Raw genomic sequence first — 138089 nt, 5'->3', positions numbered from 1 at the left:
ACAAAATCAGGATAGGAATGTACATAAACTCGGTCATGCAAGAGTTGCCGAAGATTTTAACAGTGTTAGGTATAATGCATTACAAAGTTAAATTTACATTTTCAATTCACATTTATTTGTACAGCGCTTTTCACAATACATATCGTTTCAAAGCATCTTTACAGAAAATGTCAGAAAATGCATATCAGCTTTACAATTTAGAGTAATCTGTTATCAGAGGTGATTCTGTGCAGGTTATGTAATTTCAGAAATGTACATATACAAATCATGCAACAAATCAAATCAATGTATTAAGACAGAACAATGAGCTCATTGAAGTAATTAATACATGTTAACAAATGATTAGTATATATAGAAAAATTTGCATTGGCGCATGTTGATCCAGAGTTGCATCATCTGAAGTCCTCGCAGAGTTGGTGCTGTCTCTTCACAGGTGTTTAGGCATCTAAAGTCTTCATAAAAGGCTGGACCCAAACTGGAGCTGACGTATTTTCTAGTTACACTGTAAACCCGAATAAGTTGGCAAAACACAAAAATGTTGGGGCAATCAGTAGCCTCAAAATTTTTAAGTTAAGAAATTCTAAGTTTAAGTAAGGAGAACTGGCATTTTAATTCTTAACTTGTTCTTAACAAATGTTTGAGTACACTAATTCAAACATTTAACTTAAAATGATCATGTATAGCCTACCTCAATGTACCTATGTACCTCAATGTAAACATTTGTATTAGTGTAAACTTATAAAAAGCTAATTAAAAAAATGCTTACTTGCTAATTTGCTAACATTTTAACAATAGCATGTTATAGCACTTGCTGAATGAGTACATCAACATAAAACATTCAACATACTTGCTCTCAAACCAAGCCATACACTTGTCACCATGATGGTAACTGTCCAAAAACCCACAGAAACTCTTCTAAATTAGCATAACAAAACATTAATCACTACTAAATCTCCCACTTAACATTAATCTTGCACACTCACACACACACACACACACACAAAACATTATATAACACTTAATTTTAGCATTTACTCTCCTTCTCGAGTGCCATGGGCAAAACATGCTGGGAAACAGAAATCCCAGCCCAGTTTCAGGTAAACTTAAGTTTGTCTAAATTAAAAGAAATAAGTTCATAAAACTCAAATCAATGAAAAAGTTCAGTTTACTTAAAATATATCAGTTCTGTGAACCTGAAAGAAAAAGAAAGTGGTAAATTCTCATAAAGGTTAATTTTACTGAACGAATTTGTTTAATTTAAGTTTGTCCTACTCAAACCAATTAATTATTTTGAGCGATAGGGTTTACAGTGTACCTCGGCATCCCGAGATAAAACAGAAAAGCAAATGGAAAATAATTAACGTAGCTTCTGTAATTAATTACTGTAATTTAATTACTTTTCCCTTGAAAAAGTAATATTACTCTTAATTTTTCTGTAATTTAATTACAATTACTGATGTAATTGCATTAAATACTGTATAGACTAGAATAATTATATAAAACAATAGTGGATTTAATATCAAAATGTAATGTCTAATGTTAATGTGACTTGTTTTTAATGTAACCTTCTCACTTTAAACACTTTAGTCAGTTAAAGAATAATTTATGCAATTTTATATTATTTATTTGAAAGAATTAAAAGAGCAGTTTCATGTCTATCCTATTTGTTCAACTGGTTGAGTTTGATATGGAATTTAAAAAGTAATTAGTAAGAAGTAATGCGAATCATTTTTAGAAAGAATCATTAGAACAGTATTCTAATTACACTATTGAAGATGTAATTAGTAGCTAGTAATCAATTACTCTTTTAGAGTATCTTACCCAACACTGGACGTGATGAGACTATAGGTAAACATTGGAAAGACTGCGCTATGGAGGTTGATCATCATAGAAAGGTAAAAGATCTAGCTACAGAGGATATTTATGGACATTGATTTATCCACTAGCACGGTTTAGCTAACCATGTCGAGAAATCCAGGCCAATAACGGTTTGTAACTGTACCACGCATGTGCAAGTGGAAATACAAGTGTTTATTACCGTGTTAAAATAATTAATTGGTGGAAAAGCACTTTATAGTTCAGATGTGTTGATGCTTTGTGATAGTGGAGCATATTGCCACACAATTGGGTAAGTTGTCACAATAACTGGCTATGCATGAAATATCAGATTTTTGGGTATAATGACTTTTCAGAAAATATAAAATGATTATCAAAGACCAAAACAGCACAAACATTTAAACACACTTGCTCCAATATAAATGTGCAGTATAAACATTGTCCTGAGAAAACAATTCAACCTTATTGCACTACAATTATTATAGAGTTGAATTGTGCTTTATGTATCCTAGCGTGACTTTATTGTGTTTATTTAACAAGAATATGATTTTTTAGCATAGAATTACCAAAATATGATTTATAATATAACATATGAAGTCAACATTTTTGGTTTCATGTATTCATAATTGAACTTTTGACTCCAGAACTTATAGTTACTTGTGACAACTAGCCCAAATTTCCCCTGTTGCCTACACAATTGTTCCTAAAAACGGTTTCATACTGTTGTATTGGAGGCATACTGATTTAATTTTACAGCCTGCAGTTACACTGAATTATTGCAGGGTTAAGAATAACATCCTGATTGTGTCATTGATCAACACTTCCTAGAGTATAAGGCTTGTAATCTCTCTGCCTGATCAATACCGTGTCAGAATGAATTGCTAAAAGCAGTATTTGCAGATACTTTCTCTAGTTTGTTTTAATCAACATCATCACTTTCTCTCGGTTTTTAACATTTATAATACACCCAGGTGCTGCCATCTCCAACGCATTCACCTCAACATAGATCTCTTCAAAACAGATTTGTGAGTCTATCCGAGACAAATAACCGGAGTTGGAGAAGGTGAGCCATGCTGTTTTGACACACTGTTAGAACATGATGTTACAAAGCCAGACACCTGACTTGGGAAAAAGGTCATCTGTTCATCATAGATCAAAGTGGAGGACAGCACCTCTCAAAACAGTGGCGGAAAGCGGGCAGGAGGAGATAAAATGAAATCTTCACAACAGGACTGATGGACATGTGGCTCAAATACACCCTCCTGTGAGCTGTAGGGAGGGTGGGTGTCCTGCTGGCAGATGTCCCTTCTCGTTTCAGATGCTGCTTGACAAGATTGCTCTGAGGTGGGGAAGACCAAAGAGGTCTGGGTAATGAGACAGTTGCCTCCTTAATGTTTGCCTTGACATCGTTGCACAAGCACAAAAACAAGAAGACGTATAGCTACAGCCTTTAAAGTACTGAACAGAATGAAGTGAGCAAAGTAACAAGACTTCTTTGAAGCAATGAAATAAGGTTTGCTAAAATTTCAATTTCCTACAACCATTCCATTCCATTTCAAAAACAGTTTCACTTGATTAATGTTAGTTTAAATGAACACTTCTGTGTGTTTGGACAGTCATGTGCATAAGCAGTCTTTTCTTTTGTTCGTTTGCAACTGTGGTTTGTTTAGTGCTCCTGACCTCAGTCAACAAACCCTCTCCATCCCATTCATTGAGGACCAATACAAGGATGTCACTGGCAGACCTTGCCTTGCATTTGATTTATGTTGCTCTAAAAGTAAAAATCAAAGATCCTCTCTAATGCAGCTCTGTGGCAGTGGGATGATATATGATGCAGCAGAGCAGTTAAATGAGAGCACTATGTCTCTGCCTGTGTTTTAATGGCAGGGTCAGAACTCTGACCCCACATCTGAATGACTTTACAGTACTTAAAAAGACATCCTCAGACAGTGCTGATTTGTAAAAGAAAGTCCTCAGGGCAAGCTTGTTTTGGCCATGCAGTTTTGATTACTCAAGGGGCTGTTTGCAGGAAATACAACAGAGATGCACAACAAATGTCTTTTATTGGTTTTCAGTAGAATTTAACCTTAATAAGAGGCTTATAGAATAGCAAAACATTGAGGCAGAAATGTTGTAACTTTAGCAAATGTTATTTTATTGCTCACTGTTTGATGCAGTAACAAATCAGATTTGTCATCTTGCTTTTTTTATTAAAAGTGTGATAAAAACACTATTATGTATTAGGATAATCATGTATTACTGAAGTATGAGTAGCTGTGGTATTTATAACGTTATACACAAAAAAATCAATTTTGGGTAACACTTTATAACGTTCAAGTCCTTTACAGGTCAGTTCATGTACATTAAATATGAATATCTGATCATATAACCTAAAAAAAGTGTTTTTGAACCAATTGTAGTATAGGCTACTGTAGGCCTATATATTTACAATACTTTGTTAATTAATGCTATGCATAGCCTACTAGTATTAACTAGTGAACTGATAAACTGTAATAAATACTGTAGTATACTTTAGTTTTTACTACAGTAAACATATAGTGTAATACCCTATAGTTGTAGAAAACTTAGAACAGTACTGGGTCATTTGTTTATATTACTATAGACCTTATTTAGCCCCGCCCCTTTTCAGCGTTGCGCTCGTTGTCTTTTGACTTCCGGTTTGTATTTCCACAGCGATATTACGTTTATGAATGAACTGCTCGTTTTAAAATCTTCCCGATCTACTGACATTTGTTAAGACATCTGCTTTAAACATAACAATGCTTATGATAACTTTCATTAACTCTACAACAAGTAAATCCACTTAACCATCTAATTATTCTTTGACAGCGATGCCATAGAAATGTACAGAGCTACCGCAAAACGGAAGTTAAAAGACAATTTCATAAAGATGGCGGCGCGCTTGTTTCTCTGGTAAATAAGGTCTATAGGCTAGTTGTTATGTTACCACAGCAACTATTGAATTACCACAACAAATTAATTCAAATACTTTACTATAGTATGGTTCAAAAACACTAGTATTTACTTTAAATTACTATTTTTTACTAAATAAATATATGTAGGGCATATTTACATCAAATAAACATATTTTTGACAGTGGTTTAAAACAATTAACAATTTTATTTAATGTGTAGGCCTAATGATGATTAGAAATGGAATGTCTTATTTCAATGTAAATTGATATCAATATAGTATGATGAAAATGCACTTTATGAATGAAAACGGACATCTCACAACGTTTGGTATATGCTTAAAAACGTTTAAATCTGTATAAGCACTAAACATTGTTTGTTGTCATTGTCCCAAAAACTCCTTTTTATCTGGGTGTGCCCGTTAAAGGGTTAATTTACATCCTTCTTGTCGGTGTCAGCGGTCTTGTTAATGCACTCTTAAGTGACATACTGGCAGTGTCTCAAAACCTTACGAGCTGCCTACCTAGACTGCATTTTTTGGCATTATATGTGGGTGGGAGTGACCAACAGGAGCACAGGAAGCGTTGTCAGTCTGTTATTGTATAATTGTTGGTCAACGCACTACCCACGCATGATGTCTTTGGTCTGCGTCGCGTCTCTCTGATGTTGCGACATCAACGTTGTCGAGTTAAACGTTGTGTAACTTTTATTAACTTCTATTCGCGACTGAAACCCCTGCGTTTTGTGCCATTCCGTTGCATTATATCTAGCTGTTTTGGACACAGCCAGACGTGTGAACGCCCCCATACTTTCTGCGAGTGAATCGGTTGCCGCGGACTTTTGAGTGACGTGACAAACTCGTAGCGATCGGCTAGGCGTTACTGTCCTGCCGTGCAGTTTTCCCTCATCACTCCAGCAGACTGGCTTTAAACAAAGACCACAGCGGAACACGGAGCACCTGGGCTTTCTCCTATGCCCAGTGCGAAGTAGCGTAGCTTTTGTGACCGCGCTGTACTTTTGTTAAATGGTGACACGTCTGACTGGGAGCATACATAGTTGAATATCATTTCAGGTTGCGTATATAGACACACAGTCTACGCGCAAGTATGCCGAGAAGAAAACAGCAGGCGCCGAAACGAGCGGCAGGTAAGTTCATCTGAATTTGATTAGGATGCTCTTGTGCATCTGTCCTCCATTGTGTACATTTCGATTTAGTACATTTCATGAAGAACAAAAGCTGTGTAAAATTGCCTGGAATATTTTCACGTATACATATTTTTCTTGTCCTAATTTGAGTCATACTTTTTTGTCATGTTATTTGCTTGACTGGATTTTTTTTTTTTTTTTTTTTTTTTTTTGTTAGAAGTTAATTAAAGGTACAGTAAAATGCAATTCGTAGAAAAATTACTTGAATACAGCTTTTGAATAATGAGTTTGTAATTTTGTAAAGTTTGTAATTTTAATTCTTTTTTTTTTTGTGGGGCTTAAAGTTAAAATTGTCAGTAGGTAAAACGGAGCAATGTAATTTTGTTTAAAAATATTTTAAAAGCTTTGGTATAACCAACATTCAGGAAGCCATTTTGTTGTCATGTGACAAGAAAAAAAAAACATAAACTAGAAAAGACCAATTTAGACCCTCAATCTGTATATCAAGGTCAGTAAGTTGTTGAAATAAAATATAATAGGCCAAATGCATATATAGGCCTATAACATAAATATGAATTTGATTTCAAGAACTTGGCACTGGCATTTTAAACCAGCTTTTCAAGAAAATATTCCCTTTTTATCAGCTCATTATTTACATAACCATTTCAGAGGCTCCTTTAAAAAAAGTGAGAACCACTGAAACTGCCTTCATGTTAACCAAAACATTATCTGTCTGCTTAATAGAATAGATCGTATCCTATTATTTGAAAGAGGAGGAGTTCTGGGGCATTTTTATATTTATAGCAGAGCTCTTTGAAACAGATACAAAGCCATTATTATATAGCCTTCACTGTTTGTGTGTGTGTGTGTTTGAGGCAGAGATGATGTGGAGTTTAATGGAGGGGTATGGCTTGCTCTGTTAGACTGGCCTGTCAGAACAGCTTTGTCTCATGTTGGATTTAATTGTTATCCTTGTGACAGCCTCATCCATCAAAGGCTTTAATGGTCAATCAGAGCAAGGCCATGTGAGTGCTCTCCTTCTTTTTCCCATAAGCTTGCCTGGGCTTTTATTTCATCAGTATGCTCCACCAAACTTCACTCATGGACTCTGTGCAGAGTGGTGACCATGGTGGTTTACAAGTGTGAGTTTATGGTTTACAGGTATGAACACATTTAGTGATGTACTTTTAACTTGATGATGACCAAATTATTGATTCTGATTAACAGTTTTTCTCTGTAGAGGATATAAAGCTCAATAACCAATCTTGTAGGTGAGGTCTTAATGAGAGATTTCATAGCAGTGTACTCTTTCCCTCTTTTTCTTGCCCTAAAGGTTTGCAGTGCTCTGTAAAAAGAAACATTTTGCTTTGCTTTATTTGAGCACGCCTAATTAGCTGCAAACTTGATGGATTCCTGACATGTGTAATGATTGGAGATGACAAGGTGTGCGTCTGTCACCAAGTCATATTAGGTTTGTGCTCTCTTGATGTAATCAAGTTGATATTAGCCACGCCTGCTGGCCTTTCCTATCGCCATAACCCAATTTAGCACCTTTACGTGACAAATGAGCTTTTTGGTGCCTGTCTGGAATCTAGATGATTCCGAACTGTTATGAGGAGACAAACATGTGGAACCACCTACAGTCCCTCTGAAATGGATGTTTTCATCTGTCTGTTAGGCTTTGAGCCATATTTGGAACGACAGATTAGACATCAAATCTATTTTGAGAGTTGTACTTTGCTTCAACTTTGTTAGTTAGATCTCTCTCCGTCTGTGTGTGGGTTGATAATGTGAGTTAATCGGACACGCCTCCGCAAATCCCACGGGCCACCCTGGCCAAAAATCTTCTCGGTTCTCAGGCTCTGTTGGGCGCGACTCCAGGCCCTGCCTTCTCCCACTTTCTAAGGGTAAAATCAGTCGCTGTCAGATCTAAGGTGCAAGGCAGGTCATCCGGACAAGCGGCCATCAGTCATGCATGGATGTGACGCAGGAGCTGAGCTTGATGGTGGTGGTGATGAAAGGGCAGGAAACCATAGAGGCCCACCATTCCCTAATCCCAACCAGTGTCAACATACCTCTCCAGCCAGGCATGCCTGTAATCACTGCCAACAGCTTCAAAACTGCTAGAACCCCATTGATTTACACATGGCTGAGACAAAAGATTAAAGTAATCATACACATTCTTGCATACACATTTCACACATAAACACAGATGGTGTGTTCATACAGGTTTAATGTGTTTATAACTCTTATTGATGTTTTGGTTGTGATGGACAAATTTAGTTTTTTACTTGTGAATGTTCTGTTTAATCCTTAAAATTGCTTACATTTTTAAATTTAAGCCAAACTTTGCAAGTCATAGCTGAGTAAATAAGTAGATGCCTGAAGTATAAGTGTGTCCATGATAAATAAAAGGAAAAATCTAGTTTAAAGCACGTACCAGGTTTATAGAAATAACTATACTAAACTAAAAAATACTTTTGAAAAATGAGTATAGTAGTTATAATATTAAGTGTTTTACTGTTTTTTGTTTACAAATATTATGAATTATTAATTTATAAATAGTTTTTGGGGAGTCACACTGCATAAACTAACCTTACTTTGGCATTAAAAAAAATCTAATTGTGTGATCGCCTGGTAGTTTGAAAAGCTCAATCTATCTTAACAGTTACCTCCCATCCGTTCTATTCTGAGTTTCAGCTTTTACCCTCAGGATCTCGGTTAAGATTTCCTTCTGTTAGGAGTAACAGGTACAAACATTCATTTATTCTTACTGCTATTTCTTTGATAAATTCTGGCATGTGGGGAGTAGGTGGACGTAGGTAGTTGTTTGAGCCTGTTGTCTTGTGTTTTAAATGTAATTATTAATGTATTGTGAATTGTCTTTTGTATGCCGGTCTTGCTGTGAAACCAATTGCCCCCCTAAGGGGCATGAAAGAAAGAAAGAAAGAAAGAAAAAGATTTTCAGACTTATTGACACAGTCATAAGGTTCTGCAGCGATTCCTTAAAATCATGCTTATTGCAGAAGAGGTGTATTTAAGTCATAGTATGTATTGATTGCATTTTTCAAATAAATTAATAGAAAGGACAAAAGATGAACGTCACATCATTGACCTGCTATCTGTCCAAACTCTCATTTGACCTAGCACTCTATTGTAGTTGTAAACTTATATGAATGTTACTTTGCTGTGTTGACAATGAAGACATCAATCTTCTGTTAAGAAGACAAGAATCCATCTCTTTTTTTCTCATGGGAGGTGGCTTTTAGCTTGCGGTCCATTTTAGAAAAATGAGTCAGTCTGGTCCTCAGGGGTCCAGAAACCAAACCCTGGTGGAGAAGATCAGCACAATGCCAAACCGTCAATTACCCTTTCAACAGAGCCGTTAATCACGCTGCCACCCTTTACTTCTGGCATCCTGACACATGTCATCTATCACGCAGGCTTTCCGAGACACTGAGGGAGGAAAGAAAGGAGAAATATTGTTGAGAATTAGACAGAAAAGGCTGGGGAGAAAGTTGGGAAGTCATAGATACAGGCCAAATGTTTAAAAGCGAAACGGAGATGGCGCTGTATAGGGTTCGCAGTTAGACTAAAAGAAAGTGACACAGGCAAGAAAATTCAATAAATTGTCACACTGCTGAGTTAAGCTGTTAAGTCATTAAGTCATTGAAAGCCCTCTTTGGGTAGAGACCTCAGCCGATGACAGACTAAGATATATTACATGTTGAGCAGGTGAAGCGACAAATGAGTTCTAATTTAGCTTAATGCATGATAATTTCTACCTTAGAGAAAGGTGGCAATGTCTTTCATTGCACATTTCAAAATTTTCACCTACCAAGCCACGTTTTAAATCAATCAATCAATCAGTCGTTCTATTGTCGACTCCGCTTCTCGAGAATGCGCATTCGCGCGTGCATCCATCTTCGTCTGTGGGTATTCACGTACGTGGACATTTGTATGTGTTCACGTCTGCGCATTACCGCCCAAGCTAAAAATGACACGCATCACTCAAGCACAGCTGGCCTGTAAATGAACTCTAGCGTTCTCTTCTGCAGCTCTAGCACTGCTCCATGATGGATGCTCCTTTAAAGAAAGAGATTAATGAGAGGTAGGCGGCTTAGAGGACCATTTATCACAGTGAATATTATTTGGACGGCTGTGTAAGCCTGTAACCTGAGAGTTAGAGAGGCATAGACAGAGCACAGGGTCTTAGATGTCCTCTCTATGATGGATAGCTTTGCTTTCTTTCCATGTTTGTTACGAGACACCAGCTGTCCACCGGGTGGTCATTGCCGGATAAGATAGGGAGTTTGGTATTGCATTCCCAACGAACCCTTCCAGTATTCTCAGTGAACTCAATTCCTAGTTATCGGAAGCTTATTAAAGAGGGTAACTCCGGGACAAAGCCTCGCTTGAAAGGTTGGGGGGTGGGTGGGTGACAGTCTGGGGTTTTTTGATGTTGGTTTTTGCCCCCAACCTCCCCCACCTTGTCCCTGCAGAGTAGAATTATGAGTGCCATCCATCTCACTGAGTTCTTTGATGCTGGGCCATCATCTCAGCAGCTGCTGGCTTAGATACACATAGAATTGTTGCCAATCACTCTTGGCAGCTGAGACACATCAGACACACTGTTGTCAAGGGGGAAAAGGAATCAAAGGCACACAGAGTGATAATTAGAGAGATATCTCCCCTGAAAGGACGTTTGTGGTCTGTGGAATTCCAGTCAACAGAGACTGTTTGCCTTCCCGCATTTACTGTAAATGGTCAGTTTTAAGTTTCTCCTGCAGAGAAATTGAAACACTACAGAAAAGGTTAGACCCAGGGCACTGATATACGCCAACAGTGTTTTTTGAATTTTTTATTTGCCCACTTTGATTGAGCTTAAAAATTCACACTGTTCTTTGCTTCATTTGCAGCAAAGAACACACTATTTTTGGCATGGGGGCATCTCAACATGTTGCCTGAACGCTGCTTTATTTTGATCAAAGTGTCATGTGTTGCACATTAGCATGGCCTCAAGCAAGAACAATTCTCACAGTTAGCCTCAATCTGTATCGCACTGTGAGGTTGCAAGTGAGTCATATGAGCTTTGAGGATGAAAATCTACAGTATTTACTAACAGAAAGCTTTGTTTATGTCGAGCAACCATTTAAATGCATATTATAATCATCTAATTGGGTATTATTGCAAAGTTACCTAACAAGACTAATGTATGGCATTAAATGATTTTTCTCTGATTTTCACTTCATCTAAGAATTTGATCATCTAGACTGTTTAGAAATCACATAAAGTGCAAAGCAGTTGTGAGAGTAGATGCGCATTCACAAAATATGCCTACTTTTGACTGTAATCATGTGTCTGACCTCTGTGCAGTCTTATAGTAATCAATAATGCATGCACATTAAACGAATAATGGTATGTATAGTACTTGATGTTCCAATTTAAATGTCTTATGTGCTGTTTCTGTCTATAGGATGGAGGGGGTTAATGAGTGGTCATATGGAGACAAATGTAATAGTTACATAAATCAAACCGGGCAAGTGCCACTAAAGTCTCCTGGATTTTTGTTCTGCTAGAGCTCATTGCACACATCACATTTTATTAGCTTAATAAATCACCCAGGCTGTCAATCAAGCCTTTTGAGAATAATTGGTTATGGTAGGTGCCTCCTGAGATGGATTATAAATCATTCGAGGTTAAAGATTGTGTTCAAATTTGGATACACACACACACACATTTGTGAAAGTTTTTGTTTTTTTTCTTAGGATGAACATCTTCTGAACTTGTCCACCCTCTAAGATTTTTTTATGAGGACAGACTTGAGTACAGTAACAAACTCAGTGAGTTAAAGCTGATTTATTCTGATTCTCTTTTACATTTTGCCCCCCCCCCCCCACAAAAAAAAAGTTACAGTCTTGAAGTTTTCAGCATTTGTATAAGAAAAAAGCAATTTGCCATTGTGGACCCTCAGTGTGTCACCGTAATTGTCTCAGGGATATGAGAGGGCAGGAAAATGATCATGTCATTGTAGTTACACCTGGTTCACCCTCTTTTCGAACTGCTTTGGAGTTCATGCCAAATCAGGCCGTTCAAATGACATCTTTTGATCAAGGCTGTCGGGCACGATCAGAGGAGATTGGCAAGTAATGGATACCTAGTGACAATCCAAATCTACAGAGGGGATAAGACTGGCCTGCACCTGCCAGTTATCCTTTAGAGCCCCCATCCTGCAGGCCGCCTGGCTGACAGCCAGTGAGAGGCTAAATGAGAGAAGCGCAGGCTTGTGAGATTGTGTATTATCATTTGAAATGAGAGCTATTTGTGCTTTAACACTCTTGTCAAGACTGTGGTGGATCTTGTAAGAGAGAGAAAGGAAGAGAGACTGTTAGCATGCGACAATGCACTTGAATCACACATGCAGCAGCACTCCATGTTAGCTTGTAATTTAGGGCCTGCTGTATTTCCAAACATCTGACATGTCAAGCGTTTTTCTTTTGACATGAGCAACATAATCACAAATGCGCACACAAACAAGAGTGAATAGAGTGGAACAGAGAAGGGGGGGTTGGTATGGCTTTCAAGAGGGCATTTGTTCCACTTACGAAGTCAGAGTGACAGTGTCAAACTAGCAGGGGACAGGCTGTCAGGAGACGGGATCATCAGTCCCGAAGGACGGTGGTGGATGGGCTCTTTGAGGGTGTGAGGGCAGCTGGCAGGGAGAAGGGCGACCGTGTCCCCTTGGATCTGTCATCTTGAGGTGCTCGAGCAGACACCTTTCTCGCAACACGTCACCTGTCCAAGGTGAACAGTCGTCAGGTGGGATTCAAAGTGACAGGTGGCTTATGTGCCGCCATCTTATGTCATTCCCCTTAACCTCTCAATCTATCTGTCCACCTTTTCCCTCTATCTATTTGTCTCTTTATATGTGCACAGGTGTGTGGACATGTGGAGAGGTGGGCCAAATGGTAGCAGGTGCAACCTCTTGTAAATGATTATATGCTTAACAGCAAACTATTAGGTTAAAAAAAGCTTTGATGTTGACTAGACTAGACTAAATCTCAGTTCTAAAAGAAATAAAAGTTATTTCTCAGTCCTCAGTTATTTGCTTAGGGATGCACCAGTGCTTATGTGCCATTCAGAATTGAATTCAATTCCTGAATTTGATTTGCATTTGAATTGAGGCAGACAACAGCATACAGAATTGCAATTTGAATGAAGACTTTGACTTTTGTGGGCCAGGGTGGAAGAACACCTGTAAATTTCAGAAGGAATTTGCCCATTCACTTCATTTATAGAAGAATATTATTAGGCTAATGTTTGTTTTGCTTGTTTACCTTTCAGTGTTACTTAAATGGCATTTATTTAATTTTTTTTTTCTTTTCCCCCCTCTAGCTTATGATTCAGAGAATGTTAAGGAGACACCCATAGAGACTGAAGGTACTGGAAGTGATTGCTCAGTGACCAATGAGAAACCACAGGATGAAAATGATTTGGGAGAAGACTTAAAAAACCCAGCGGATGAACAAGATTCCCCTGCTGCTGAGCTTTCAGGTCATGATGTTGACAGTGAATCTCACATAAGTGAATCTAGTGACCCTACGTCAGATACAGAGAGCACCCTGAACAAAAAAGAGGGGGCCAGAAGAGACTTTCTAAAAGACAGTTCTGAACACTCTGTATGTATTACAGACAGCCTAGAACAGATGAAGGCTATTTACAAAAGCTTCCTCAATAATCCCTACTGGTCCTTTTTGAACTTGAATTCCTCTCAACCGTATGCAGATGAACAGCCAGCCAGTAGCAGCGGTAGCAGTAGCAGCAACAGCAGTAGCAGCAACAGCAGTCCTGGACGCAACTGTTATGATTGGCATCAGTCTGCTATCGCAAAGACATTCCAACAGGTCTCTCAAAAACAACCTATTGCACTTGAACCAAGTATTTTCTCCACTGTCCAGCTCTACCGCCAAAGCACTAAACTCTACGGATCCATCTTTACTGGTGCTAGCAAGTTCCACTGCAAAAGCTGCAGTGCAGCATATGACACACTGCTTGATCTCACAGTTCACATGAATGAAACCGACCACTACCGTGATGACAACCTTGAAAGTGCTAGCAAGGATGCCAAGTCATGGTCCAAGCCACGTAAGCGCTCTCTTTTGGAGATGGAGGGAAAGGAAGATGCCCAGAAAGTCCTACGCTGTATGTACTGTGGACACTCTTTTGAATCTTTGCAAGACCTCAGCGTGCACATGATAAAGACTAAGCATTACCAAAAGGTTCCGCTGAGAGAGCCAAGAACAGCAATTGCTGCTAAAGTCGCGTCTTCTTTCAGGAAGAGGGTTCCAGTGGAGTTGAATGTTGCAAAATCTTTGCAAACCACAGAGCAAACAAGAAGTCCTAATGATGGGCATGCCAGTGATATGTTTCAGATGTATTCTGAACAAACCGACAATAAAGACTTAAAAGATCAGAAGACGACAAGCCGAGGTATACAGTTCAAGTCTCAGAATCTCAAATGTATGGAGTGTGGGATTTTGCATGACTCTATTCAGCACTTGAGTGCTCATATGGTGTTGACCGGCCACTTTGTTAAAGTTACCCACTCATTGCAAAAGACAGACAAGCCTCCTCATCCCAAAAGTAAGTCTGAGAAGTCTCGGTCAGGTACAACATGTTCTTCCCCTCTCTCAGCCACAGGAATCTTGGAGTCATCATCCATTACATCTGCAGCAACTGTGGACAACAAGAACAAGACACAAGAAATTACTTCTCAGAAAGACAGTGAATGTAAGGAGTCTGCAAATGTAAATGAGCAGAAATTCAGCACATTAGCAAAGTCTGATTACCTTACTGAAGAGGATCTGAAAGAGAGCCCTAAAATGGATTTTGATATTCTAAAATCACTGGAGAATACAGTTACATCGGCCATTAACAAAGCACAGAGGGGTGCTCCAAGCTGGGGTGGTTACCAGAGCATTCATGCAGCTTATCAGTTACAAAACCATCTGAAACCTGCTCTGCACAACTCAGGCTATATTTCTTCTTTAAAACAATCAGCCAGTAGTCAGGAAGTCCAGTCCTTAAACAAAAGTAATTTGATTCCTCCAGGCACTCCACCAAGAGCTTCCTCAACTGCAGTTAATCTCCATGAGGTGGACAAACTGGAAAACAAAGTAACAGAAAAAGTTGCTGAAGTAGACAGGCAATTTAATGACTTGAATGGGCAGAGATCACCACATCGGCAGCTAATGAATCTTAAAGGGAAATCGCCAAAATCTCCAAGCCTGGATAGCATGATTACATCTATGAGCAATGCCACTGAGGGTAACACAAACGAAAGGGAAATTCAGAAGCACACCACCTCCACTTCAGATCCATACAATGACGCTGGTCTGTTATCTGCACACCCTGAGCCAAAACAACCCTCTGTCAGTCCTCTAAGTGCCCTTCAATCTGTTATGAACCTTCATCTGGGTAAAGCTGCCAAACCGCTAAGGCCTGTCCAGGACCCTATGAGTATGCTTCTCAGGATGAGCAACAGCATGGCGGAAAGGGCCGCTCTCGCCGGTCCATCTGGACACTCGACGAAACTTAGCCAGTTACATTCGGACTGCCATGAAATTTGCAGAGACCAACCGATAGACTTGTCCAAAGGCAAAAGTGAACAATGTCTCAGAGTTGCCGCTCTCCCAGGCAAAACTGTGAGTTCCTCTGTATCTAGTGCATCTGTGAGTGAATCCACTAGTTCAAAAATCTTCACACCAGTGAGTCCTTTGTGTGAAAATGCCCTCTCTGACATCTCAGACATGCTGCGTAATCTCTCAGACTCTCAAGTTCTGAAGTCCCCAACACTTTTATGTAGGCCAGAGCAGTCAGAAATCGAGGGTTCTCACACTTCAGATGAGGCAGAGGATACGTCAATGGTGCACAAACGTAAAGGTAGGCAGTCACACTGGAAACCCCAGCACTTGCTGATTTTGCAGGCTCAGTTCACGTCCTGCCTCAGGCAGACAGTTGATGGAAAATATGTGATATCAGACTTGAGCTCCCAGGAAAGGATGGTCATATCACATATAACAGGTCTGTCTATGACAACCATCAGCCACTGGCTGGCCAATGTGAAATACCAGCTCAGACGAACAGGCAGAACAAAGTTCATAAAGAACGTTGACTCAGGACACCCAGTTTTCTACTGTAGTGAATGTGCAACACAGTTCCAAGCTCGTTCTACATACATCTGTCACCTTGAGTCACACCTTGGGTTTAAAATGAAAGATTTGGCTAAACTTTCTTCTAAGGATCTCAACCGGAAGGTTCCAAAGCATTCTAAAAGCACTCTCATAAAACCTGTGCTTCCTGCTGTATCACCAGCTAGAGGATGTCAGGAGCAACTGCTACCAGTGCCAGCGCTGTAACATACAAACAAGACATAAAATCATACAGTTAACATTGTATGTGAGGATATTTATTGTACTCTAAGCTGAGAACAGACAGTAGGATCATAGTGTAAGGATTTGTTCACAGATACTTATATATTGTTGCATTAACATACACAATTGGCCTTGTAGGCTAAGCTTTGTGATCATTGGTGTTGCCATGGGAATTTAGCATTAAACATTCTAAGGTGGCTACTGCCAGCTTTACCAAATAGATACTCTGTATAAGAAATCTATAAACATGTGTCTTAAAATTATTAATAATCTTAAATAATCATGAACATTTTTTTGGGAAAAGTTTCTGTTCTGATGAAAAAAGAATGTACATTTGTATATAGATAAACTATGTTATGCATATTTTCCAAAATATGGCTTGCCTTTTCTTTGCTTTCATTTATTGCCTGTGCTACTACTTTGTTTGTGCATAAGGAATCTGATTTATTTAGATGTATAACTAAAGAACTGTGTGTATAAAGTGTATAAAAGACTTGAAAGTCTTAAACCTTTTTGTTGTTGATATAAATTGCCATGACTTGCTTTTTTACAGATGCTATTTTCACTTCTGTATCATTTCTTAATTTTTATTGTAGCCAGATTTGTTAATCAGACTATTTAACCAGACATTTTTGACTTTTTATTTACACCATTTTTGTTGAATGTTAATACATTGAATGAGGCATGCCATCCATATATGTAAAATGTAAAAAAAAAAAATCAGCAATCTTTTTATAAAAAACAAACAAAGCCTGTTTGTCTTTTTCTCATATACTTGACTCATGCAGTTCACATTTTTATTCTATTTAAATGATGTTTAATTACATTTAAAGCCCATTGTTTAATTTGTCATATAGTTGAACCAAGGCTTTTTAAAAATCTCATGATTCTGCTGCAATTACTTCCTTTTTAGTGCAGATCTTTTAACTCTTACCGTACCAAGTTTAAACATCTACTCCGACGTCTACTTTTTGTAATGTTAGCTTGTTTCCTATCCAGTATTGGCAGATTGAATTGAATTGACATTGTTGTGTCTTTTTGTTTTGTTCTCTTGGTACAGTGAATTCAGTGGGGGTAGTCACGCCTCAGTGGTAATAAAATAAGAGAGAAAAAGAGAGAGAAGTGCTCCCTGTCAGAGTCACATCAGCCTATGTCACCGCTCTAATGAATATCATCTAAATTGCTTTGTATATCTGAACAGTTTGGATGTCAATCTAATTTGAGCGCATGCACTGATGGGAAGGGGCCCAGACTAATGAGAAGAGAGCTACGTTTGACAGTGCAATAAGCTTCAACCTGATCAGACAAGTTTGAACAGGAATTCTGACACATGTGCCAATCGAAAAAAAGTTGATGTGAAAACAGTAGCTTGAATTTGATGTGAAATGCTGTACAGATTGTACTAGACTCATCCTTATTTCTTGTCTGACATCTCTGAAGTTAGCTGTTATAAAACTATAGCATTGTGGGCCAGTACCTGAAAAAAAAAAGTGACATGATTTCAAACATAAATTTTCATAAATATCTCAACATGTAACTTCAAGAGTGGATCTCTGTTCTGGTGTAATTAGCAGAACATTTTCATGGTTAACCTGAAATGAATTGATCAATGAGCTAGAACAATGTTCATCTTATCATGGCCTCTTGGAAATCATGTTCTCCCGCTACTTGAGTGTCAGTTCATATTGTGACCAGACCTGAGTTGACGTGACAGTTTATGACAGCTCCAAAGCACTCATGGGACAGAATCGAGGCAGCTGCCCACAGAGTCCACACTGACTGAATTATTCTCAGCACAAGGGTACGGGTTAAGGTCATTTTCCTTTTCTTAAAGAATGGGAAAATTGTCTTACTACTGCAGTGAGTGCAGTCAGTTTAAATCAAGTTGGACATAATTTATGCTGAAGTGCTTTAAATATGATCTAAATGTGATATTGGTTCAGTCATGGAAGATCATAAGTGAAAAACGAAGCAGTATGAAGAACTATGGTGCATTACATTCGATCTGCCCAATAAACAAACTCAAGAAAGTTGTTGTACGTCCAAAATATTTAACAGCTGGACAGGGAATATTTTGAGCAGCTGAATTGCTATTCACTAGCATTTCCCCAGACAGCTGTCAAGAGCATTTTCACATGATATCTGACAGATTTGCAAAAGACACTCGTTTCAGGGCATTACACCATACATTGTTAATTTAATGCATGATGACACGACCAATTATAGTGAGCAACATGCTCAAATAGCATGTCAAAAGCTGTGTATCAACCCGTTTGATCCTGTTTTCCAACACCTTAAGTGATACCTTAAGCAACATTTCTGACTGCGAGTGAAGTGCTGACCAAGTAAAACGCTTGAGAGGAACACACTGGCTGATCTAGCTATATTTGCAAGAAAAGGAAGGTCTAAAACAAGATGTGTTGGTGTATAAATAAGAGCATATATTTCATTTTTATACACTAGAGTGAAACAACCCCCAAGAGAACTGAGTTGGATATCTCACTGAGAACCAGTGTTAGTTTTGCTCAATTAATTATTTTATTCCCTGCCTCTCTTGACAGAATTTAGAAACAAGAATCTTTGTTGAACACTTTGGCTGTACCACCTTACAGAACCTTACTGAGTTATGACAGAAAAAAAAAATTCTGTTTCAAATATTTACAAATGAAGGACTCTTGGAACACCAGCACAAACAACATACTGTAGATTACCTATGACTGCATATCTATAAGATGTGTTCTGCAGTTCTGGTTAGATTTACTTTGTCCATTGGCTATACAGGTGCTGGTCATATAATTAGAATATCATCAAAAAGTTGATTTATTTCACTAATTCCATTCAAAAAGTGAAACTTGTATATTATATTCATTCATTACACACAGACAGATATATTTCAAATGTTTATTTTTTTTAATTTTGATGATTATAACTGACATTAAATGGTCTCTCAGTCTAGTTCTGTAGGCTACACAATCATGGGGAAGACTGCTGACTTGACAGTTGTCCAAAAGACGACCATTGACACCTTGCACAAAGAGGGCAAGACACAAAAGGTCATTGCAAAAGAGGCTGGCTGTTCACAGAGCTCTATGTCCAAGCACATTAATAGAGAGGCGGAGGGAAGGAAAAGATGTGATAGAAAAAAGTGTACAAGCAATAGGGATAACCGCACCCTGGAGAGGATTGTGAAACAAAACCCATTCAAAAATGTGGGGGAGATTCACAAAGAGTGGACTGCAGCTGGAGTCAGTGCTTCAAGAACCACTACGCACAGACGTATGCAAGACATGGGTTTCAGCTGTCGCATTCCTTGTGTCAAGACAGTGTCTGTTACACAATAGGGACAAAAAGTCTAAGGGCACATTGATCATTTGGGATTTAAAAAATATCTATTGAACATTTAAAAAAAAAAAAAAAAAACATAAAAAGAAATGTTTTAGGATTACAATTTCACTATAGACTTTTGGACCTTTATTTGTATTTGTATCTTTTAGCATATCAGGGGCCTCATTTTTAAAATGTTGCATAAAAACATCCTACACTTTATCTCACGATCATTTCTCAAATGTGATTCAGAAAACATACGCACAAAAAACGTGAGTACACCTCTCTTGCAAATTTTTAAATCGCAATTGATCTTGAAATTGTGCGCAGCTGAATGGTTTCAGATCTCCACCTTGTTGACACCACCTACTTAATGTCATTAACATATAACAGAGCACCAATGTCCAAATCCTTTACTTAAAGGGTTAGTTCACCCCAAAATGAAATTTCTGTCATTAAGTACTCACACTTATATCGTTTCAAACCCGTAAGACTTTTGTTCATCTTCAGAACACAAATTAAGAAATTTTTGATGAAATCCAAGTTTTTTTTTAATCCCCCATCGAAAGCAATGTAATTACCATCATTCATGGTCCAGAAAAGTAGTAAAGACATTGTTAAAATAGTCAAAGTGACTGCAGTGGTTGAACCTTAATGTTATGAAGTGACGAGAATACTTTTTGTGCACAAAAACAAAACAAAAATTCAACAATTTCTTCTCTACCCTCTACGCAGTTGAAACACTGCAGTGCTTCCGTGTTTATGTCCGAACGCTGGCTCATTATTTGCCGGCTCTTGCGTCAGCATCACACGCATATGTTGTGGTGCTCATGTGAACAGTGTCGGCCAATACTGAGTGGGCATTCGTATGTAAACACGGAAGCACTGCACTGCGTCAACTGCGTACAAGACTGATAAGGTATTATTGAAAATGATTGAATAAAGTTGTTAATTTTTGTTTTGTTTTTGCGCACAAAAAGTATTCTTGTCGCTTTATAACATTAAGGTTGAACAGCTATAGTCACATGGACTATTTTAACTATGTCTTTATTATCTTTCTGGACCTTGAATGGCGGTAATTACGTTGCTTTCTATGGGGGATAAAAGAAACCTTGGATTTCATCAAAAATATCTTTTTGATTTGTGTTCTGGAGATGAACGAAGGTCTTACGGGTTTGGAACGACATGAACGGCATTTCATTTTTGGGTGAACTAACCCTTTAAGAATGGCGAGCAGCAAGAATTGCTTAGATTTCTAAATACCTGCAGTACTCTGACTCTCTGCCACAAGGAAAAGTGCGTACGTCTGTTTGGACCCTGACGTGGTGCTAAGCACTTTTCCACATCAAAATCCATTTTTATGTTTTAAATATGAAAGCTGGCAAGGATGTTGAATGTTAAGCGTACGCACACTCTAAAATCAATGTGTATGTGTGTATGCACGTTTTATAAATGAGGCCCCATGTTTGTCTATGTGGTTAGATTTACATTTGTTTGAGTGTTCATTTATGAATGGATGTATACAGCTGCATCCAAATGTCCAAAAAAAAATCTTTTAAACCTAAATTTTTTTTTAAAATACATTGTTTTGAATTATAAAATAAGCATATTCACTAGCCTTAAACAAATGTTTCCTCTATCTTGTTTCACTTAAAATGACCTCATTTTGAGCAGAAATCTCAGACATGTCAAGATTTCAAAAAAGAAGCTGAACATTGTAGCATGCTAGCTCTACCATCGCTAGAGTTGTCTGACATGGTGGCAAGACATCTGACATTGTGTATTCAGAATGATCTGACAAGGCATCCACTCATGTTCTGTCAGGGCTCATTCGAAATGTGGTAATGGTCTCATCCCTGTCCATCGTCCCTCTCCGCACGCCTCAGCCGTATGCATAGGTGGCGTTTAGATGCAACGTCCCAGAAATGCATGAGCTGAGCGCTTCACGCGACCTCCTGGGCCGCGCTAGCCGTACAGAGATGGCAGGGGACACGATTCAGTGTGACACTCCTGGTTGGAGCTGCCAAACTGCCACTTCCTGTCCCCTTTATTCACACATTGAAGGAGTTGAAATACAGTGTTTTGAAAATCACCGATAAGACATCTGTCTGCTTGTCTGGCCTTTCTGTTTGACTGTCATGATCATGTTTGGCCACCTCTCATTCAACGTCAATGCCACCTCTGATCTGCATTACAGAGGAGCAGATAGCAGTGCAATGTAGCAGTGCTACGGCATTTAATGGTCAGTTCAGTCATTTCTAACCTAATTAAGAAAGTTTTACAGATAAAAAGTTTAACAGCACAAATAAATAAAATCTTTATACTTAAAGCTGCAGTCTGTAGCTTTTTGGTTAAAAATGATCCAAAATAAATTTGAGCAGTGTTCAAAACTATCTCCTTACCTCAGCCCGATTCACAACGGTAAGCTTGCAATAATGTTTTCTAATTCGAGTGGTACTGGTGGGTTTTGAGCATGCCGCCATTCGTCTTTGCGTCATTATGTTACGTCTGTTTACATAAAGGAGTCCCAGCTAGTAGGCTATATTGCATGTAAGGATGCTGAAGGTGGCAGATCATTTATAGCCTTTTCTCACAGCAGCTGCAATAATTAAGCATATCATTTTGATGCCGGATTGTATGGAATGACAAAAGGACAATTAGTTAATTGGATAATTAGAGATTAGACTGTACAGAAATTGAAATCTACAGATAACGCTAATACACACTAAATACACGTAGTCACGCAATGCTGATGTTGTTAACATTAACAATTTGAGAACAAAGTATAGCAGCAATAATAATAATTTGCACAGATTGAAGTGATCCGAGCTAAGCGATTGTTAGATTTAATCTCCATTGGTAGAGCAATTTATTGTAATAATTTTTTTTTTCTCAGTTGGTCAAAATAAAAGTGGCAGATTTGTTACTTACAGTACTTGTTCAGATGATATTTTCCAGTAAAAATTCCTATTTTGGTCATACTTCCAAGACTACAATCTATGATTCCAAAGTTCCTGTACAGTAAAACATTTTCAGCTGGTTTAACTTAGAAATGAAAGTTCATCTGCTGCCTTAAAAATTAAGTTAACTCAACTAAACATAAGTAAACTCAACTTGAAGACAACCTTTGTTTCAACTCACAAATAGTCAAGACAATGCATTACTTTAAGTTTAATTTTTAACTTAAAGTAATGAGTTGTCTTGACTATTTTTGAGTTGAAACAAAGGTTATCTTCAAGTTGAGTTAACTCACATTTTTAAGACAGCAGGTGAACTTTCATTTCTAAGTTTAACCAGCTGAAAATGTCTTGATTCGTGCCTATGCACGGTGCCAATGCAATTCACTTAAAGATAACTGCAATTGCAGGTTTCAAACAGAGATGGCGACAAAGAGGCAAAACTTACGAACTGCAGCATTAATGTTAATTTTATTTTCTAGAGTCAAGGACTGCTGATTTATCTTTGATTCAGTAAATGCTTATGCTTGTGTTTATGTATTTGTGTTTATGCATCTAAATGTTGTGCATTGTGTAATGATTTACTAGTGGCTGCTTTTTCTTGAGCCCAAGATAAATTTCCCTTTGGGACAATAAAGTACACCTTAAAGGTGCCCTAGATTCAAAATTTGAATTTACCTTGGCATAGTTGAATAACAAGAGTTCAGTACATGGAAAATACATACATTGAGTTTCAAACTCCATTGTTTTCTCTTTCTTATGGAAATCTCATTTGTTTAAAAGACTTCCGGAAAACACGCGGATCTCAACATAACACTGACTGTTACGTAACAGTCAGGGTGTACGCCCCAATATTTGCATATGCCAGCCCATGTTCCCAACATTATGAAAGGCATTAGACAAGGGCAGCCAGTAACGTCTGGATCTGCACAGGTGAATCAACAGACTAGGTAAGCAAGAACAATAGTGAAAAATGGCAGATGGAGCAATAATAACTGACATGATACATGATAAGATATTTTTAGTGATATTTGTAAATTGTCTATCTAAATGTTTCGTTAGCATGTTGCTAATGTACTGTTAAATGAGGTTAAAGTTACCATCGTTTCTTACTGAATTCACGGAGACAAGAGCCGTCGCTATTTTCATTTTTAAACACTTGCAGTCTGTATAATTCATAAACACAACTTCATTCTTTATAAATCTCTCCAAAAGTGTAGCATTAGCCGTTAGCCACGGAGCACAGCCTCAAACTCATAGAGAATCAAATATAAACATCAAAATAAATACTTTACTCACATAATTCATGCATACAGCATGCATGACGAACATCTTGTAAAGATCCATTTGAGGGTTATATTAGCTGTGTGAACTTTGTAAATGTGCTGTAATATAATCGAGAGCTCGTGTGGCAGGGAGCACGCGAATTAAAGGGGCGTCGCGCTGAAAAAATCAGTGCATAGTTAATGATGCCCCAAAATAGGCAGTTAAAAAAATTTATTTAAAAAAATCTATGGGGTATTTTGAGCTGAAACTTCACAGACACATTCAGGGGACACTTTAGACTTATATTACATCTTGTGAAAAAGCATTCTTGGGCACCTTTAAACCTAAATATCTCTGAAAATTAGATGTGACATCAAGGTCTAATATAGTAAAATAATTATTAAACATGATATAGTCGAGCTTCACTCTACTTGCACTTTTTAAATCTGTCCAAACCAGAGCAAACATTGAATAACAACAGCAATGATGGCTACATCATCATTTCTTCATCCAATCAGTCATACAAGCTGTTTTAGTTGTAATTTAGGTGTAGCCTTATAATATTGTTCAGCGACAGCACAAACATGAACACAAACACACCCACAGTCTCTCATGCTGCTGTCCCATACCTTCAACATGTCAGTTCAGCACAGAAGAATGACAGAGACGTGATAACGTGTTGGAGAACACACGCACGTACATCTTCGCATACAGACATCAAAGAGGTGCAGAATCTTGTCAAAGCTGTGAACATCAGCCTGTGTGCTTGGCAGGGTGAGTCCTTCTCTCATGAAAAAATGCCCCAATAATAACATGAGCTGTGAGACAGAGGTGTCAACTCTGTCCATCAGCTTGGTGTAAGGATATTACATTTTACCTAAGAAAGAATTCACAAAGGAAACATCTGTAGTTTTTTTAGAGAACAACTCATTGTGCATTTATAAATGGAAAAAAGCATTTACTTTCAGATTAATAAAACAATATACTGCTATTGCTGTATACATTATTGCTAAACTGAATAAAATACATGTGTGCACATATAACGTAAATGTGGAAAAGGCATGAAATTCTTACCTTTCATAAAAAAAGCTCAGGAAGAATCCTGCTTGGCCTTTGTCTTATGGTACCATTATCTGTCAAAACAGCTTATTTCAACTATTTCAACTCGAACTTGCCTTGAAAGAGAATAAATTAATATTTAAAACTATTCAAAAAGATGTAATTTATATAATGATATGACTCAAAAGAAAACATCAAAATTAATAATCCTACCATTTGGTCATCATTGTCCATTTTCCACATAATTCCTAACAGCCATCATGTCATAATTTCATGTATGCGCTACATATTTTAAAAATACAAACACAAAGCAAGAGGTTATAAATCTAAAAGTTATATAATAAATAATCATCATGTCATGCAAGTATCTATACTGTATATTTGTGGCACAAAAAATATAGACAGTGAAATAAAGCATTGTATAAAAAGAATAACATAATGCAGAAAATACTGCTTACTGTAGTCGCATAGTGTAAAATACCATGTTGCAATGCATATGGTATGATTTCTCTCATCTCTTTACATTTTCTGTTTATTACAAAGTATATGGTATAGTTCATCTGTCTGAAAATACATTTTACTTCATTCGCTATTGCTTTACAAGCCAGCTAGTTACTACAACAAATGTATCCTGAAATAAACACAAACGCAGGCACCAAGCGCAACATGCTTGACTCTGCCAATGTGATCTGACTTGACCCTGTGACAGGTGTACTTGTCAAGGACGAGGCTGTCCCTTCCGATTCATGTAAATGCACAGGAGACATGAGTTTCCATTCACTGGGTTTTTGCATGGCAGGAATCAAATTTAAGTGAAACATATCTAAAAAAAAAAAACATTGTAAATAACTACAAACTCTTTGAATGATTAGACAACAATTCAACAGCAAATATCATAGATCATGATTAATAATCCACTGCAGAGGACACATGAAATGCAGACATCATTAGCATTGACTCTTAACTGTTGCAAAACCCATTGTGACACTTTTCTGATTAATGCGAGTTGGCAGACATCAGCGTCAGCTTTAATCTGAAGGTGATGATAGGCTTTGAAATATGGCCAGGATAATGTAAACTCTTTAAAACTGTGAATGCCTCACCCAGACAGATTTAATAGAACCTTCCTCCCCTGCACTGACCCAATCATAGGATTTCAAATGTGATATATAACAAAATGCTAGACAGTCTTTTTTTTTTTTTTTTTTTTTTTTTTTTATTGAACACATTTACAACAAACAATTCACAAAATCTCTCGTTGGGAGACTTATGTGCAGAAACATAGTTAAACACAACGAAATGAAACATATTTAAAATGCTAGACAGTCGTTAAATTTCATATGTTAATTTTTCGGAGCATACTTTAATAGGCTATTTGATTTGATCCTCATGTTCTGTTGAGTTTAACTTCATTGTTTGGAGTCCAAGTGTAAAAACAATAATAGCAAAATCAAAATTAACATCTTATTTTCCTGTCAATATTCTTAAAGGGATAGTTCACCCAAAAAATGAAAATTCTGTCATCATTTACTCACCCTCAAGTTGTTTCAAAACTATGAATTTCTTTCTTCTGCTGAACACAAAAGAAGATATTTTGAAGAATTTTGGTAACCAAACAGTTGATAGGCCCCACTGACTTCCATAGAATTTGGAAGTCAACAGGGCTCATAAATGGGTTTGATTACCCATCTTTAAAATATCTTCTTTTGTGTTCAGCAGAGGAAATTCATGGCAAAAGAATGTGACTGGCATCCATTAAAATAAAATTGTTTCTGTTTGGGGTAAATTTGACTGACAAAAAATAAATCTCTAAAATCAGTCAATCAGCAGCTCTAAACCAAGGGTCCAGGGCCCACTATAGGGTGCCTCAGCAAACTTCCAAGGGGGCTTTAAGATGACTAAAATGATTTAAAATAAGACAAAACAAGCATTAAAATAAGTAGAAATGACTAAAAATCAAGATAATTTTAAAAGTATTTTAATTCATCCCCTAAACAACTTGTTTTTCTCTTTGATGAACCAGGGTTTCCATTGTCTTGAAAAACCTGGAAATATTTAAAGGGTTAGTTCACCCCAAAATGAAAATTTTGTCATTAATTACTCACCCTCATGTTGTTTCACACCTGTAAGACTTTTGTTCATCTTCAGAAGACAAATGAAGATCTCTTTGATGACAGAATGCTGTCAGATTTCCTTCTACCTTTGTAACTACCACTTTGACGCTTCTAAAACTTCATAAAGATCCGAAGATGTCTTCCGAAGATGAAAGAAGGTCTTATGGGTGTGGAACGACATGAGGGTGAGTAATTAATGACAGAATTTTCATTTTGGGGTGAACTAATCCTTTAAACGGTGTGATTTCTAAACCAAGTCATGTAAATTGATCAACGTGGGAATTTCTATAATGAATATATTTTTTTCTAATTATGCCAAGCTGTAAAATATTCAGTCAGATAGAAACTTATGTTTTAAAAATCTTTCAGTAACATGAAAAACTGGTCTCTGAGTTCCCAAACATAATTGAACTGTTTTCATTTTTGTCAAAGGATTAGGAACAGTCATGAAGTATCAACATGAAACTTTGAGTTTAGTATATTTTTGAACTATTAAAAACCCCAAACAAAACATGAGGGTTAACTAGTATGCTACGGATACAAATAAGCAAATTTTTTTCAAAGTGAATTATACAAAAATAATTCTGTATTATCAGAACATTAAAAAACTGTGCATTTCCCTGTCTAGTTCTAAATGAAGAAAAGTCCTATAAAATGTACATTGTTATGAGACAGCCATGAAGCGGAGAACATAAACCATATTTCCTCTGGAGGTGGGGGTGACTGTTTATGCAAAGTTAGCCCCCAACCCACCACCACCGTCTCTCACATCATCATTCACAAGAAGTGTTGCTATGACAGCGGGATATTGACAGGTGTGACAGAACTTTGATTGCAGCGTCAGCCTCCGAGCTGGGGCTTGTCATCTGTCAGGTGTGAGCAAAGCTCTGCTGGTCTGATGACACTTACAAACATGGACAGCAGAAAGAGGAAATGTTTTAAAACGCTTAGATAATGCTTTAACTGATGGTCCTGTATGGACACTATATATTTACATCTCGGCAAACTGCACCAAGGACACTACTGACATTTCACAAAACACTCATGAACTTGAATTCATAAGCCAGTCTATATAACTTCAATCACCCCCTTGTAAGAAATCAACAAATTGAAGATACAAAAGCACAGGAAACACTTATGATTATCTGAAGTAAAAATAATCAATGACTCATTTTAAATTCTATTGCTCTTTTCATTGTAATTACGTACATTATTGAATGCTAAAAGGCCTCAGCAGGACCAGACTCAATGGCTCTGGGCAGGACAACGCCCACCAGGTATAAATAAAACATTTGATTGGCTGAAGAATCATTTGGAAAGTAGATTCCTAAAAAGTGCATCAGCACCCGCCCCATTCTGGAAGTCTTTTTTCCCATTCTTTTTTTCCAAAAGGGATTTTAAAAAGGTCTTCATTAAAGCGTTATGAACCAAGCCAACCAGCTACGAGGTGAATCACAACACAACAAACTTTGATTTGAAGCAAAAAAGTATTTGTAAATTGGACAAAAATGCAAAAGTTCAAGACTGTGTACATAATGGCTTTAGTGAGGGAAAGAACTACAATCCCATGAAGCATTGCAAACAGTATTAAAGCTGCATTCACGTCACCTCGTATTTACCAGAATCTTGAAATGACAACACGTGACGTTATATTGGAGCTGTTCACGTCCTTTTGGTCCTTAGACTGGGAATTATGCATTTCCATGGCACCACTATCAACGCCTAATAAATCAATCTACAGCGGTCAGGTGGTACAGCGGCCACGTGGTACATCTGGGAGCTTTCAGAAAACTCCCAGCTTACAAGCTGTAATTACGAGCTCTACGAGGACGTGAACGCTTTTTACAAGCTAGAATCTTGTAACTACAGGAATTACGAGGCCGCGTGAACGCACCTTAAGTATAGAGTGCCTCAGGGATGACGCATTTTTGTAGGCAAAACCCGGAAGCGAGTTAGCATTTTTGGACTTCCGGTTCCAGCGCCGTAAAGTCTATGGGTTTTTTGAATGGGTTTTTGCTAAATTGCCTGAAATAAGGTCTGTGGTTAACAAAGCCTCTAAATACTTTCACGTTTTGATCTATGGCATAAAACACACCAGTTATAACCCACTTGTGATTTTTTAAACTTTTACTGTGTCTTAAAATCGGCGGTTGCTAACAAATTGCTAAAAGGGACTACTTCCTTTGGCGGGGACTTTAGACGTCATCATTAAAAACGGGACATTTGGACAGCATTTCTCATGAAAAAGTGGATAAGTATTCATACACAGCGCATATCATAATCAGCGAGCATGTTTGTAAATAAAGTTGTTTTTTAAGTACAGTTTGAGGAAGCTTGATGATGACGACATTGATCTGCGACCATGGTGTGCTGTAGTCCGTTTATAGCCTACTGTTAGCCTTTTTATATCTGATGACTTTATTTAGGCTTCAAAATCTATAAATGTTGTGTTAACTTGTAAAGATTATCTTGATAGACAAAACGTGTAAGTGTCATAACCCCTTGTTAAACACAGAGCTTATTTTCTGCGATTTTCCAAAAGTCTATGGGAAAAATGCATAGGCTTTCAACCGAGGGAACCCGTGCACTGCTAACTTCCGGGTTGGCCTACAAAAACGCGTCATCCCTGGGGCACTCTATTTAAGTATTTTGAGAGTGTAGAGAGATCGACTCAATAACGTCATTCGCAGTGCTTCATGGGAGTGGGTGGAGCTAATGAGATCTTTTGGCATGTGATTGCCATTTCGACTCTCTGATTGGTGTAATTTTCTGTACAGCATCATGGGTAATGTAGTTTTTCACAAGGAATTCCAGCGTTAAACATGATTATTTTAAAAAATAAGCTGAAATAACATGGGCTGACAGCTTCAACAGAATCAAATACCATCGATTAACAACCTTGTAGCTCACAGTAGGTCTGTCTTTAAAGGTTTAGAAGTTATTTTTTAAAATTAACTTCCCTATGGAGAAAATTGATTACGTTTTTTATTCCGGAATCCAACTGTTGTACTCTACTGAGTGCAACAGTGCCCGTCCACTTTTTCAACGCTGCTGGTTCTTGAAGTTTTTTTCTCCATTTATTTCACCCATAAAGATTTCAAAAAAGTTTTCATTGCACCTAGCCAACCAGCTATGAGGTGAATCATAACATTACAATCTTTGATTTGAAGCAAAAATGTATTTTGAAAATCGGGCAAAAATACAAATGTTCAAGACTGCATTATACTTAACGTCGTTAGTGAGGGAAAGAACTACGATCCCATGAAGCAATACAAACAGACCCGACAGCGCTTCATGGGTGGGGCTAACAAGATCTTTTAGTGCGTTTTGCTCATTTCAACTCTCTGATTGGTGTAATTTTCTGTACAGCATAATGAGTAATGCAGTTTTTCACCACGAATTTTGCTGTTAAACACAATTATTTAAAAACTAAGTTGAAATAATACAGGCTTCAAAAAGAAGCAAATACTATCGATTAACAATCTTGTAGCTCACGGTTAGACTGTCTTTAAAGGTTTATTAGTTAGCATTAAAAATCAGTTTCCCTATCGAAAAATTGAATGGACTTTTTTTCTTCCGGAACCCGACGGTTGCACACTACTTGGATTCATTACAGATTCTGCACGCTCTAAAAGGGGTGGACTTTGCTTAACAACGACAATTCTGATTGGATAAATTGCGCTATCAGTGATGCAAAGTCTGACTCATTTCCCTGATTGGTTATTTAACCACATGTCTGCAAGAGAATGAGGATGCTGTTTTTATTTTGGAGCTGTTCAAGAGCCATTGCATGTCCGTCCTGACCAACGCAGACAATTATATGCATTATACACATTTTCTGGAAGAGCAATTCTTGCATTTAAAACCGTTTACAAAAAGTACACCTTTGGATTTGTTAAAAAATGCAGATAGTCAGTTTGAGAAATGAAAAATAAATTTCTCGGTCGTATGTCTAACGGTGCGAAAAAAGGCTCCAAAGTTAAAATATATAGCTTTATTTTTTATTTCTATTGCATGGATTTTCATGGAGTGCTAAATCTGACATAAGTCCACAGTGTAAATATGAAGGAAATAGTACTTCATTGAGATTCTTCAGGAAGACAAAATACTGTATGTTCAAGGCCCTTTAACTCTTTAGACATTCACTTTTCCTACAATCCTAAATTGCTCCCTAAATTATTTGTTACTTCTTATTTAACAGTTTTTCAAGTCAAAGAAATGACATGATGTCCAATTTATTTTATTATGCACTATATAGTAAGAGTTATATACATATTTTAAATTAATACTGTTTGTGTACTTGGTATAACTTGGTGTAACTATTAATTTCAAGGGAAAATCTGATTTGTCATGAATTGTTCAAGTAAAAACGCTCAGATAGATTCAATGTAATTCGTGAACGAATCTTTCAGACTGAATTTGAACTGGTTCAACTCATTCACTGCCAGCAGAGAATAGTTTGCCGGCTTTGAGATTGTCATTGCTTTAGAGAGAACTGTACATTTCCACAATCCTAGCTTATGACCATAAAATATGTTATATTTATGTAAAATAATTGGTGTTATAGGAATATTTTGGAAACTATGACTTTGAGTCTCATGTAGCTCCATTTTAACACTGCTGAAAAAGAGCATTCAAACAACACTGACAAAAAAAAAGAGCAATAGCAAAAAAAGAACTTGGAATGTTCTCCATTAAATAACATTTCTCACTTTGCTAACAAAAAAAGAACTGTGTGCTTGGCATATAAATGTGAATGTAAATGTAAATCTAAGAGGAAAGCTCAAATTTGACTTTAAGAAGGCAAGAGAAGACAATGTGAATGGAGGAAAAAGATGTTTCCCTGCCACCACAAGTGTTTGGAAGCTTTGACGGGCACATCTCACACAGGCTGACAGCTCTGTCAATAGCCCCAGGATGGCAGGTCTGATTGACAGCTAGCAGGTGGTGGCTGAATGGAGTTGTCAGGGCAACTGTCAATCAGCAGCATTGCCATGGAAACAAGGGAGGTAACACAGCTGCCCGTGGTGATCTATTGTTTTACCAGTCAAGCACATGCATAGTAGAACACTTTCACTGCAAATCTCCAAAACGAATGTAATTGCTTCACATGTTTTGTCTCTGAAAATTGAAATAGGCTATAAAATCAGACCAACAGATGCATACCATGCACAGTAAAATCAGGAACAAGAATCCATCCCAAGCATGCAATAAAAAAAAACAGCTCTGTCTTTTCAGCTTCATTCATACTGCTAATTGCACTCCAGCAAAATCCAGGGCAGGTTTGTCATTCGAGCATAAATTGATACTCCCCATCTGGCTCCATTAGATGTGTTAACTACACAACTAATTGCTGTGTAATTGCCTTTAATAACTGTTGCTTTGAGATGAGTATCAGATGTTTCAATTATGGGGTGAAATGGCCACTCTGAGGCACTATGACTTGGTATAGCTGATATGTTGAGTCTAATGATGACATATCCAGACTGAGCTCAGTCACCTCGGAGAGACTCTGACCCCTAAAATGGTGGATCAGCATGAGAGACCAGCTGGACGTTATAGAGCTCATTGGCCCAGAAGCGATTATTAGTGCGATCCTTATCAGTGACAGTTTCAGTAACACAGATGCCCCAAGCCCTTGAGACAGTGGCATAAAATAGAAGGCACCACAGCGTTTCTACATTCATTATTTACTGACACAACAAATAATGTGAAAGCACTGACTTATGAGTGAGAATTAAAGTGATAGTTCTTCCAAAAATAAACATTTTGTCAGTATTTACTCACATGTTGATTCATATTTCTTCTGTGGAACACAAGTTTAGCAGAAAGTTCATGTTGCTGTTTTCAGTAAAATGGAAGTGAATGGTGGCTAGAGGTTGTCAGATATGACCAGTGATAATCAGTATGTGATTAACAGAAGGAAAAAATACATACAGGATTGGAACATCATGAGGGTGAGTAAATGGTGACAGAACTTTTTTTAACACCTGCTTAATCAGTTTCTGTTCAAAACCATTTTTTTTTTTTTTTTTTGCATAGAAGTCCAGCTAAATGCCATAAAAAATAAACTCAAGCATGACTTGAGATCATTCTTGAAAAAATTTGATTTGAGTTGATCATTCCATCTTTCTAGACAGAAATTAATTGAATGGACTATGCTGCATTCAGCCCAGCTGCTGACTCAGAACCTGTCCACGTCCAAATGTCAATGTGCTGATGGATAAGTCTGCAGTCAAACACAAGTGACTGATACCGGTGCAAACAAAGGCATTGATGGAGGCAGTCCTTCTCAGAAGTACTCAGTCCTTGCCTTTAAATGCCAAAAGCAATAATGGAGCACTCTCTGGACTATTCTGACATACTTATTTCCAAGAAGGCTGAGCTACCTTTATTGAATGCCACAGTGGATGATGCTATTGCTAACCTTGTAAATGACTCTAGAGAGAAATCTGATATGATTTATTATGACATATCACATCATTCAACTCAAATATAATCTAACATGACTAACAGGCCTACAAGCTTGAGTTGCCCTCAGTAAAGTTAATGACACAAAGACATCCTACTACACACACATATACAGTGGTGTGAAAAACTGTTTGCCCCCTTCCTTATTTTTTTGCATGTTTGTCACACTTTAATGTTTCAGATCATCAAACAAATTTAAATATTAATCAAAGATAACACAAGTAAACACAACATGCAGTTTTTAAATGAAGGTTATTATTATGAAGGGAAAACAAAATCCAAACCCACATGGCCCTGTGTGAAAAAGTGCTTGCCCCTAAACCTAATAACTGGTTAGGCCACCCTTAGCAGCAACAACTGCAATCAAGCGTTTGCGATAAGTTGCAATGAGTCTGTTACAGCGCTGTGGAGGAATTTTGGCCCACTCGTCTTTGCAGAATTGTTGTAATTCAGCCACATTGGAGGGTTCGAGCATGAACCGCCTTTTTAAGGTCATGCCACAGCATCTTAATAGGATTGAGGTCAGGACTTTGACTAGGCCACTCCAAAGTCTTCATTTTGTTTTTCTTCAGGCATTCAGAGGTGGACTTGCTGGTGTGTTTTGGATCATTGTCCTGCGGCAGAACCCAAGTTCACTTCAGCTTGAGGTCACAAACAGATGGCCGGACATTGTCCTTCAGGATTTTTTTGGTAGACAGCAGAATTCATGGTTCCATTTATCACAGCAAGTCTTCCAGGTCCTGAAGCAGCATAACAGCCCTAGACCATCACACTACCACCACCATATTTTACTGTTGATATGTTCTTTTTCTGAAATGCTGTGTTACTTTTATGCCACACATAATGGGACACACACCTTCCAAAAAGTTCAGCTTTTGTCTCGTCAGTCCACAGAGTATATTTCCAAAAGTCTTGGGGATCATCAAGATGTTTTCTGGCAAAACTGAGACGAGCCTTTATGTTCTTTTTGCTCAGCAGCAGTTTTCGTTTTGGAACTCTGCCATGCAGGCCATTTTTGCCCAGTCTCTTTCTTATGGTGGAGTCATGAACACTGACCTTAACTGAGGCAAGTGAGGCCTGCAGATCTTTTGATGTTGTTGTAGGGTCTTTTGTGATCTCTTGGATGAGTCGTCGCTGCACTCTTGGGGTAATTTTGGTCGGCCGGCCGGCCACTCCTGGGAAGGTTCACCACTGTTCCATGTTTTCGCCATTTGTGGATAATGGCTCTCACTGTGGTTCGCTGGAGTCCCAAAGCTTTAGAAATGGCTTTATAACCTTTATTAGACTGATGGATCTCAATTACTTTCTTTCTCATTTGTTCCTGAATTTCTTTGGATCTCAACATGATGTGTAGCTTTTGAGGATCTTTTGGTCTACTTCACTTTGTCAGGCAGGTCCTATTTAAGTGATTTCTTGATTGCGAACAGGTGTGGCAGTAATCAGGCCTGGGTGTGGCTAGAGAAACTGAACTCAGGTGTGATAAACCACAATTAAGTTATGTTTTAACAGGGGGGGCAAGCACTTTTTCACACAGGGCCGTGTGGGTTTGGATTTTGTTTTCCCTTCACAATAAAAACCTTCATTTAAAAACTGCATGTTGTGTTTACTTGTGTTATCTTTGATTAATATTTAAATTTGTTTGATGATCTGAAACATTAAAAAAATTAAAAATCAGGAAGGGGGCAAACACTTTTTCACACCACAGTATATATTTTCTGTTTCAAACTTTCACATAGCATCTTTTGGTTATAAAAACATTAAAAGTTCAAATCTAGGTTTTGATTTTCAAAGGTTTATTATAAAAACTGATAAATTTTTTCCCAAAATGCAATAAATCCATCAATATAAAAGTTATTTTTCATAAAAAACACAACAAAGTAAGTTGATTCACATATATGACAGCCTCTGAACTTTGTAAACTAATCTTATATACAGGCATTTGATTAAAAATACATTCAGTCGTCGCTCCCAAAATGAATTCAACGAGTCATCTTGTTAATGTTATAAATTAAAGGTGCTCTAAGCGATCCTGGGTGGAGTAACTTCCTGTTGACGTTCAAAGTGTTGTCAAACAAAATAGAGGCTAGCTAGACCCAGAGCCATAGAGTTCTGAGTTCTCTCTATGGCTCTGGCTAGACCCTCCCTCCTCCTCCTCCTCCTCCTCCTCCCCCTCCCCTCCGTGCTTCCTGAAACAGTCATGAACGCGCATTTAAAATCATTCTTGTGGGTTATTGGCTGGAGCATGTTTATTATGTTTCGTGGTCCAGGCTGCACCAGTTTGTTTTTATTGCCATTTTCGGAGCTTGTGGCGACTACAGAGACCGCGTTTTTTTACAGTGTGTTCAGGAGACAGGCAGCTAGCGGGAATTGAGGAGATGTTTGCTGTATGTGACAAATAATGTTTTGGCCTAAAAACGCGTGACATCGCTTAGAGCACCTTTAATTATGTCTCCGTTTGTCATTACTGAGTATCTGAGTACATAAAGAGTATCTGGCGCCACCGTACGGTTAAAATAAACATATTTGCAAAATACATTGGTATTAAAAATGGCTTTTAAAGACTGTTCATGATTCAGTTTTGGGGACCGTGACAGAAGTTTGATGCTGTCGTGGAACAAGCAACTTTTCCTTCTCTCGACTTGAGTGCCTCATCTTCTTAATCTCCTCACGTAAATTATTACATTTAGATGACTTACGTTTCTTCCCCACCGCAGAAACCACCACAGGTTCATCAATGCCGTCAAAATTATTCATTTTTCTGTTTTTGTTGATTACAAAGTACAAAGCAGATAAGGAAAACTAGGATGCGGGTGAATAGAGTGCCCCAGGGATGACGCGTTTTTGTAGGCCAACCCGGAAGTTAGCGGCGCACGGGTTCCCTCGACTGAAAGCCTATTCATTTTTCCCATAGACTTTTGGAACATCGCAGAAAATAAGCTCTGTGTTTAACAAAGGGATATGACACTTACACGTTTTGTCTATCAAGATAATCTTTACAAGTTAACACAACATTTATAGATTTTGAAGCCTAAATAAAGTCGTCAGATATAAAAGGCTAACAGTGGCTATAAACGGACTACAGCACACCATGGTCGCGGATCAACGTCGTCACCACCAAGCGTCCTCAAACTTTATTTAGAAAACAACTCTATTTAAAAACATGCTCACTGATTATGATCTGCGCTGTGTATGAATACTTATCCACTTTTTCATGAGAAATGCTGTCCAAATGTCCTGTTTGTCATGATGACGTCTAAAGTCCCCGCCAAAGGAAGTAGTCCCTTTTAGCAATTTGTTAGCAACCGCCGAATTTAAGACACAGTAAAAGTTTAAAAAAATCACAAGTGGGTTATAACTGGTGTGTTTTATGTCATAGATCAAAACGTGAAAGTATTTAGAGGCTTTGTTTACCACAGACCTTATTTCAGGCGATTTAGCAAAAACCCATTCAAAAAACCCATAGACTTTACGGCGTTGGAACCGGAAGTCCTAAAATGCTAACTCGCTTCCGTGTTTTGCCTACAAAAACGCGTCATCCCTGGGGCACTCAATTACTGTTTACAGTGCGTGGAATAGAGCGCTGTGATTGGTTGAGCGGATATATCGCGTTCTGCAGAGAAAGGAGACTGGCGTTTGTCGCGTTTTGGAAAGAAAGGGAGAAAACGTGACAGAATAACACGACGGATATCGCATTTTGCGTAAAATTAATAAAAGACTGGAATCTCATTTTTTTCAAAACGGCGTTTATCGCGTTTTGGACCAAACTCTTCAAAGACGTGCATTTACATCATCACTGGATAAAGCTCACACTACTGTAAGTCTACCTGAATTGCTGTGGTCACACTACACAACAAGGTTTCTTGTCATCTGTCGTCTTGTCATAGCATCGCGCATGCATACACAACACAACGCTGACGAGGTTCATAAACTTCAAGACATTTGGTCAAGAGCATAAAGACTGTACAAAACGAGCAGTCCCGACCAACAGCGAAAAAAAGGTTCTCACATAAATTCACTCAAGTGTTTTGAGATTTTTTCGTTTATACCATCTGCACTGTGATTGGCTGGATTAGTTCCACCACAAGATCCCGTGGGGTTTTGTCGCAGACCTTGAAAATCTGAAAGCCTGCGATGTCAAAATCCAGCCAAAAATCGTGTAGAGTGAGCTTGAAGTTGCATGTTTGCTCAACATTTATATTAAAATAAATTAATTTTAAAATTTAGGTTATCTAGATTTAGTCTGTCTTGCTTAAACCTTGAAATAACATTTTTTTTAAAAATCAGAGCATCCTAAACAGTTTTTGATTGTAACACTTCGCCTTTGGAGTCAATTTCAGTTGCTAAATGTCTAGTTTTTTCACTAAATGCAGCAGCTTGTTTTGGCTTTTTGAAGGATGAAAAGTATAACGCTTTGGCGCCCTCCAATGGCTCTGATTGAGCAACACCACGATGACAAATGAGTTGCTTCATCAGTACATTTCATGCCCAGACACGAATGCAAAAATTTATGTTCCGTGTAGGAACAAGAATAACTAATGTTCTGACCAGTTAAAACGAGTGTATAGTCAAAATCATTTATTTTGTTTTTTTCAGTTACATCATTTTTTCTGGCAGTCACAAAAAAAGCTGATGTACATTAGCTCTGTAAACAATACAAAAGAAGATAAAGGAGAGTCAAGGACAAAGTTCAGAAGGGATAAAAATGTTTTTTAAGCTGACAGAAGTTGACAGCTATTTCACTGCCAACATAGGTCAAAACAGACAATAAACTTTAATAAAGCATTTTCCAAATAAGCCACATCACAACAATGACAGCAGTCATGATGTCACTAAACCTACTATTTTGTTTGTCTTGAAAACATTTTAGCATTTTTAATTTTTTTTCAATATTTTGACTATCATTTAACTAATGCACACAAAAAGATACCAAAATGTGCATCTTGTCCATACTTAAACCATCTGGCTTTAAAAAAGTTGGGAAAAATCTCTTGGGATAAATCATGTAACATCTCTATTGCTCTTATACCAAATAAAATGTCCAGCATGCATGTCACAAAATGAAACACGAGACAGATGACAGTATGGAAGCAATGTGGAGGACAGAGGACAGCTAGTGAGAAATCAGTCTTTAATTGTTACTGTTGTATATAACTGAATTCAAAAGCTGGGCCCTGATGAGATGAATTCTTATTTCTGATGCAACCGTGTAGCTTTGAATTTGGACATCCTTTTGGGTGGCTCCTGAGGCGCTTCTGGGCCCAGCTCTTCCAGCTTTCTCTCCGGGATTGTGGGTAAGGCAGGAGGGGCGATGGTCAGGTGTGGGATTGAGCAAGGCAGGGGATCCTTTTCGATCACTGTACCTGTAAAAGCCTGAAACAAAAAGCGTAAAAAAGTTTTAAATACAAACAACAAAATCTTTAAAGGTGCCCTAGATTCAAAAATTGAATTTACCTCAGCATAGTTAAATAACAAGAGTTCAGTACATGGAAATGACATACAGTGAGTCTCAAACTCCATTGTTTCCTCCTCCTTATGTAAATCTCATTTGTTTAAAAGACCTCCGAAGAACAGGCGAATCTCAACATAACACCGACTGTTACGTAACAGTCGGGGTGTACGCCCCCAATATTTGCATATGCCAGCCCATGTTCCCAACATTATGAAAGCCATTAGACAAGGGCAGCCAGTATTAACGTCTGGATCTGTGCAGAGCTGAATCAACAGACTAGGTAAGCAAGCAAGAACAATAGCGAAAAATGGCAGATGGAGCAATAATAACTGACATGATTCATGATAATATGATATTTTTAGTGATATCTGTGAATTGTCTTTCTAAATGTTTCGTTAGCATGTTGCTAATGTACTGTTAAATGTGGTTAAAGTTACCATCGGTTATTACTGTATTCACGGAGACAAGAGCCGTCACTATTTTAATTTTTAAACACTTGCAGTCTGTATAATGCATAAACACAACTTCATTCTTTATAAATCTCTCCAACAGTGTAGCATTAGCCGTTAGCCACGGAGCATAGCCTCAAACTCAATCAAAATAAACACTGTACTTACGCGATTAGACATGCTGCATGACGAACACTTTGTAAAGATCCATTTTGAGGGTTATATTAGCTGTTTGAACTTTTTTTATGTTGTTTAAGGCAAGCGCGAGCTCTTGGGGCGTGGAGCACCAGATTTAAAGGGCCACACACCCTGAATCGGCTCATTTCTAATTATGCCCCAAAATAGGCAGTTTAAAAAATTAATTTAAAAAAATCTATGGGGTATTTTGAGCTGAAACTTCACAGACACATTCAGGGGACACCTTAGACTTATATTACATCTTTTAAAAAAAGTTCTAGGGCACCTTTAACTCAATTCTAATTTTAATAGGCAACCAATGTAGGGATACTAAAACTGGGGTAATAATCTCTTTTCTCAGTTTTTAGATGGCTGTGCTGCTAAATAAGCCGGGGTGTCCAATCCTACCCCTGGAGTGCCACTGTCCTGCAGAGTTTAGCTCCAAGCTCAATTAAACACACCTGAACCAGCTAATCTAGGTCTTAGAAGGCATACTAGAAACTTCATGTGTGTTGAGGCAAGTTGGAGCTAAACTCTTCAGGACAGAGTTTGCACACCCCTGCAATAAGCTTTTCAGATCAGGTTAAGAATTTTTACAGGATTAGAAGATACATGGGGTGAATTTACATTTCATGCAACAAGCCTGCTGTACCTCAAAGCGTCCGTTAGTGCGGGGGCTCGTTCCAGTAGGGCTGTCCTCCTCTGTAATGCCATCGCTGGTATCACTGTGCATGGCATCATCATGGCTCCATGAACGTCCAAAAGTCGCACGGCGCTCGTCAAAGTCAGCTGTGCTGCTCTCGCTGGTGTCACTGCATACGCTGTTCTCACGGCTGCGAGACTTCAAAATGGACTTCCGTGGTATTGGCTCTCCATTCACCAAGTCCACAAACACCCTGAAAACATATACCGTGTTTAAACCGAACAGCTAAAAACACACAAGCAGTGGAAGATGTATTTGAAAATAGATAAATAGATACCTATAAATGTCTGCTGGGCTTGTGATCTTGTGACTTTCGTTCAGAGAATTACTTCTGCCACATTTCTTTTTCCGTTTGGCTTGCTCCTTTTGTTCTTTTCTTTCGCTGAACTTTAGAGTGGTGTTCTTTCCTGTATTTATCCTGACCTTTACAGAAGAAAAAGGGAAGATGGAAAGAAAGAATTATGCAAAATGTTTTATTTCCAAGACAGACAGGAGAAAGTAATTCAATACAAAGCATAAAATGTTTATATTCACCACTGCTCCAAAGTTTGGGATTGGTAAGATTTTTTTAATATTTTTGAAAGAAGTCTCTTATGCTGCATTTATTTGATCAAAAATACAGTATAAACAGTAATATTGTGTAATATTATTACAGCGCCATGACAGGTATGAAAGCGTGGCTCTGAGGGATAGACCTACCTTGTTTTCAATGGCATCTGCTGTAAAAAGCTGTATAAAGCTTCTACATGACTTATAATTTTCCACAACTCATGTTGTCTGGAGTTTTTTTGTCTACTGAAATTTCTTGGAAAGATTTATTTTGATTTTGTTTTATCAGTAGAACTATCCAAAAAGGCATTAAATAACAGTCCAACCCACTGAAGAAATGTATGTCTATCCATCACAGCCTCACTTTCATTCCCATTAAAAATGAAGAATGGCGCTGCTGTGAATAAAGTCTTTATGCCGGTTTGTGCTTGAAAAAGCATTTCTTACTATTATAAATGTTGAAAACAGTTTTGCTGCTTATTATTGTGGAAACTGTGATAATTTCAGGATTTTTTTGATGAATTAGAAAGTTCAAAAGAACAACTTTTATTTGAAATAAGTTTATATAAAGGGTTTTGTATAGCTGTTGGCTAACCTTTTTTAATTCAGCAGTGTGAGAAAAGTAGATAGTTGGAAGACCATTGCCTATTTCCTCCTCACAATCTTCCTCCTCCTCCTCCTCCTCCTCCTCAGGGTGCAAGCCATTAGTGCCGTTCATCTGACTTGTGAGAGATGATGGTGCCCAGCCATTTTCCTTCTGATGGCCATTAACCTGGACACTGCTGCCACCATCTGCTTCCTTCTCTTCCTCTGAGGAGGAAGTGGTGTCTTCTCCATTAGTGTCTGTGCTGTCCAATCTGGTATAACAAGGCAGAAAAAAATAGACTAAATATATGAGTATACTATTAAATGATTGGTGTAACAGCTACTTTTTTTGTACTGTATATTGCATTTTCATATTACTTAAATATGTTTGCAATATATGGTATGAAAAGCAAGCTTTCTACACTTTTTGATCACCAAATTTCCATGTAAGTTCTGTGAAGTTTGTGATTACTGAATAAGGATTTACTTTCAAAAACAATTCGATTTGTATGCTAGGAACCAATACTTGATTAATTTAAACGCTGGAGAAAGACCATTTTGGGTCCCACAGGAAAAACAAATATTAGCTAGTATCATTTGCCCCCATATAAACTACCATTCAAAAGTTGGGTCAGTAAGGTTTTTGCATGTTTTTAAAAGAAGTCTCTTATGCTCACCAAAGCTGAATTTATTTGATCTAAGATACAGTAATATTGTAAAATATTATTACAATTTAAAATAACCGTTTTATATTTTAAAATGTAATTTATTCCTGTGATGGCAAAGCTGAATTTTCAGCATCATTACTCCAGTCTTCAGTGTCACATGATCCTTGAGAAATCACTCTAAAATGCTGTTTTGGTGCTTAAAGGTGCCCTAGAATTAAATATTGAATTTATATTGGCATAGTTGAATAACAAGAGTTCAGTACATGGAAAAGACATACACTGAGTCTCAAACTCCATTGTTTCCTCCTTCTTATATAAATCTCATTTGTTTAAAAGACCTCCGAAGAACAGGCGAATCTCAACATAACACCGACTGTTACGTAACAGTCGGGGTGTACGCCCCCAATATTTGCATATGCCAACCCATGTTCAAGCCATTAGACAAGGGCAGAACGTCTGGATGTGTACAGCTGTATCATCAGACTAGGTAAGCAAGCAAGAACAATAGCGAAAAATGGCAGATGGAGCAATAATAACTGACATGATCCATGATTACATGATATTTTTAGTGATATTTGTGAATTGTCTTTCTAAATGTTTCGTTAGCATGTTGCTAATGTACTGTTAAATGTGGTTAAAGTTACCATCGTTTATTACTGTATTCACGGAGACAAGAGAGCCATCGCTATTTTCATTTTTAAACACTTGCAGTCTGTATAATGCATAAACACAACTTCATTCTTTATAAATCTCTCCAACAGTGTGTAATGTTAGCTTTAGCCACGCAGCATAGCCTCAAACTCATTCAGAATCAAATGTAATACATCCAAATAAATACTATACTTAAATGATCCGATGTATGCAAGCAGCATGCATGACGAACATCTTGTAAAGATCCATTTTGAGGGTTATATTAGCTGTGTAAATTAGAGAATTAAAGGGGCCGCAACCTATATATCGGTGCATAGTTAATGATGCCCCAAAATAGGCAGTTAAAAAATGAATTAAAAAAAAATCTATGGGGTATTTTGAGCTGAAACTTCACAGACACATTCAGGGGACACCTTAGACTTATATTACATCTTTTAAAAAGAAGTTCTAGGGCACTTTTAAGAAACATTTTCTGTTATTATTAATGTTGAAAACAGTTGTGCTGCAGAATATTGAACACAGTGTTAGGTTGTGTTTTTTTTTTTTTTTACCGGTATCTCTGATCCTGCAGTTCCTCCTGACGCTCTAGCTCATCAAGTCGAGCCCACAGCTCCTCCTCTGACAGCACCACTGTCTTTCTCTCTTCATCACCTTCTTCCTTCTCCTTGTCCTCTGTCAGCTCCAAAAAATACTCCTGCTTAGGTTTAGAGTTGGGTTTGTGGGCCAAACGATGTTTTCCTGGGGAAGCACAATAGAGTGTAAATGTAGTGAACAATAGAAGTTAAAATAGCCTGATAGCATGACTAGATTTACCTTTGGTAACTTCATCCTCATTTTTTACCTCTTCTCGAATGTCTACAAAATCTCCAGTACCCTGTTGGGAAAGTAGACATGATTTTAGGCGTATGCTGAAGTTTCTTCCAGGGATGAAAACATCAGTATAAGGTTTCCAAATAAAGTCACACAGTATTGAGGTCATGGTTAGGACACTTACACCAGTCAGTTTTTCAAGATCATTTGTAAAGTCAGCTCTGTTCTGAAAGTTCTTCATCACTTTTTGTAAATCATCTAGTGAATTTTTGACATCTGGAAAAATAGCACATATATCAGGTCAAGCTGTATGCATTGTTCAAAACCGGTCAATGGGAAATATTAGAGGGAATAACTCACGTTTCTTTCTGTGTTCCACAAGAGTGTCGGCTTGTTTGGCAGAACACTTTGCAAACCAGTTATCCCCAAGGAGCACCGTTAACTCATTAGTGTGAACTAGCTTTCCCGGCATGAAAGCCAAGGGACCAAATGGTACCTATCATGTTAAAAAAAAAAAAATTGAGCAAAATCAGGGCTTCCAATAAAAGTGTCACTTTCAAATCTGACAAAAGGTCCATTCGCACCAAGAACAATAACTATAAAGATAACTATATTGGTGTCCACACCAAGGCACATTAACATACTGTTACCATAAGGGCACACACTGCAGGTATGTCTCAGACTCTGATTGGCTGTCAATGTTTTTATTCTTCATCAGCTGAAACAAATTGTTCTGAAAGTGATTCAAAAGAATCGTTCCTCTATGGTGCTATATACCTTATTCAGAGCAGCACCATGATCGGTATGAAAGCGAGGCTGTGAGGGATAGACTTACTGTGTTTTCAATGGCATCCGGTGTATAGAGCTCCTAGATCACTTATAATTTTCCACAGCTCATGTTGTCTGGGTTTTTTTTGTCTACTGAAATTTCTTGGAAAGATAATTTTGCAGTGGTTCGGGAGCAAAACAATCTAAAAACACATTAAATAGCAGTACAACCCACTGAAGTGATGTATATGTCTATCCCTCACAGCTTCACTTTCATTCCCATTAAAAATCAAAGATGCCGCTGATGTGAATAAGGTCTATAGTTACAATTGTGGTGTGAACTGTCCCATTCTCATAGAATTAGAACGAATATTAAAACTTTATAGTTATTGTCCTTGGTATAAACGCGTCTTAAAACCAGCTAAAATGGAGCGAATAATCCTCTGATGATAATTAAATATTTTGTTGCTCAGACATACAAAATATTTGTTTATCTAAAGGTGAAGATTAAGTTGGATGCATTAGTAATTGAAAAGTGATGGCATACCATAATATCATAAGACAACTTGTCAGGCAAGGTCCTGAGGCGGTCCTGAAGAAAGTCATAGTCTTTTTCCACCTTTTCCCTGTCAATCGCAGAGAAAAATGAATCACTAAGAAGGTAATTGCTGGTTTCTTGCCATACAAATTCTATTTTTGTCCTACCTGCTTTAAAATACTGAAAGGGAATATAACAAAAGCCTGTCAAATCTTTTGTCATACCTATCAAACATCTATATTGATTCACAGTATAAAACAGCATTTCCATTCCAAATATAAACATGCAAAAAACAAACTAAGATGACAAGCTAATGTGCAGCTAGTATGAAGTTATTTCCTGAGAAACATTGAGATGCATTGATAATAATGTTATGATGTCTGAGCTGTTAAACTGCATGAGGACACTCACCAATGCGCAATTTGACTTCTGCAATCTTTCACCACCTGTTGTGGAAGACAATGTGTCATTTGACAACCACTGAAATTCCCAAAATGCCACTGTGACAATCAATCTGCCCAACCTGCTAAACTATCTGTAATATTCTGGTAATGTGAATTGACAATTATAGAGAGAGTGAATGATAATGATACTCCTGAAAGTTTCTTGTGAGAAGCTGATAGGTACCATGAAAGGATGTTTTGCAATATCATGGTCAAAGACAATATACATGTTAAACAACTAAAAATAGTCTGTAGACTGAGACTCACAAATTGCTACAAAGTACTATTGCACAAAGAAAATGAACCCCATTGGGATTGTTTGCACGGTCACAATAATTTCATAGTACACACCCTTTATTTCACATTACTGTAATGCTATAATTCCATTTAATCTCATACTTGTATTACTGTTATTGAGTAATGAAAATGCCTCCTGTCTGGACATAACCTTTTATTTTTTTTTATTAATATCAGAATAAATGTAAGTGTACTACCAAGATTAAAAAAAGTATAATATGACTTTCTATTAAAATAATGAGAATGAGATCATTTTAGCGTAATAACACTGAAAATTTCAAGTTTAATGTGCTTATTTTTCATGGAAATAACGTAATTGTGCAAATCATCTTAATTTCCCTTATGTAAAATATAATTTTCACTGTAAAGTTGATTTTTTTTATGATGGGGTGAAATATGGCCCACGTATGTACTTACCAGGCTTTAGGATTTTCACCAACCAAGAGAACAACAAAAAGCATGTCTAATAACATGCACATAAAAGCATTAGGCCTATATGTGTTATGTTTTTTTTCTAATTTTCTCACTTCTAGAAGAAGTGTTGCTGAGGCCAATGCAACACAGAAGCTTCCAGATCTTTTAAAGTAAAGTAAAGTAAAATGCCCCAGTCTTGCTGACTTTAAACGAAGCAGCACAAATATAGCTTTCATATCCGGCCAGCTAAGGTTTATCTTCCAATGTCAGCACATGGGTAAAAGACAGTTTATTTGCCTTTCACCTACTCAAGTTGCTCAAAATACCATGCAAATATAAATAGGTCAGTTAAACCTTAACTTCACACGGAGTCATTTCACAGTATGACTGTAAAAGTACTGTAAGCTTTTGCTTTCTGTATGAATTTTGGCAACGTGGACAACTTTGTATTCGGTTAAACTGGGTTTACTTTGTTTAATAGTTACCATACGTGTAGGATAATTTATTGCTAACATTACTGAGATGCACTGCATGGCAATATGTACATGCATTTTTAACAAAGTATCAAAAAACCACACATGTAACAAAGCAATCAGCCAACCAACAGCAACACGTGATACACAAAGAACTTTCTAGAAAATGAAACGCGTCTATGCGACTAGATTGCAAAAACAACATAAACATATAACAGATAAATTGGTGCTGATGATAAATCACGTGCATGAATTTTTAATATCTGCAGGAATGCATTGGTGGTTTGGTTTTTGAAATAAACATTACTCCTGACCTTTTTGTGCTCCTCTTTCAACCTCTCGACGCCTTGAGGCAAATCATTACTCCGTTTGACTTTTCCAGGTGCAGCCATTTGGTCGTCCAAGGATGTCATCCACAATAAATCAAGGTTTTTTTCAGTATCCAAAACAATGAATGATCAGGGGTTTGAAGTCCTATAGAAATGTTTATGAATGCAATTCGATGCGTTGCACTCAATCTGTCGCCTCGTAGTCATCAATGAAGCAGAACAAGTGGTCCAGTATATCGAGATTGAGACCATTTCACACGTGCATGGTACGATGTCGATCTTATCCCAAAATTTCCTCTTGTTTACAGTCCACCGACGGCCTGTTTCCCCTGCGCCATGTTCATCGAATCACGGATGTAGTACATACTCTGGATATCTCTCTCTCTCTACTACAACGGCGCAAACACGTGATCACATACTTCACCTAATTAATTTCATTTTCATTTTTAAATAACAAATAAAAATATTACAATAAAATATATTACTTATGATAAAATATACAGTAAACTATTGAAAATAATTATCTGCATGGAACTACATAAATTCTACAAACTGGCAGCATGTCGCGAATAATTACTTATAATGAAAAACGTATATTATTTTTTTAATGATTATTAAATGTGGTACTATTAATGGTAAGATTTGTTAAATTGAAAATGTGGATAGTTCATTCATGCCTTGATATGACCGGAGGAGTGTCCTTCAAAGTACGTGTAAACAATCCTCACGCCGACTATATCACGTGACGTTTTGAAACAGGATTTTACCAAAATAAAAGCCTTCGACTCAATTTATTTTTTTTCTCTGTATTGTTTAAGTTTAGACTGTTTTTTATTTTATTTTATTTTATTTTACTTTACTTTACTTTATATTACTTTACTTTATTTTATTTTATTATTTTATTTATTTTGTACCCAGACACTTTTATTTTAAAGAAACAACACGGTGTTATTGGTCTCTGTAATTCCGTTTTCCGGAATGGTCTCTGGCTGTCATTGAAATGCTTCTAACCGCTTAAAAATTGCGCATGTGGCATTCTAATTATTACAGGAATTGTTACTAATTAAATACAGTGCTGGTGAGTACTGACACTTGCTCATAAAAGTGACTGAGTCCTTTGTTAAAATCTTTTTTTTGTTTGTTTGCCATATGTCATTGGAAAAATGCTCATATCAAACATAGATCTCACATTTAATAATTTATTTCCCACTTCTATATAATGTAGTACTCTTTAAGTCATTGCTGTTTACTTATGTAACTGTGCATTCAGCTTAATGAGCTCAAATAAAACATACTGAACCACGTTCACATTTATTTCATTCATAATTATTTTGCCTTCGTTGACATGGCAACTTTTTTTCCTTTCTCCAGCTGTCAAGAGAGAAGCTTTCCACTGCAGCCAGTCATGATCAGGCACTGGAGGACATTTTCACATTGTGTCTTAAGAAGTCAGACAAATTATGTACTTCCAAAACCAGTTAGAATACTTTTGCCCTTGTCACCATTCACATGTACTGCATCCCCACGTACTCATTCTACTAACATCAAGATGCGCTCCTACTTGCAGTATATGAAAAGGAAAGTCAAAGGTGCACCATCTCCTCCATACAGTCACGTGTGCCAGGTTGGAGATCCTGTGTTACGTTCACAGGCTGCAGCAGTAGAACCTGGAGCCATTCAGGGACCAGAAGTGCAGAAGGTCATAAAGACCCTGGTCAAGGTGATGAGAAAGCTCGAATGTGTCGGCTTGAGCGCACCCCAGATTGGTGTTCCTCTACGAATATTAGCCTTGGAGTATCCCAAAAAAATGTTGGATTACAGCTCAGTCACTTCTATTGAAGCTCGGGGTCTGGTGGCAGTGCCCCTTATGATTTTTGTAAACCCAGAGTTGCGTGTACTAGATGGACGCACTGTCATCTTCCAAGAGGCATGTGAGAGTATCTGTGGGTATTCAGCATCCGTTCCACGCTATGTGTCTGTAGAAGTCTCAGGTAAAATATAATGCTGTAAAATGTTAAAAAAAAAAAAAAAAACTCAACCTGTATCAAGTGACCCATACCTATAAGGCTAGACTTAAATATTTACTTTCTGGTGTTCTTTAAAGTATCAAATAAAAACTGTTTGACTTCTTTCCAAAGGTCTTAATGAGAAAGCAGAGCCTGTCAGCTGGCAAGCGAGTGGGTGGCCGGCCAGAATACTGCAGCATGAAATGGATCACCTCAATGGAGTTTTATATATCGATCGCATGGACAGTAAAACCTTCATTAATGTAAAATGGGAAGAGTACAATGAATAAAGCTTTGGGAACTTTATTGCAACCTTATCTTTGGATTTCAGAGAAAATGGACATTCATATCAATCCTTTATTATCTGATACATGCATTTTAATCACAGTTTATCACATTTCACACCTAGATATGACCTCAGGTTGAGCATTCACAATCAAATTTCCACTTTTCCTTTGCGGATAGTATATCGTTAGCCTCATAGCATAATTGCCTAAGTCATTCATTTTCAAATGATACTTAGGCAATTATGCTATGAGGCTAACGATATGAATATGCAGATTTCAACACCATCTTCATTACTAGGATTTTTATATATTATAATAATGTTTAGGATTTATTTTGATCTTTTAAATAAAAGTACAAGCAGAATTCTCTTTCATTCCCTTTATTTTTAGATTTCATTAAACCATCACAAAAACAAACATGTGCGTTATATTTAATAATTATATGGCAGCATAGTATATCACTGTTAACAACATAATAATTGGTTAGAAATGTTGCTAAAAAGACCCAAAACCATATTTTCCCAAAATATATCAAACAAATAACGGAATACATTAAGAGTTTAATCTACAAAGAATCAAATATTGGACTAGCCATCACACAATCTCAACCAATAATATACATTTATGAGCTGTGTTATTGTATGACATATAAATTTGTAAGTGATGGCTAACTCTACAGTGAACTTTGTAACGTCTTTAATATATGGCTCTTATCAAGATATTGCTGATATCAAAAATCAAAAGCGTAACAGATTGCCTTTATCCCTCAGTATTTCAGATTGATTGTGCAATTAGCAAAATAATAACAGGCTTAATGTGTACATTAAAAAGTCTTCAACCACACATACTCAATACTGGTGTACAGATGTTATACAGAGGAAGAGGAGATTAAAGGATTTCCACACTGACACAACAGGGCATTTTTAAAGTAACACCGATTGCAATACGGGGCACCACAATACCTGCAAAATGTGACAAGTTCAGAAGCGAAGCAAGCGATGCACTTAGTTCCGATATCTTGTATTTTGTGTTTCTGAGAGCAATGCTGTCCATCAGGACACCCTGAGAAATGAAAGACTTTACAAGTGAGGCATACAATTTCAGGCAAAGGCTGTGGAGCTGTCAAGCAATCATTGTGAAATGGTATTGGTGCACAAGGTGTTTCTGAATCACCTGTTCTCTGGGAGAACTGCATATGATGGGCATTCCCAATACATTTTCCCCAATCTTTACAAAGGACATCATGGGAGTTGTTACAGGTGTGGCAGATTACATCTACTGGAGCCCCAGAAGAAAGACATTTGTGCCTCTTAGCATTCACTCTTTCCCCTTGAGGGGGCTGTAATTTTCCTGTAGGCTGCACGTTGTGTTTTAAACCACATATTTTAATAACATTACAGTCGTGATCATGGATTATCTGGCAGTTGTAGCAAACTAAAAATGAATCAGAAGTAGAATTGATCATACAATTATGTGTCTTCAGGGAATCTTTTTCCTTGACCAATCTAAGCTGGTCTACAGCTTCGTATGTGCACAGTGCTAAAGTATGCTTTTTGCTAGAGCACTCTTTATAATGGCTACACAACGTACTGTGAACATCTTTGCACTCCTCACACTGGTATATATATAAACTATCTGGAGTGATACAGCTGCACATCACGTTTACTGCTGCTTGTCTCTGGGCATCACCTTTTGATTGATCTTTGCCCAAGTTTTCCATTGGACCTGGATTGCTGATTGATCTTCCCTGCCTTGCATCCTCATTTTTCCTCATGTCTGACTGGAAGGGCTCTTTCTGTAAAGACTTGCTTTGAATGATCTCTTTTGGTTTCATATAAGAAGGGTGTGGTGGTGAAAAAGTAGTGGATGTCACGTGAGAAGTCACGTCTGCCTGCTCTGTGTACAGATCCAGCTCAGTGTCCAAGCCACTTGTTGGGATGGCATCCAAAGCACTAGCAACCTCTGACTTTCTCTTGGTGTTCTCTAATGCTACCTGAAGACTGTGGCCTGCCTGCCTCTCTTTAACTAGCTGAAGAACCCACTCCACACCTCTGTGCGCAGAGCCCAAGGCAGAAAGTAGCAGCTGGCATTCCATCCGGGCAGTGAAGAAACCACATGCTAGACTGAGTAAGAAATCAGCAGGAACTACTTTGGAGTTCAGCACCAACTCTTCATCTTCATTAGGGCTTGAAGGCTGGTACCCAAGCAATCCAAACAGCTCTTTAGCCTGCGGAAGGGTCAGTGCAGGTTTGATCAAGTGGGTGAACATACCTGAAAACATCTGTGAGAGGGAAGAGACTATATTAAGATAGTGAAAAACAAAATGTCATTCAGACAATATGAAAATCTAGCCCTGTGGGCGCAACACCAGTATTGCCGCATACCTTCACCAGTCTGTACTCTCTTCTCCAGGGGAAGACGTAGAGGTTTAACGCAGCGAGCTCCAACACTTCAAAGGCCTTGGAAAGTTTCTCAAGCCCCATTTGGCCAGTTTTAGAAGGAAATGCATGGAGAGATTTTTCCATCACTGTCAGTGAATCTAGTCCATGTAGATTATGCATCTTCTGGGCATCGTTATTGCAAAGGAGCACCTCCACTTCCTTACACAGTTCCTCATCCCTGCATACCAAACTTTGATCCCCCTTCTCAATTCGTCTCTCCAAGTTAGTCTGGTACCTATTGATAAGACCATTCTCTGTCTTTTTAAGAGCAAAAGAATTCATCCTGTAAAGAAGACACAATAAAAGTTTTTTTTTTTATTGACAATCAATAAACATGACAATAATGACTCACATATCAAAATTTAGTATAATACTAACAACAATATAAGAAGTTTCTATTCAGAGTTACACTTAATGACGTCATAAATACCGCGGATGACGTTTTTATATTTAACTATATAAAACACGGTATTATCTAAAGATTAATTGTCCATAACCAATTCAATCTAACCGGCGATTGCTGAATATATGTGGACATTTAACACTATTAAAAACATGTATGATATTCCTCCTAAATCAACAGACTAAAGTGAAAGTGAAGATGGAACACAATTCGGCCAGAGATCTACATAATACTTATTAAATTCAGATTTTTAAAATTATATTCAATGTATAGCACATTTCTTAAACAATAAATAGCATAAACTACGCTAAAAACGTTTAAATATTGTGTATCTTGCTGCCTTTCCAAACCAAAACCGCCACTGACATTTTTTTCAACTAACTTAGGCTATTAAATTGAAATCAACAAAGCTCGTGACACACTAACGCCGTTCACATTGGACTGTTACGAATGATATAAACTAGATTTGTTACCTGATCAACGTTGAGCGTCCAAAACAAACTGCCTTGAAAAGCGTCAGTGCTTCTCGGCGGAGAAACTTTTTTACATCACTTCCGTATTCGGCTCACGTGAAAGTTGCAGTGTTTTAAGATTAAAACAAATAAAAATAAAATAAATAAATAAATAAATGCGTATAAAATAAATATAATTAAAACTGTATTTAAATAACAATTAGACTAATTAAAAGTAATGAAAGTATTCCATATAAATTTTGGGATCCCTATTCCAAATCTAATAGGCTCTTCTAAATTTTTTTTTTTTGTATTAAAATACCAAAATAATTTACACATCTTCACACTTGTGTGCAGTTTGCAATGATTATTTAGTTTAGTGATTTATTTAAATACACCAGTGATTGTTCACAAGAGGGCGCCATAATCTAAACTGGAAACTGTTGGCAATATTAGTTCTGATTTTATCACACTTTTAAAAGTTAATTATTGGAACCTTGTTGTCTACTGATATTACTGTTATTCACTGTAGGCTAGTATAATTTGTTTTTTATTCGTAAAATTTATAATTTTTCTAAAAAAAAAAATCGTTTATTTGAAACCAAGTTAATTGTGATAAAGGATACAAGAATGAATAATTTGGTGGGAGTGTCATTCTGAAAGGGGCGTGGCATTGCTGCTGCGGTTAGATTTAAAGATCTTGAGCAGCAGGAGACATGAACCCCATAAACCATAATCAATCTCAGACGTCTGCACTGCTGCAGCAGTTGTGTGCGCGATGTCAAACGAGGACAGGGTGGTTTTAGCTCTCGGTGGAGCAGGAACTGTCGGCTCCGGGATAGTGAAAGCTCTCCTGGACAGAGGTAAGAGCACATTAAGTATTTAATCTTAATATATATAGTAGTAAGCATTATCTTTATTTAAAAAAAAAAAAAAAAAAAAAAAAAAAAGGAAATATATATGAAATATTAATAATTATTTATAGCAACAACAAGTATTATATTATATTATATTATATTATATTATAATGGACCGTGCTTAAATTTATACATGTCTGCCTGTAACACCTATCTATTAGAAGTGAATACAAATGATTTGTAGATCAGTTATTCATTTTAAAAGGTTTCTATATAAATGAACAGATTTACTACAAAATAATCAAATGAGACAAACTCATTTGCCCACACTGTTTTGATATTTTTTAATTTATTGCTTTGTTTACAATTTTATTCAGTGCAGTTATGATTAGGAAAATATATCAAATACTCATAACCCTATTAGATTAAAATTAGGAATGATGTTCAATTCTGATTTTATAAATCTAAGCCAATTAAACATTTTTCTTTCTTTTATTTTAAATGGTAAAAACACATTTCGTCGCATAAATTGAATTTTTAAGTTTCGCATTGAATGTGTGGTAACTATGCAAACACATATTTAGGTTTCAAAGTTGCTGTGATCTCCAGAGACAACAGCAAGTTGGAGAAACTCAAAGGGTTTGTTTCACCTAGCACAAAAAGTAACCTGACCACTTTAGTGGGGAATGTTGGTAAGTATAGCCTATCTTCCCCCTTTGTATTTTTTTGTGTTATCTTTGCAACTCTAGTCATTTTGAGGTCTCATTGATTTTGGATTGTTTGTGACTGATTAAAAATACTCACCTAATCTATAAGGCTCAGAAGAAGGGGTGGAGGAGGTGAAACAGGCCTTGCTTAAATCTGTGGGAAAGATTACAGATGTGGTGTCCTCTCTGGGCTTCAGCTGGTGGCAGGGTGGTCCACCACACACCCAACCCCTCAAAGAACTGCACTGGGTGAGATTCAAATAAAGAGAGCAGCATTTACTTTCACCGTTTATACTTGCTCATATGACGTACATTTAACGATTCACATTTTTGGGTCTGCTTCTTTTCCAAATGATCCACCATAATTTCAATGGTCAAAACTCTGCTTCTCTGATCACCAGGTTATTGAGACTCTGCTTTTCAGCTCCTTTGTGTCTTGGAAAGCATTCTTTCCCCTGGTGAGAGATGATCCTAACTGCACCTACACGTTTATCACAGGTAGGTTATCGTTCCCTCCAAAACATATATTTAGTGAAAGTGGAAAATAATCTTGAGCTTACTATTAAATCTGTTTGAAAACATTCATACATAAATGAGTATAAATAAAATCTGCTTAAGTCTGAATTTATATTTCAGCAAATTCATCACTGTTCATAGGAGCTGCAACAATGCAAGCATATATATATTCCATATATTAAGTTCCAAAATGTTTTTGAACATCTTTTTTGAGAACAGCTCTTAAAGGGATAGTTCACCCAAAAATGAAAATTCTGTCATCATTTACTCACCATCAAGTAGTTCCAAATATGTATGAATTTCTTTGTTCCGCTGAACACAAAGGAAGCTATTTGGAAGAAAGTTAGTAACCAAACAGATCTCACCCCCCATTGACTAACCATAGTACGGGGGGGCGAGATATGCTTAGGTTTGGAACTACTTGAGGGTGAGTAAATGATGACAGAATTTTCATTTTTGGTTGAACTATCCCATTTTTTCTTAGTTTTCTTTCTTTATTTTTTTTCTAGAACTTAGTGCACAACAGGTTCTTTACAGTGGTTATTAAAAAAATACTAAGAAAACTAAGAAAAAAATGGTTCCTTTAAGAGCCGTTCACTAAAAAGAATGTTTTGGAACCTATTTTTAGGAACCAGATTTTGAGGAAAAAATCATCAGGCAGATTAAAAGATTAGTCAATTATGCACCCTGCTTATATAGATGCAATCTCTGTTGTACAGGAGGGGCTGGAGAGAAAGTGCTGATGCCTGGCACAGGGTTCCTGACCGTAGGGGCAGCAAGTGCTCTGGCGTTCTGTCAGGTTCTGCGTGAGGAATACCCAGAGGTGCCATGCAAACTCAACCAGGTGTGTCTGCTATGTGCTGCCTAAAAATCTCATCAAACTCACCACCAAGTTCACGGGGTTATATTCCGGTCATGACATGTAGACTCACAGTAGATGTGCTTAATTAAATGTCATGAAAGTATTTTCTCTATGATGCCTGTCTTTATAATCTTCCAACAGGTGAAAATCAATACGGGCGTGGCGGCCCCAGACCGAATGGCCCCCGGGTACCTGAACCACTTGGATTTGGGGGAGGCTGTGGCAGCACTGGTGGAGCGCCGCAATGCGTCCCACACAGTGTTCGCTGTGAGCTGTCCTGCTGATCTAAAAACTGTTATCTTGGAGGGCAATCTGTAAGCAAGCCTCAGACTGGTCAACAGATTTTCCTCTGTATTCACTTTATCCTGTTAGTATGCGTGTATTGTTTTTATTGCATGTCAACAAAACATTTCTGTATTGAAAATAGCCAGCTTTGTCATAGTTCAGTCATAGCCTTGGAATACTCATTGTGCTCAAAACAAATCAATATAATCGTCAGCAGAATGGTACAGATGCTTTGGAGTGCAGCAGAGCATAAACTCAGCCCCAGACATGCTTGACATTGAAGAAGCGAGACACGTGGGAGAACGGATGTGAAAACAAACTCGGTCTTTTCCTTGGTTAGGGTAAGAGAAAAAAACATGGCAGATTGTTGGCACACTTGCGTCCCCGTAGCGTGACTCCCTGCCCTCGTTCACTCAAAACTTATCTGGCTGCTGCTTCCACGGCTCCAATTATTCCCAGCCGTGTGGCCCATAATAAGCATGTGAGGGGGCGAGGGGTTCAGAAATGGCCGGCCTCCAAAGTGGAGGCCATTGTTTTTGTTTATCGTTATCATATTTGCATAAACGCTTTAGCGACATGAATGTAAATTTGCCATTAAACAGATATGGATTCAGTAAAGTGTCTAATTAAAGATGGGGAAGAAGGTGAGAAGACTTTGTCAGTTTATCAGCTGTGGTTTTGCTTTGCATCAGCTTATTAAAGGGATAGATCACCCAAAAGTTCAAATTCTCTCATCATTTTCTCATCCTCTCGTCATTCCAAACATGCATTACTTCCTTTCTAACAAAAATGTTTTTAGCTTCTATCGTGTTCCACATAAAGGAAAATCTTATACAGGTTTGAAATGACATGAAGGTGAGTAAATGGGTGAACTATGCCTTTAAATCTGAATTACAGACCAAAAAGTGTGCCATTCTCTTCACATCACCTAAACATAGTCTATGTTACTCAGTTTAGTATGTGTCTGAGTGGAAACGATTCATGACCGGGCGCATTTATCTTGTGTGTCTGAGGAAATTAAAATAATAAAAAACAGAAAATCTTCCAGACTCCTAGTTTCTTTGAAGTAGTAACCCTTCGTGACATGAACCACAAAGCTGAGGGTGTGATATGACTTTAGTTGCCTGGATTTCATTAAAATCTGGCTTGGAGTCTTTATTTCAAAAATTGTTTGGGGATTGAAAAATTTAAAACAATGTAAAACAAAAGAATGCACTTTGGCAACCAAAGATGTCCCTTTTCGTGAGACGGTACAGTACAAGTGCCAAAAAGACCATGTTTCTCATCAATATTTTCCAACTGAAAACTCATACTCATACCCCAAAAAGAACATCCTGTCATTTACTCACTCTCATGTTGTTCCAAACCTGTATGACCTTTTTTTTTCTATGGAACATAAAAGAAGATAGTAGGCTTCGTCGAGATGCATTGGCGCTGTGCAAACTGATCAGCGTATGACATTAAAGTACCGCGAGAGCGATTAGAGAGCATGCGACTCCTTATGCTTTTGAACAAGCCTATTTTAAATGACATGAGGTTGAGTAAATGACAATTTTCATTTTTGAGGCGAACTCTCTTTAAATGCTAAGAACAGTTGAAAGGAGGAAATATCAGGAATATGAAATTTCAGACCAATAGTGACAATTAGAAACCACTAAACGTGAAAAGGTTATGATGAGCAACCTACTGGCTTTTTTTATATAACTTTACACAACTCAATCATAAACACAGCCATTATTGGTAAACGACAGGAAGCATCCATCTAATCACATCATCCATTCTATAGATCAAATTAAAGAGGATCACTGTCTGCAAACTTTCCCAAACCACTCTTGCTGTGTTTTGGTGTTTAACCCCAAGGCTTGTCACAGACTATTTTGGGTGCCATCTCTAAAACTCAGACAGGAATTGGGGCATTTATGTAGAGGGACAAGACAAGTGAACTGGAATGGATTTAAAAAGCCACCCATAGACAAAGAGTCACACAGTGAAGCCATTAGAGTAATCGTCATCCACATAGAGGGTATTCTAGGACAGAGGTTAAGCCTCCTGATGCAGAGTGGCATGTTTTCTCCTTCGGCCCGGAAACTTTCGGAACAATCCAGCCATCTGCCCATCAGGCGGCTTGGCCTCCCTCTGCGCAATCGCCTCTCCCAGCGATTTCCTTCCCCTTCAGATTTTAACTAATCGATTAAAAGGTGGTCAAACGCATAGAAGAGTTGGAAAAATAAAGGAAAAACACCCACAGGAACACTAAAAAGGTTTACATGTGTCTTTATTGTTAGAAAATTCTTATGCCATGCACTTTCAAACCATGCCCATGTGCATTATTCATTTCCCAAAAATAGGACATGAACTCTGGGAAGGCTTTGTAAAAAAAAAAAAAAAATACATGGTTGCTGTCTCTCAGGCAAAGAGATTCAGGCTATATTCACATTCATCATAATTCACAATGCAGATCTTCAGCAACAAACAAAACATATAAATATATTCATTTATGCCTTTGCGCACACACACATATATTTTATTATGTCTATTTCATATTAAATCTCCTCAACATCAGTAACATCAGACTGAAGACAGTTGGTCCAGCAGCATTAGTATTTCTTGCTTTTTTTCACAATGATTTCACTTCTTTTGACTATTAGAGTGAAAAGCATTTAAATAACAAATTAAGATTTCTTAAAAAAAAAAAAAAAAAAAAAAAAAATACATAAAACCTGTACAGCTTAACAATATGTGTGTCTGCTTAGTGGTATATTTATTTGCAAGAGAAATGTAAAACTTGACAATTTTGCTCCATTTTCCCCTACTCAGGCTAAAATTCTGAGCTCAAATACTACAAAAACTCTGTATTAGTGTCACACTTCACATTGTTTAATAAATAGGGTGTTATAGGATGATAAATGCTAGTAGTGCTTTAGTCTTTCCTTTATATTTCATAAAATGTTTTATGGGGAATACCATTTTAACAAAACAACAAAAAAAAAAGATAAAAAAAAAAAAAAAAAAGTCAATGGGATTAGAATATATAAACATAAAAACCCCTAACCTTTTCACAAGTCCAGCATCTGACTCATTTAATCCCATTTAGTCTTAAGCTTTTGTTTTTTGTTTTGGCTACAATATTGATCTCACTTCTAACCACATTCAGATGAACCTGCCCTGTAGCGCCCAAACACAGCATATGACCTTCTCCGGTCCCTTCAAAGGGGTAGGGGGAGAAGATTCGAACAGAACTGAAGTCTGGCATGATTTAGGACTAAACAAGCTGAGCTAAGGAGATACAGCAACTCCTGAAGACCGTCAAAACACGATGAGATCTTTCCACTGGCTACGGCACCTAGAATCAAAACACAAAAGGTTCTAATTAAACTGGATGTACAAGAACAATGTGAGCCAGCCAGCTGCTTTAAGAGCAGAGTCTGTTACAGAAGTAAAAGTGAATGAAAGTGTTCTCCATCACTCTGGCAGTTGTTGAAAGTTTGTTTGACATTTTGGCATGTTTAACAGTCCCATTGGGTAATCTAATTAGAACTTAAGCAACTGTTATTATTTCAGTAACGCAACCTTAAATAGAAACTTCACCCTTTGGCCAAAAACAAAAAGCAACATTTCACTTGAAGTCAAGTTGAAAGTTCAGCGAGGTCAATGTAATCCATCCATCAAGGTAATAGAGTAGCACATCTGACTGTGATCCAGGGGTACCGTCCATCACTCCCCTTCCAATCGTTTCATTTAAGCTGTTCAGTGGTGGATGATTACGATAGAGGAGCGGGTTTAAATGTGGGACGCCACAGTGCAAGTGACAGCTGTACAGACATTGCGCTCTGCAAAGTTAAACGCTTAGATAACATGGGATAATTGTGTCACAGGGAGTTCTGATGAGGTGGAACAACACTGTCGGGTAGAGATTATCTTTCCCCCACCCACCATATGACTTAAAGTTCTTACTCAACTGAAAGACAATACAGGTGCTGGTCATATAATTAGAATATCATCAAAAAGTTCATTTTTTTTTTTTATTGTAAATTATTTTTAAAAATGAAACTTTTATATATTCTAGATTCCCTACATGTAAAGTAAAACATTTCAAAAGTTTTTATTTTTTATTTTATTTTGATGAGCGTACAGCTCATGAAAGTCCAAAATCCAGTATCTCAAAATATTAGAATATTTCCTAAGATCAATCAAAAAAATTGATTTTCAAAACAGAAAAGTTCAAGTTCTTTAAAGTATGTTCATTTGTACACTCAATACTTGGTCGGCAGCACATATTACAGCAAATGACTTGCTCCTAGCACAAATTACAGCATCAGTGAAGTGTGGCATGGAAGTGATCAGCCTGTGGCACTGCTGAGGCACTATTGAGCCTTCAGATCATCTGCATATTGTTGGATCGACTGTTTCTCATCTTTCTCTTGAAAATATCCCATAGATTCAGGTCAGGCATGTTGGCTGGCCAATAAAGCACAGTAATATCATGGTCAGCAAACCACTTGGAAGTGGTTTTTGCACTGTGGGCAGGAATAGGAAATCAGCATCTCCATAAAGCTTGTCAGCAGATGGAAGCATAAAGTGCTCCAAAATCTCCTGGAAGATGGCTGCATTGACTTTGCACTTGATAAAACACAATGGACCAACACCAGCAGACGTCACGCCCCCCCCCCCCCCCCCCCCCCCCAAATCATTACTGACTTCAAAAACTTCACACTAGACTTCAAGCAGCTTGGATTCTGTGCCTCTCCAGTCTTCCTTCAGACTCTGGGACCATGATTTCAACATGAAATGCAAAATTTACTTTTATCTGAAAAGAGGACTTTCGACCACTGTTCACTGTCCAGTTCTTTTTCTCCTTAGCCCAGGTAAGATGCTTCTGACGTTGTTTCTGTTTCAGAAGTGGCTTGGTAGTCCTTTTCCTGAAGATGTCTGAGTGTGGTGACTCTTGATGCGCTGACTCCGGCTTCATTTGACTCATTGTGAAGCTCTCCCAAGCGTTTGAATCGGCTTTACTTGACAGTATTCTCAAGCTTGTGGTCATCCCTGTTGCTTGTGCACCTTTGCCTACCCAATTTCTTCCTTCTAGTCAACTTTGCATTCAATATGCTTTGATATTTCACTCTGTAAACAGCCACCCCATTCAGTAATGACCATCTGTGACTTACTCTCTTTGTGGAGGGTGTCAATGATTGTCTCCTGGACCATTGCCCAGTCAGCAGTCTTCCCCATTAGTGTGGTTTCAAAGAACAAGAGATACACGGAATTTATACTGAAGGGATGGTCATTTAATGAAACTCAAATATAAATATTCTAATAATTTGAGATACTGGATTTTGGACTTTCATTAGCTGTATGCTGCAATCAATAAATTAAAAAAAAAAAAAAAAAAAAAAAAAAACTTTTAAATGTTTTACTTTACATGTAGGGAATCTAGAATAAATGAAAGTTTTATTTTTTTAAATAATTTACAATAATAAAAAAAAATGAACTTTTTCACGATATTCTAATTATATGACCAGCACCTGTATTTGAAAGGCATAAAACTAACCCTAACCCTATATGGTAATTTTAAAAAAATGTTTTTTGAAGTCTCTTATGCTCACCAAGGCTGCACTTATTTGATCAAAAATATAGTAAAAACAATACTGTGAAAAACCACAATCTAATTAGAACTTTTGCAACTTGTTTTATTCAAAATTAACAAAATGCAAGTCAATACATCAATCCTTCCAAAACGTTTTTGTCTAACCCTGTTTCACTAATGTTAGCCTATTATAAACCGTAGATCACTGAAAAGCCACGCAATATCGCGTTCATATCGCAGATGAACTGCCTTCGATAATGAACGCGATATTGCGTGGCTTTTCAGTGATCTACGGCTCTGTCTATTAAATGGCGCTCCATTTGAAAGCAGGTGATGGCGATTTAGCGGTAATCAGGGAACCGGCTTTACTGACGAAATGCGCGTGACAATCTCATGCAATATATCGTGCAGCCCTATTCTAAGCCACTATCTAATGTGATGGATCATATTCATCCGCAGTCACCAGAAACTAAGAACAACCAAAAAACAATCATCAGCAGTTTGTTTAACTGCTAGAGTGTCAAAAGTTATAGTGTATTTTTAAAATAACTTTTTTTTCTGTTTTAATACATTTTCAAATGCAATTTAATTTGGTGACGGCAAAGCTGAATTTTTAGCAGTCATTATTTCAGTCTGTTACAAGATCCTTTAAAAATGAGTTTTTTTTTTGGTAACAATGTAATGCCTTTGCTGTTACTTTTGATCAACTTAATGTGTTCTTGCTGCAAATAAAAGTATTCCTGAAATTATATAATTGGCTTACCTACGTCAGGTGGGTTTGGCCACAGGGGGTGGAGCCCCACCCAAGAGCAATGACTCAACATAGGTCAGCGCGCTCTGCATTGACGTCAGGCAGTACCCCTCCTCCCCAATCAGATACCTGTAGACATAAATAAACACTTCATTAGCGCTTCTCCTCACAAGGGAAAACAAGATCTCTTCCACTGAGGGTCAACTTCAAGTGAACCCGTCTGCTAATGGGACTAAGACACGAGATCAAGCTGAAGCCAAAACTCAGCATTTAACATGTTGGAGAGTGTAAAAAGATGATAGAAAGTGATGAATACAATGAGAAAGCCAGAGTATGAGAGACAGATCATTCTGTTCTTTCAGTAACCATAAAATGAACAATTAAACTCTTGAGATCATAATGAATATTCTCACTGTTTTTGACCAATTCAATATAAAAAGTTATTTTTGATTATGAAATACAAAACAAATATATATAATACTTTAACTGTTGTAGATAAGAAATCAAGTATTTCATTCTACAGTTTTTCTTCAAAACGTTCCTTTTGTTTTCTAGGACACGTGTATAGTTTTAATTAAATAAAACCCGTCAACTGTGCCTGAGAACAGAGAACACTTCCTATCAAATCTTTCCTCACACACTGCAGAGTTCCACCCTCGATTCCAAGCCACTAAGCAGCATAAACATCTAAAGATATTTTATTTGTATTTTTATAGGGAGAGAAAAACCCAAACCAGAATATACCCAACATTCCTTTTTAAGTGCCAATCTAACCAGCCTGTAAAAATGTCCAGTTTTATACTGATAAACAGAGCTCAGGGCTGTGGTCTGAGTAGACACGCGAGAGTGCAGCACAGGAGGGGTGCTATGAATCCCCACAACGCCCCTCAGGAAACAGGTCAAATGGTCACCTACACAAACTGAGATCTCACTGTTGTGATATCCATTGCTCAAATACATAAATGTTATACAATCATTAGTAAGTTATATAAAGCGTTTTCAAAGTTGGACTCACATTACCAAAAAGAACTGTAAAGTTTTCTGGGTTTATTCCAACATTTTTAGACTGGAGGGTATTTTTCTAGCTGATATATTTATGCACAGAATCTGAGACTGTGCAATAGATGACATTTCGATTATTGGTAGCAAGTGAGGTCGTGTTCAGACAATACTTGATACATGCCTAAATGACAGTGAGACTGGCACTTAAAAGGATGTGATAAGCCAAATTTCCAAACAGCATCATCTAACCCACCATTAACAAATGATGCCAAAAATGTGACCGACTGTCAATCTGTTTTGGAGACTCTCTGAGATGCGCCATTTTCTACTGCATATTTAGTCAGGCTGTAAATGTAGATTTAAAGTGCCCCTATTATGCCATTTTAAAGCTTACTAATTCTACAATAAAGTGTTTTTTTTACCTTTGATGCATGTAAACCTAATCTTCTCATCACCTCATTTCTCAAAGAGTCTGAAAATGACTCGTTCAAAAGCTACTCTGCACTGATTGGTCAGATGGCCCAATCTGTTGTGATTGGTCGACCGCTTACAGCACGTGTCACAACCTGAACCTCCAGCACAAGGACGACTTGAGCAGGACATTTCTCAGTGGCTAGTTTTTACTCAGTTTGTCGTACATTACAACAACAACTTTTGAACAGTAGTGTATAGTATAATTTCCTTTTGATTTCTGTGGTTACTTGCCACTGATCTCATATGCCACTGGTCACGTCATTCTAAGGATTATATAAAATAAAAAAAAATAAAAAAAACTTGACTTTATATTTTATATATGTCAGTTGACCATTGTTTGATCATATCAGCCTGAAGAGGGTCATTAGACATGGCCTGGTGGGAAATACATGCGCAGATTATGGCAGAGTGTGTGACCTTTTCCTCTCCATTCTACACAATTTCCCATGGTACAGCAATCCATGTTCATTTTCAGTTCATGAATACTGTTACTTTGTCAAGAACAGTTAAATTACACAGCATTTAATATTGAAGACGCACCCCTCATGGATGAACTCTTCCAACGCAGCACATTCAGACACCAGCTCGGGCATTTCACTGCGTAATGTCACGAACGCCAGGATGGGCAACAGGTCATCGGCACCTCTGAGAAAGACAAAATTAAGAAATAAGATATAGAGAAGTAAACAAACAAATCCAATGATGTTTATTTGTAAGATAAAATATTCTTAGAAAGAACACATTAACAGAACACATAAACCCCATAATTCATGTGATGAAGGGACGCTTGCGTGAGAAGGTAGCTGGGTGTCCCCTTTCCTGCCGGACTGCAGGACACCTGATACGTTTCATACAGGTGAGAATAGCTCTACATACCATCCTCATCTCTGTTTTAACACTGCTTCTGCAATCAAAATAACGCTCACGCACCATGAAGGTGTGCTGGGATGACGCGGCCGTTAGCTTGTTCAAGCCTGTTTGTTAAATTATGACACAATCTAAGCATGTCGAACAGTTGAAGAGTTTAGTGATGTGAACTTCAGAATTAATCAAAAAACAATATAGGGGTTATTGAAATTAAACAGTTAGCCAAAGCATAAACTGCATGAAAGATGTAATGAATACTAATATGCCCCCTCCTGTCCTTAAAAGACAAAGGATACACAGAGGAAATGACTGATGTGCAGAAAGAGACTGCATTATATATTCAATTGTGAGTGGATGTAATCCAGAAAGGAGGAGAAGAAAAAAAAAAAAAAAAAAGTGAGCGAGAAAGAGGAGAGACAATGGAACAAAACAACCGAAAAAAGGGTGAGAATGCCTAAATTGTTCATGTTCACGCATGCATGAAGATATTCATTCTCCCTCACAACCAAACACAAACTTAAAAGCAAAACAAAGGCAGAATGCGCCTTGGCTGTGCTGCCAGGGCAAAATCAGGGCAAGTCTCACAATGAAACACTTCCATTCGGATCGCTGATGCCTTTATAGCATAATCATTTTTAAACCGATGTTCAAGCACGGAATGGAAAACACAAGAATAATGCGAAATAACCAAAGCTGTTGGGTTCAGAAAGCAACGGTCCATTGTTCTGACAACAACAAACATACGTATATTAGGGGTGGGCAGTATGACAAATCTTATCAAAATTACAATTATATAACAATAGTTAATTAAAAAAAAAAAAATAAATAAAAAAAAAAATAATAATAATAAAAATCATTAAATTAAACAGTCAATTAAACGTGTAATATTTAAAAAAAATAAAAAGAAAAAAGCCAACATAACACAATTATACAAAACAATATAAAATAATAAAATATTTAAATACATCTATTAAAACAACAGGAAATAATAATAATAGTTTCATAAAACACACACATTATATATATATATATATATATATATATATATATATATATATATATATATATATATATATAATTGTATAATATGTATAATTGTATATATATATATATATATATATATATACAAATTATACAAAACAATATAAATAATAAAATATTTAATACATCTATTAAAACAACAGGAAATAATAATAATAGTTTCATAAAACACACACATTATATATATATATATATATATATATATATATATATATATATATAAAATTCAACTATAAATATTTAATATAAATTACTATTATTAATTTTTTTTAATCATCATTATTATTATCATTATTATTATTATTATTATATACATTTATGAGATTCAAAGCCTACATCTTGTCTAAACCAGGCGCTAATGACCAGACACTGTCTGCACAGGAAATATCTGCCTGCAACAAGTTCTGCTTTGTGCATGATTTTTAAGTTACGCAGCCACAGATTTACTGCACAGTATATATAGTATAACAATCTGCACCAGTTGCTACATTTTCAACAAATTACATACAGTATGGAGGAAAATGTTCATCCTTAAGAGGAAAAAAAAAAAAAAAAAACCACGATGTCATTGTATAAGAGTTGCAGACAGTGCTCTAAAAGCAAACATCTACATCAGCCATTGTCATGGGGTGCCAAACCGCTGAGCGTGTGCGTCACCAGCGGGCCTCTGCTCTGAAAGCTGTGATGCAAAGAGACACATGTAGATATGACGCAAGTGTTCATTTTACCCACATTTCCTTGTAGAAATCAAGAAAGATGAACAGACACCTTGTTTTGATGGGTGTGGCATGGCCAAGAGGTTACAGACATCATAACGGCCCACATAATATCCCAGCACAGTTTTCTCCTGTGCAGGATGCGGGCGTGAGCTTGCAATTTAACTGCCGAGATTGCAGCTGAGACAGGAAGAAATTTAAGATGTTTTCCAAGAGAGTGAAGCAGATGCTGAGGTCTGTGGGAGATTTTCCACAGAGAAACTGAGCCATGTAGATTCACTGATAAACCTGAATAAATCCACACCTTCAAGAAAATGTGTCATCAGGATGTTATTGAACACACCCATTCATGCTGTGAAACCAGATTTCAAGATTTTTCTAATAAGAAAAAGCAGCTAAACTGCAATCTCGGCGGTTCCAATTCATTTGCCAGGAGCTGTGTGAACATCTAACATACTAGCATCACGTTAGCAGGCACATACACAGAGCCACAAGTATCTATCTGTAATAAATAAGATAAAGCTTCCTTTTGGTTAGAATAACTGGATCAATTTTACTTGAGCTAAGCAGTTCTACATTCAGACTGTCTCTCAAAGTGCATCAAGGCCAAAGTCTGCTCCAGACAGGGCGACCCAGTTAGAGAGGAAGTCAGCTTCGAGCGCCCCGCAGGGGCCAGAGGGTCAAGATGGGACCCCTGCTGAGCTTTGGCCTCTGTGGGGTCTGATGAAGTATGACACAAGGCCAGATGACAAGCAGGAGATTGTTCTTAAAGAACTCTGCACTCCAACAAAGTTCCTTCTTGTTTATTGAACTTTTTTTTTTTTTTGAAAAGGACAGCAAAAGGGACAAAGTGCCACAGCAAGAAAATACTTTATAACCTTGTGTATACTCACATTGCTGCTGATTTGGGTGGATGGTCGTTTTCTTGCAGGAGGCGGTAGTCTTCAGCACAGCCACAGATAATTCGTAGAGTTCTCACTGCAATGAAAAACAACTGCTGTCAGAAAAAAAACTGGTACACTACCTAATCAGTGCATATTAATACCTTAAGGGTACATATTAGCATTAATTTGCACCCTTAAGATACTAATACGCACCATTTAGGTGTATAAATATACATTTATTAATACATTTCCAAAAGATGTGCAAAACATGATGTACAGTTTATGAACAAAAGTATGGAAGCCCATTTCTGGCACATTAATATATATATATATATATATATATATATACACACACACACACACATACACACAGTACAGTCCAAAAGTTTGGAACCACTAAGATTTTTAATGTTTTTAAAAGAAGTTAGTTTCGTCTGTTCACCAAGGCTACATTTTTTTTCAGGATTATTTGATGAATAGAAAGTTCAAAAGAACAGTGTTTATCTGAAATCTAATCTTTTGTAACATTATAAATGTCTTTACTGCCACTTTTGATTGATTTAATGCATCCTTGCTGAATAAAAGTATTCATTTCTTTAATTTCTTTTCAAAAAAATAAAAAAAAATTCTTACTGACCCCAAACTTTTGAACGGTAGTGTATAATGCTACAGAAGCTTTGTATTTCAGATTAATGCTGTTCTTTTGAACTTTCTATTCATCAAGGAATCCTGAAAAAAAAAAGTACGCAACTGTTTTCAACATTGAAAATAATCATAAATGTTTCTTGAGCAGCAAATCAGCATATTAGAATGATTTCTGAAGGATCATGTGACACTGAAGACTGGAGTAACGATGCTGAAAATTCAGCTTTGCATCACAGGAATAAATTACTTTGTCAAATATATTTAAATAGTACACAGTTATTTTAAATTGTAATAATATTTCACAATATTACTGTTTTTTACTGTATTTTTAATTAAATAAATGTAGCCTTGGTGAGCAGACGAAACTTCTTTTAAAAACATTAAAAATCTTAGTGGTTCCAAACTTTTGGACTGTACTATCTATCTATCTATCTAAAATTTATCTTTTGGTAAATCATAATTAGACAGTCAAAAGTCAAAATTACGAAATCATAATTATGAGTGTATGACAAATTTGTTATGATTTATGACTTTAAAAAACAATGAGTCAAACTGACATCTCAATTTTGACCTTTTGTGTCAACTATCACTCAATTTTGACAATTTTTATTTTCATTTCAATTATGACATTAAAAGTCATTATTATGACATAGTAAGTCATTTATGAATAAGTCAAGATTGAGATGTAAAAATTTCGACACTGACTATTCATTTAATGAATGTCTATGTAAATCTTTACTTCATTTTAGTCAAAATGATGACAAATCAATTATAAGATGGTCAAAATTATGACATACCAAGTCATATGAGATGAATAGTCAAATGAGAAAAATATAAGATGTAGAAATTGCATTATTTTCACTATTCATCTTATGAACGTTACAATACTTTCTCCTATCCCAGCTTAACAGAGAGAAAACTAGAAGCCAGCAATTTGTAGCCAAATTTCCCCTAAAAAGGGTGCGACTATCTGTCAGGCGAGATGGGGAGAGTGTAAAAAAATATATATTTTTTTTTATATAAAAATAATTTTATATATATATTTTGCAATTCTGTTTAGGCACTGAAATGACAATACAATAGAAAGGGTTTGTGGTTTCATTTTAAGCATCTCAGAGATCTTACCAATACAATCAAGTTTCTTTTGAGGACAATAGTCTCTACACAGAAGCTTTAACTCCTGTACCGCTGACTCGTATGGGTAGGAACCGTGCAGCACAGCTGGGTCTTTAGGGAACAACTTGGATGCTACACCAACATCACCAGGTGAAATATTACGATGAAGACGCATGCTGCTCTCAACAGCCAGCTCCCGTTCTCGATTCACCCTCCTAAAGAGTCAAAAGAAACATAAGATATTTATATGCAATTAACTAAAACATAAAGCAGCTATGAAAATTATTTTGATGACTAAATGTTTTGTTTGGAGCAGTTGTAATGGAAAATGGTTATTTTCAGCCATGCTGTAACTAAAGAACAATGTATATGATAAAAATTGTCAAGTAAAGATGATTGATTTTTAGCTTAATGGTGCCATCTACTGCACGATGTCTAGATAAATCATGGAATGACTCAATATGACTCTGCCACCCAAAGGAGAGGCTGCTCACTGTAGAGCCAGTGGACGGAGCTTGACATCCAATTCCCTCTCTCTGGCCTTAATCGGTGGAGCTAGGCTGTGTTTAACTCCACTTTTAGACACACTCAAAAACTTCCCCTCGAGGGATTCCCCGCTGCCATTTTGAAGTGCATTTAACTTTGTCAAGAGGGTGAGGGAAGTTTATTGGGACAGACCCCCGACTTTGACAGAGGGAGCAAGTCTACTCAATATGTACACTTCAGGCAAATCCATAGACCACAATGCAACATGCTTGTGACGTCACAGCAGATCATGCTTAATTTACCCCCACCCCACACAACTCTACTGTATGATATTGTATAAGTTAATTTGACATTTAACCACATTATACTTGTAGCTACCTTAAGCTGCCTGTTTGTTTTTTTTCAGTTATAATTTATTGTATTGTTATTTTTGCTTGTGAATTTTTTTATATTTTCTCCAACACCACAAGCATATATACAGGCCTATAGAAGGTGTAAAACAAATCCATAAAGGAAAAAATAAATAATAAATCACTTCAACATTTCAAAGGTTCCACCAGTAGTGGGCACTCATGCAATGTAAATAATGGTGTGCATCCAAGTGAATGAGATGGAAGGAAGTTAGCTAGAGAAGGGCATAACTTAAAAAAAAAAAAAAACTTAATTTGTGACCCACCTAAAGAGTGCCAACAGAGGGCGCCAAATAGGGGTGAAGAAGACTTCCTCTATGCTTGCCACACATTGGTCCTTAGAGCTGGCAGTGTTGAGACATTCAAAAGACAGAAGACACAGAGACAGCAGGCGATCTGTTTCACACAAAGACAAATCCATTTACCATAGAGAATCAGCCAACTAGTACATTTCATAAAAAGACCTTTGACAAACACGTCTATGGTGGATTATGACACTCTGGCATAGTTTACACCCTGACGAAGTATAAACACATGATATCTCTACAGATTTCTCTGGCTCTAACAGGGGATTTCTACAAATGCTGAACTCGCATATCTAGAGTCACAACTAAGGCATCAATCATTCAAGAACAAACATGTATTTACCAATAGCATTGTGGATATCTTTGATAATGGCCTTCAAATGTTCCTTCAGAGCACGCTCCTCAAGATCAAGAATATGAGACTGTAGGCCTATGTGTGTTGTGTCAAAAGCCACATCAGAGTCTGTATCGTCACCACTGTGAGAAGGAACCCAGTCCAGCTGAGTAAGAAACTTCTCCAGGTCCTCAAAAGAGTTCTCTCTATCTGTGGAGGCCAGAGTTGAAGACTCGTCTAGGTCGGTCTCGGACTTGGTGTCGCTGGTGTTGATGTCGTAGGATGGGGAAAGAGCGATGGAGGCATCAGATAAGCTGTGAGTCAGAGCAGATGAGAGTGGGTTCTGCTGCTGCTGTGGAGAGATATGACTGTCGAACAGGAGCAGGCTCTGGGCGCTGCGGGAGGGCTTTAAGGGTAGCGAGCGTCCAGGCGCTGTGCTCAGAGGAACACACTGGCTCACTATAGGATACAGTCTGTTATAAACACGATACTGAAGCCTCTTCAGCAACTTCATGACTGGGTGATCTGGATAGCTAAGATCAAGACAAAACAGGTGACATAAGCTACAGAAGAAACACTCATTTATTTTTACAGATGATCTGACACCACAAACCTACCTGAGAAGACAGGAGATAAGACCTGAAACCAGTATCGGATCATTTGGACTCTTTTTCAGATTAGCTTTCCACATTTTTGGCCATTCCTATGATTAAACCAATGAAACCATTATTTATACACACTCAATTAAAAAGAAATTTCAAAAGTTTGGGGTCAGCAAGGATGCCGTTCTTTGATTAACTTTCTATTCAAAGAATCCTGGGGGAAAAAGTTCCAGTTCCCTCTCTCTGGACCTAATCGGTGGAGCTAGGCTGTGTTTAACTCCACTTATAGACACATTCACAAACTTCCCAAAGCACTTCCCCTCAGGGGAATCCCCGCTGCCATTTTGAAGTGCTTTTAACTTTGTCAAGTGGGCAAGGGAAGTTTATTTGGACAGACCCTTGATTTTGACAGGGGGAGCAAGTCTACTCAATATGTACATTTCAGGCAGATCCATAGACCACAATGCAACACGCTTGTGACGTTACAGCAGATCGTGCCTAATTTACCCCCACCCCACACAACTCTACTGTATGATATTAGAGTTATTTTGACATTTAACTGCATAATACTTGTAGCTACCTTAAGCTGGCTGTTTTTTTTTTTAAAGGTGCTCTAAGCGATGTCACGCGTTTTTAGGCCAAAACATTTTTTGTCACATACAGCAAACATCTCCTCACTATCCGCTAGCTGCCTGTCCCCTGAACACACTGTAAAAAAAGCGGTCTCTGTAGTTGCCACAAGCTCCGAAAATGGCAATAAAAACAAACTGGTGCAGCCTGGACCACGACTCATAATAAATATGCTCCAGCCAATAACCGACAAGAATGATTTTAAATGCGCGTTCATGACTGTTTCAGGAAGCACGCAGGGGAGGGGAGGAGGAGGAGGAGGGAGGGTCTAGCTAGCCTCTGTTTTGTTTGACAACACTTCGAACGTCAACAGGAAGTTACTCCGCCCAGGATCGCTTAGAGCACCTTTTATTTTATGTATTGTTATTTTCGCTTGTGTAATTTATATTTTCTCCAACAGCCCAAGGATACATGCCTATAGAATGGTCTCAAACAAAGTCTTAAGGAAAAATAACTAAAAGCAGCTTTATTGCGGATTCCAGTTATTAAGGGTTTTGTTGCGTTCCATTTAAAAAGGTTCCACCAGTAGTGGGCACTCATGCAACGTAAGCAATGAAATGCTTCTGAGTGAACGAGATGGAGGGAAGTTAGCAAGAGAAGGGCTTTTTTCTTTTCTTTTTTTTTTTTTTTTTTAACTTGTCAGATCATTTGAACTCTTTCAGATTAGCTTTCCACAGTTTGGAAATGGGTAATGGCTGCTGAAAATTTTGGTTTGCCATTACAGAAATACATTACATTTTAAAATATATTAAATTAGAAAAGTTATTTTAAATTAGATTTGCACAAATGTTACCATTTTTTACTGTAAATGCAGCCTTACTGAGCATAAGAGCCTTTTTAAAAAAAACTCTCACCAACCCCAAACTTTTGAACAGTAGTGTATAGAGAGAGAGAAAAAAAAAAAAATTCAATCTAATGATGCATTGCGTTTCTCTCCAATTCCACACACACACACACACACACACACACACACACACACACACACACACACACACAAAAAAAACCCTCGAAGCTTCTGTAAAATAATCTTTCATAAAGTTTGGAAAGTTTCAAGCATATTACATTCGTGGGCTTCACTGCACAGGACGCACTTTGTTTGATGTTACACATGAAGTGCGTGGTCTCGCCGTCTGCATTTTCTTTATAAATGTTCTACGAAGTCATCAATTATGTAGTTTGGAATGTAATGGACTTGTATATTTAAAATATGAAACTAACAGAAGGTTGCATTCAATTTCAAACGCTGACGCGCAATTTGTTTGTGAAGAGTGCTCGTGCATGCTGCTGTGTGCGACTGTGTAATTGGTTTAATGTACTTGCACCTCAAAATGGTTTTATGACGCAAAATTCATTTAAACACAGTTATGTTTTAAGAGATTAAATGGACATGGCAAACCACATTACTTCCTATATTTCAAAAGAGATCCATGCGTGAATGTAGCTTAATAGATCTCCTCTCGTAACAATCAAAATCACTCATAGTTCTTAAATAGAAAACGTTCAGATAATCTTATTTTTTCAATAAGCATTCTTTGTTTATTGCTCATTATATATTTCTTTGCTCCTATTTATAATTACTTATGTAAGGATATGTAAATGTAAGTATTTTAAGATTTTAAAGTCAGTAAACTAATTAATTAATAATAATATAAAAAAAGAAAAAAAAAAAAAAAAACTTTTTTTTTTCTTTATTTTAGAATCAGATCATGACTCCCAGAATCAGAATATATATATATATATATATATATATATATATATATATATATACACAAATATACAAATATACATAAAAGATTCAAAAATCAATGTTACAATATAAATATACTTACATGATCATGCTCATATTCAAGCACACTTGCATACAGATCTCGCTGCTCTTGCTCGTCAGGTGTAATGGTCCCACAGGTTGCAAACCTCCTGCAAAAATGCAATTTCATGCACACAAATTAACAGAGTATAATTCTAGGAAACCATTGAGCATTAAACAGCTTAAAGGTGCTCAGACTCTTTACATAATGCCTTTGTCATTCTAAGGTATTATGTCATGCACAGCACCACAAGAAACATATGCAATTGGCAAAACTCATAATATTCCATGTGTAACTTAAAGTTATGAATGTCCATCTGGCCCATGGGTCAAAAACTGCTCACCTGTTGGCTTCTTCCTGCAGCCGGAGTCTCCTCTCCTCCATTTTCCTTTGAAGCTGCAAGCGTTCAGGAAAACTCCCAACAGTTTGAAAAATTACCACATTCAGAAAAATCAGTAGAAGCAAACCTTGCTCACAGCACATTGATTAACACAATCTCCCAAAAAGCGTAAAGTTTTTTTTTTTTTTAGTTTTTCACATGTACACATTCTTGTATAAATGAGGTAGTGCTTTAAGCTTTCAGTAAATTGTTGAAATTACATTAAATTGGGGATTTTTGAAAAGAATATAATTAGATAGCACTTGAGCTACTTTTTTATGTGAATCACAAGCAGTACATGTCAACGTCAAAACTTATACTGAGCTTTGATAGTGTGAATAATAGACACCTCTGGTTTGCAGAGAAAGCACAAAAGGTTACAGAGGTGTTGACCTTCCTACCGTAAACATTTCTTCCAGACATTCTTGACATATGCATCCAAAAACCTTTGCTAAATTTAGAAGCTTATGTAATAACCTTTACAACACCGACAAATTATTGATGGAAAGAAATAGATCTTGAACAAATCACAAGAACAATCCAATCCAAGAACAGCCACCAGCATCAAAAAAATGCTTTTCCTTTACAGCAGAATCGTTCCAAATGCTATGTATTTAACATTTAAAACCAGACCCCCCCGCCCTCGATGGAGGTGGGTCATTTTCGAAATTGTCTTATAAAGTCAAAATATATACATTGTTTTTGAATTACCGTAAAGCATTTTGTCACTCGTGTCGTGTGAGCGTGAACATGAGGCGAGATTGTGTCGGGTCGGCGCAGCTCAACTTGCAAGTGCTGTTTTCTGGCGTAGACGTGCCAGAGGGGGTTAGTGCTCGCCTCAAACACACCACTACAAGTCAATTAACCATCGTAAGGACTTAGAAAACTATTTATGAAGGTAAAAAAGTTACCTAATTCTGCTTTAAAAACTGCAATAATCCATAAAATTGTCCTTTTTTAATTCATGGTGACTTTACTGAATGTCATGGCCCAGGAAGCCATAAAGGATACTGCATCTTGTCTGGCTTTGGCTATTATCAGATTCTCCATCATTTGCCTCTGAAGTGAGAGAGTCTGTATTAAGAAAAAGAAATAAATACCATCATTATACAAGTAATTATTTCAGTTTCAACTGAGTATTGACGTTTACTCATTAGTAGAAAGAGTAGATTAGAAGAAAAGTGGAAGAAAGTTACATGACCGTGGATATAGTTTGCATACAGTGCAGCATCCCTGCAGCTTTAATAGATAGAATTAAACACTTGCAGAAAAACTCTTCAGTTTTAATGGACAGCCACCATAGCCATGAACAAGAACTAAACTTTTTATTTCCTCTAACTCCTCACCACCAAAATGTAGGGTCAATTAATGAAGTCAATTAATGAAGTGAATCAAAAATTAACTTTTAAAAGCTCCGTGCATAATACAAAACAAATGAGCAAAATGCAGATTAAAATAGTTTTAGATAGACATGTCACAGCATGACATGTCAACTTTCAAATTTAAAATATTTAAAAATGTCATTATACGCACTGGATTTTTCATATGGCAAAGATTCTGCATTTTAGCATGCTTACAAACCAAATACGCATTTAAAAATACGATTTCCCTAAACCATAAAAATGATGCTCGCCACGTAAATGAATAAATAAATATGCCAAAACGAACCTTCCAGAATGTCTTGAGTTTTTTCCAGTATAAACGAATATCCATTGGCGTTTCTCTGCGTCTCCGGATCATTCTTGAAAACTGGACAGTACACAATGTTTGCGTTCCGCCTAACAACAAAGTTTGTTTGACCCGCCACCAAAACTCAAACGAAAGCACTTACCGTGCAAGTAAATGCGATATTGTTCATTAAAACGACAATAGTACTGCGATAGCGACCGAAAATTAAATATATTAATCGTCTTTGTCTGTGAGCGGCCAACCCTTTCGCTCTGAAGCCCTAACTGGATCCCACGTTCACAGTAGGCATCACAGCACATGGACATGGTGAATCGCGCAAAGCCATTTAAACAAGAGGTGTGGCGTCAGATGTGTTTTACGCATGCGCACAATAAAGTCATGGTGCGTAAACATCTGAAATTGGGTCAATTGAACGTTTACTGCCATGTAACATATGCAATTTTATATATAATATGAAAGCGTTGAACCACAAGGTGGGAAAAAAAACATCACAATGGTGGAACATTTTTTCCTTGCCTTCCTGTGTCTGTTTCATAAAAAAAAAAATCAATTTTATTTTTCCTCTATTTTTTTTTTTTTAAGTATTTCCTTTTTTCTCCATAATTTGTTTAGATATGAAAATATGGTGCTGAAAAATACAAATAAAAAATATGGATATAAATATTTACCAAAAAACTTAAAAAATATATACAAAGGAAAAAATACAGAACACTGAAAGAAACAGACTCAAGAAGGCACTAAGGCACTTTATTTTAGGACTTCTGTATGTATGCATATATGTATTTATTTATTCATTTGCTAGTGTAGAGCATACACGAACACTGTAATTATTTTATAGTCATTTTCATAATTTATTTTATTTTATTTTTTATACAATCTCATTTAATTTTTCCAGACTTACCAATGAGGTTTTTTGTGTGGCCTGGCCAGGGGTAAGTCTTGCCAGTCGTGCTTCATAATTAGCCTTAAGTTTCTGGTTCAGACGCGACGCTTCTTCAATAGGCGTTAATTCCCTGTCATACACATACAAAAACGTCTTATTGTGAACATTCTGTGCATTAGGGACCGCTCTTAGTGAGACTAAAAAACGTGATGTACTATTAACTTCCTTTATATGGATGCAGAATAGATTTCTTTATCACAGAACTGATAACCTTGAAAGATCAATTGTCGGGGCCAGGGGCCAGTGGAAATGCACATAACTAATGTGAACCATGTGAACCATGATTAAAAAAAAGTTAAAGGTTGGGGATGGCAGATGAAAATAATGATACTCTTTTATAATTTCTTACTTATAATAATTATTTAGATCTTAAGGAAAAGCATGCCGTTTATATCTTGGGCTCTTTCTCTTACAGAGGCATCATCCAGATTAAAAAAATTATTGCTTTCTTAAATAACTTTATTTGAATGCCTATTGTAAAGCACAATGTTCTTGGAGAATTTAATTTATTAAAAATAATAATTCTCATTTTGGAGAAATTTTAAAGTGAATTGTTACACTATTATTAAATGTAGAGCTCTGATATGGTGAGAATTTATGAAACTATTGATTAATCTTATATAATACTAATGTATATTTTTCAGTGTTACTTAAATCTTGTTTTTGTATGTTATCTTGTATGAATTACATATACTATATCTTTGGGAACAAGATGTACACTCAATAATCAATGGATATTGGAACTCTGTGCACATCATTATATAAGTTCCTCCACATTCCGCTGTTAAGCAATGTTTATGAAAATATTGATGGCTTACTGACTCACTTTCGGTTGTCTTGTGACTCCACTGTTTGAAACTTCTGGAAGACTTCAGGTGGCAGAAAGGGGGAGTCTGTCACCCCTCCCTCAGAGAGGACTCTGCGATGTCTGGTGGGCTGTTCCTTACTTTGTGTCTCAGAAACCAATGGCTTCTCATTAGGCATTTCTACAGAAAGAAGAGTTTGGAATATTATGTGTGTGTGTGTGTGTACACTTCTAATGTAAACAAAAAATGTCCATTTCAAATAAATGCTGAGTTTTTATTAATTAAAGAATCCTAAAAAAAATATTAGCTTCTACAAAAATATTAAGCAGCAAACAACAGTGAAAATAAGAACCATTATTAATAACTGAGCACAAATCAGCATATTAGAAAGATTTCTGAAGGAACGTGTGACACTGAAGACTGGAATAATGATGCTGAAAATTCAGCTTTGCCATCACAGGATTAAATGACATTTTAAAATATATTAAATTAAAAAAAACAATTATTTTAGATTGTAATGATATTTCACAATATTACTGTTTTTACTGTATCAAATAAATGAGCAGAGACTTATTTATTAATTATTCTAGATAATAATTAAATTATTAATTAATTGTTATCTTACTTATTCTAAATATTTAAAAATAATATTTTTAATAAATGTCTATATGTTAAATTAGAAGATAATTCATGGACCCCCTGATCGAAAACCAGGATAACAAAAAAAAAAAAAAAGGCACACCTGTCATTTTGTAATCACCTATTGCATTAATAGCTGGAACGGTGGTCTGTTTGGGGTTGGGCAGAGGAGTGGAGGAGGTGGCAGGTGAAGGGCATTCTTGCCTCCTTATTATACATGATTTGACCCTCTCCAAACATTGCTCAACCAGTTTCACCATCTTCTCCAATTCCACCGACTCCATCTCTCCCTCCTCTGCAAGAAGAAGTTCATAAGAGTCATATGTCTCTTTATATTTCATATTGCTCTTACAGAACAAAAAAACAACAACAACACTTTAAAGTTACAATTTGAAGGTGGAATTCTAAAGTCCAATTCACACTTCACTGACAGACATGGGCCAACGCAGACAGTCACCAGATTACGAAAACAAGCTCCGACAGGGGTAACACAGGATCTGACGAAGCGTCTGTCAGCGTGGAGTGAATTGGTCTTAAAGGGATAGTTTACCCAAAAATGATTGTCATTTTTTTTTTTTTTTTTTTTTTGTCATCATTTACTTACCCTAATGTTATTCCAAACCTGTATGAGTTTCTTTCTTCTGTTGAACACAAAAAGTTATTTTAAAGAATAACAGACAGTTGACGGTAGCCGTTGACTTCCATAGTATTTCTTTTTTCCTACTATGTAAGTCAATGGCTACTGTCAACTGTTTGATTACCAACATTCTTCAAAAATATCTTATTTTGTGTTCAACAGACGAAAGAAAGGTTTGGAACAATGTGAGGGTGATTTTGGTGTGAATTTTATCCATTTAAACAACAAGGTTAACTCTGCATGACCCTGAAAAGCTAATCATGAACAAAGGTGAGAAGATCTAACCTTATCTTAATAGACCTTTAAGAATCATTTAATGCAATCTTTTCCACATGACTTAAGATACATTTTAACCCACAAAAAGGACTGTGTATTGTCAATCAAATTCACTCTGGTGTCATGATGAAGCACAAACAGTTGAGACACATCAAATCTCGTTCTCTCTTGAAGTAGGAAGTCGGTTCACACCACATGACAATGACTGTCATAGAGGAAATAATATGTATTGTGAAAGAAAAAAAAAAAAGGAAGAAAGAACCATTGAAGCCTAAAAAGCACATATCATTTTTAATGGAAAGGTTGGAGTATGTGTAATTGGAGAACTAATTTCACAAAGGTTTGGAGTGTGAATAACTTACGCTTAGATGCAGCATTTTCAAGCAGAGCATGAGAGATGTAGTTGATACTTCTTAAGTATTCACAGTATGCCTCCTATGAAGGGAAATAAATAACCATAGTGGGTGTGGCAGGAAGATTTTATTGGATCTGTTCTGTAACACAGTGTCTTATTAAGTTTATATTTTTGCTAGATGACCTATTACATCTGGAGTATCTCAAGTTGCCACATCCACCCCCCAAAGAGAGAAGGACAACATGATGCATTATCCAAATGTTTTTATCTAAATCTGCAATGTATCTGAGTGTTTTCACAACATTAACTCAACTAGCTCAGATGAATCGTTAAACACTCTAAAATCAGGTGATTAGGAAACAGGTAATTAGATTTAGTTAATATCAAAAAGTAAACAATGCAAATCACTGTTGATATGATTTTTTTCTTAAGATTGTATCAGTACTTTTACTGAATAATGTTCTGGACCCGCAGTTTTTGGGGGAAATCATTGGGGTTCTCATGACCATTAGCTTCTATTATTGTTTACGCTGATAAATGACGTCGCTCCCGCATGCACTTATTGAATAAATATGACCATATCTGGACCAAACAAGGCAGGTTTAAAGATTTAAAGATTTAAACATTTAAACATATCTACCTTGTGTCTGTTGCCGGTATCCAGCTGAATGGCCACTTTTACAAGTCTCATGGCATTCTGCAGGGGTCTCTGACTGCTGTCACTGAGAGGAGCGGCCATCCTGCCAAAACAATCGCGCGAGTCTGGCGGCAACAAGCCATATGCAACAACCACTGACGTAACTACTGTGCGTTTCAAAATAAAAGGCCGATTTTCGTTACTGTGATTATAGATTTGAATAAACAAAGAAAAGACAACGTATATTATAATATTTGTTTGACATTTCGGGGTTTTTGCTTTGAACTGACACTTGTATGACTGTGAACAACACTAAAACAAAACGAAAACGTCTGTTCAAGTAATGTTACACATTTTTACTCAATCCAAAATTTTTAATAATAATAAAAAATTATAACTAAAACACACCAAAATAGCAAATTTTCAGAAACAGACAGAGATTAAATTATAATAAATAGTGCCTATATTTGGCATACATATTAAATAATTGCAACATTAATAAAAATAAATTAGTAAAAGCTATATATACAGTACAGTCCAAAAGTTTGGAACCACTAAGATTTTTAATGTTTTTAAAAGAAGTTTCGTCTGCTCACCAAGGCTACATTTATTTAATTAAAAATACAGTAAAAAACAGTAATATTGTGAAATATTATTACAATTTAAAATAACTGTGTACTATTTAAATATATTTGACAAAGTAATTTATTCCTGTGATGCAAAGCTGAATTTATTACTCCTGTCTTCAGTGTCACATGATCCTTCAGAAATCATTCTAATATGCTGATTTGCTGCTCAATAAACATTTATGATTATTTTCAATGTTGAAAACAGTTGTGTACTTTTTTTTTCAGGATTCCTTCATGAATAGAAAGTTCAAAAGAACAGCATTTATCTGAAATACAAAGCTTCTGTAGCATTATACACTACCGTTCAAAAGTTTGGGGTCAGTAAGAATTTTTATTTTTTTGAAAAGAAATTAAAGAAATGAATACTTTTATTCAGCAAGGATGCATTAAATCAATCAAAAGTGGCAGTAAAGACATTTATAATGTTACAAAAGATTAGATTTCAGATAAACACTGTTCTTTTGAACTTTCTATTCATCAAATAATCCTGAAAAAAAATATTGTACACAAATATTTTGTACAATTGTACACATTAAATGTTTCTTGAGCAGCAGATCAGCATATTAGAATGATTTCCGAAGGATCATGTGACACTGAAGACTGGAGTAACGATGCTGAAAATTCAGCTTTGCCATCACAGGAATAAATTACTTTGTGAAATATATTCAAATAGAAAACAGTTATTTTAAATTGTAATAATATTTCACAATATTACTGTTTTTTACTGTATTTTTAATTAAATAAATGTAGCCTTGGTGAGCAGACGAAACTTCTTTTAAAAACATTAAAAATCTTAGTGGTTCCAAACTTTTGGACTGTACTGTGTACTGTATATATATATATATATATATATATATATATATATATCCCTTATAGTTATAACCTGTTTTTTATTTCCTTACATTAGTCCACATGCCATTGTATTCTTTGAAATACCTTAAAGTAACTTATACAATGATTAAAGGGACATTCACCCAAAAATCTAAATTCTGTCATCGTTCACTCACCCTCAAGTAGTTCCAAACCTGTATGAATTTCTTTGTTCTGCTGAACATAAAGGAAGATATTTGGAAGAATGTCAGAAACCAAACAGATCTCGCACCCCATTTAATACCATAGTAGGGAAAATAAATACTATGGTAGTCAATGGGGGCAACATCTGTTTGGTTTCTGACATTCTTCCAAATATCTTCCTTTATGTTCAGAAGAACAAATAAATTCATACATTTTTTGGTGAACCATCACTTTAATGTGGCATTAATTTTAAATGTGGTTAAATTAATAAAGTGCCTAAGATATATGGAAAAATTGAGATGTCACAATGTCAGTATTATTTTAATATTTTATATACTATTATAGTACATATTTTAAATTTGAGCTTTTATTTTTTATATTTCAACATGTTATTTCATCCTTTTTAGTAGTAGTTTTTACTGTTGAGTTATTTTAGTACTTCAATTACTGATCTAGTTTATATAAATCAGTGACATCAACTTAAACCTCTTTCAGTTAGTTGCTACAGCAAAACATCTAATTTCCATCTATTTATATTTTATTTTATTTCAGCTTTATCTCAATTACAGAAAACAACTTTAATAGTTTTAGTTACTAATAACAACATTGATGTCAGAATATACCTGAAGTCAAACAATCTTCCTAGACAAAAGACCAACACAGAAGGTACAGTAAATATTTATTTTTAATACTGTCTTAGCAGTTTTTACAATGAGGGAACAGGGGGGAAAAATAGCAGTCTCTTAATAAAACACTTCCTTACTGAGGCCACACACATACAGGAGAGGTTTATTCTTAAGTGGCAAATTTCTTTTGTTTGATGGGTGCAGGCAACTGTGTGGAGATGTCCTCTAGAGGGCGCTCAACCACCACCAGAGACTGATCTGACATCAGCTCAACACACAAGATATCCTAAAAAAAAGAGAAAGAATCAAAAGTAATGAATTTTCCATCCAAAATTTCAGGAAAAGAAAAAAAAAAACATGTAGCTCACACGCACCTTGAAGGTCTTGCAGACTTTGAAAGCGTGGCTGTGGGATCTCCTCTGTTCTTTTGGGAGGCTCTTCAGAGTCAGCTGATTGTAGAATTGTGTTTTACCATCAGGCAGTGGCTAGAACAGACATACACAGTTTTATAAATTCATAAAAAAAAAAAAAGGTTGATGATAAACTACCAGGATTAGAAATATGAAGGTCACAACCATAAAAAATTACATGACTTCAACAATTGCTAGATCAACTTGAAGAGCTTAAATGATTCTTAAAATATAATAAATAAAAATATCCAAATAGAAAAGGAAAAGAACAAATAAATAATGAATATGTTTAGTGAAAAGTTTTAAAGAATACCACTTGGTTTGACATTTTGTTTCAATTTCAGACATTAATTTTAAGTTTGGCAAATGCTTTCCGAAGCCACTGAATGTACAGAGCATGACTAAGTCAGTCTCACCAGGCTTTGGTCAATGATGCAGAGCATGTACGTATCATGCAGGATGACATGGGAAGGATTTGGGGATTAAACATCACATTGAGGCATGGTGTGTCTCTTCCCAGCCAGATATCATGAAGGCCCTTTCTCTGCACCAATCTGCTCCAATCTGTGTATTGTTTCTGTTCTATGGAAAACTCAAACATCTGTGGTGAACAAAAACACACAAGGCAAAGAAATACAATCAAAACCACATCAAGTCACACATAAGCATTTCAACGGAGGTTGCCATAAAAGCTCAATAGTTACCTGCTGATCTGCATGCATCATGAACAGACAGTTTGTTGTTGGGTGGATGGCCATTGCGCTGACAGCAGAACTGTATATAGGAACTGTGCAATGAGGCTGAAACACACAAGGTCATTGTTAACCATCCATCTTCTGTCAGATATATCTATGGGTTAAGTCACCTTTTTACAATACAGATTGTTTTAAAGCAGCTTTAGAGTGATAAACAGGAAAATAATGATTCAGTGATTCAATTGTTTCAAGGCATGTGATTGGCTGTTTGCTACTGATGTCACTTTCATGAGCATGCGCTCCATAATCTCTGGATCAAAGCCTGAGTTGACAGAGAAAGCTGATGATCAGTGTCATGGTACCAACTAAGTCTGACTGGATTGGTTTGGTTTTGTCAACTCAAAACTAATCCCGTAACCCTACGTTTGTTTAACTGCCATCATGTTACAAACCTCAGTTCTCTTCTGATAATGTCAATAATATTGCCAAAAATGAAGTGTCCCCAACTAAGCAAGCCAAAAGGCATGTATACAAACACTGCGCTCATAAACAGTATTGGGGGAACGCATTACAAGTAACAAGAGTAATGTAATCAGATGCTTTTTCAAGTAACTAGTAAAGTAATGCATTACTTTTAAAATTACAACAAAATATCTGAGTTACTTTTTCAAACAAGTAACTCAAGTTACTTTGTTTTCCCATTTATTAAATGACACTTCTCTTGTCCTCATGTTGAGAGAAATCAGGAGTACAGTGCAGGTGTTGTGTGCGCTGTGTAAACATGATGGTTACTGTAGTAGTTCTAGACTAAATGTGAGGCTTCTGTACTCCTCAAAATGAATAAAAACAGTGAAATGCAAACTCAGAATATTAAACAAACCTGCAATAATTATTTATGTTAAACAACAAATAATGTATTAACCAACGTTTTTTCAACTGACCTTTGATGGTCAAATTCAACCATACTAAGCAAAAATGACTTTTTATTTTTGTGTTTCTATTGCTGAAGTAAGTGTTAAACTTTCTTCTCCTGTTGTCTATTCTTCTGCAATCCAGGGATGTGTTTCCCAAAACGAACTATGGTTGCAAGTTCTGTCATTACCAATAGAGTTCAATGGGGCTTACAATCATAGTTGACTAACGATGCTTTCGGGAAACGCACCCCAGAATGGCAGCACAGCTGAAAGGTTTGTTTTAACTGCGCCCTCTACTGTACAAGCGTGAATTTGCATTTCCTTCAGCCTGAGGCTTATTATTTCACTTTTGGAGTGAAAGGGTCTTTACATTTGCCAAAAACAGAACTCTTTTTGTTATTATAAAACAAGCAGGCAAACACAGCCCAGGTGAGAAAAAGTAACGTAATGAATTACTTTCCATAATGCAATTAGTTACATTTTTGGGGAGTAAACACAATACTGTAACGCATTACTTTTAAAAGTAGCTTTCCCCAACACTGGTCACAAAACACACCTTCTGTGTATGCAGGTTGTAGACGTGAACCTCATGGTCACTGTTCGCGGAAGCCAACCATTTGCCATCTTCGCTGGCTGCTAATAAGTGAATGGCCTGATGGGAACCTGGAAGAGGAGGATAATTTAGTTGCATACACTTCCGTTCAAAAGTTTGGAGTCAGAAAGATATATAAGTCTGCTTATCAAGGCTGCATTTATTTGATCAAACAGTAATCAGTAATATTGTGAACTATTATTATAATTTAAGAAAACTTTTTTTTATCTTAATACATTTTAAAATGTGATTTATTCCTGTGATGGTGAATAAAGCTGAATTTTCAGCAGCCATTACTCCATTCTTCATTGTCAGAATATCCTTTCAGAAATCATTTTAATATGCTGATTTAATGCTCAAGAAACATTTCTTATTATCAAAGATAATAAAAACAGTATATTTTAATACACATTTAATATACAGAAATATTTGTTTTTTCCAGGATTCTTTGATGAATAAAAAGTTCTATATTTGAGCATATACTGAGCATATATTTGAAACCTAAATCTTTTGTAACATTATAAATGTCTTTACTGTCACTTTTTATCAAATTAATGCATTAATTTTTGAATCTGTGAAATTCATTTTCACAATAGCCTAAAGAAAAAACCTTATAGTCCTCTCACCTGACTTGGGTTTAAGGGTGCCCACAAACTTGCAACCTGATTGGCTGAGCGAGACCAAGTGCACCGATGACTGTGTGGAGGCGGAAAACAAATGGGAGGAGTCTGAGGAAAAGCAAAGCTGACTGGCTGAGCTGAGTACCTTTGGAATTTTGGATATCTGAAAGAAAGAAAGAAAACAAAAAAACAAAAAACAATGTCAGTCTATTATTTAATCAGTTTTCAATGGATTTTTAGCTGAGGCCATCAGATTTTTCAAAATTCAAGGACAATCTATGAATTTCTTTATCATGCTGTAAAGCTGTGTAATGCGTTTTCATGCAGTTCTGTGGAAATCTACAGTACCTTTGTGATGCTGACGTTGTTATTGTCGCAGTGTAGCCTGTAAAGCCTTAAACTGCTGGCTGTGGAGTACACAATCCATTCTCCACAGGGAGACACGGCACTGCAGCGGATGTGATCCTCTCCCTGCAGATAAACATCACAGCTCAATCACTTCATTCATTTCGGCGGCACTACGGATGTCACAAATCTCAACACATACTGCATAGAGTTATAAAGAGGACTACTCAATATGGATATTTTGAGAAATCATTTTAATCAATTGTAATGTTTAAAAAAAAAAAAACTCACATCATGCTTTAAAGAAAAATTGACATTGATTTTCAAAGCAAGGATTGTACCTTCACTTTCAAATGAAGCAGTTTCTCTGGTTTTCTTTTTACAAATAAACTGCTTCCTGGTATGCCTGAAAACAAAAGACCGATAATTAACAACACCAAGGAAAAATTTACATTATATGCCAGTCAACTAGAAATTATTTCATACACACTATCATTCAAAAGCCTGGAGACACTCAACTAAACTGGTTTCTCATTTTTATAAACGTCTTTTCATGTAAAGGATTAACACCATGTCTACACTGGACGCGATCAGCGCGACGTGTCAAAAGACAATAGAACCCATTATAATCCGTGATATTGTCTACACTGGATGCGGCGCGACAAATTCCCGACAGTAAACAGATTCCCAGTTCTATTTCTGATGTAGTCCAAGTGCTTTGCGACGGTCGTCTTGTCGCGTTCAGCGTAGACGGCTTTTTGCTGCTGCGGCACGATAAAAGTCACATCTGATGTAGACACGGTGTGCCAACATTTTCAGTATACATAGGAACTCTTTCAATACTGTATAAAAGCATCCCCAAATGCACCTCATGAGAGAATGAGCTTTATGCAAAGGGTGGCTTACTTTAAAGCAGCTAAAATTTCAATCAAAAACCTACTTTAGCTTGATGATAATATTTTAGAGCTTAGAGCTGCTGTAAAGCCAAAACAATCTGTCAATTAATTTTCCTATTATCACTGTGAAGCTGCTTTGAAACAATCTGTGAAAAGAGCTATATAAATGAAGATGACTTGACTAAAATGTATAATTTTTTATTTGTTTAACAATACAGTCACTCACTACACACACTACCGTTCGAAGGTTTGGAGTTGGTATCATTTTATTTAAAGTTTTTGGATAAAGTCTCTTATGCTCACCAAGGCTACATTTATTCGATCAAATTACAGTAAAAACAGTAAAGTGAAATAGTATTACAATTTAATTTTTTTCCAACTTTAATATGTTTTAAAATGTAATTTATTCCTGTGATGGTAAAGCTGAATTTTCAGCATCATCATCAGACTCCAGTCTTCAGTGTCACATGATTCTTCAGAAGTCATTCTAATATGCTGATTTGGTGCACAAATGTTGAAAACAGTTGTGCTACTTAATATTTTTGTGGAAGCTTTGATGAATAGAAGATACTTTTTTACTTTTACTTCAAAATTACTTTCAGCATTTATTTGAATTGGAAAACGTTTGTAACATTCCAAATGTTTTTACTGTCACTTTTTAATCAATGCATCCTTCTTTGCTGAATAAAAGTATTCATTTCTTTCCATTTCCCCCCCCCTATACTTCTATTTGTGCCACTTCATAGCTTTAGATGACTGTACTATCATTCTAAAATGTGGGAAACAGTAATTGTAAAGAACGATTAGGTGTGTCCAAACTTCTAACTGATATCGAGGATCACACTGAATATCATCTTCACCTTGTCCTTCACTCTCTCCTAGTCTCCAGAGCTCCAGATGACCAGGATACTGGAAAAGCATCAGGCCTGACTTTCTTGCACAGGACACCAACTCCTCTGCAATGAAAAAGTGCAGAACAAGACCCTGCTATTAAAAATCTATTACAAACATGTCTTCTAAGTGCAAGTTCACAATACTCACATGTGGAAAGTTAATCTTCCGCAAGGCAGAGGCCGATGACTTCACTTCAATCTTGTCTAATAAGGGTCTCACGACCAGCTGTGTGTCCATACCTGAGATGATAAAATACTTCAGTCATATGATGGATTGAGTGATGAAGGCAGCTCTGTTCCAACCATCTAAGAAAAAAAAAACTCACCTCCTGAAACCACAGCTGTTGTAATCTCCGCCACAGCTCTGACATCGTGAGTGTGGTTCCTAAATGTTCTGGTTCTGACCCATTCTTTATCATCCTTTTCCAGAACCATAGAGATGAACTGGAACTGTACCACAAATCCTTCTGATGTCCCGACCACAAGGCTGTCCTCATTCTGTCATTCAAGAGGTTACAATAAGACTTTTTCCTATCTGTTTTATTGTTGTATGTTGTGTAATCTATTATGTACACTACAATTCAAAAGGTTGGGGTCAGTAAGATCTTTAACAGCACAACTGTTGATGGAACATTGATGGAATGTTTCTTGAGCACCAAATCAGAAAATTAGAATGATTACTGAATAATTTTTATTATAGTAGAATTTCACAATATTACTGTATTTTTAATCAAATAAACGCAGCCCTAGTGAGAATAAGAGACTTCTAAAATAATATTTTAAAAGCTAGTCTTTAAAGTCAAATGTGGCAATACCATTTGCTGCAATCTTCTCACCTGAGAGACTGATAAAGCCAGCACATCACATTTTGTGACATTATGGCTTTTGATTAGGGTACCAGTGTGATCGTTCCACATTTTGACCATTCCCACAGAGTCTCCACTGATGATGGTCCCATCCGATAGGTAGACCACACTCCACACCATGCACTCCTTACTGCGGGATGTCCCGACCCCTCTGTCAGCCAGCATCCTGTGTATAGTGTGGCCTAAAAAAAAAAAAGACATTAAATTATTACATTAAAGTTCTCCAGTTCATGTACTCATTCTACAAGATTGCAATGAGATGTTTTGGAAGAAAGACAAATTCTGTTTACCTGTCTCTACATCAAAAACCTGGATTCTATCCATCATTCCAGCTGCTATTTTAGAGCCCGATGGATGCCAGGACAGAGAGATGATGCGACCTATGGAATAAGGTTGTCAGATGTTCAGACGTTTTGTATTTTTAATACGGTAACCATTAATGACATGCATCTGAAACTCTCAAACAAGACCAATAATCTCACCTTTCTGCCTGTCCAGATTTCTCTCAAATTGTATTTTGTCTTCATTCACCTCAAACAATTTCACAGTTCCGTCTTCACAACCAACCTACAAACATTAAAAACACAAAATCTGAAATCACAAAAACTTTTTTAATTAAAATGTCATGCTTTATCTTTCCTTAAAGCTGCAGTCCGTAACTTTTTTTGGTTAAAAATTATCCAAAATCAATTTTTGAGCAAGTAAATAACCAGCCAGTGTTCAAAACTATCTCATTATCTTGTCCCGATTCACAACGGTAAGCTTGTAATAATGTTTTATAATAAGAGCGACATTTGCATCACAGCAATAGCAAACCACAATCATCCAATCAATTTCCAAGAAGCCATTTCACTCAGATATGTGTCATAATAGGGAAGATTATCACAACTCCCACTTCATGCTGACTTTGAAATAAATGGCCTTTGTTTTGATAACGAAATTATTTAATACAACGGCATTGCATACATAAAGTGTGGGTGATTTTTAGGTCACTGTACACATTGTACTAAGGAAAGTAAACCTACCACTAAGTGTGTTCCTTGTTGATTGCCTGTAATAGTCCAGATTGGCCCTCCATAAGCTTCTATGGTGTATTTCACGCTCTGGTTTGTCAGGTCATACTCAGTTATTTCACCATTTAGTCCTGCACTGAAAAGACGCTCACCAACCCAGGACAGGCCTTCAATCCCACATTGCTCTCTGCCAGGGATGATCTGTGGACAATAGGAAACATAATTAAGCATCTTTAACACAGTTTGCTGATTAAAAACCTTATTATCAAAATAGCTCTGGTACTCAAACCTAGGAAAGTGATGTCTATTATCACTGATTTGATAAACATGACAAAGCTTTACTTAACATGTACCTTTTCTTGGAAAAATCTGTCTGAACAGTGGAATATCTCCACTGTTCCGTCCATCCTCGCCACTGCCATCCTTTCATTATGCTGGTTGAAAGCCAGGGCTCTGATTCCCGACGGCATGTAATCAAAGAACCGAACCCGGTGAACTTTAAACTCCCCCATCGCTGATCTGAGACCTATGGACAAAATAAGCACACTGTATTTTTTTTTTTTTTTGTCATAGAGCCTGATATTTTGATCAAGTACCTCCTTTATGATAATTTTGCTAAAGTTATCATAAACGAGGAGCCTATTTATATAACTGCAAATGTAACTTGTTTAAACATCAAAAATTTCCAACTTTATTTGAAAATGTGTCCAACTATATCATGTTCTGGCTTGTTTCTGAAACTGTCTTTCTGAAGTAGGTTAACATACTTATTTACGTGACACAGCCTTAATGCAGCATGATCCGAGAAGAAAAGAATACAAGTAAAAAATGACTCTCTTTTTTCTTACCCTCTTTTCGTATGTATTTTGCCCTCTTTCAGATTTTTCTCACTCAGAAGTACCACACACGTTGAGCTGCAGGATCCACCACGTTGGTTACTCTTGACCCGGAAGCCCCTGTCTACGAAAACTAATTTCAGAATAAAGGTCCTGATCGAAACAACATGAAGATTAACAAATTATTAGTCCTATATAATACATGTTGTTTCGATATTATTTAAACGCAATGTCAGTTAATTCTAAAATAACAATATAATTACATAAATTAGATTATCAGAGTTACAGCTTAGCTTTAAAATATTTATTATATAATTTGATTTATATTCATGAGAGTTTGCATTACTATATATTCTTCAAGAAACATTAACATTACACTTTTTCCTCAACAATGGTGACAATAAACAAAAATCTTTTTTGTGACTTTAGTAGCTTGTTGTGATGTTCAGAGTTAATCTGTTTATCTGAAAATTTTGTCACCATTGCTGAGGTTCATACGCAGAATCTTGATGTCTGTGTGAGTCTATGTGATCCTGAATGAGTCATTTCTGCACAATGACAAAACTTTTAAATTTTGTGCTTTATCATAGGAATACAACAACATGAAAAAAAAAATACAATATTGTATGTATGACTGTATGGTTATGAAATCATCAACAATGAGCAACCAAATCCATTTGATCAGATTTTTTTTTCTCTCACAATTTTCTTTGTAACAAATAGTAAATTTAAAACGTCAAGGGTCAGGAGCCAAACTAAAACAAGTGTTTACTTCCATAACAGTGACTTCAAACTTTATTATTTTTAATAAAACATCAACACCTCATTAACCCCTTAACTGTCACAGTCCTGCTGGCCGGATGCCTCCCAACCAGCACACCCATGTTTACCACATGGTTTAGCCCAGATGAAATGAACACTACTCAGTGTGAACACTACAGGCTATTAAACGTAACACTGAATCGGTGTTGGAGTAAATGAGATAATTAGGTGATAATGAGCAGAATCACAGAAGGACAGAGGAACGACAAGAACTACAACTTCAGCCACAGCCTTAGATGAAATCAACTGAAGATAAAAGACATTAAATCTCTCAAGATCTGATTAAACATCTCCACAAACAGCATTACTAGCTTCACTTATTACTAACCAGACTGACTTTATTTATGACATACATCTACAAAAGTTGTTATTGAGAATTACCAGAGGTTTAGATGTTGATGATTTGTTGAAAATAATAGTTTTGTTTGATGTCACCATTATCAAAGTCAGTCTTTGCTTTAGTTAGGCAGTTTTACTCTTGACTTTTTTTATGTTGTAGCTGTTACGACAATATAACGATAGAAACGGTTTTAATCAGAAAAGCTGAATGAGAACACATTGTACACTAAACACTTTAAAACTCTGGCAAAACTTCCTCACTCACAGACATCAAGAATCAGCGTATGAATCTCAACAATGGTGACATGCTTCATGCCACAATGTATTCTGGGTGCATCATGCAAAAAAAAGCATTGCTTCATTAAGCATATCACCATTGTTGAGATGCATAGGTTGATTCTTGATGTATGTTTGTGAGTAAAGCGCACCGTAGTTAAAAGTGCTTAATGTACAATCTCATTTAGATTTTCTGATTAAAGCTGTGCTGGGTCTTTACACAAATCACAATAAAACAAGATTATTAGAATATTGCTCATATTATATTCAGTCATAAGATCAGTGAATTAAGCCACTACACAATGATTATATTCTTATCATGAAGCAGCCACAGCATCAGATTGTGTTTGTGTTTGTGTTTTTTTTTTGTTTTGTTTTTTTTTTTACTTGCTATAACAACCTCTGTTACAGCAGCCAGATAAACTCTAACATTACAAAGACAAGTCAAACTACCCAACTAAAGTAAACACCGATCACCAAGATGGTAACATAAAAAAAAAAAAAAAACAAATTTCAATAAAAAATCAACAACAAAAAAACTCTCTCTCTTAATTCGCAATAAGCTTCTGTATATGAAGTTGTTTAATCCTCCTCTGCTGAGATCTTTGGAGATATAATGTCTCCTTTTATGTAAGGCTGCAGCTGAAGTCAGCTGTAGTTCTAGTGTTTCAATTTTTTCTGTTCTTGTTGTTTCTCTTTCCTTCATTCATTCTGCTTGTTAACAGCAGCTATCTTCAATAATTCTCAATCATCACTTAATTAATTACTTAATTATCTCATTAACTCCAACACTGATTCAGTGTTACATTTAACAGCCTGTAGTGTGCACTCTGAACAATGTTCATTTTATCTCGGCTAAACCATGTGGGCTCTACATGGGTGTGCTGGCTGGGAGGCGTCCCGCCAACAGGATCGTGACAGTTAAGAGATTAAGATGTTTTGAATGAAAGCAACAAAGTCAGAGTGGTTTGTAATAAGTGAAGATGCAGAGATCTAGAGAGATCTGTTAGTGTCTCATTTTCTGTTTCTGTTATCTGAGTTTTGTGAGGTTGCCATTGTGCTGGAGAGTAGATCCTGTGCTTCAGTCAGTGATGATCCAGAAACATTGATGATCTGCAGCATGTTGCTTTATTTAAAGACTGCAGTAACTGTGTAGTTGTTGATGCAGTGATACAATAGTTACATTAGCTTGTTATTTTAACATTCTATAACGTAATGCTAACATTCTCTTAACATTATTATAATGTTACTTTAACGTTCCCCTAATGTTATTTTGATGTTCCCCTAAAGTTATTTTAACATTCCTATAACATAATGGTAACATTCTCCTAAAGTTATTCTTACATTCCCCTAATGTTATTATAACATTATTCTAACGTTGCCCTAATGTTATTCTAACATTATTTTAACGTTGCTCTAATGTAATTTTAACATCCCCTTAACGTCATTATAATGTTCCCCCAATGTTAATTTTAATGTTCCCTTAACGTTATTCTAACATTCCCCTAATGTTATTCTAACATTATTCTAACGTTATTTTAACGTTATTCTAACATTATTCTAACGTTATTTTAACTTTTTTTTTAACATTATTCTAATATTATTCCAACGTTATTTTAACGTTTATTTAAACATTATTCTAATATTATTCTAACGTTATTTTAACAACCTCTTAATATTATTATAACGTTCCACTAACGTTATTCTAATATTATTCTAACGTTATTTTAACAACCCCTTAACATTATTGTAACGTTCCACTAACGTTATTCTAACATTATACTAACGCTATTTTAACGTTCCCCTAATGTTATTCTAAAATTATTCTAACGTTATTGTAATGTTATTTTAACATTATTCTAACCTTATTTTAACATTATTTTAACGTTATTTTAATGTTCCCCTAACCTTATTCTAATGTTATTTTGACGTTCCCCTAATGTTATTTTAACGTTCCCTTAATGTTATTTTAATGTTCCCCTAATGTTATTCTAACATTGTTCCCTTAATGTTATTTTAACGTTCCCCTAATGTTATTCTAACATTGTTCTAATGTTATTTTAACGTTATTTTAACATTCCCCTAATGTTATTTTAATATCCCCTTAGCATTATTATAACGTTCCCTTAACATTATTCTAACGTTATTTTAATGTTCGCCTAATGTTATTCTAACATTATTCTGTTATTTTAACGTTCCCCTCATGTTATTTTAACATTCCCTTAACATTATTCTAACGTTATTATAACATTATTCTAACGTTGTTAACGTTCCCCTAACATTATTCTAACATTATTCTTATGTTATTTTAATGTTCCCTTAACGTTATTCTAACGTTCCCCTAACGTTATTCTAATGTTATTTTGACATTCCCCTAATGTTATTTTAACGTTCCCTTAACATTATTCTAACGTTATTCTAACATTATTCTACATTATTCTAACATTATTTTAACTTTTTTTAACGTTATTCTAATATTATTCCAACGTTATTTTAACGTTATTTAAACATTATTCTAACGTTATTTTAACAACCCCTTAATATTATTATAACGTTCCACTAACGTTATTCTAATATTATTCTAACATTATTTTAACAACCCCTTAACATTATGCTAAAATTGTTCTAACGTTATAAAATAACATTAGGGGAATGTTAAAATAACGTTAGAACAATTTAAGCATAATGTTAATATATTTTAATGTTCCCCTAATGTTATTTTAACGTTCCCTAACATTATTCTAATGTTATTATAACATTATTCTAATGTTATCCTAACGTTCCCCTAACATTATTCTAACATTATTCTTATGTTATTTTAAAGTTCCCTTAACATTATTCTAATGTTCCCCTAATGTTATTTTAACGCTCCCTTAACGTTATTTTAACGTTCCCTAATGTTTTTCTAATATTATTCTAATATTATGCTAACATTGTTCTAACGTTATTTTAACGTTCCCATAATGTTATTTTAATATCCCCTAACGTTATTCTAACGTTGCCCTAACGTTATTATAATGTTCCCTTATTGTTATTATAACATTCCCATTGTCATGATCACCGTCTGTTCCTGTCAGTTCCCGGACTACATCTCCCATCATCCTCTCTGCCACTCACCTGCACACACTTAACACTAATCACTAATCACCACACCCAGCTGCAGCTCATTACCAGGACTATAAAAGACTCTTACACACATCACCTCACTGCTAGGTCTTGTTTTCCCTGTGTGACATTTCCAAGTGTTATTATTCTGTTTCCCTGTCTGTTCCGGTTCCTGTTGCTGATCCCTGTCTGGTTCTACAGTTCTGTGATTGTTAGCTGCCTGCCTTTTGACCACTGCCTGTTCTCTGACTACGATTCTGCCTATCTCTGATGTTCCTGTTCGCGCCGTTTGACCATGCCTGTATGACCACGCTCAACATTTAATAAAGCTTTGCATGTGGATCTTACTCGGAGTCCCGTCTACGTGACACCCATAATGTTATTCTAACATTATTCTAACATTCTCCTAATGTTATTCTAACATTATTTTAATGTTATAATGTTATTTTAACGTTCCCTTAACGTTATTCTAATATTTCCCTAATGTTATTCTAACATTATTTTAACATTACTCTAACATTATTCTAACATTCCCCTAGTGTTATTTTAACTTATAGTGTTTATTTTTACCCTAAAGTTATTGTAATATTCACCTAATATTATTCGAACGTTCCTATAACGTAATTCTAATGTTCTTCTAACGTTATTTTAACGTTCCCTTAATGTTCTTCTAATGTTATTTTAACATTCCCTTAACGTTATTATAATGTTACCCTAACATTATTCTAACGTTATTCTAACATTTTTCTAATGTTATTTTAACATTCCCTTAACGTTATTCTAACGTTGCCCTAACATTATTATAACATTCCCCTAATGTTATTCTAACGTTCCTATAACGTTATTTTAACATTCCCTTAACATTATTTTAATGTTCCCCTAATGTTATTCTAACATTCCTATAAGGATATTCTAATGTTTTAACGTCTGTAATGCTGTACATCAGTAATCATCCAGCTCACCTGCAACCCAGTTCCTAGAATGTAATTCTAACGTTCTCCTAAAGTTATTCTAACATTCCCTTAACATTATTCTAATGCTCCCTTAGCATTATTCTAACATTCCTATAATGCTATTCTTGTTGAACCAAAGGTTATCTTCAAGTTGAGTTAACTTCTATGTTTAGCTGAGTTAACTCACATTTTTAAGGCAGCAGGTGAACTTTCATTTCTAAGTTTAACCATACCTTTTTAATTCTCTAAATAAAGATTTTTTGGATAAAATCCGTGAAAAAATATTTGAAGGAGACTTCTTTCTTCATTAATTTCAAACCCTGCATAACACCATGTCTAAAAACATAGAGGGTACACTTAAAGACGACACTGAAAGATTTTGTCAACTGTTTTATTTGGAATAACAAAGCAGTATGCAGCACCAGTTTCAAATGTTTTGATTTATTGAAGGCTGTATTGTGGTTTGTCCCACTTGTCAGACTTGTATAGCTTATCAGAGAATAGTGGAGAAAACACAGATCTGCACAATCAGTCACAGGCTCAGTAAACAACAACAACAACCACAGTTCAAGCACCATATGAAAAACAAATATTTTGCAGTGATGGAGCAAAGCTGGAATTTAACTGTTGCTTGGTTATGGTGAGCTGTTGAGGCAATCACCTAAACATAATATTTTGAAGAAGAAAAAAAAAAGGTAAAGGAAGAAATATATATATATTTTTTAAATAATTGTGTGGTATGATTTTTGTGGAGTATTTCTGTACCATTAGAGCCACATCACTCTTAGAAGAAATGGTTCTATATAGAACCTTAAAGGGTTCTGTCAGGCACTTCATATAGAACCCATAAGGGGGGTTCCTATTATGGGATAATTTTATGGTTTTGGTTTGAGTTAATTCATTTGGTTTTAATTCTTTAATTATATGATTAGAATTATTAATTAATTATTAAACAGCTCGTAAATATACTATATCAATAAAAAAAAAAAAAAAAAAAAAAACTGAAATAACCTGTTAAACATGAAAGTGTTAGGCAATCATTAGGTAAATGTTTCCTTTTATAGCACCCTAGTTCTTTAAAATTGATTCAACCTACTGAATTATTTCCCCCTAAGAGTTTATAGTAACTGAGAAGTTAACATATATTAACCAGCTGTTTTTGGTGTATCAATTGGAAGAAAATAGAAAAAAACAAAACAAGAGTTCAGACTCAGCAGCATAAAAAACACACAAAGTATCATTCTTAAAACTCTTAAATACAGTTAATTCTGAGGGAATGTGCTTTTTACCCAAAGTATGCATATAAGACATTAGATATTATTGTATAAGCCCTTTGATACTTTCTGTAGTCTGTTTTTTGGCTTTTGTAAGAGGTAGGAAATTTTAGCTTTCCATTTCTGTCTCCACATTAAGCACCCAAGAAAAATAGCACCAGATATGAGCCGATCTCTGGTTTAAGCTGAAGAGAAAGGCTTGTCCAGTTACATTGGATTGGAAGGGTGGGGTTCAGGAATAAGGGTCAGTGGTTACTGGTTACTACAGTCCTCTAAAATGGAACCCACATTCAGTCACCTAATGAGAAAAAAAGATAATGCCTCTTGTAAAACAGAAACTAGGATTCAAAAGTTGGGATTCATATGCAGTTGTGAAACTCCACTAATCAACTCACCTGTCTCAGCCCAAGTGCTTGTGTTGTTGTTTCTCATAGCTCACTGCATTGTTGGGGTTACCTGGTGAATAGAGATAAACTCATTGTTAGTCTATTATTAATGGCTGCTTTTATTCTTCCCCTCCCTAAAGCTGAAAGACAAAATAAATTGGTGGTCGTACTAACCTAAAAAATCCTTGGAAAAATAATCTTTGGACTTGTGTCTCAGGCTACGTCCATCTAGAGGGAGAACAGTTAAATGTGTTTATTGTATGAATGTTTTATTTAAATAGGGTGAATGGGACACTTTTTGCCATTGAGATGACTTGGGAAAAGTGTCACAATCAACCTGAATTCACCCCTATATTAATTCTACAATCTGCTGTTGGATTTTGAATGAAATCTTGCTTAGGTTCTTTACTAAAACAATGTTTATAACAACCATACTATAAGGCCTACACAATGTATAATGTGTGGACAGAGTGATGGATGTATTAATGAAAGATTGGATGGAGGAGCCCTTTCAGACCTGAGTTTCCACGCTGTTTAATGCACTGGCCTCGGTTTGGGATTCCAGCGGAGGGGTTTCCTGGGTTGATGATGTGGCACTCGTAACCAGTTGGACAGAGTAAAGGCTCATCTCCATCCTCGGTGGTGCTGCAGGCCTCAGCTGCACATAAACACAGTTAAGAAAGTCACTGGTTTGTGCCATTGTGTGCATATCTGTGTTCAAATGAGTTACCAATGTATTATGTTGCACAATATGCCATTTGTATTATTGGAATGTCGGTTTGAGCACCAGAATGTTTTTCTGCAGGCAAAGCGTGCATGTAATCCTTGTAATACTTGATTTGGGAATACCAAACCACCTGCAGGTGGCAGTGTCACTGTTAGGGATGTATTGAGGGGTCAAGGTTGAGGCTCGTGAAATCTAGCTCCCCATCTCTTTGGGCATAATGAATGGAGCTAGAAGGTCAAACCAAACCCTAACCCTACAAATAACTCTATCCCTCCACTATTAGATCAACTTAACCCATGGCATCTGAAGAAGTGGAGGTCATTTAACTCTAGTGAGCACCGCTTGTCAAGGTTTGGCTGGTTAGCATGAGCCAATTAGAGGCTTCTGGATAGTTTTCTACAGGTATTGTATATATATGCCTCAAACAAACAAACAAACAAGCAAACAAAAAAAGCCAGCCAAACCCCTTAAGATTTTAAGTTCATATTTAAAAATATTTTATAAAACATAGTCACATGGTCAGGGCTCCAATGTTGGTTAATGGTCACATGACATGCAGATAAGCAAATAAAATATTTATATAATATAAAATAAAATATTAAATCTAGTAAAAATAAGAACAAATATAAAATCATTTTATATAATATAAATATACTTAAATGCAGTATTTATATAATCTAAAATAAAATATAAAATATCTTAAAATATTTTATATAATCTAAAATAAAATATAAAAATAAAACATCTTATAAATTATATTTAGAAATTATAAAATGTTATATTATATATATATATATATATATATATATATATATATATATATAGTAAGAGTTTAATTTTGTTTTTTATTTTTAAGTAAAATTTTATTTTAATATTTTAATATTTTTATTTTTTAAATTTAATTCATTATTAGCCTTTCATCAACTCATGAACCCCCCTGCAGCTTATTTTTTCTAAATTTTATTTTTTTATAGATTTTTGGATATGAATAGACCTTAGTGAGGGTAGCTTTTTATTTAATTTTGACAAGAATAAAAATGAGGTTGTGAGGGACAGAAGTGTTCAGCCGATGAAACGTCTTTCCAAAAAAACTTTCAGTACACAAAAACTCCACAGGTAAGGAGTTGTGAGCTGTGAAAATTACATGTGATCAAGGACCTTTATGTAGCACATGCCATTGTAAAGACAGCCTCATTTTCATTTGCATAAAATTCAATACTAACATCTATTAAAGGTGCTAAAGAGGATGTTTTGTTTTATACATTTTTGCAATATTACTTGAAACTGTCTTTACTAACTGATAAAAGACTATTTATTAGGTGCACTGGAAGTAATAATATTAATATACATCATCTGTGCACGAGGTAGGGCCTTAAAAACATCAGCCAATCGTTTACGCAATCATCGCGTAAACGATTAGCCCTCTGGCTTGTCAATCACTGCCGTGACGTTCCTTGTGAGAGACGTGCGCGGATTGGCCCTCTGGCTTGTCAATCACTGCCATGACGTTCCTTGTGAGAGACGAGCGCGGCTGCGCGCTCCAGTAACTTTCCACACTCCACAGGCGCTGCATGCAATGTTTTTGTCAGGATACAGGAGTAACAACTGCAGATTATGAGTTACCTGCGGTGAGTCCGACATAATGAATCCACTAACACGACACTGCGAATGCCGGTGGTAAACACTCGTGTTCCAATACTCGTGCACGAGTTTTGGGAGGCGTTCCTTTGAAATGAGCTGTGAAGGAGGGGGGTTGTTCTTACGCATGCGCTCATTTCAAAAACTCAGTAACAGTCTTTGGATTCTCAGTCGATGAAAAAATCCTCTCTATCACCTTTAAGATTACTTAACATGGTTTAAAATAACAAATAATGGCGAGTCAGTGCGCTGTCACTCTGAGCACTAATTTATTGATTAATCCATACTCACCCTGCAGAACCTCCTCTGGTCCATCTAACAGCCAGCCATTCCCTCCTAACCACCGCGGCTTGGGCTGCACCAACCAGTCCAGCACTTACAAAAAGAAATCAATACACATTATAAGCATGGCCAAAATTACCCATGATTTACCTTATACACACCCTGCTCAGTAAATCACACCTTACTCCTCAATTCATTGTAAAATCCATTTGCACTATACCTTGTATGCTAAAGTGGATGTATGTGTCTGTGGGGTTGCTTGTGGTGATTACTGAGCAGATCGTAGTGTGTTTTTTCTCACCAGGTGGAGGTTGTACTGACTCCAGGCAGGCGTAGATGCAGCCGTTGTAACAGCACCGTTTGTGTCTCTCACACTCAGAATCAGACCGGCAACCCGACACCTCACAGGCCCGCTCGGGCAGCATCTGGGGCGGCGGAGGACAACGGTCATTCTTCTGGTGCTGAGTGGTCTGGGGATGGTTGGGGTACTCGTAGTCCTGACAAATAGACAACATATGTAATATGAAAAAAAATAAACCTTGACACAGGGTGATCAAGACCCTGACATGGAGTGATCGATCAATCAATCAATCAATCAATCAATCAATCAATCAATCAATCAATAATCAATCAATCAATCCAACTGATCTGAACAGCACCAAAACACACTTGTAGCCAATCAGCAGTAGGGGGAGTATACACATATGGGGGAGGAGAGTCAGTGAGCAAGAAGGAGATTTGCAGAAATACTGTAGAAAGAGAGATGTCTGAGAGACATTACAAAAGAGAAAAGGTCAGATGAATATCTCTGGAAAAAGAAAGAAGGGATATGATCAGGCAAGAGCTTTAGGACTTGCATTAATATTTGAAACGGTTTCCAGTGCTGGAGAGACCTAAGCGGGAAGGCCTGAAAATGGACTTTGAGTTTGTGTTGTTTCTGCTCCATACGCAAGTAAGTTTTGCTATGTTTCACAGAACAAAGACATGCTGTTGTTGTAATTTTAGCTATAGTAACAGATTTGAGTGTCATTCTTTGTCTGGAGTTAGTGTGCTGCTGCCGACTAACAACCAACTCTTGCTTATATATACTCTTGTGTACTGTATGTTAATTTTCGCTATATTTTTTTGCAAAGCATTATTATGTTTTGCTTCGTCTATGATAAAGAGACATCCACTCTTGCATTACGTGCACATGCGTTTTGGGTGCGGCGCAAAGAAGGAAGGGGTTTGTTTGCTTAGGTTGATTTCAAATATCAAGAGTGTTTCTCGGAAATCACTTACTGCATCTTTAAACTCAATGAAAATTAGAAATATTGTTTCGGGAACTAGCTGAAATAAAATAAGTTTAGGTTTTGTGTATTTTATTTAGTTTCGGTTATTGTTTAATTCTTTATTAGGGCCTGAGCACCGGTGGTGTGAGGACCCTATTGTAATTGCTCAGTCAAATCTTTTTTGAAATTAATTTTTGAGGGCCTAAACATGCTCGAAAACTCATGAAACTTTGCACACGTGTCAGAAGTAGTGAAAATGTGCATCTAATATGGGTTTCTGAATTAGGTGTGGCAAAATGTCTCAATAGCGCCACATACAATATTTCAATCAAGCACCTTTCGCGCTACGTTTTACGTACAGGTATGAAATTTGGTAGATACATGTAACAGCCCAATACCTACAAAAAAGTCCATGCGTGCAAAATCTGAAAACCCAACAGGAAGTGAGATATTTTGAATTTTCTCTGCAAAATTTTTGCAGTTTTTGCCATTTCCAGACATTGTATTTTAACAGACTCTTCCTAGAGATTTGATCAGATTAACATTATATTTGGTCAGTCCAATCTAAAGGCCTTTGCGACATTAAATTGCGAAGATCTTGAGTTTTCGCTGAAGGGCGTGTTCGTGGTGGCCTGACAAAGTTCGATGTTTCTCCATGAAACAGGAATTTGTTGTAACTCGGGCATATAGAGTCCGATCTGCCTCAAACTTCACATGTTTTGTTAGAGCCCGGCCTGAAGACATCTACATGGCAATATTCAGTTAGTCATAGCGCCACCTGCAGGCAATGCTTTGCACTGTAATTCACTCCGAGAAACACATTTAAATATGCCATGAGGTACCAAACATGCTAGAAATACGTTAAATCATGCAACGCTTGGCTAAGTGCTAAAGTATGCGATTAACGCAACAAAACAGGAAGTTGTTGTAACTCAGGCAAACAATGTCCGATCTGCTCCAAACTTCACATTTGATAATACTCCTGCCCTGAAGACATCTACATGGCAATATTCAGTAATAGTCAAAGAGCCACCTGATGGCAGCAGGAAGTGTGGCACGTCAAAATGAATTATTTATCCTGTATTTACTAGCTTACATGCATGTCACCCACTATTCACTGTTTTTACAAGGGTGTGAGGGCCCTTTCATTGCTGCTTGCAGCTTTAATTTAGTTATTGTAATTTTTTATGGATTTAGTCTTAGATAACTATAATAACTAAAAAGAAATAAAAATAATAAAACTTGCAATCAGTCTGGTGTGCTACACAAAAGTATCACTGGTATACAGTTTTTCCATGCAATGTTTTATGTCTCTTTCAGCCTGTGACACGGTTTTCTTTGATGTAGCACTGTTAATATAACGGGTACACTGTTCAGGAACATAATACCTCTCATACAGACACTGGGTAAGAAAAAAGGCTTTTCATCCAAGTCTGAGCCTTTCTACTCCATAGTTTTCTTCCTCCCATGGGTTCTTCAATGGGCTCATAGATCTGCCAAAGCCAGGTTTCAGTTTGCACTAGAGGTACTCTTTAGGGGTGCACTCTATTCTGAGAGTCCTCCTCCATTCTCTCGCTCTTGCTTTTCTTTGTACAGTTCAACACTACTCAAGCTCACCAATTCTCCTCGTACCCTGGCCAAGTTTATACTAAACTGTTGCTGAAACTCCAGACTGGAGCTGTTAAGAATGCAGACTTGGATAAGCTGGTGTTCAGAGCTTCATTCTTCTCCGCAGAGCCTTTTATTACTAGCCTGGTAATACCAGACTCTGCTACTTCACTTTGCTTCGTAGACAGAGTCTGGAATGGCATAATAGAGAAGTGTTTTCTCTCTCGCTAGGGGACGCTTGTCTGAAGTTTAAAATCATTGGTTACCCGTAAGCCAATCAGATACGTTTAGTTATGACGTATGTTATCCGCCTGTACAGCCGCATCGAAGCACAGACATCATGCATCGAACTCAAATCTATGATTGAACTTCCACTGTAAACCTGTTGTAAACACATGATGATGCGAGCGAAATACCGGAGTGAACATGGCTGTAAACGACTTTTGCAGATTATGCGAAGTTAATGCATCCCGAAGTTTGCATCCCGTGTCTCGTTTCCCATTTCCGCGGTCGTTTCGGTTTTCGATTTCTCTAACCTACAATGTAAAACTCGGCGCTTAGCATCTACGTCACGGCTCTCAGCCCGCCCTCTGTTCGTTGATTGGCCCGGCTGTTTCCAGACCGGTGGCAAACACAAAGCTCTGACGCTGTATCAGACTGAGTACAGAAGCGAAATGAAATTGAGCGGAAGTAGGAAGTCTGACGTAGTCAGTCTATTTTATTACAGCCCAAGTCGAAATGTGGCTGTGATTTTGTTTGCTAATGGAATTATGGGTTTGTGAACTGCATGCATCTTAAAAACTCAGCATGTTCACTTGGCAAGTTTGGAGCTTTGCTTTCGAACAAACTTTTAAAATAAAAGCAAATGTCTGGCATGGGCCCATTGTGGTTGTTTTTGAATTAGCTTGGATTCAACTTTTTTATCTTTTTACAGAGTATAAGAGCAATTAAACAGTTACATGAGTCTCTTATGCTCACCAAGGCTACATTTATTTGATCAACAATAAAGTAAACACAGTAATATTGTGTAATATTATTTTCTATTAAAATAAATGTAATTTATTCCTGTGATGGTAAAGCTGAATTTCAGCATTATTACTCCAGTCTTCAGTGTCATATGATCATTCAGTCATTCTAATATGCTAATTTGGTGCTCAATAAACATTTCTTATTATCAGTAATGAAAACAGTTGTTCTTACATTTACATTTAGCAGACATTTATTTGAAATAGAAGTTGTTTGTAACAATGTTAACGTCTTTACTCTCACATTAATTGAATGCATCCTGGTTAGGATCAGTCTGCCTTTGCTTATTTAACATACAGATTATATTTCCCCAAGTGTCTCTGGATCAGACAGAGAGGAAGTGGTAGTGTGCTCTTCCTGTCTGGAGTAGGTCCCCTGATGCGGTACTGTATAAGTCTTTCTGCTTATCTCTCCCAAATCCTCTGTTCCTGCTTATGAGATATCAGTACTTTATACAACAGTTTGTTCCGGTCCTCTGATTTGATCAGACAACGATGCTGATATTTCATTTAACAATACAGGAACTTTTTACTGTTTGATGCTGCTTTTGCTGGTGTTTTAACACAAATTTAAGCTAAATATTGTAAAAGCGGTCTGTACTGTCTTTCTGTATAAAAAGTGTAGACCCATTATAGATTTTCTGGTGAAAAATGTGTGCACTATTAACTGAGAGCCGCCTATTATTTCAGTGTCACCAATGCTGAGTTAAGCACTGCAAAATTACACTCCCTCACCCTCAAGGAGCCACAAAACATCATTTACTTCCCATTTAAATTGTAACTCCACCCTGTAATTGCTCAACATCCTTCAGGTTCACTGAGCTGAGGCCCCTATTAGTATGGACAATAAGATTTGAACTAAATACATGTTGACATACTTAGCACGCTGTAGTGTGGTCTTCTAAGCAATCATTAAGATAATTACGAGAGGAAAACTAAATAGCCCCCTTTCCTCTCTCTCCAAGTTCCTCCGATGTGCTGTGATTTAAGTCTAGACGTCTGCATGTTCATTTCCTGCCGAGTTCTAGGTATTTTACAGCTTCTTAGGTGCTTCGGAGGCTTGGCTCAGTCTGAGCTGAGTGGAGTGAGTAGGACGGGGTCCGTGTGATTGGCAGATCTGAAGATAGGAACGGAAAGCTTGATGAGGGGAAGGGTTAAGGTCACTTGTTTCAGTGTTTCACCTCTTTTTCTTGATAAACTCTTTTCCTCCATGGTTTACGATTATGATGATCCCTAAGCTCTTTGAAATAATTTAGCTGTCTCTATGTAGACTATTTTGGACTACCTCAATATCGACATGACATGAGGTTAGTAAATTAGTACATTAGCAAGATTACTTTCCCTTCCCCTTAAATTTATTGTAATATGTATCATTTAAATGAATGGTGATGTGCATCATTTAATGTCAGTTGGTGTATTCTAGACCAAAAATGGGTTTTAAACATAAAACATATCTTGGTGTAAACATCAGCACCACAGGAAACTACCTAACAGCCAGTCAAATCACTCTAGCAATGCCCTAGCAACCACCCAGAACACACTAGAAACTGCCTAGAACACTCTAGCAACCTGTGTTGGGGGTTATGCATTACAAGTAACTTGAGTTACGTAATCAGATTACTTTTTTCAAGTAACTAGTAAAGTAACGCATTACTTTTTCAATTTACGGCAAAAAGTAAAAAAAGTTACTTTTTCAAATAAGTAACACAAGTTACTTTTACTGACTGACAGCTCTCCTGTCCCACAGTGCACTGTATAAACATGAAGGTTATTGTAGTTCTTGACTAAATGTGAACATGCCTTTACTCATCTCACTTGCACAATTACGAATACAGTGAAATGCAATCTCAGAATTTTACACAAACCTGTAATAATTAAATATATTAAATAAATAAGCAAGCCCAGCCCAGGTGAGAAAAAGTAATACGAAAGTAATGTAATGCATTACTTTTCAAAAAAGTAACTAAGTAACACAATTAGTTACTTTTTTAGGGAGTAACACAATATTGTAATGCATTACTTTTAAAAGTAACTTTCCCCCAACACTGCTAGCAAAACTTGTGGGTCTGTCTGAAAATCTAACTGGTACACTCTAAAAAAATCTGTAAAAATAGGGCAGAATGTATTGTTTTAATCTGACGGAATTTTCCACATTTTACCTCAATTTTGAATTTTGAACTTCATTGCGTGTTTTAGGGTTAACGGAAATGTCCGTAGAATTACTGTATAATGTCCTGGTAATTTTCTGCCAGCACATTTTCCATTTTTTTTTATTATTTTTTTTTTTAGGGATTTTCAAATTTAGAAATAAGTTCTTAATGAAAAGTTAATGTAAGCTATTTTATCTAAACATTACAGAAATATTTTTTTAAATATTTTTTTTTTTTTTTTTTTTTACAAAGCCTGTTTGCATCTAGATTTTTTTTAAAACAATGAGTTAAACATGTTTATGTTTCATTTTCCTGTGAAACTACCATCTCCTGTGAAACTACTATCTCAGCTGACTGGGATTACCGTTGAACTCCCTCTGCAACAGAACACATGATTGCTGTACAACTGCTTTAGCCTGAACTCATGTTGAGTATTAGCTGGAGTTGAAACACCACAACAGTCAAATGCTTCTTAAAGAACTTATAACTTTTGGTCAGAATTTGTACTTTTCGACATATTTTATCGCACCCAAGGATGAGCTGAACTCTCCCAATCTGTCCTGTCTGTCTAGTACTGTATGTAGTGCTGGAAAGTTTGGAAAGTTCATTTTAGTGAATTGGTTTGTTAGAATGGTTGATTTAAACAATTTTCTGATCAAATAAATGATTAAGTCTCTGCATCTTTTCGTAATGAAATAGTTTAATGCTGCTGTGCCGTTCATCATGTTTTTACATCATGTTTTATATATACAGTATATCATGTTTTGTAGATTTATTAGCTGTACACTAGACCATTCAAAGGGGTCCGAAAGATGTTTTTGAAAGAAATATCTTATGCTCACCTAGGCTGCATTTATTTGATAAAAAATACAGTAAAAACAGCAATATTGGGAAATATTATTAGAATTTAAAAATAATTGTTTTCTTTTTTAATTATACACTTTATTTCGATGGTCCCCTTTAGTCATAACTATAAGTAACTATGCAACTACATGCTAACTAACTCTCATTAGAGTATTAGTAGACTGTAGACTGTTAGTAGACTGGTAGGTTAGGGTTAGTAGAATAAGTTGACATGTCGTTGCAAATTAAATTACTTGTAGTCAGTAGAATGTCTGTTGGGGGATCATTGTAATGAAGTGTTACCCTATCTATCCTACTACATTTTTGTCTTTCTGTCATCCTAATTAAGATCCTAATTGTTATTCTGCCAGATAAATATTTCTCTTAATCTAAAAATAATATCATATGATACTTGTATACTTATTAAGATAATGACTCCCGAAATGGCTGTCATGTAGTTAGCTTCTTTTTGTTAGCAACTTGTAGCTTGGACACTGGACAATGAGAAGTTTCCGACAAGTTCTGGGGTGTTAATCAAAATAATTTAAGCTGCAAATTAATGATTAATATCTTGCAAAAACTAAAAATTAATGATTACTATCTTGCAAATGCTATTCATGGTGCAAAACATTAACAGCTCCATCCATTTTGAAATAACCTGCTGTGCAAGCAGATACTGAACTGTTGATTTGAGTCTATGTGCAAACAGAACCTGAAAGAGGAAGACAGACAATTGCATCGCCTCAGGAGGTTGTTGACAGGTAGCTCTAAAACATCTGTCATCATCTCTGTCAGCTTTATAACGTTCGCCCTTGGCTTGTTAATCATGTGGACCTCGGAGATTGACGGGGTTCTGAGGGTACAACAGAGTTGAGATGACCACTCACATGCCTTTACATGTCCAGACTAAGCTGTTATATGCTGTAAAAAGCTTTGATATCCATATTAGTCTTTTGTGATGGCTATCTTTACAACTTAGCTTTATAATCATGCTATTTTACTTTAGCAGTCCAAACCCTACAAAACAAGCTCTTTGACTGATTACGTTCTGATTCAGAGTTGTTCACGAAACAGCCACAAGCATTTTTAAACACAAATGCTTTGTAAGGATAAATAGTCCTTGGTTGTTCGCAGTCACGAGTGAGCTGGGAGCCAGCTGGACCAGGATGTCTTTTGGACCGCTTCAGGCCCACCCAGAAAATACAGAATGCTGGCTCAAACTCACTTTCTCTCTCCCCTAACAATACTGTGTTACAAAACCCTGAAAGTGAGGGCACAGTTTTCTACTTTTCTGACCTCTGTTATTGCTGTTTTTCGTTCAGAGAGGTCACATCAGTGGAATAATCTCAATTACCCTCAATGTGAACCTAATTATGATTCATTGCTATAACAGCACTGTACTGTGTCTACACATGCTTCATCAGTTCACACCAATGACTTCGCAGAAAGAGAGCGAGAAAGAGAGGACAGCTAGGACAGATAGCAGATGTTACTTGTCATAATGAAAAATGGAAAGATAAATTAACAAAGAAAAATGAATATGAGAGGACTTTTGAAGACAAAATCAGTAAGAAGACGACACATTCAAAAATTAGCTACTAGAAGGTTACTTTGGGCATGGTCCATTTCCTGTGGCATGTGTGAATGGATCCGTTTGTAAATCTTGAATTCCACAGAGGAGCCGTAATCAGAATAACTCTGGAATTCAGTCAGTTGGGAAGGGATCTCCATCCGGTGCAAATTCCATCTTGCCATCCCTTGTTAATTGTTATCAATCAAACCTACGCTTATCGGGACTAATGAGCAGAGGGCCAGAAACCTCCAGCTTCAAGTTACTATGCATCTGCTGCACACACAATACATTCTATACTGCCTGAGTATTCAACCGTAACCACAGAAACTCCACTGGAGTCACAGAGACACATTTTATTCCCCCATTGTATAATGGACCTAAAAACCCTCTTACAGTCTCACAGATGCCTACCTCCTCCAACACTGCCTTCACTAACAAAGCACCAAAGACTACCATGGAATTTTTCTGATCAAACATACATCAGATATCATATTAGAGTGCAAATTTGATTATTGCTTCTTTTTATAGCATATTTGAAGTCTGTGGCAATCTGAAAATAAAATCTTGAAAATGTCGGTAGGTAAATAGATTATTTTCCGACCCAGCACAAAATATACCATAAACCATAATCCATTACAAAATAAGTAATAAAAAGAGGAATAGCAATTCCATGATCAAAATATTATGATACATGAATATAGTATGACATGGTACCATATGTTTTTGGACATGTATCATGGTAGTACTATGAGAATACCATGGTATATGATTATGGTCGATATCATTCACTACCTTGGTATCAAAAAACTGTGGTACAGGAAAATGGCAATCACATTAGATTGCATATTTACATATGTATTTTAAATAATAATCCAAAAATATTGATAAATAAAAATATAAAAGATAGTATAAAAATAAATGGATCTTTTTCCTGCTCAGCACAAAAAGGTATGTTTTCCATTCCATTAAAAAAGTACCCAAAAAGTTACATTTTTGTAATGTACTGTAATGTAATGTTTTTTATGTTTAGCATAGTAGTGCCATGCAAATATCATGATAAATACTGTGAGAGAATAATGTCATTCAGTACTATGGTATACACTCTCATTCAAGTGTTTTTTAAAGAAATTAATTTTTTAAGATGCATTAAAATGTGTCAGTAAAGACATTTATAATGTTACAAAAGATTTCTATTTCAAATAAATGCTGCTATTTTAAACTTTTTTTATTCGTTAAAGTGTTCTGAAGCAAAATTTCAACCAAATTAAGTAGGACAACCATTTTCAACATTGATAAGAAATGTTTCTTAAGCAGCAAATTAGAATGATTTCTGAAGGATCATGTGACACTGAAGATCAGCTTTGCCATCACATTTTAAAACATACATAGCAAACAGTTATTTTAAATTGTAATAATATTTCACCATTTTAAATTCTCACCTTTTGGTTGAGTCCCCTCTTCCTGATCATGCGTGCATTCCCTGAACCAGATGCCAACAGCAGAAAGAAATAGACCAGCACAACCGGCACAAACCCAATCTGGATCTGACAGCCTGGCATGGTCCCGCTCTTTCAACCTGACGCTCCTTCTTTTCTCCCAGTAATCCTCAGACTTTTGAAGTTGGTCCCGCTGTTCAAAACTTTGTTGTAGGATGTGTTTATGTGTGTTTAAGGTCTCTGTCCTTTTGTGGTTACATAAATTCTTCTACAGGAGAGTTTCTAGTCCCATAAAGAAGAAAAAAGCTGCAGAGAATGAACACATAAAGAACACCACTGAAGGAGTGGGAGCAGGAGAAGTCAATGAAAAGAAAGAGAAAAAGAGACAGCAGTGTGCATCTGAGGAGAGGGTTAAATGTGTCTACTGACACGAAAAGCACATGGTTACTCAGAGAGAGGGAGGGAACGAGAAAGAGAGGGAGGGAAATAGGAGGACAAAAAGACAAAGTTGAGAGAATACGTTTTTTTTTTTACACTTTTGCGTTGGCCAGGCATCTTTATGAAGTTATTTTATGACAGTTTTCAGGCTTGATAGACAAACTTCATCTGTCTTCATCTGGAAAATACATCTGTGAAATATTCAACAAAGCAAAAGAACTTCATTTCACATATTTGCTTTTGTCTTAAGTAAATGTTATTCCTAGCACCACTATACTGAGGTTTCTCTGAATGTGTGTGTGTTTATTTCCATGGGATAAAACAGACTGGGCGAAGAAGCGGAAAGAATGAAAGCATGTGGTGAATTCTGAGGAAGGGGCCACTAGTCTTTGAAATTTCATGTTCCCTCCTAAAGTAGGACATCCCGCCTCCAGCCTCACACTCTCTGTACCCTTGTGTACCCCTGCTACAGGGGCTGGGAAAAAACGAAGGAATGCCAAGTCCATTTTAACCTTTAACACCATTGCTTTTACTGGATGCAGACACTTGTGATTATTTCAGGGTTTAGAAAAAATATATGCTTACCAAATATTCCTAAATTGAAAGAAAATGAATCCAGAAATTTCATTATATCCAAGGTAATCTGAAAAAAAAAAAAAAAAGAATACCATCACAACACGTCTGTGTATGCCTGAAATTTCAGGTGTCTGTTTCTATATTAAATGAATGCAACAGCTTTAGTACAAGTTAAAGGGATAGTTCACCCTAAAATCTATTTTTTTTCATTATTTACTCACCTACATGTTGTTCCAAACTTGTATGAGTTTATTTCTTCTGTTGAACACAAAAGAAGATATTTTTAAGGATGCTGGTAACCAGAGAGTTGATGGCACCCATTGACTTCCATAGTAATTTTTTTTTAGTCAACGGGTGCCATCAACTGTCTGGTTACCAGCATCCTTAAAAATATCTTCTTTTTATTCATTGTGAGGAATACTGACTCTCACTGTTTTTGTGCAAGTGAGATGAGTAAATGCTCACATTTAGTCTAGAACTACAATAACGTCATGTTTACACACGACGCCTCTGCACTTTTGAGTTCTCTCAACATGGACAGGAGAGCTGCCAGTTAATACAAGGGAGAACAAAGTAACTCAGAGATGTTTTATTGTAAATTTAAAAGTAATGCATTACTTTACTAGTTACTTGAAAAAAAGTAATCTGATTAAAAAAAAAGTTACTTGTAATGCGTTACCCCCACCACTGGTTATGACTGCGTTTTTTGGCTTTTGTTAACACTGTCGGGTAGGTTTAGTGTAGGTGTGCGTGATGGAGCATTAAACGTTTAGCGCCACTCAGTGGACATTTCACTTTGAAACTGTCGCGAAACGTGCACGACGCAACATATTTTGCGTTTTACAAAAATGTTGACACAGGTAGGCTACGTTTTTCTAATGAGCCTTGGCTGTCCCCCCCCCCGATACACAAATGGTGTTATTTAGCTATACAGCTACTGAGTTACTTCATTTTAACTTCCATTAATGTAAATACATTAATAAAAATCACTAGAACAATATTAGCTGTCTACTGACTCTGACTCAATTTCTGTTTTTTTGTGTTTCATTAATTTTTCTTTGTATATGTATGTGTGTGTTCCTAAATTATGTTTTGTTCTGTGTGTTTTTTAGGTGTGTAAACTGTTAGTTTGAATATTGGTCTGAATGCTTTATTTTATATCTGATATTTGTGACAACTAGATGAAAATTAGTCTTGCTTCTATTAAATAAATGAACTTTTTTTTTTTTTTACAAACAAAATCATTTAAATATGATCATATATATTTAACAGCATGTCAAAAAATTGCATTGATAGATTTGTTTTTAATTGTTACATTCACAATTATTTGCTATAGTATAACTACAGTTTTTTTCACTCAAATTCACTTGAACTTAAAGGATATATTAATAACACATGTAAGAAAGAATGACTAGTGAAAAAACACCTGTGTGGCAGGATTTCAATAATTGAAGTGAATGCACATGTGTCATCTGATGCACAGCCGTTCTAATTCCTTTGATCTATGATTTTTGTAAAGATTTGAGACAATCAATCTGCTGACGCTATGATCGGCAAAGATCAATCCAGTAACACAGATAATGATCATTGACTATAGATCTGAACTGCCCAAAACCTTTCCCAGGATCTGTTGAGTAAACAAGAACCATGTGACCTAAAAAAAAAGAAGAAAAACCTAAGCATTTTTTCTATTATTTAATGTTGCTCGTACTGCAAACTTCCAATGTCTTGCCTTTTTACTATCTGTACAACATGATTGGTGTATTGTGGAAATAAGCTTTCATGATTTATTTGTGGATAAAAGAAAATAGGGGGCAGACCTCACCGTGCTCCGGAAAGAAGATAAATCTGCAAGAATAAATGCTATGATGTTCCATTTTCTCTGTTTTTACGTCTCTCCCTTTGAAACAAATACCTTTGATTCTTGCATGTAGGTACATGTAAGTGATGTGGGCTTGAGTGTGTGTGTGTTGTCAGGCACTTGTAGACACTTGAGTGTTATACAACAGTTTGAATTAGCCTACTAGCAGAGTTATCCTAATTGTTTTCTCAAATACACCAAAAACTGTATTTCCTTTAAAGGGGACCTATTATGCCCTATTTAACAAGATGTAAAATTAGTCTCTGATGTTCCCAGAGTGTATATGTGAAGTTTTAGCTCAAAAGACCCCACAGATAATTTTTTTTATAGCATGTTAAAATTGCTACTTTTAGTGGTTGAGCAAAAACGCGCCGTTTCAGTGCGGTCCCTTTAAATGCAAATGAGCTGCTGCGATGGCCTAAGAGGGCGGAGCTTCACGAGCTGATTCTCCGGTGACAGGATTCAGTCAGGACGCACTATAATGTCAGAAACTGCAAATATATGCTGCATGGAGATAGAACGGGTATAGTTTAGTTTAATTCACGGTTATAACTTATATTGCCTTCTTGTTTTTAATCTACTATATTAGTACAGGCCTGTTGTACCGTCCGAATGATGGCCAAAACTATACAGATGAGTTTTATGACGTTTATTGTACTTCACACAAAAGATGAAGCGTCCATTTTCATTCTAGAAAATCGCTGTAAGAGCTTAATAAAACACTGCAAGTGTGCATTAAAATATTATCCATAAACTCTCTCTCTTTCCCTTGTATTATTATCACCAACAAACATTGCGAATAACACAGAAACACTCCTTACAACTAACAGTAAACAAATATATAAAGACCTTATGCCTTTCGGGTGGTGCTTAATAAACTTTATACCCGTAAATAAACTTAGATGAACTGTAATAAAGTGCACTCTTACCTTCATTACTGCCGTATAGTATCACTCTGGAGACTGTAAGCTGGATCACCAACAGTTTTTACTTGTATATCCTCCTTGAGTAGCACATTTTAGCACAGGTTCTGTTTTGTGTCGTCACTTTGTATTGATATTCGTTCACTAAGTGAAATGATTAGCGCAGACATAAACGAATTTCGACAGAACTGAGGGAGAATTTTCCTGGAAAACCAAGTTAATCCACCTCGTCTTCAGCAGCTCAGATTTAGGGAGTAAATGAAGAGAGCTATGTGTATTAATCCATCCAGCTACAGAACACCTAAAACGCTTGGGAGACATTCTCGTCAGTGCAGCAATGGCGGAGGACTGTGAACTCGCTGTAAACAACGCGCTCAGGGCGGGTCTATGTTCAAACGTCAGTGTCTGTCAACACTGTGGGCGGGGCCTGTGGCTTTTGTGACGTCACACTGCCAGGGATCTGGAAACGGCTTGTTCTGAGACACTGCTTAAAATTTATGGGGATTAAAAAAAAGGAGTGGGTGGATTTTTATCACTATAGGGTGGTTGTGTACACACACTGCCAACACACATTTATGTCCAAACACCAGGCAAAAGTGAATTTTGCATAAATGGTCCCCTTTAATATCTCCATATTAGAGCCACATCAGTCTGTATGTTTCTCAGTGGAGCTCATACAGCTGTTCCCATCACTCTGTTTAAGACAGCCCCTCTCATTTGACCCCATTATAGGCCCAGAACGACAGAAAATAAGAATGAGAGAGTAAGAGAGAAGTAAAGGAGAAGTATTTATCCAGTATAATCCCTCCAGCCCTTCCAGGTTTTTCTTCTCCATTTGATTTCTTGCTGCTTTGAAGTTCACTCTCTCTGTAAGCATCATGTCTCCCTTTGTATGGTCTCACTATATGCATCTTTTTCATTCATAATACATATACCACTGATATAATTTTCTATGAAACTTAAAACGTGGAAGATTAAATAGCATGATATACCATAAGCATAAACATTAGACACAGTGGCCTCAAAAGCATTTTGAGAAATGTATTTTTGTCCATATAATGGAATTCAATGGTCACCAAAACTGTTACAAACATCTTTCATGTTCCACAGAAAAGAGAAAGTCATACAGGTTTTAAGCGACATGAGGGTAAGTAATGCCAGACTTTTAAAGGGTTAGTTCACCCAAAATGAAAATTCTGTCATTTATTTCTTACCCTCATGCAGTTCCACACCCTTCGTTAATCTTCGGAACACAAATTAAGATATTTTAGTTGAAATCCAATAGCTCCGTGAGGCCTCCATAGGGAGCAATGACACTTCCTCTCTCAAGATCCATAAAGGTACTAAAAACATATTTAAATCAGTTCATGTGAGTACAGTGGTTCAATATTAATATTATAAAACGACGAGAATATTTTTGGTGCGCCAAAAAACAAACAAAATAACGACTTATTTAGTGATGGCCGATTTCAAAACACTGCTTCAGGAAGCTTCGGAGCACAAATGAATCAGTGTATCGAATCTGCTGTTCGGAGCGCCAAAGTCACATGATTTCAGCCGTTGGCAGTTTGACACGCGATCTGAATCATGATTCGATACACTGATTCATTTATGCTCCGATGCTTCCTGAAGCAGTGTTTTGAAATCGGCCATCACTAAATAAGTCGTTATTTTGTTTTTTTTGGCGCACCAAAAATATTCTCGTCACTTTATAATATTAATATTGAACCACTGTACTCACATGAACCGATTTAAATATGTTTTTAGTATTTCTCTCTCAAGATTTATGGATCTTGAGAGAGAAAGTGTCATTGCTCCCTATGGAGGCCTCACGGCGCCATCGGATTTCAACTAAAATATCTTAATTTGTGTTCCGAAGATTAACGAAGGTCATACGGGTGTGGAACGGCATGAGGGTAAGTAATAAATGACAGAATTTTCATTTTTGGGTGAACTAACCCTTTAATTTTGTGGGTAAATTATCACTTTAAAATCTATGAATGTCAATGCATATACAAAATACACTCAAAAAATGAATTCATTATACGGTTTTTACACACAATTTAATTTAGTTCATTTAGTTGGGTGAACACAATTTAGATGGTTTAGGCCAAATTAATTTACTCTAGTAGGCTATGTTAAACTTAACTTTATTATATGTAACGATAATATTTAAATTGTAGGAAAAAATTTACATAGTGCACCTTTAATTTTCTTATGTTTAAACAATTTACGCAATACATATAATTAACAAATACAAATAAAAAACTGGAATCAATACATAAATTACTATAGATCCACTGCCTAAGCACAAGTGCCACTCATCATCACAATAACCACAAAATTAAAAAACATTTTAGAAACTCCTCTAATTGTCCAACATAACTGAACTTTAAACACTAACACTTTAAACACTTCCTTTTGCTGAAAAACATAAATTAACACTTGATCACAAAATTTAAGCTGCATCTGAAATCGCATACTGTTGAGTAAGTACTACATTTGAATTTAAATTTACTGCACGACCGTTGAAAAAGTATGTTATATATAGTACGAATGTGTGTAGTATGAATAAATTCGGACGTACTACATCCAACATGTTATTACTGTCACATGACCTACCAGCGCCAGTTACGTCCCTTCAACTCCATTCACAAATCCTCTTCTGTAGCCTCATGGGATAGTAAAATGTCCATTGTATGCGCACTTCAGAATCTCACCAGAAGCAGTAAGTACAATATTCTAAAGATGGTGGCGCGCATGTTTCTCTGGAAAATAAGGTCTATAGTAGAGAAGTATTCGATGTCGGATGCAGCTTTACTCTCATAATGCAGTTCCTTGCAAAGCATGCTGGAACTGCAGATCCACTGCCCAGTAAGTTTTCAACACAAATTATTCATGTAACACAAATGACTTAAGTAAACTTCAGCTTTAAATATATTAGGTGGATTGAACACAATGAAATTAAGTTTGTGTTACTTTAGCTCATTTTAATTCAACAAGCAGAACTAAACTCGCAATTTCCAGTCTGTAGTCTTTGCCTCTTGCTTTTCAAAGAGCTGGTCACCTTAATCAGGTGTTCTGCCACTTTGCATTTTCTGTTTAAAGAGAGACAGATTTCCACTTTGTTGTCATTTCTGTCTAATTTCTTAGGAATTTCCCTTTTGTCTGTAATATAAGATTCAGTCTAGTTCATTGAACGTTGCCATCAAGCACAAGGTCACACATGTATCATTCTGAACGGCTGTTTTTGGGCTTACTGCATAACCCAGACTACACGAAGGTCAAAGTGAAGAGGCCCGGGTTTATGAGAGGAGGGATATATGGCTGGAGAAACGGATCTGGGATCCGTTATTCCACTTTACTCCATCAACTGTTTTCAATTACAGACTTCAAAGGACTCATCGCCTCAACCGTGTTTGAAAAAAAGGATGGCTCAGGTCACAGGAAAACAGCAAGAGTCCTATATTCTCTCATTACAGCATTATTTCTTCTTCTCTTTGGGAATGGGATGATGGGATCAAGTGTCAAAAACTATATATGGTATAACAGCTATTTCTGCTTGAAATAATAAATCCACAGTGAATTTACAGTAAAATGATAAGAGCAGTGTTGTTATTTGTTAACGAAAACTAAAACTTTTAAAAATCGTTGTTAGGTATTTGAAATAAAGCCAAAATAAAATAAAATAATTACATGAAAAACATACCAAACTTAACGAAAATTAGACTTGTCTTAAATGTTAGTACTAAAACTGAAAATATAAAAATAAAAGCTCATTAAAATTCACTCAATATGACAAATATGATAAAATGATTAACTTATTTTGTGAATATCAGAATACACAGCTTATACTCTCATTATTAAAACTAAACCAATATAAGTGCAGATCTGTAGTGCTAGATATACCTTTCATCTTATCAGCACCTGTATGTGTCTGACCCAGCATGAACAGTTCATTTGAGATCTATTAGTCAATAGACATAGTATATTCAATAGTCACTTTTGGACAAACTTTGATTTCACATGTCAGTTCTAATGTCAGGTCACCTCTTTCTTTGAGTGCATTGTGTTTACTGTCAGTACTCGTGTGTTAAAACGAGGGAAAATAAAAGTTAACAAAATAATATTAGCCAAAAGTGACTAAAATGTTTTCATTTGTATGCCACTGAAGGCTCATTTTGTCTAGCATGATGTTTGCTTTCTCAGATTCAAGGTAACAAGCATACTGAAATTTATTTCTGTTATTTATTTATTTTTATTTTTTCCAATTTGGAAAGCCACTAATCTGTGATGCACACAGACCAGCATGTATAAAACACATCAAAGTGCAGATGCTGGGAATAGATTATTGTGAAGAGAAAAAATGCTTTGATATCTTGTAAAGAAGGCTTAGCTTTGAACGGTTACCATTTCATCACACTGTATAACCAGGAAAGATCTAGACAGTGCCGTCTATCATGTGGTTTTCTTAAGTGGGATGTGCCTGTGTTTTTAATCAATGCCTTCAGAAACATATCTATCCCCTATATAGATTCAAGATTAAGGGATTTTAAAGATGCTTTTGCAAAATAAAATGCACTTTAATATACTTTATGCTATATTAAACATACCCTCAGTTATTTTGAGGAAAGTTATAATGTTATAATGAGGAAAACATACAGTTTCACTGTAACCATCCATCCTGAATTTCCCTTTTCTCACCATTAGAGGGCGATCAATGAGAATGTTTTCTGAAACTGCGGAATGTATTTGACATCCAGACCTGTGGAGGCAACTTTAGATAAAATCCATGTTTCAAATGCAAATTTTAATTTGTGTGATTTTAGGCAAACAGGCCAAAATAGATTCTTCATACTGTTATACACAAGAAATTCCAGATATTGTTCTTGACTGCAAGTGATCATCTTTGGCTGTAGCTAAACCATGAGTCAGCTTCCATTAGTCCATTAAGGCACTGTCCATTTTCCACACTTACTGGAGCAATAGATCTGATGAAATATCGCTTACAATGGCATCATTATAGGACTACATTAGAAGACTTCCCAGAAAGTTTCATTTAGGTGAGAAAGGTCTGTTCACTCAGCGTGTCCTACAGACAATGCATGTCCATGTTATCAGTTTACACCCATCACTTATGACAATCATCTCTAATAATAATCTCTGCTTAATGGCCACATGTGCGGTGAAACATGAATGCATCATATTTTTCCACAGTAACGTGACATAAATATATGTCAGCTGTATGACACTAAATGCACATTACGGTAAAGCCTCCTCTTAGGCTACTAACTTCTTCCAAAACTGGAATTCCTGTTTTTCAGACCCTTGCAACCTTTCCCGTTCTCCAAGTGGATATCTTTTCCCTTTTCCATCTCTTTTTTGTTCATCTGATGTAACACAAGCAAAAACAAGGCGGAGACGAGAAGAGCCACGCCCGCCATCAGGAAACCAGCACCGTAGTCATTCATTCTGTCTATGAAGATTCCTGTAGAAACAGTAGAAGGAATTATTTCATCATTGTCAATTGTGTTAGAAATTTCACTTAGTATAAATACTAAATGAATGCATAAAATATAGCTTAAAAATAACAAAAAAGGGAAAATCAAATATAAAAAGTCATTCATATAATGTAATACTGAAATCAAATGGTCAATCAATGCTATTAGCTTGCAATTAAAACACATACTTCCCAATGCAAAACTCAACTCAACAAATGGTGGTTGCAAGGGCATTTGTATGCGGTTTTTAGGGTGTTCTGGGTGGTTGCTTGGGCATAGTAGCGATGCTTGCCTAAGCACCACTAATTAGCCTGCAGTTGTTCGTTCATCATCCCACCTCCCCTTTTCTGCCTAACCTGCTTTCTGAAAGCACATTTCCCTGTACATTATTTTAAATGATCAATCAATTAAAGCACCGAGGAACAGAGCCCCTATGAAGTCAGTGATGCAGTGATTATTTGAGTCATCTTTTATAATGCCACAGTAAAGGAGTTTTCCAACCCGATTAAAAGTCACTGAGAAAAACTGCTGCAGAGCTAATTTATGGTGTAATTACACCGCTGTTTTGGAGCCCACAGCAGACTACACTCCTAACCTGTGGTGCCTAAAATAAAGACTCTCCCTCCTCGCAAACATTAATCTGTGCTCTATTTAATGGACTGAAAACCCAAGAGATTCATATTAAGCACATTAGTCTTTCAGAATACAGATATGGACATGGTTTTGGCAGTTGATGCCTCTAAATGGACAGATGAGGCTTTTCTGGATGATTTAGTGCTGAACTGCCTCTAGCCTGCATGGGAGAGGTTTTGGCTGCACAGGGGAGAACTCTTCCAACTTGTGCAATGTTTTGGCAGAAGAGAAAAACTGTTAGGTAAGGGCAAAATGTCATCATCTCCACATTACACTACCATCTATTTGAAGTTGTCCTATCAGAGCTTATCATCTAGTAATCGATTACAGCTATTATATGCATTGTTGTTCTTGGCTGGTTGTTTGTTTGCTGATTCTCTGGCCACTTTTGTAGCTCTGCTGATGTATTGTTGCACTACCGTTTGTGATGTGTTCTATGTACTGGGCACAGAAAAATTACAGCCAATGAAACTAAATGAATGGTTTAAATTTGGTCAGGGCAGTCAAAGCATGGCCCGCTACTGAAAGAGGAAAAGCCATTTGTGCAGTGACCAATAATCCATGAAATTAACACAATAGCCGAGTGCATTTCTTTGATAGGCAATGCTTTATGGGAAGATAACGCATTATTACTGTAAACTGATTCCTGCCAGGCTTTAATGAGAAACCTCACTGAAGAAATATGATGAGGGAAGGGTATGCATTAGATGACTGATAAAGAGCATTTTAAACAATAAAAAAGGACAACTTGTGTTTGCACAGTGTCAGACTAGAGTAACTTCAGCAAGCCATTTGTAAAGATATTGCATATTGAACATAGATGTCATAATAACCTACTCAACATATAAAGAAAGGAACAAATAAATTACAAATTTATCACAATGTAATAATATAATATAATATAATATAATATAATATAATATAATATAATATAATATAATATAATATAATATAAAGTCACAAATATAACTATAATTAATACAATTATTGATTATAATAATAATTATGAATTACATTAATTACACATATAATTTTAATTATATAATATATTTGTGACTTTACACAATCAACAAATAAATAAATCACATATATATATATAAAAAATAAAAAGTATAATGTTAATATATTTTTTGTTCAAAATAATTTATGTATCTAACAAATATGCATGTTATTTATTTGATATATTTAAAAACACACACAAACTCAACAACAACTATATCTATATCTATATATATATATATATATATATATATATATATATATATATATATATATATATATATATATATATATATATATAAAATATAAAAGTATAATGAATATATGAATATATTTTTTTGTTTTAATTTTTTTTATATATCCAACAAATGTGCATGTTATTTATTAAATTATTTAAAAACAAACTCAAACAACAACTATATCTTATATAATATATATTTTTTTTTGAGGGCCTCTTAAAAGCATGAAATTGGCTTTTCCCTTAGCTGTCTCTGATGTCTCTCCTCAGGATAGTCACTACTGATCAAATTACTTTTCAACATCTCACCTGCCAAAGGTGGTCCAAGAAGGCCACCACTGCTGCGGATGAGCATGAAGAAACCCAGAGCGCTGCCGAGCCTCTCCACCCCGACCACTTCCGCGAGTACCGTGATGTGAATGGCCACGGTCGCGCCGAACACCAGTCCGTAACCCGCACTGAACAGCGCCAGCTGGGTGAATGTGGTCGCTAGTGGGCAGAGCAACAGAACAATGCCCAACAAAATCACTGTTACAATCAGCTGATGGACTGTCTTTACCAGCCGCAGATTTGCCACCCACCCGAAGAGCACCCGGCCAAACAGATCCAGCACCGCAGAGATGGACATGAGAGCGGCTGCCTGGTACTCCTCCACTCCTTGACTGCGGGCGTACGGTACCAAAAAGAGAGATGGAGCGAAGAAGCCAAGAGCAGCAAAGACACCAAACATTGAGTAGACCATGAAGCGAGCGTTGGCGATAAGCGTGTAGTCCACGTAACTTATGATTTTCACCTTCAGTGGATCTGATTTTTTCGAGTCTGACCCGTTTTTTGAACTTCTGTGTGAGTCTGTGTGAGATTGAGATAACAGTTCCAGCTCATGATCTTTCTCCTCTAGCTGTTCTTTAGAAGGAACATGTCTGTTGAGTGGTCTCAGAAGAGCTCCGCACAGACACAAGTTGAGCTGCAGAGCTCCCAGGATCAGCATCGCTCCCCTCCAGGAATACTGATCCACCATGAACTGGAAGGATGGGGTCAGGACAAAGGTGAGGAGGCACTCTCCTGTGCTAGCCAGAGCGTTGGCCACTGGCCGTCGCTTTTCAAAGTACCAGCCCAGCATGGTGACAGTAGGGGTCCAGGTCAGGGCGTAGCCAAATCCTGCAGAGGACAACACAAAAAGGACATTCAGAGCAAGCATTTATCTTTTTGACCAGTCATTTTTTTTTTCAAGGTAAAATATTGTATAAATGCCACTGGCTAATTGGACAGGTTATGTGTATTATGAACATCATTGACTAACTGAACAACAGACATAGAACATTTCTATTGCTGAACTTGACCTGCAAGTTGTGTTACTGCTGTAACATACACACTAGACTTTTAGCATGATATTGAGTCAGTGGCAGACTACAAGCCTTTTACACCACCACTCAAAAGTTTGGGGTCAGTAAGATTTTTTAATGTTTTTAGAAAAAGAAGGCTCTTATGCTCACCAAGGCTGCATTTATGTGATGAGATATACAGTAAAAACATTAATATTGTGAAATATTATACAATACAATTAACTTTTTTTTTTTCTCTATTTTAATATATTTTAAAATGTAATTTATTGCTGTGATGGTAAAGCTGAATTTTCAGCATCATTGCTGAAGTTTTCAGTGTCACATGATTCTTCAGAAATCATTCTAATATGCTGATTTGATGCTGGGGCCAAAGTTTCAAAACACGAGTTGGACGAATGACTGTATTTCTGTGCCAAATACACTCCTTCCGGATTCAGATAAGATTCAGAATTTTTTTTTTGACTTTGGCCCTGTATTACATCATAAAGGGCGGAATTCCTTGTATGGGCACTTCTCCCTTTGATAAGAATGATCACACATCACCCAGAGCACGCCCATCAATGTGATTCATTTGGGTTATGGAAGCCGAGAGATTTTTCAACAATGTCACCAAAGAAGTGTGTTTTTGATTATGAGGGAAAGATGCCCTTTTTCAGCTTTCCAAAGAACCCAGTGTTAAGGGACCAGTGGATGCAGTTTGTTTTTCCGGGGCTGCAACGGAGTTGGGCACATATGTTTGTTTGTTCCCGGAATTTCGGTGACGAATGTTTTGTAATCAAGTCCCAGTTTGGCGATGGATTTGTAGATTGAGGGCGGTGAGTAAAACTGCATCAAATGTTTGTTGGCAATCAGCGTGCAAGTGGATATAATGTAAACAACACCAACATTTTTGTTCCCTTTTTATTTATAATGATGTCGCAGCTTGCAGATGATCGCTACGCAAAAGCTGCGCGTGCTCGTGACTCCAGCTCTGCCCACGGCATGCCTCCAGGAGCTCGGCTTTTTTCGGAAAGAGTCGGTACAGCATATCTATCTTTTATAAATATGATACTGCAATACTACTCTATAGGTACTCAAGATTAACATGAGATTGGCGGAAACTGCGTATGTTAAAGGTGCCCTAGAATTAAAAATTGAATTTATATTGGCATAGTTAAATAACAAGAGTTCAGTACATGGAAATGACATACAGTGAGTCTCAAACACCTTTGTTTCCTCCTTCTTATATAAATCTCATTTGTTTAAAAGACCTCCAAAGAACAGGCGAATCTCAACATAACATCAACTGTTACGTAACAGTCGGGATCATTAATATGTACGCCCCCAATATTTGCATATGCCAGATCATGTTCAAGCATTAGACAAGGGCAGAACGTCTGGATGTGCACAGCTGAATCATCAGACTAGGTAAGCAAGCAAGGACAACAGTGAAAAATGGCAGATGGAGCAATAATAACTGACATGATCCATGATAACATGATATTTTTAGTGATATTTGTAAATTGTCTTTCTAAATGTTTCGTTAGCATGTTGCTAATGTACTGTTAAATGTGGTTAAAGTTACCATCGTTTCTTACTGTATTCACGGAGACAAGAGCTGTTGCTATTTTCATTTTTAAACACTTGCAGTCTGTATAATTCATAAACACAACTTCATTCTTTATAAATCTCTCCAACAGTGTGTAATGTTAACTTTAGCCACGGAGCAAAACCTCAAACTCATTCAGAATCAAATGTAAAGATCCAAATAAATACAATACTCACATAATCCGACGCATGCATGCAGTATGCATGACGAACACTTTGTAAAGATCCATTTTGAGGGTTATATTAGCTGTGTAAACTTTGTATATGTTGTTTAAGGCAAGCGCGAGCTCCGGGGGCGGAGAGCGCGAGCATTTAAAGGGGCCGCAACATGAATCGGCGCATTTCTAATTATGCCCCAAAATAGGCAGTTAAAAAATTATTTTAAAAAAATCTATGGGGTATTTTGAGCTGAAACTTCACAGACACATTCAGGGGACACCTTAGACTTATATTACATCTTGTAAAAAAACGTTCAATGGCACCTTTAACTCTTTAAACATAACACCCTTTAACTCTAGTTTAACTCTAAAGTCTACTGGGTAAAATTCTTTCTTTCTTTCTTTCTTTCTTTGCTCCTATTTTCTTGTCTCATCATATGCGTGTCTCTCTGCAGTGTTCCTGAATCTGAGAGGTTCATGAATAACATCCCATACAGCCGCTATAAATGGCTAATGACCTTTTCTAGTTGTGAATCAACGTTGAAAGATGGGAAGCGTGAATGTGTGTGTGCGCAGGAGCACAGCCATATGCTCTACTGCTGGCTGTGCTCTTACCTGTAAGGAACCCCACAGTGATGTACAGCTGTAGCAGATCCTGGGCATATGACCCGGCCACCATCCCAATGCTGCTCAGCAGACCCCCTACCATGACCACTGGCCGATGGCCGAAGCACGCGCTCAATGCAGAGCCTACGGGGGCTGAATCACAGACAAACACAAATCACACAGTCATGACATACTGTACAGCCAGTAGCCAAGTGCTCTGTCAGCTCCTGTAAGGCTATTACACTGTTAGAGAAATGGAGGGGTACAACACAAACTCATATTTCTAGTCTCCTGCTCTGTTAGATATATTTCAGCCTCACAATGTTTAAAGGTCTGATGGTCCCAGAAAAACATGAGTGTGGCTCTAACAAATATTAAAAGATTACATTAAGCTTGCGTTTTTGTATGCATTTTAATAAGGTCAGACAATGGTGTAGATAACATCTTCATTAAATCTTCAGTAAATCACATCTTCATTTATTGCCAAAGTGTTTGCACATTTGATTCTGTGTGACAATTGCACATTAATATTAATCGCGAATAAGATCAACAGAGAAGGTCAAGTGTCACACTGACATATCAGTCTGCAGTTAAGCATTCAAAGACAAAGGTTACTAAGAGTGTAAGTAGAGGGAGCCCCCTGCTGGTTGAAATTTAAATTGGTACATACCCCCAAAATGTACTGTTGCCACAGAGATGGATGTGATCCATGAGCTTGCTGTTGCTGTGGTTGCAAAGTAGTGTTGTATTTCTACGAAGAACACACCAAAGGACTTGATTACACCGAATGTCAATCCAAAGACAAGGAAGGTGGAAAGCACAATGAACCAGCCATAGCCTCCATCCAGGGGACCTGCAGCCCGAACTATTCTTCTCTTCCTTTGTAGTTCCATTGGAAGCTCAGAAGAAGTTCATCATCTGCCATCTAAAAAAAGAAAAACAAGTTTTTATATAAATGGAAATGCATAAATCCACACTGTCTAGTCAGCACTGATGTTCTCAGAGCCCAGTAACACGAGACGAAAGTGATATAGTTCATCAATTATTATCTCTGTGTCAAAACAGCTGAAGAATGATTAACTTCTACATGCCATAATCACATTGCAGCAAACTGAACTAATGTTGTGTGCACATGTTTTTTTGTTTTGTTTTGGGTTTTTTTTTTTTGTATGAGGCAATGAATGTGTAACCTCTGTCAATACCCCTACAAGAATAGTGAACACACTGTAATCTTGTTTTTACTTGGCTGACCTGTACCCACAAACAGTGAGATAACGAGTTCTTCCTTTAACGTTTTTTTTACCGCCAGAAGAAACTGTAAACATTCAGCCTATAGCATTTGAAATAACAGTTCTGAATCAGTCAGTTGAATGTACAGTTGGAGTTTATGCTGTTGTTTTTCATTATCCACATAGGGGTGCTTTCTAGAGCAGCTGACATGTTTGTCCTGTTTTATAGCCAATGTGTGTTGCAGGATTGAATTATCAGCAGTGTTGGGTAAGTTACTCTAAAAAAGTAATTAATAGCTGCAAATTACATCTTCAATAGTGTAATTAGATTACTGTACTAATTACTCTCTAAAAATAGGTTACACTTTATATTAAGGTGTCTTTGTTACACTGTAATTATACATTTAAGTACTGAGTAATAATAATCAACTACATGTACTTAGGGTTAGGAGCAGTGTTGGGGAAAGTTACTGCATTACAATATTGCATTACATTACTTTTGTGTTACTTTTCTCTCCTGGGCTTGCTTGTTTCATTTAATTAAATATATATATTACAGGTTTGTGTAAAATTCTGTGATTGCATTTCACTGTTTTTATTCATTTTGAGGATTACTGAATGTTTTTGTGCAAGTGAGATGAGTAAATGGATGTTCGCCTTTAGTCGAGAACTACAATAACCATCATGTTTACACAGCACACACAATGCCTCTGGGACAGGAGAGCTGCCAGTCAATAAATGTGAAAACAAAGTAACTTAGATATTTTGTAGTAAATTGAAAAAAGTAATGCGTTACTTTACTAGTTACTTGAAAAAAGTAATCTGTTTACGCAACTCAAGTTAAGCGTTACCCCCAACACTGGTTAAGAGTAGGGTTTGGTTTGGTTTAGGATTAGTTGCATGTAATAATTATGCATAATTTATAGTTATTAATATAGTAACTAAATGTAACACATGTAACAATGACACTGTAAAATAAAGTGTTACCAAAAAACACTTATGTTGCATTACTTATTACTAAGTACTTTTTAAATACTACATCAACCTCGACCAGTTGAACAATACAAGGATTGATATGAAACTGCTCTTTGAATTCTTTCAAATAAAAAATATATAATTGCATAAATTATACCTGAACTGACCAAACTATTTAAAGGGAGAAGGTTACATTAAAAACATACATTTTATCATTATAGACATTAAATTTTGATGTTAAATCCACTATTGTTTTATATAAAATTGTTCTAGTCTATACAGTATTTAATGCAATTACATCAGATGTAACTGTAATTAAATTACAGAAAAAATAAGAGTAATCCCTTAATTACTTAGTAATGCATTACACTCAACACTGGTTATCAGTTAGGACAAGTACTGTACACATATGTGACCCTGGACGAAACCAGAACCAAAACCAGTCACATGGGTATGTAGCAATAGCCAATAATACAATGTTTTTCTTTTATGCCAAAAATCATTAGGATATTAAGTAAAGATCATGTTTCATGAAGATATTATGTTAATTTCCTACTGTAAATATATCAAAAATATATTTTTTGTGAGTGGATATGCATTGCAAAGGACTTCATTTGGACAACTTTAAAGGCGATTTTCTCAATTTTTTTGATTTTCTTTTGCACCCTTAGATTCCAGATTTTCAAATAGTTGTATCTCGGCCAAATATTGTCCTATCCTAACAAACCATACATCAGTGAAAGATTATTTATTTTTTTTAAATTGACCCTTATGACAGATTTTGTGGTCCAGGGTCACCTATGACATGGGACTACAAAATGTCATGTAGGGCAAAACCATAAAATGTATGAAATATATTATTATTTTTCATGTTACTTTCTGTACTTTTTCATATTTACAAACTACTATCAGGGCAACAACCACTATAGACAATGAGGGGAGCATTCAAAATAATGTTATAATAAGGCTAATGCTTGAACTTTCACTTTTGCTTATAAATAATTTAGATTTTGCTAATTTTTTATTTATTTTTTTTTAATATATGCAGACTGTTTTTGTGTGTAAAATGCAGCACAGCTATTTTACAGTATGAAACTCTTTTAAATTTTAGGTTTTCAACAAACAATATTTTGCAGTGCAAAAAATACATATAAATGAGAACACTTTTAAATAAAACACTTTGCTTTTTCACATAATATTTTTTTTTATCATGTATCAGCCAATTACAATATAATAAGGCACTAAATTCTGAATCTAAAACACAGCTGAAAGGGGTTGGAGGGGTTCTAATCATTATATTCACAATACAAATGTGATCTTACCTCTCATAATATTCTGTTGGCTGAAAAGACTCCTCATTCCCATTTCCAAGTTCTGCATGGCTCATCTTCAGTGACAGTGCATATACTGTACACAGAAATACAAAGGTCAACACAGAGGAGAAGAAGGAAGTAGTAGGTAATCTGCTTGGTTATAAACTATTTTCATATGCATTACTGCAGAATGCTTCTCTCTTTGTGCCGAAGGAGATGCACAACTGCTGTGGCCGAGCTTCACAGGTCCTCGCTGGGATGATCTCTGGACCTGAATATAAACAAGCTGTTTTGTAAATGGATTACTCTGGAAAGTAATGTGTGTAGCACATCATTCTCTAGAGTGCATAATAACAAGATGTGCAGAAATTAACAGTTAATTATAGACTAAATCACCTTCATATCCTACCCTACTCATTTAGAGAGGACAGTAAAATACATACACAAGCAGAGAAACACAGCTTCTTTATATCATTTTAAACTTTCCTTATAATAAATATGATGAGCCTTCTGGTGCATTCAGCTTTGTAAAACATGTTTTCTTAGATAAGCGAAAAAGGTGCTTCATGTGATAGCATCTAAATTAACTGCTTTTATTCAAGTCAAAAATATTATTTATGACTGAAACATCCTGAATATATTAGCCAACACCAATGAAAGTAATTTCTAAAGATCAGATAAAATAGAAATAGGTAACAACTGCAAGAATGGCCAAGAAAAGAAAAGTACAGACTTCAGCTTTTTTGACAGAATCCAATAGGATGTCACATAATTCCTTCTCATTTTTAAACCCCAGCAGCTCACAAAGTGCCTAGTAATAGTAGGATTTTGAAGATGACGTGGTCAAATAAACATCTGACCTCCAAAGAATTTGTGCTGTATATAAAAGTTCAATACTCAGTAAACAAATCTATACATAAAGTTATACCTAACTGTGTTTTGAGCAGTCCAAGTTCATCGTATAGGATTTCAAATTTTTATGGAAAAATATTTTTATCAAGATACAAACTGGTAATCTTAGGCTTGAACTACTGACACTCTATTTGAACTAAAATTGAGGCATAAACATTACTTTACCCTGAGAACCAAAAACCGTTCCGTAATAGCCTGAATCTCATTTCTCAGCCACTGTTCTGAGTTCATTGATTAGTGGAGGTCATTTAAGCTTCCTCTGATGTTTGATCTTCACTGCTTGGAGTGTTTTGAAAAACAAATTAAAAGGAAGGAAAATTAAATATGCTCAGGGGCCAATAAAAAACTTGTTTCATTGATGTTCTCTCTCTCTCTCTCCCCCCTTTTTGCATGTAAAGTAGGAAGAGTTTCCTAAAAGGAAGGTTAAACTGTCAAATGTGCATAAAAATTGCCAACTTCAAATTCATTCAGCTGATATTTGTGGCTCCTGGACAGGCACTTAAACACTATTAATTATAAAATAGATGGGGAAAAGTATTACAGAAACACTATAAAATACAGTGTGCATAAAAAAACAGGATGTGGATAATAAAAACTAGACCAGACATGCTCATAAGCTTCCATATGGAAGAACCAAATGAACACTGGTTGCACCACAATGCCTGTTAAACTTGTTAATGTGACACATAATGTAGATGATAATACACATAGCCAATATAAGATCCTTGGGTTACACCTTATTTCGATGGTCCACTCTAGATATTCTACTATCTATAAGTAACTTTGCAAGTACATGTCAATTAACTCTCATTAGAGTATTAATAGACTGTTATCTATCTATCTATCTATCTAATCACAAAGCCTAGCAACTAGCTAAGGACATGTTAACAATGTTTGCTAAAATGTTAGCAATGTGTTAATTTATGCTAGAAACATACTAGCAACATGTCAATCATGCTAACAATATGCTAAATCATGCTAGCAATGTGCTAGTAACATGCCAGCAATGTGTTAAATCCAACATGTCCTCCAACCAATACGCCCATATAGGTCGTTTGTCACTTCCCTGAAATATGACCCATAGGTCAGAGTCCTGCACGGGTCCATTTTTGGAGACCCGCTCCCGCCCGTACCCGCAAAGTTCAGCACCAGATCCGACCCGTCACCCGTGATAATATCAAAATTAAATCCGCACCCGCCCAGACCCGTTAATATTTGGCCCGTTACCCGACCCGTGCCCGCGATAAATCACACATGCTAAAATCATTCCAATTAAAGTGCTTTATTTTTTAAAATTTAAAGTTCTTAACTTTTAAAAAATTCTTAAAATTCTTTAAAGTTAATTTCGTTTTGTATTAATTGTATCTTAATTTTAATCAATATTTCATCAACCAATTGCTTGTTTAAGTAAATATAGCAGACAATAGATGATCACGACACGGAGGCGCCAGGGAGAACTGGAGCTCGTATCATAAATGAACTAAAACTCAGCGTATAAGGTAACTTAGCCTACTTGCCTCACAGACCTGAGGAAAATATCTATATTGGAATGTCTACTTTTAAACAGAGCAATTCAAAACGAAAGAAAACAGACTGCTCTCTGCTTATGTAATCCGAATGAAATGTGCATTTCTCTCAGGCGCGTTCACTACTGCGAAGATCGCGAGTCAGCATCGTCAACTTCATCTTTGCAGCCACTGACAAGAAAACACTTGTTTAATAATAAACATGTCTCCTTCCTTGCTATATTTTACATAATCATAATCACTTTTTTGCCGGTTCTTTGTGACAGCTTTTAGGTGCTTTATTGGCAGCGCAACCCTTACATGTTAGCCTACATGAACTCATCACGACCGCATCAGCACAGAAAACATGGAGATGCAACGCTTGCTCCAACTAGGCCATAGACATCTGTGCAACTAGGCTACGAGAAGCATCAACAAAAGTCGCACTGTCACAGTGGTGGTGACGTGATGGGTCAAATGTCATATCGTTGTTGCGTATAATGGTAATTTAGACATACAAATATTGCGCATATTTTTCATCCGCGCTACTACCCGCCCGCAAGGAGTTAATTATCCGCCCGCATCCCCGCCCGTGAATTTTAGGCATGTCACAATCCACCCGTTTTATCCACTTTTATGCGGGTATCCGCGGGTACCCGACCCGTTGCAGGACTCTGCCATAGGTGCGTTTACCAAAGTTGTGCCCGTATTGACAAAAATCATCGCGTAAACGCTGCATGCAATGTTTTTGTCAGGAGACAAGAGTAACAACTGCAGATTATGAGTTACCTGCGGTGAGTCCGACATAATAAATCCACTAACACGTCACAGCGAATGTCGGTGGTAAACAAACATTCGTGTTGCAATACTCGTTCACGAGTTTTGGGAGGCGTTCACTTGAAATTGGAGGAGGGGGGTTGTTCTTACGCATGCGCTCATTTCAAAAACTCACTAACAGTCTTTGGTTTCTCAGTCGACGAAAAGATCCTCTTTAGCACCTTTAATTGATCAAAACATACAGTAAAAAAGTAATTTGTGAAAATGTATTACAATTTTAAAATCTATTTTTTTTCCTGAGCTGAATTACACCAGTCTTCAGTGTCACATGATCCTTCAGAAATCATTGCAATATGCTGATTTTGCTGCTCAAGAAACATTTCTTATTATCAATGCTGAAAATATTTGTGCTGCTCAATATTTGTGTGGAAATACATTTTTCAGGATTGTAAGAACTGATCATTTTGCTTGAACCGCACTGGAAGGTTAAGATAACACATCAGTTTTGAAGTTAAATGTTGCATGTCCTGTTTAAAGCTTCATTGGTTGGATGTTCTCTAACTAATTGCTGGTTCAGTCTTGGATGAAATCCAATTAAAAAGGACCAACTGTCACCTAGTTAGTTATCAAATGTTGCGCAGTGCCTGATTAGCTGTGATCTTTTACTCTCTGGACACGCATCAGACTACCCATGGTCAACAGACCTTGGCATCTTGTTTAATGATTTCATATTCTAGACATGAATCTCAACACGTCTCATAATATTAAAACTGCAAGTAGCGTAATCAGAATGATCTTCAACTTACTGGATATCACAGCAGGGATGAAATAACTTTCAGATTAATCTCTGTTTGGGTGCTGTGACCCGCAAGGTGTTAAACAGAAGGTTAGCATTAGCTGAGTCGAGGATCGTTCATCATAATGAGGTCTTTATGTTCAGGATCCCTCTGATAGGATGAAAATGTGAAGACACACTACATGAAACCAATTAGATGATGTGGATGAACAGGATAAGATAAGTATTAATCCTCTGAATAGTTAAGATCAGTTGAACTCTATGTTTTTACATTGTCATTGCTAGAAGGGCATCCTCTTCTGGCAGTCCTTCCACTCCAGTGGCTTTCACCCAAAAAGCACAGGTGTCTCTGCACTTACCCAGATGGCTTTGCTGTTGATTACAAAGCCTGAGTATCACAAAAAGATGAGAAGCCAGCCACACAGGATATCTTTGGAACATAAAGATCACCTAAATCACAATTCCACCGAAATTGCTTTGTTAGATTGCTTTATTGTTACTATCTCAGAAGCTTATATTACAAGGCATATCCTTCCTGAATGAAGACAGAATGCACATCTCTTTTTTTTTTCTTCTTGGATACAAAGTTGCTGGGCAATTTTGGATATAATTCAATGTAATGTAAATGAAAATGTGGTGTTATTCTTCCAAGAAGTAATACTTTTTTCTTCATTTTTGAATTAGCTACTAGAGAGGAGCAAGCTTATCTTAAAATGAGCATGGAGCGCACATGACAGCTTAGAAAAACCTAACCAGTCTGTTCTATCTAGGAATAAACTGATTTAGAATAGTGTAAAACTGGTTTAGATATACATGAATTCTTTTTTTTGGCAAATTCAAAATCATTCAAAATCCTTTCTGCTTGATGGAGTATGTTAAGTTTGATTTCAGAATTACATTTAAAACTACTTTTAAATTGAATTAAATTTTTTAAAGGGTTAGTTCACCCAAAAAATGAAAATTCTGTCAATAATTACCTACCCTGATGTCTTTTCAAACCCGTAAGACCTTCGTTCAAGTTCGGAACACAAATTAAGATATTTTTGATGAAATCCTAGAGCTTTCTGATCCCCCGCAATTACCACTTTCGAGGCCCAGAAAGGTAGTAAAGACGTCATTAAAATATGAGACTCCAGTGGTTCAACCTTTATTTTATGAAGCGACGAGAATACATACAAAAATAAAACAAAAATAATGACTTTATTCAACAATTTCTTCTCTTCAGTGTCAGTCTCTGATGTTTTTCACATTGTAAACACAGTGCAGTGCTTCCGGGTTCTATGTCAGAATGCCGACTCATTATTGGTCGGCTCCTGCATCAGTATCGCACGCATGCGTCATGGTGCTCATGGGAACAGCATTGGAATTGTTGAATAAAGTCGCTATTTTATTTTTTTGTGCACAAAAAGTTTTGTATCATATTTATCAAATGGACTATTTTAACAATGTCTTTACTACATTTCTGGGCGTTGAAAGTGGTAACTGCTTTGCTGACTATGGGGGATCAAAAAGCTCTTGGATTTCATCAAAAATATCTTAATTTGTGTTCTGAAGATGAATGAAGGTCTTACGCGTTTGAGGTAATAAACAGAAAGCAGAATTAAATTTGAATTTAAATAAGGAGAATGTAAATGGAATGAAACTCGTATAGAGTGTTGGGGGTAATCATTACAAGTAACGTGAGTCATGTAATTAGATTACTTTTCCCAAGTAACTAGTAAAGTAACGCATTACTTTTAAAATTACAACAAAATATCTGAGTTACTTTTTCAAATAAGTAACGCAAGTTACTTTGATTTCCCATGTATTGACTGACACCTCTCCTGTCCCCATGTTGAGAGAAATCAGGAATAAGAAGCAGAGATTTTGTGTGCGTTGCATAAACATGATGGATATTTTAGTTCTAGACTAAATGTGACCTTGCATTTACTCATCTCACTTGCACAAAAACAGATTCAGTATTCTTCAAAATGAATAAAAACAGTGAATCAAACTCAGAATATTACACAAACCTGCAATAATTAAATACGTTAACACAATAAATTTATTTACCAATGTCTTTGCTGCTGTCCTTCGATGATCCAATTCAATCATACTAATCACTCTACTAGAGGCGTGAATTTGGATTTCCTTCAGCCTGAGGCTTATCATTTCACTTTTGGTGTGAAAGGGCCTTTACATTTGCCAAAAATGTAACTTTTGTTTGTTTGTTATTAAAAACAAAAATGCAAACTAGCGCAAAAATAACGCAACGTATTGCTTTCTATAAAAAGTAACTAAGTAATGCAATTAGTTACTTTTTTAAGGAAGTAATGCAATATTGTAATGCAATGAGTAACTTTCCCCAACACAGCTCATATACTGTAACTGCTTGAAATGGACTTTGTGTTATTCAAAATAATGTCATTCAAGTCATCTTCTAAAGAGAGATCTGAAGACTGTTGAGCATTTGCTAATAATTACTATGTATTGCATATGTGTTTATGCTTCTAACAGTGATTCTGTTCTGTTGTTTTCATCTGTATAAGGTGTGACACCACAGGTTCCCCCTGCTATCGTCATGGTTATGTTTTGGTGTCCATGGTGACCATCTGTGCTCCTCAAGAGGATTTGGTGTCGTAGAACCAAAAACATCCCTTCCCCCTTATCTTAACACAAAAGCAACACATACTGATGGAAAATAACAAACTTAAAGGCTAAGCAAAGCCCTGTGCTAACATGTGATGTATGCAGTATAGGAAACAAGAAGTCTTACCTGTAGCCATCAGGTGTGTTGTAGCACTGAGTCTCTGGTCTGCTGTGATGATGTCAAAACTCCACATGTTAAACAAGACGATGACAAAGGGTGGAGCTTATGTAAATCAGACAGAAGACAAAAGTTTGTGGGTTATTATGGCTGTATATTCAGAATACTGAGTAGGAGTTTGCTTTCATGTGAGTTGAGCAGGCCATTTTCAAAGTAAGTTTTGATGTATAAAACATTTATACATAAAACATTATACCCACCTTAGCACCTAGTATCAAAGTATACTGTAATTGCTGTTGTAAATGCATTTATGCCACCTCTGAGCAGCATTAAACAGTCTGTGTAAAGACACTTAAATCCCACTTCAGAAGTGATTCTGTCTTTTTTTGTCCACTTTTGCTGAGTAAATTGGGCATTACTTATTTATTAGTTTGTTTCTTTGTTTACTCCTACAAACACTTTAAAACACTTGTTTTTTTTTAACATAAAGGTCATAATCGGTTGATATTAAAGGATTAGTCCACTTTTAAATACACTTTTCCTGATAAATTTACTCACCCCCATGTCATCCAAGATGTTCATGTCTTTCTCTCTTCAGTCGAAAAGAAATGAAGGTTTTTGAGGAAAACATTCCAGGATTATTCTCCTTACAGTGGATTTCAATGGCTACCAACAGGTTGAAGGTCAAAATTACAGTTTCAGTGCAGCTTCAAGGGCTTTAAACGATACCAGATGAGTAATAAGGGTCTTATCTAGCGAATCGATCGGTCATTTTCGAAAAAAATACAACCGTTTATGCTTTATAAACAAAATATCGCCTTGAACGTACTTTCCGCTTCCGCATTCTTCATAACGCTTACGCTGAATGTCCTACGCCTTCCCTATTCAAGTTACGGAAAAAAACGAAACTGGCGCTGCGTTCGTTCCGTAAGTTGAATAGGGAAGGCGCAGTGAAATCCACTGTAAGGAGAAAAATCCTGGAATGTTTTCCTCAAAAACCTTCATTTCTTTTCGACTGACGAAAGAAAGACATGAACATCTTGGATGACATGGGGGTGAGTAAATTTATCAGGAAAAGTGTATTTAAAAGTGGACTAATCCTCTAATTAGAATTTATATTCTTTGAGCACCAATCTAGAGGTTATTTTAAGGGTGTTCTTTTCACTACAGTCTGATCTAAATTTCAAACCCTTGATTCATTACTCTGGAGTTCAACCTCACCATCTGCCCAGCGTCACAGATAGCACTCAAAGCCCCAAGCTTTCTAATTTACATGAGCAGAGAGATTTAGTCAACAAAAAACGTACTATCTGTCCAATCAAAATGTCAGAGTGTGGACGTGCACACACGCGTGTACATATGCATGCACTGGGAGACTAACGCAAGATGATGGCTTTCTGTGCATTTCCACCCATGCGAAATGAAGGGCCCATCAGGGGCTTATTCACAGTCTGTGCTGATAGCTGATGATTAAGACTCAATCCAGCCCTGTCACAGCTGAGAGGACACAAAGCCTTCTTCTGCTGCTTTCCCCTATCTCAGGATTGATCACGAATTGCACTGTATATCTAATATAGGCATTGGGATGTAGGGAGGAGGGGGTCCAATTTCAATCCAATTGGACTACTTTCTTTTCTCCAACCACTGATATGTTCGAAGATAAATGGTGCAGTCATACTGGTGGCTTGATTGATTCTGTGGCACATGGAGATCCCTGTGGACAAGTTTTCTTGTTTTGTGTTTGTGTTTCTTGAATGTTTTTGTGGCGTTCGGTTTCTTGATTTTAGGCAAGCAACATCTGGCAGTGATCCAGAGTGAGACTGATGATATACTGATGATATCTCTGCTGGAGCTGCACAGGAGAGATGAGAGAAAGGAAATGAAAGCCAGTTCTACAAGTATGATATCAGACTAGTGACTAAAATTGAATGGAATGACAAGATAGCATGATGTATTATAGTTTGTTAAAGTATTGTACAAGTTCTCAGACATTATGAAGATATACAGTAACTCGACTCAAACATGTCTGACATAGGCCAGGACTATAATAAAACATGAAGTCTGGGGCAGATCAGACATTGTAGGCCTGAGTTACAACAGTAGACTGACCAAATATGATGTTGATCTGATTAAAGCTCTAGGAGGAGTTTGTTAAAGTATAACGTCCGGAAATGGCAAAAACTACAAAAATTTTGCAGAGAAAATTAAAAATATCTCACTTCCTGTTGGGTTTACAGATTTTGCACCCTGGGAATTTTTTGTAGGTATTAGACTATTAAATGTGTCTACAAAATTTCATAAGTGTACGTGAAATGTAGCGTGAAAGGCGCTTAATTTAAATTTTGTAGGTGGTGCTATCGAGCCATTTTGCCACATTCTGAAACCCATATCAGACATAAATTTTCACCACTTTTGACACGTGTGCAAAGTTTCATGAGTTTTCGAGCATGTTTAGGCCCTCAAAAATTCATTTCGGAGAAGAAGAATAATTGACTGAGCAATTACAATAGGGTCCTCACACCATTGGTGCTCGGGCCCTAATAATAATTAATAGCAATAAATAAATATTTGTCTTGCTTTTGTTTCCAAACCATGCTTAAAGCAATATTTTTCATTTTGCCTTTCCAATGTGATTGGCTTTATAAACCAAAATGTAGCCATTTGTATAGCAGCCATATTGCACATTGAAGCTTCTCCCATTCTCTTTTCTATGTCCATTCCCGTTTCTAATGCACCTGCTGAAAATAAAAGGGAATTTGTCCTGAGTGTAAGAACCCAGACCTTGGGCAAGGTGTTTATAAATCATGAATGAAATCATCAGTCCATTTTTCTGTGCACATTTTATGGATTCACCACCATCCATCATGAAGTCTGATGAAGGTCATTAATACATTACAGTCACAGTCTCATAACTGATTCGGGGACATTTCTAAATTCCCTGACATCACATCATTCTGGTCACCATGACCACTAGAATAGCTCATCCCTTCTGTAGGCTATTTAGAGTGGGCTTTGATCTATTGGTTCTAGGATGTTAGAAGTTGGAGCTAATTACCCACGGCAATGAGATGATTAACATGGTTCTTTAATCTGCCCTTAAAGGCAATAATCATCAGTGTCCTGTATCTTCTTATCTCTAGATGCCTGCTCCATCTCGGCCCTCCACCTGTCTCTCTGATCTCTCTTGTTCATCGCCAGCCTCTGTAGAACATCAGAACAAGTTTGTATCATTATAGCAATTA

The 138089-nt window shown here is 36.5% G+C and overlaps 9 protein-coding genes across 19 annotated transcripts; 3 read left to right on the top strand and 6 right to left on the bottom strand.

The window, feature by feature from the left end:
* Positions 1–5217: 5217 nt before the first annotated feature.
* tshz3a (teashirt zinc finger homeobox 3a) lies at positions 5218–17071 on the top strand. The gene is made up of 2 exons (XM_048168847.1): positions 5218–5915; positions 13311–17071. Exons 1-2 carry the CDS (start codon positions 5876–5878, stop codon positions 16331–16333), a joined length of 3063 nt encoding a protein of 1020 aa, XP_048024804.1. The 5' UTR covers positions 5218–5875; the 3' UTR covers positions 16334–17071.
* Positions 17072–38099: 21028 nt separating this feature from the next.
* On the bottom strand, positions 38100–47296 carry uri1 (URI1 prefoldin like chaperone). The gene is made up of 11 exons (XM_048168911.1): positions 46828–47296; positions 45298–45332; positions 44896–44974; positions 43941–44076; positions 43765–43856; positions 43584–43644; positions 43322–43508; positions 41462–41723; positions 40595–40740; positions 40267–40510; positions 38100–38909 (listed from the first exon to the last, which is right to left on the bottom strand). Exons 1-11 carry the CDS (start codon positions 46924–46926, stop codon positions 38727–38729), a joined length of 1524 nt encoding a protein of 507 aa, XP_048024868.1. The 5' UTR covers positions 46927–47296; the 3' UTR covers positions 38100–38726.
* A 491-nt stretch (positions 47297–47787) lies between these two features.
* Positions 47788–49165, top strand: pdf (peptide deformylase, mitochondrial). Its single transcript, XM_048169049.1, has 3 exons — positions 47788–47920; positions 48214–48833; positions 48981–49165. The coding sequence occupies exons 2-3, from the start codon at positions 48248–48250 to the stop codon at positions 49136–49138; spliced, it is 744 nt and encodes a 247-aa protein (XP_048025006.1). The 5' UTR covers positions 47788–47920; positions 48214–48247; the 3' UTR covers positions 49139–49165.
* A 334-nt stretch (positions 49166–49499) lies between these two features.
* Positions 49500–52588, bottom strand: spata2l (spermatogenesis associated 2-like). The gene is made up of 3 exons (XM_048169048.1): positions 52453–52588; positions 51520–51859; positions 49500–51416 (listed from the first exon to the last, which is right to left on the bottom strand). The coding sequence occupies exons 2-3, from the start codon at positions 51856–51858 to the stop codon at positions 50004–50006; spliced, it is 1752 nt and encodes a 583-aa protein (XP_048025005.1). The 5' UTR covers position 51859; positions 52453–52588; the 3' UTR covers positions 49500–50003.
* Positions 52589–53139: 551 nt separating this feature from the next.
* si:dkey-238o13.4 (uncharacterized protein LOC560780 homolog) lies at positions 53140–56700 on the top strand. The gene is made up of 6 exons (XM_048168601.1): positions 53140–53294; positions 53873–53980; positions 54105–54244; positions 54397–54493; positions 55231–55355; positions 55515–56700. Exons 1-6 carry the CDS (start codon positions 53210–53212, stop codon positions 55689–55691), a joined length of 732 nt encoding a protein of 243 aa, XP_048024558.1. The 5' UTR covers positions 53140–53209; the 3' UTR covers positions 55692–56700.
* A 1216-nt stretch (positions 56701–57916) lies between these two features.
* On the bottom strand, positions 57917–79834 carry vps9d1 (VPS9 domain containing 1). 4 transcript variants are annotated; one of them, XM_048168597.1, is made up of 16 exons: positions 79678–79834; positions 79045–79117; positions 77873–78064; positions 77151–77310; positions 76283–76394; positions 74704–74766; positions 73657–73709; positions 73335–73422; positions 70891–70976; positions 70283–70806; positions 69901–70030; positions 68748–68953; positions 66987–67071; positions 64010–64114; positions 62006–62122; positions 57917–59001 (listed from the first exon to the last, which is right to left on the bottom strand). In XM_048168597.1, the coding sequence occupies exons 1-15, from the start codon at positions 79774–79776 to the stop codon at positions 62011–62013; spliced, it is 2088 nt and encodes a 695-aa protein (XP_048024554.1). In that variant the 5' UTR covers positions 79777–79834; the 3' UTR covers positions 57917–59001; positions 62006–62010. The 4 variants fall into 4 exon arrangements, with proteins under 4 accessions (XP_048024554.1, XP_048024555.1, XP_048024556.1 ...); XM_048168598.1 differs by having other exon boundaries at positions 62010–62122; XM_048168599.1 differs by having other exon boundaries at positions 77891–78064.
* A 2150-nt stretch (positions 79835–81984) lies between these two features.
* utp4 (UTP4 small subunit processome component) lies at positions 81985–90195 on the bottom strand. The gene is given in 18 exon segments (XM_048169186.1): positions 81985–82229; positions 82318–82428; positions 82770–82834; positions 82837–82954; positions 83058–83153; positions 84519–84625; positions 85181–85337; positions 85523–85645; positions 85861–85925; positions 87276–87371; positions 87453–87548; positions 87635–87806; positions 88145–88356; positions 88465–88554; positions 88657–88741; positions 89200–89388; positions 89541–89713; positions 90036–90195. Coding segments are annotated over 17 exon segments (2058 nt in total). The 5' UTR covers positions 89700–89713; positions 90036–90195; the 3' UTR covers positions 81985–82112.
* Positions 90196–95895: 5700 nt separating this feature from the next.
* wfdc1 (WAP four-disulfide core domain 1) lies at positions 95896–113894 on the bottom strand. 5 transcript variants are annotated; one of them, XM_048169349.1, is made up of 10 exons: positions 113536–113893; positions 110755–110812; positions 110266–110360; positions 109735–110037; positions 100127–100322; positions 99835–99918; positions 97696–97836; positions 97353–97406; positions 97188–97248; positions 95896–97090 (listed from the first exon to the last, which is right to left on the bottom strand). In XM_048169349.1, the coding sequence occupies exons 4-9, from the start codon at positions 109852–109854 to the stop codon at positions 97193–97195; spliced, it is 651 nt and encodes a 216-aa protein (XP_048025306.1). In that variant the 5' UTR covers positions 109855–110037; positions 110266–110360; positions 110755–110812; positions 113536–113893; the 3' UTR covers positions 95896–97090; positions 97188–97192. The 5 variants fall into 5 exon arrangements, with proteins under 5 accessions (XP_048025306.1, XP_048025305.1, XP_048025307.1 ...); XM_048169348.1 differs by having other exon boundaries at positions 109735–110360; XM_048169350.1 differs by lacking the exon at positions 110266–110360.
* A 2534-nt stretch (positions 113895–116428) lies between these two features.
* On the bottom strand, positions 116429–134950 carry si:dkey-246g23.4 (uncharacterized protein LOC559426 homolog). Of its 4 annotated transcripts, XM_048169216.1 has the most exons (8): positions 132373–133126; positions 132112–132252; positions 128296–128382; positions 128121–128205; positions 125265–125519; positions 124604–124747; positions 121210–122058; positions 116429–119017 (listed from the first exon to the last, which is right to left on the bottom strand). In XM_048169216.1, exons 5-8 carry the CDS (start codon positions 125485–125487, stop codon positions 118818–118820), a joined length of 1416 nt encoding a protein of 471 aa, XP_048025173.1. In that variant the 5' UTR covers positions 125488–125519; positions 128121–128205; positions 128296–128382; positions 132112–132252; positions 132373–133126; the 3' UTR covers positions 116429–118817. The 4 variants fall into 4 exon arrangements, with proteins under 4 accessions (XP_048025173.1, XP_048025170.1, XP_048025172.1 ...); XM_048169213.1 differs by lacking the exons at positions 132112–132252; positions 132373–133126 and adding an exon at positions 134857–134950; XM_048169215.1 differs by having other exon boundaries at positions 132112–133126.
* Between the last annotated feature and the right edge of the window lie 3139 nt (positions 134951–138089).

This window comes from Megalobrama amblycephala, linkage group LG19, assembly GCF_018812025.1.
Source record: "Megalobrama amblycephala isolate DHTTF-2021 linkage group LG19, ASM1881202v1, whole genome shotgun sequence".
In the NCBI taxonomy this organism is placed as follows: domain Eukaryota; kingdom Metazoa; phylum Chordata; class Actinopteri; order Cypriniformes; family Xenocyprididae; genus Megalobrama; species Megalobrama amblycephala.
Note: the sequence above shows the minus strand (reverse complement) of the source record. Positions and strands in the feature narration are given on the sequence as shown.

What these genes read in the sequence shown, in the direction of transcription:
- tshz3a (XM_048168847.1), top strand. Translation starts at nt 5,876, where the DNA reads ATGCCGAGAAGAAAACAGCAGGCGCCGAAACGAGCGGCAG. An exon ending in GGCGCCGAAACGAGCGGCAG is followed by an intron (nt 5,916 to 13,310) that starts GTAAGTTCATCT and finishes TCCCCCCTCTAG; the next exon opens with CTTATGATTCAGAGAATGTT.
- uri1 (XM_048168911.1), bottom strand. Translation starts at nt 46,926, where the DNA reads ATGACATCCTTGGACGACCAAATGGCTGCACCTGGAAAAGTCAAACGG. An exon ending in TGTGGAACACAGAAAGAAAC is followed by an intron (nt 43,857 to 43,940) that starts GTGAGTTATTCC and finishes CTATTTTTCCAG; the next exon opens with ATGTCAAAAATTCACTAGAT. An exon ending in GCACTAACGGACGCTTTGAG is followed by an intron (nt 38,910 to 40,266) that starts GTACAGCAGGCT and finishes TTTTTGTTTCAG; the next exon opens with GCTTTTACAGGTACAGTGAT.
- pdf (XM_048169049.1), top strand. Translation starts at nt 48,248, where the DNA reads ATGATCAGGCACTGGAGGACATTTTCACATTGTGTCTTAAGAAGTCAG. An exon ending in TGTGTCTGTAGAAGTCTCAG is followed by an intron (nt 48,834 to 48,980) that starts GTAAAATATAAT and finishes TTCTTTCCAAAG; the next exon opens with GTCTTAATGAGAAAGCAGAG.
- spata2l (XM_048169048.1), bottom strand. Translation starts at nt 51,858, where the DNA reads ATGAATTCTTTTGCTCTTAAAAAGACAGAGAATGGTCTTATCAATAGG. An exon ending in GAGAGTACAGACTGGTGAAG is followed by an intron (nt 51,417 to 51,519) that starts GTATGCGGCAAT and finishes TCCCTCTCACAG; the next exon opens with ATGTTTTCAGGTATGTTCAC.
- si:dkey-238o13.4 (XM_048168601.1), top strand. Translation starts at nt 53,210, where the DNA reads ATGTCAAACGAGGACAGGGTGGTTTTAGCTCTCGGTGGAGCAGGAACT. An exon ending in CACTTTAGTGGGGAATGTTG is followed by an intron (nt 53,981 to 54,104) that starts GTAAGTATAGCC and finishes CTAATCTATAAG; the next exon opens with GCTCAGAAGAAGGGGTGGAG. An exon ending in TGCCATGCAAACTCAACCAG is followed by an intron (nt 55,356 to 55,514) that starts GTGTGTCTGCTA and finishes ATCTTCCAACAG; the next exon opens with GTGAAAATCAATACGGGCGT.
- vps9d1 (XM_048168597.1), bottom strand. Translation starts at nt 79,776, where the DNA reads ATGGCCGCTCCTCTCAGTGACAGCAGTCAGAGACCCCTGCAGAATGCC. An exon ending in TTGAATATGAGCATGATCAT is followed by an intron (nt 70,977 to 73,334) that starts GTAAGTATATTT and finishes GTTTAATCATAG; the next exon opens with GAATGGCCAAAAATGTGGAA. An exon ending in CCTCTGTTGGCACTCTTTAG is followed by an intron (nt 68,954 to 69,900) that starts GTGGGTCACAAA and finishes TTGACTCTTTAG; the next exon opens with GAGGGTGAATCGAGAACGGG.
- wfdc1 (XM_048169348.1), bottom strand. Translation starts at nt 109,854, where the DNA reads ATGCCAGGCTGTCAGATCCAGATTGGGTTTGTGCCGGTTGTGCTGGTC. An exon ending in AGAGGGGACTCAACCAAAAG is followed by an intron (nt 100,323 to 109,734) that starts GTGAGAATTTAA and finishes TCTATTTGTCAG; the next exon opens with GACTACGAGTACCCCAACCA. An exon ending in TTTTTCCAAGGATTTTTTAG is followed by an intron (nt 97,249 to 97,352) that starts GTTAGTACGACC and finishes TCTATTCACCAG; the next exon opens with GTAACCCCAACAATGCAGTG.
- si:dkey-246g23.4 (XM_048169213.1), bottom strand. Translation starts at nt 125,487, where the DNA reads ATGGAACTACAAAGGAAGAGAAGAATAGTTCGGGCTGCAGGTCCCCTG. An exon ending in GGCAACAGTACATTTTGGGG is followed by an intron (nt 124,748 to 125,264) that starts GTATGTACCAAT and finishes TCTGTGATTCAG; the next exon opens with CCCCCGTAGGCTCTGCATTG. An exon ending in CACTGTGGGGTTCCTTACAG is followed by an intron (nt 122,059 to 124,603) that starts GTAAGAGCACAG and finishes TGTCCTCTGCAG; the next exon opens with GATTTGGCTACGCCCTGACC.